Source organism: Acanthochromis polyacanthus, chromosome 8, assembly GCF_021347895.1.
Source record: "Acanthochromis polyacanthus isolate Apoly-LR-REF ecotype Palm Island chromosome 8, KAUST_Apoly_ChrSc, whole genome shotgun sequence".
NCBI classification, from domain to species: domain Eukaryota; kingdom Metazoa; phylum Chordata; class Actinopteri; family Pomacentridae; genus Acanthochromis; species Acanthochromis polyacanthus.
Genome location: NC_067120.1, coordinates 19,756,270 through 19,867,858, shown reverse-complemented (window position 1 = coordinate 19,867,858; position 111,589 = coordinate 19,756,270). Strand labels below are relative to the sequence as shown.

Here is a 111,589-nt window from a genome sequence, read left to right as displayed (position 1 = left end):
CCGTCAGGAAGCTGTAGGGCCGATGACCCTTCTTCGCCCGAGGACAACTTTGATGGAGGGACCGAAGCTGCTCTCGCAGAAGAAACCCATCCTTATAGGAACATGGAATGTGAGGACACTTCGGGAGACAGGGAGGTGTGCACAAGCGGTGAGGGAAATGAACCAGTACCACCTCACATTACTTGGCTTGTGCAAAGTAAGATGGCACTCTTTTGGAGAACAGAAACTGTATTCAGGACTTTGCTCTACTCGGGCAAGGACAATGTGGACGACCGCCATGAAACTGGAGTGGCACTGCTATTGTCCAAGGGGGCAGCCAGGAGCCTAATGGAGTTAGAGCCTGTGTCTGACCGCATCATGATGACCAGGTTTGAGTCCAGGTTCCAGAAAGTGTCCGTGGTGATGTGCTATGCAGAAGAAGATGATAAAGACGCCTTCTACACTCAGCTTCAGGCGGTCGTGGACAAGATTCCCAAGAGGGACATTCTCATACTCATGGGAGACCTGAACGCCAGGGTGGGGAGTGACAACGCCGGCAGGGAAAAGGAGATGGGAAGGAATGGCCTAGGAGTGATGAACGAAAACGGAGAGCTCTTCGCCGACTTCTGTGCCTTCAACGAGCTTACAATCGGAGGCACCCTCTTTCCCCATCGTCGTTGCCACAAGGCCACCTGGGTGTCACCAGACCATCAGACCGAGAACCAGATCGACCACATCGCTGTTTGCCAGCACTGGAGAAGCTCCCTACAGGACGTGAGAGTCAAGAGAGGAGCAGACATAGGTTCAGACCACCACCTGGTGATTGCAAAGTTGAGGGTCAGGCTTGCTGTAAGGAAAAGACAGAAGAACCCAAGAGTGAAGTTTGACATCCGAAAACTGAAAAGACCAGAAACCAAGCAGGACTTCCAGATAGCTCTTCACAACCGTTTCGAGGCTCTTCAGTCAGAAGACGCAGAGACAACAGTGCAACGGTCATGGACTAGCCTGAGGGATGCTACTGTTGGCACTTGTGAGGAGGTGCTGGGAAACAGGAAGCCTTGGATCAGCGACGAGACCTGGCAGAAGGTGGAGGAGAGGAAGAAACTGAAGCAGGACTTGAACCAAGCCAGAACTCGCCTCCAGAAGCAGACCGCTGCCAGCAAGTATAGTGAAGTGGCCAATGATGTCAAGAGGCATTGAGAAAGGACAAGAGAACCCACTACAACGAGCTGGCAGACGAGGCAGAAGAACCGGCCGAAAAAGGGGACTTCAAGGCCCTGTACACAACTATGAGACTCCTTAGTGGAAGAAGGAGCAACCCCAACAGACCAGTGAGAGACAAAACGGGATAGCTGCTTACTTCCGTCGATGACCAGCTGGCAAGATGGAAGGAGCATTTTGAGGAGATATTGAACCGCCCCTCACCTCAACATCCACCTGAGCTGGAACCAGGCCCCCCACTAAACATCCACACCAGAGAGATCACCAAGCTGGAAATCCGCAATGCCCTGAGAAGCCTGAAGAATGGAAAGGCGGCCGGAGTGGACAACATACCAGCAGAGTCTCTGAAGGACGGTGGAAACGAGATGGTGGACAGCCTGCAGCAGTTGCTGAACTTGGTATGGATGAGAGAGGAGATCCCAACCGACTGGAAGAAAGGCCTCCTGGTGAAGCTGACGAAGAGTGGAGACCTATCACAATGTGGCAAGTGGAGAGGAATCACCCTTCTTTCCATCCCAAGCAAGGTGTTTACTAGAATCCTCCTGGAGAGAATGAAGGATGCCATTGACCGGGAACTCCGAGACAAACAGGCGGGCTTCAGGAAAGAGAGATCCTGCACAGACCAGATAGCGACCCTCAGAGTCATCATGGAGCAGACGATAGAGAGGCAGACATCCCTGTATGTGTGCTTTGTGGACTTCGAGAAAGCTTTTGACAGCGTGGACAGGCAGACCATCTGGAAGATCCTGAGACCCTATGGTGCACCAGAGAAAGCCGTAAACATTATCCGCCTACTTTACGAAGACTACTCTTTCCAGGTCATACATGATGGTAGACTTTCAGAAGAGTTCGCGGTAACCACCGGCGTCAGACAGGGCTGCTTGTTGTTGCCTCTTCTCTTCCTTGTTGTGTTGGACTGGGTCACACGAACAGCCTATGCCAGCTTCGGAAAAGGCATCCAGTGGACACTGATGAGGATGTTAGAAGATCTGGAATTCGCAGACGACCTGGCTCTACTTTCACACCGCCTGCAAGACATGCAAGAGAAGGTAGACGCCCTGAGAGAAACCTCGCAGCGTGTCGGACTGAGGATCAGCCAAGAAAAGACAAAGGTACTCAGGACAAACAACAGGCAGGAGGCCCCTATGGCCATCGAAGGAGTGGCAATGGAAGATGTGCAGGAGTTTGTTTACCTGGGCAGCAAAATCAGCCAGACAGGAGGTACAGACGAGGACATCTCAACCAGAATCAAGAAGGTGCGCCAGGCCTTTGCCATCCTTCGACCAGTGTGGAAGGCCACCGCTATCTCAACCTGCACCAAACTCCGCATCTTCAGTTCAAACGTCAAATCTGTCCTCATGTATGGCTCTGAAACGTGGAGGGTCATCAACAGAAGCTCCAAAAAGATCCAGACCTTCTTCAACAAGTGTCTCCGGCAGATCCTTAACGTTAAGATGTTCGACAGAGTGTCAAACACCGACCTGTGGACTAGGGCCAACCAAGAGCCTATGGCTGTCCAGATCAGGAGGAGAAAGTAGTGATGGGTCAACCAGACGCTGAGGAAGGAACCTGCAAATGTCACCAGGCAGGCACTTGAATGGAACCCTCAAGGCAAGAGGAAGCGTGGGCGCCCAAAGCAGACATGGAGATGATCCGTCATCAATGAGCTGAAGACCATCGGCTTGTCTTGGGAGGAAGCCAAGAGGAAAGCCAAAGACCGGGGGAACTCTAAAATGTCCATAGGTGTGAGTGTGATTGTTTGTCTATATGTCGTGACCCGTCCATGGTGTCCCGTCTTCACCCTAAGTCAGCTGGGATAGACTCCAACCCCCCACGACCCCAATGAGGATCAAGCTTTGTATAGATACCGGATGGATGGATGGATAGTTACATTTTTAGTAATGAAGAGTCATTAGAATTGCAGAGCTGATGACAGCAAGTGTTAAAACCTTCAAAACCAGTTTTAAATGTCAGCACAATACTGAAATCTCAATGTCAGCTAGTGCTGAAATTATTACCAGTCAATGAAATCATTTAAGAAAAAATGAAAATCAGTAGTTTCTGCTTTGTAAATGTGTGGATTTCTGCTTTTTGTCTTTTAAGCTATCTGAAGATCACTTTGGACTGTGTCATTAGTAATGAATATTTTCATGCATGAAACACCTAAAGAAGTACACTACTATCAATGTTTTGTGAAAAATCAACTCTAATGCAAGTGGATACTGTTTTCAGGAGGTTAGAGGCTTCAGATTGTTTCTCTTGGTGAATTCAACACATATAAACAGAAGAAACCGGACTTTCTTTAGGAGTGATGATGCTGAAAAGACCACAATTAACCTGCAAATTAAGACCACAAAGCTGTGATAAACTCAAGCACTTTTGTGTCTTGCTTCAACTGCAAAGGAGCATAATAATTTTCCATGCAAACACAATGCCGCATGTTCAGGATGTGAGGATTCTCAGTGTTGGGGGATGGCGTGATGCCTCCCTCTGCAGGATGTGAGAGGAATACATCCTTTCTTGGAGATGATCATAAAGGACCACCACTGGAACGTGAACTTGCTGACGCATGTTCCAAAATGTTGTTTATCATTTTAACAGGTTTTATCAGTTTAAAACGTCATGTCAACACCACACACAAAGTAATTTAAACCTGTTTCACAGCAAAGTATGAAATAAAACCAGTAGAGACCATACAGCCAGTGATATATTCTAATTAAACCTCATTTTCTTCAGCACTTCCCAGAAGTACAAAGCAATAATTCCTAAAAGTATCATTAATTCAATCAGTGGGGCTTGGACTAGCTATGTGACAGAAGATTGATGAGTGAATTATTCAATTAAAATGCTTCAATTATTTTAAGCTAATTTAGGTTTTTGCTGACGATTATGAGACAGTGAGCTTCCAGGATTCTGTAGCTTTGTTCAACTTTGTTGAAGTTAGAGGGAAGTAACTGCATATGATAATACTGTCATACGTGCTGAACAAAAGCGGCTAGGTGAGTAAGTTCTCCTTTATTTTCGTGTCAGTTTAATGAAGATGAATGACCAAATGTGAAAGACGAAAGTGTGAAAAAACATCACTCAAAAACTCTCAGTAGGCTACAAATGTCGTTTTTATTATTACTTTAAATAATGTCTAAATAAAGGGACTAAAGACATGCTCGTGTGACTTCTTCCATTATCAAAAATATGGTGTGGGGGTGATGTTCACAGCAGAAATCTATCCAGGGAGGGAAGCGTGCATCACAAAGGTGAGACCGTTGTGGAGTCCATCCATCTGAAGACTGAACTTTGAAATAAGTCCCACCATCACCACGGACGGTGTCGGTTGTCAAAAGGGGGCAGTGATTTTTAACCAACAAAATGTCACTTTCAGAAGAAGAAGAAGAAAAAAAGTTTGTTTTCTCTTATATAAAAACTGAGAGACCTGGATACATTTCTACTTTCCCCCCATGTTTTACTACAGAAATTAAAAAGCAAAGACATAAAGGAACACACAAAGGGGGCAAAAACAGCTATTTCATAATCAACTCCCTTTGGTAAAAACGGTAATAAATGGTCTTGCATTTGTCTTTTTCATATACATACTAACTTTAGCCATTTATCACTAAAGTCCACAGTAAGCTTGGAAAGTATTACTAGCACAACAACACAGATCTGTCATAAAAAGTCTGAGACTATATACAATGTATTTACAACATGAGCGGCATGTGGACGAGTGTGTGTGTGTGTGTCTGTCTGTCTGTGTGTGTGTGTGTGTGTGTGTGTGTGTGTGTGTGTGTGTGTGTGTGTGTGTGTGTGTACAAGCTGGTGTATTGGCGGAGGGCATCTTAAAAAGGTTGACTTCCAGGGCGGCGAGGATCATGTGTGTTAATAGAACTATATATAATATATATACACAACACATACACTGGAATACATGTCAGTATCTGACATTCACAAGCTATACAATTTTACAGTCTGAGACCAAACAGTGTTGTGAGGCTAATTTTTTTTTCTTTTTTCCTTTTTTTAATACATTAGATGCAACAGTGCTTTTCTATGTTAACCCGACAATACAGTTTGGGGCTCAGGCACAGTTTCTAATAATGCTGCCATGTGTTTTTGGAAAAGGAAATGTAACCCTCTTTCCGTCTAGTGATGATACATGATTGTGATTTGGCCGTAACGCAGGAATGTCTGAACCAGCTCCCTCAGACTTTACTGAGCTCCCTCCAAACCTTCAATCTGGGAAACTTCTGAAACACTTTCCTCTTCCTAAATAAGTGCACTTGTCCATCATATTGTTTTCCACGGATACTATAGAATAACACTTTCATAAAGAAATCCCTGTATGATTGATTTCGATGGTGCTCTTACTCTGATGGCTTCGGACAACGCGGTCGATCGAAGGCTAAACCGAAGCTCAGTTGTGATAAAGTACAAAAAGCACCACTCTGTCTCTCACAGGCTCACTGTTTTACGTCAATAAGCCCTGTCGAAAAGGCTCAAGGAGGTTGTGACGTGGCTCCGAGTGCTGGTAAGCTCAGGTCTGCGACTAGAACATGACATTTCCTAAGTTTTGGCACCAAAGGCCCTGCGAAAAAATGGGCCCAGCTAAAAACGCTGGTAAAAATCAGTAATCCTGCCGCCCCGGGTGCAACGTACACGGTAGCTAGCTTAAATTGTGCTCCCATGTCGGCCTTAAAAACACATGAATAAGCCCTCGTCCCTACCTCTAGTCCTGACCTGTTTGACTTCAGACCAAACACCCTCATAAGTCAGTCTGTCTCCCGTTTCTCCCCGCAGCTCTGGCTGGCTACTGCGCCTTGCTGGGTGTGCTGTATTTGACGCGGTACTTGTTGATGTTCATGAAGTGAAGGACCTCTGGGTGGCGGGTGGTGGTGCAGGGCAGCAGGCCGTCGCGTCCTTCGCCCATCAGCCACTTGTTGGTCTCGGCATTCATGTCGCGGGTGACGTGTTCTTTGACCCACGCCTCCACCCAGGCCTGGAAGCGTTTGTGCAGTCGCGTGCTCACCCTCTCATGTGACTGAGGAAAAACAGGACGGATGTTACTGACATTGAACTGAAGCACTGTTCAGTTAGGAGACAATTATTTCGATGCAGCCATTACGAGAGAAGAGCCTTGACATTTATACAAGCAGAAGTTCGGTACATGAAAGAACAAACCTTGAACACTGAACTGTCAAACTAAACTCGGTGTTCCGTGAAGCCATTCAGAGTATTTCAGGACAAACGATCCCTGTTGAGTTGTCTTCTGCTTTTCCACACTTACATGTACGCTATCGTTCAAAAGTACGGGTCACTTAGAAATGTCCTTACTTTAGAAAGAAAAGCATTTTTTCCACCAGTGAAGATAACATTAAATTATTCAGAAAGACAGTCTAGACATTGTTAAAGTGGTAAATGATTATTCTAGCTGGAAACAGCTGATTTTTAAGGGTTACAGAGGAACATTTCCAGCAACCAACACTCCTGTGTTCTAATGCTACATTGCCTTAGCTAATAGTGTTGAAAGACTAATTGATGATTAGAAAACCCTTGAGCAATTATGTTAGCATATGAAAGAAGTGTGAATTTTCATGCAAAACATGAAATTGTCTGAGTGGCCCCAAACTTTTAAACGGTAGTGTAAATATAGTGTGATTTACAACACGTTACTGCCTTAAAAAACAGTTATCCATGACTGAGCCGATGGTCGAAACTTTAGAGCAAAGTATTTTGAATGTTGATGCAGTCACTTAAAGGGAAACTTTAACATTTTAGGATTATTGTTTATTCGCCAATAACTACAGAACACAACAGATGTCAGTCCACCCCTGGGTGATCTCACTTAAATGGCAAATGATTTTAAACTGTATTATCTATAATAATTGCATTATTTCTAAGTTCATAAGTAGAGCGAGTCCTCTTCTTCAAACACAAATACTTTACAAAGACTGTATTGAAAATACAAGCCACAAAGTGGAAAGTGAAAGTTGAACACACAAGTTCGAAAACCTGTAAGCACGAAAACAACAGTGAGTCCACCTATGATTTCCAATCAGCCCGATGACATGAACATGATTATGAAATTAACTGTGAACACTCTAACTTCATCTGTTTTGGATCTGTGGGCTGCGTCTATCCACATGTCTGCATGTATCATGGGAAAAAACTGCTACAGAAACTAAAAAATCTGATTGTGAGACTTCACAAAGATGGAAATGAATGAAGAGGAATATCTGTGATCAGCTAAACATCAGCAGAAACACAGTCGCTGCAGCGAGCAGGAGAATTAAACTCAGCCATGGTACCACTAATCAGAGTGACAGTGGATGTCTTTCTACAGCGACGCCATGGACAGTGCTCTACTTTCACAATCGAGCTTTGAAGAACAGACGGGAAACTGCTTCAATAGCTGGCACACTAGTTATCAGTGGAAATCAGATTTTCAGTGACAGCTCAGACAGCATGAAGGACATTGCATAATGTTGTTGTCCATGGAAAGCATCCAAAAAAAGCACCCTTGCTTGCTGTTTGGATTGAAAGTGTAAGATGAAACTTTGCTAAAGTGCATGCAAAGTCTGTTGAATATTAGCAGAACATTCTTTAGTCAGATGAGATAAACGTATTTGGCTCAGATGGGGCTCGGCAAGTTTGCCGAGAACCTGGTCAAGACCACCACAGTGAATACATAGTCCTGACTATGAAGCACTGGGGAGGTGATATTCAAACTTGTATAAAAAAATGTCTGTGGATTTACTAAAATACTTTTTGGCAAGATGATTCCCAGTCTGCAGAAGCTCAGCAGAAGAGGAATATTCCAGCATGAAAACCATCTAAAAGCACACTGTCAAAGTCACACAGGAGTCAGAAAAAATAGTGAAAACTAAGCATATTGTCTGCCTTGAATCCAACAGAACACCTGTAGGGTATTTGAAAGAGAAAGCAACACAACCCCTCCGGCAAAAAACAGCTGAAAAAGACTGAACCACAGAATGGCAGCGTTCCAGAAATTTGATATCCTCCATGCCGGGAAGGATACGATCTGTCGTTCAAAATAAAAGCAGTCACATTAAGCGGTCCAAAAAAAGAAGTTTTTAATCTCAGTGCACTGACTTTTGTTGCACTGCGTTCCAACTATGGGGCCTGTATTTTGAAATCAATGCGTCTAAACTGTTTTACATTTTAAATAGAATCACATACCTTACTGGTTAACATATACGTTATGCAATTAATGCAAGGTGACGCAATTTTGACATTTAAGTGGTACTGGACAGGAGTTTTCTTACTTCTGTTGTGTTCTGTACAATTGGAAACATTAACCTGATAGCACCTCTAAAGCTAACTAATTGTAAGTGGTCTTGCACATAAGCCCCCTTTGTTCTTTAATCCGGATTTATACTTGATGCAAAGGGGAATACAGCTTAAAGACCATTTTAACTGTGTTTCTTGAAAAAAAAACACCTAGTAAATGACTATGAATAACTGAACAGGAGCAAATTATTTAAATCAGTAACATACTCGTTTACTTACAAGCTTAATGCAAATGCTTTGAATGTGAAAAAGCTTTGACACTTTAGAGTTCGGAACAACCTGAAAAACTTCTATTATGCTCACACACTAGATTTACATTTACAGAGCAGAGATTTGCGTCCAAGTTTGATTGGATTTGAGGTCAAATTTAAAATGACTTCATCTTTGCGGCGTTCGTGAACACGTGTAACACTGTAATGCAATTATTACACACATTTTCAACGTTAAACACATACATATATTGAGCATTTTTGGAAATTTAAAAAGAAATCATTTGATTTTGAATAAGTCTCCATATTCTCAAATAACAAACTGTACAGAAACACCCTTGCTCTTCCCCCTAAAGACACATGTTGTCCATATCACCGTCCACTAAGATGCGAGGTAACAGTAGCCGATAAATACCTGGTGAGCTCGCAGCAGGGCAGTGCGTCGGTACATGTAATCCTCAGACTTAAAGACGTACACCATCTTGTAAGAGTTGAGTTTGAACATGCACTCCATCTTCTCCTTTTCCAAAGACTTCTTGCCCCCCTCGCAGGCCTCCTTGTCCAGCTGCTCTCGGCCCTTCTGGTACTTCCTGATCCGTCTCAGATTCCTGGTTAAGAGCGCAGATGCAACTATCATGACAGCTGCTAATGATTTGCAGCAAAAGCGGGCACAAATTAATGCTTATAAGACGGGACGCGTCAAACAGCAATGAATTGTGACCAATGAACAGAAGTGAAGAGTTCACCTGGGAAGAAAAACAGGCTTCTGAGCGAGGTGCTCCCTCAGCTCCGGAGTGGTGGAATCTGGGTTCAAGTAGCGTCCCACATAATCCGACCAACGCTGCGAACATAAAACAAGAACAAATCCGAATTTAAGACTCACACTGGCTGCATAAACACTACTACTGCACCAGTATTACCAAAAGGTTGGCAACAGGTCCTTACTAGTATTTCCACTTCAGCTGGAAAAGTAGACCCTCTTACTAGACAAAATGTAAAAACAACGACACTTATTTTCTGTATATTTAACACCCCCATATACAGAAAGCATGACGATAATACTCACAGCGTTACCAGTTGTTATGATACAGGCATGTAAATGACCAGTTTAGCCCACTTCTGAACTGAGCTTTATAAAGTCACATATCAGTGTGAAAATTAAAACCAGGCTAAACAGAAGGCCAAATATCATTAGGTATGATGGTTTTTGATGGGTGAAATGTAATATAAATGACATAAGGTTACTATCCAATGCAGAGACTCTGTTTGACAGAAACTCACATATACTTTGGAATTATACATTGGATTATTGATTCTAAGAAGTTATTTTCCTGATGCTCATGGACCAAAGCTCAAAACTAACTGGTTTCAGGCGTCTTAACAGTTTCTTACCTCAGCCTCCATGGGCTCGTCTGAGTTCTCTTCCTCCGTATCGAGCAGCTCCACTGTGAGTTGCACTTGCCCTCTGTTTCTCAAAAACATCACCTGAGAAAGCAACAGAAGATTAAGTGTGAGAGTGAAATGAATTCAGTGTGCGGGAGTTTTAACCCTTTAAGCTTCAGTCAATTCCAGCCGTGTTCAGTACAAAAAAATCGCTAATATTCTATTTTTAAATAAAAAAAATTACGAAAAATACAGGGAATATTGGACGCACATCGCGAGGTGCATTTCCTTGAAAACGACCGATTCGTGGATTTTATACCGACTTCAGGACATGTTTTGGACAAAATAGTTTACTGGCTTGTGTCATCTGGATGTAAAAGGTTGGATTATGGCCGTTTTTTGTGGAATCTTTTTTTTTGTGTGTAATAATGAACCCGGAAATGTGAGTCGCGCTGTGTGCGTTGAAGCCGTGTATAGAGAACGGATGGATGAATATTTGTTTTTGTCGGACAAATGTGTTTTTCTCACCCGCTGCGGTAATCACATCGGAAAGTGGTTTATACCGGCGGATTCATGAGAATCTAAGCTTTCCATTGGCGTATAGTGTTTGTATAATCGGGTTTGCAGTCGTCGGACATTCTTGAAATTCCTATGCAAATTAGTAAGTGTACCGCCGGCGGTACACCTACGACGCACTGAAGCGTAAAGGGTTAAGGAAGCACTCAACCTGATGTCCAGAGGGCTCAGGGGACTGGACAACCAGGGTCCTTGCTGGAAGTCATAGTCTCTCTAAAGCATTGCTCTTCTATTGTGGGTCTTGTTGTACTGCAGAGTTTCTAACAGCGGAAAGTAGTGTTTCGTGAAACATCCTTCACGTTTTCCATGAGGTCATTTTTCAATCAAAAAAGTCACGGCAGGTTGATTTCTCTTTAAGCCATCGTTTTCAAAATTGGATTTCTTTTTCGCCAAAATGGGATACAAGTTAAATGCAAATTGAAGCTTATAAAGTAGGTCAAAAAGGACATTTGCTTGTGGGTAGCAGGTGGCTTTCAGCAGCTTTACACACTGCCAGTGCTAAATAAGACCAAGTGGTAATGGCTTTTTTTGTTACTGTAACTTTTCTCTGTACCAGGGACATGTTCAGCAAAGGAAATAAAAAGCTGGTGACTCACGCTCGGATAATGACTAAGATGACACACACAACACTTCTTAAACACTGTTTACCAACATAGCTGCTTTGTGAACTTTTCAGACTTCTTCTTTGCAAAAGAAAAAGATCACACACACAGCACAGCACTGCTTGTGTGGTTTTAATTGGTTGCGACAGAGAAGATTTAACGGCGGCGAACACACCCCAGAACAGAATTTAAATAAAACATCATGACAAATCACCAGCTAATAAAGGTAGGACGTTCTCCTCTGCAGTTAACAGACTCTGACATCTGGATTAAGTGCAGCAACCACTCCTGCTGCCTTGTGGAAAAATTGCTTTTAAGTACCTCTCCTGAACTTTAAATTAGCTAATTTCCAAAACTTAAGCGAAAACAGATCCTGTCCTGCAGTCAAATGGCACGATCTCAATGGGCTTTCCCTCCAACTTTACCTTAAAGCAGTTCTCGTCAGACATGAGCTGCTCGGCTTTCCGCTGATACACCGCCTCTGCAGAGCTCCTTGAAGTCTGCGTGGACATGGTTCCTCCGCTTGCCCCGTTAGTGCTCTCTGCCAGGTAGAGGTCTGTTACTTGGACGCAGATCTCATCACTCACGATGTGCTGAAGCTGGAACAACAAGGAATCATTAGACACTGAGCATCTACTGCGACAATAACTCTCACTAAATTGTAGATGAGAGAAAAGAGTCATACCTGCCGGACGATGCTTTGGATAAGCTTGTCCATTGTGAAGGCGATATAAGCGTGAATGGTGAACATTTCCCTCAGCGAGTCCTCATATTGAGAAGCTTCCATGTTTCCATCCAGCAAATTCCGAACCATTTCCAAGAAGGCCGAGTAATAATCTTCCACCTCAATGTCCACTGGAGAGAAGAAATATTTAAAAATCAAATGGCTAAGTGGATGAACATATGAGAGAAGGGCTGGTGGAGCATCCACGCTGCGCTTAGTTTTTCCAGTCATTTTCATTTATTGACATTGTTGTTTAATCATCAGTTCCACTTAAATTAAAGATAAAAACTTTTTAAATCTTTCTTTTACAACGTATAAATGTGAAATATGTATTAAACAGCAGAAATTTAGCGTAAAAGTCAAAGCAAAGTTTCACAATTCATCTTCTTTTCCCAATAGGAAAAGCAAACAGGAATGTTACTCACTGGGCTCCTTCAGTCTCAGCTGGATGGCGGGATTGTCGTTCTTCTCCTTTTTGAGTCCCAGAACTTCCCTCTCCCAGTCTCGTTCTCTGACCTCCTCTTCGATCTGTCGCTCCGCCTGTCCGTACAGCCGCAGCAGACGCGAACACAACGTCTGGTGCAGTCGCAGGAAGATGTACCAGTTGTTGTTGACGTAGAAAAGGTTGTAGGCATCGTCACAGCCGCGCAGCTTCTGGGCTGCCGTGTTGCTGAACAGCAGCTTGGACTTGGAGGGGCTCCCGCTGCCGGGCACGCCGTTGTGCTTTTTGGAAGCTCCTTCCTCCAGCTCCATCTCTTCCTCCTCCTCCTCCTCCTCCTCTACATCTGAGAGCTCGCCCCGCTGGGAGAACAGCATGTCGGGGATGAAGTGGTAGATGATCTGTTTGATCTTGTATTTGTCTTCCTTCTGGATGCTGGTCTGCCGCTTGACGTGGTGGATGATGAGTGCTGCTGCGTCCTCCAGGATCTGGCTGTCCTCGTAGGCCAGAGTGAGGTGGGGGCCTGTGAGTGGGGAGGCATTCTCCTCAGACGCCTGCTCCTGGCGCTGCAACACAACACAATTCACCGTCACTGTTCTGGTGGCACAAAATACTCAATTCTGTGTGAAGACAACCTTACAAACAAAGATCCAGTTAAACACTGAGTTTTCTAAATCAGTTAACAAATATACTTTCATTTTTGCTAAAAGCTAACACTTTGTCGTCACATTACAGAGAGACAAAGAAGAAAAAAAATGTACCTCATCATAGATGCTTTCAATTTCATTCAGCAAGGACTTGGATCGAAGCACTTTGGTGTCATTCTGCTTAAAGTTGATGCCTTGATGGTCGAGAGACTTGAGGTAATACTTCTCGTTCTGCTCCCTCCAGATCTTGTTGAAGCCTCTCTGGGCTTCCCGCCACTCTTCCTCCTTTGTCTTTAACCTGGTTAAAAAGAGAACGCAAAGTCAAGTAATATATACACACACCACTGCTTTCATTTCCATGCTGTGTTATATTCCTGCTAATGTACAATTCCCTGCATCAAAAAATAGGTTCTTCTTCACCTGAAATCAAAGTATCTCCTAGAGGCAAAACAGAAATAAAATCCCACCCAAAATGTTTTACTTCCTCATAATCTGCTGTTTTATAGACACTACAATTTACCAATGTTCCTGAAAATGCAGGCAATGGCAGACCCCAGCTAGTGACTGTGCACAGAGAAGCTTCTAGTCTCCATTCAGTTGTTGCAGCTTTAGTGCACCCAAAATATATTTTGAAAAGAGTGAAGTGCGGTATTCTTATGTCAGATTTACTCAAGTTGAAACCAAGTAATTTTATCTGCATGGACATCAATACTGCAGCCGATCATGTTCATTTAATTGTGAGAGTCAAAATCGTGTTTATGACCAGTGTTTAAATAATAGCGTCGGTCTAATTCTGACACACTGAAATGCTCAGGCCTTGCTTCAACACTAACCTTTTCAGCACAATGGGGACAGAAACAGCAGGGTTTTTCTTCAGGCCATCAATGATGTCGGGTGCTTTGTCTCCGTATATCCTCTGAATGGCTTTGCGGTGTACCACCTCTGAGGATCCACCCAGCGTGTTGTCTAAGCGGAACTTGGCCTGCTCCTCTGCAGACATGCGGGACAACTTCCGCTGCACCGTCTCCAGGACTCTGATGGTAGCCAGGTTGGTCTCCAGCACGACATCCAGCTGTGTGGAGGAAAAGGCAGCTGTCTGATTATCGTGACCTTTATTAATATGCAAGAAAAAGCTCGTTATAGTTCAGATTTTTCGATCATTTTTAGTATCTCAAAAAAATTGTTCAAGGTATTTTTACAATTAAATATGAGAAAGAATATTTTTTGTTTGAAAGAGCAAAACATATTGTGTGTTGGAATAAATGTATTTGTCTACTGAGGATATCACCCTAATGGTGAGGAGAAGTCATGCATGGTTTCTGTTCCTGCTCACCTCAAAGCGCTCATCCTCACACCTGTAGATATGCTCCTCATACTGAGTCTTCTTGGAGCTGACAAACGTGGAGTCTTCAGACCAGGAGGGGAACGAGACCCAGGTGTCATTTAAGACCTGCACACAGCAGAAAATACACAATAATCACTTTTCAAATCTATACTGTCGTTAGAATGGAGATGAACTCAAACACTGTCAAAGAGAATGAGATGATGAATAGCAGGCTTAAGCACCAGCTCTCACCTCTTTACAAAGTGGAGTTCTGCCTGTGCACTTGGGCTGCTGGTAACTTTTGGGCAGGGCTCTGTAACTGGAGCCTAGTCTCTTACAGGAAGCATAGTCAATCTCCATGGCGATGCCCTCCGTGGCCCGTTCCTTCGGGTATGTTTCGATGTGGGACATCTCACGATATCCCAGAAAGTTTTTGAACCAGTTGAACAGCTCAGGGAATTTTCTATTTGACAAAATTATGCACAAAAAAAACCATTTTTGAGATAAACAGTTTACTGTGGAGCTTTTATTCTGTGTGCTGGTAGAGACGACTGAGTTACTCACCCTAAAAAGGGAAGCACCAGCTGCACCAGTTCAGCCCTGGAGATCACCTCCTGATTAAAGATGACCAGACACCGCAAGAAGTTGTCGTAGGCCTCTGCACTCCGCAAGGCTTTGCGCACCTACAATGAATTGACCAACAGTTTAATATCAGGAGAACACAAAAAGTTATAAAGTCTTGTGGTATAATTCAGCTTTTGAAAAACAATAAAAATCCATCAGCATATTATGTGGAGATTAAGCTTGACCTATTGTCACACTGGACAGACCACAGTTAAATAAACTGAGCTTTACTTTGAGAGTTCTTCATAAATTAAAAAAGGAAAGGTTTTAGCACTTGAATATTTTGTATTGCTCTGTACAACTAAAACAAATTAGCTTGAGGAGCATTTTATCATTCACTCTCTAAGGGAACACGCGATGAAGCAATTTATAATACTGTCTGAGATTGAGTGGAATTATTAATGGTATACTTTACAACTAAGCTCTGCCTTGCGATATATTTCACATTGATTTTAAACATTCTCTCGATTTGTTCCCTTCCTGTCTTATTTAGGCTAAAAACCATCATAATGCAAACATACCTTCTCAAAGAACAGAGATTCTGTGCCGACTCCATGCTTGCTGGCTTCTGCCACTGAGGAATCTTTTAAATTCAGTAACTTCGGCTTCTTCTGCAGCATTACCAAAACAGCAGAAAGGAGACACAGGTAGAAATAATTAGAAAACTATCTACCAATAGCTGACATGAAACACGGAAACGGTAAATAAAATCAGGGCTTGACTACAGCTTCAGCAGTGCAATATGTGTGTGTGCACCTTGACAGGAGGTGTGGCCCCTGGAGTGGGATGGCGACGGATTTGGCAGCCGTTCTGATTGGGCCTCTGTTTGTTGTTGAGCTGCAGTTTTTTGGCGGTCCCACCATGGTCGTTCCGTACAGACTCTGCCTTCTCAGCTGTGGTTTTACTTAACAGCTGCGGGAAAAACACAACAGTGATTGAGACACAATGAGGTACCTGAATATGATCTCTGAACACACATAACAGTACTGATGGAGAGCACTGACACTACATCTTAACGCCATATGTAAATTAACACTAACTTCACGTTTGAAGTGTTCTTTTAGTATTTCTGCATTAAAGCACTTCAAGTGATCTACTCAGCATAAGGACTCTGCTCACCACTGAACTGTTGGCATCAGGGAGAAACTGCCCAAACTCTGAGAGCAGGTCCTCTTGGTTCTTGAAGAGTCGGGCCACCTGAGCATACACCTCCTGTTCCGTCAGAGCAGGTGTGTAGTTCCCTCCAGCCTCCTTAGCGTTACGCTGCTCCTTCTGTAGCGGACGAACACAAGATGTATAATAACTAACAAATACCGTCCTAATTTAAACTGTCCTTCCTGACAGATTTTCAATTGAAGTCGTTTTTAAGCCAGTAACTACTTCAAAAGCATCACTGGGGGTGCTCTGGTTTCGGTCCGAGCCACTGACCTGGTACGTGTGGAGAATCTCCAGGAAGGCTTTGTAGATGTCGGGCTGACCCTGGAAGCGGTTCTTGATCTTGTTGACGTAGTTGATGGCGTGGTTGAACTCCACAGGCTGGTTGTTCTGCATGGGTGGGCCGGTGGGCGTCCCGCTGAGCGGCGGGTGCAGCTGCATGGGCGGGGAGCGGGGAGAGGTGTAGGCAGGGATGGACGGATTGCTCTGGCTGCTTGGCGTCAATGCCTGAGGCTGAAGAGGCTGGAAGAAGAAAGATTTCAGAGTACTTGAACACACGCTGCGCCACAAAACACTTTAACTTGAATGAGACTACACGGAGATGGGGATAACAACTCGGTTTGTGTCCATCTGCCTGCTCCCACTTTGCATTTGATCCTCACCTTGCTCATCTTGGCAGGGGTGGGCTGTGTCAGAAGAGGTGGAGCAGTGGTGGTTGCAGCAGATGGGAGCTGGGGCTGATGCTGGGTAGGCGCTCCGGTTATGGGGATGTTTTGGACTGAAATGCCGTGCGGGGTGATGTGGTGGATCTGACCGGGCGTTGTCACGTTGACTAGGTCGTTGGTCTGGACCTCGATCTTGTAGCCGGGAGGCAGGAAAGTGTTGAAGCCCATGATGAGGTCGGGATGACCTTTGAAGAGCTGTGACACTCTACTGATGACCCCAGGAGTGTCAATACTGGGAACACAAACACAGAACAAGAATTTAAACAATACTACACCTGAGATGCTGAGCCACTTTGAACTGTTAAAATATGCTAATTATTTTTATGGGGGCAAAAAAATCCTAACTGTTGCAGCAGAAAAAAACTGTTTATCAAATATTACTTTATCCTTTTGTAGGCAGTAACTCACAAGGTAATTATACTAGAAGTGTACCACACAAATTAGGGGTGTCATGACATCAAATAGGAATGCAAGAATGCATAAATTTCACATTTCTGAAGTAGCAGGTTGGTCGATTTTGCATGTACAACTCACTGTATTTTTCTGTAAGATCACACCGTGGACTCACCTTTGGGACTTGAACTCCTTCATTATATCTAAAAAGTCATTGTAGACCTGAGGCTGGTTGCCAAACTGCAGTTTCACTTGATCCAAGTAGGACAAAGCATCTTCCACCTTGAGGAGACAGAAGAGGAGAAAGTCAATTTCATGTACTGATCAGATTCTCTTTAATATTCCCTTTCAGCAGCAGTGCTCTCATATTAAACAGCATTCTTACAGCAGAAGAAACGTTGTGAAAATATGAAAACTTAACAGACTCAGGGAATTAAACAGTGCATAAATCTTTCTTTCTCTGCAACACTTCTGCATCTGCATAAATATATGCGACACGCAGGCTGTGCATGGGATGTAAGAACATGTCAAAGCAAGCTGACTAACCTTGAGCCTCTGGAACTGCTGCTGGCCCTGTGCAGAAGCTTGAGGAGCAGCTGTATGGCCGTGCCCTGACATCACTGAGGGCCCATGGGACTGAACTGCCGGGCTGTGATGGTGGGACCCTCCATGGACGGCTGGGCTCGGAGTGTGCCCATGTCCGCCGCTGTTCTGGGCCACGGTGGGAACCTGTGAAAGCAGGGACATCACATTAAAATGATGGCAAAGATTAAAATCTAGTTGAGAAACGATCTGGTGGCTGGTGCTGTGACCTTGTCATGAAAGGAAGAAATGCTGCAAAGAATGAGTGCACTGCAATTCATCTTAATAAAAAAAGTAGGTGTGCTGACAGACAGAAAAAACAGAGCTTCAGTCTCTGCATGTGACAGACACCACAGACTAACAAGGGTGAAAACGAAAGAATGAGCTGTGAGCACTGGGACAATAAAAACGGATGTGTCCAAAGCAGCAGAAGCTTAAAAGAAATCTGGACTGGACAAACATGGCGTACCTGGTATCCCTGGGGGACGGAGTACTGGACGCCTGCTGTGGGCTGCATGTTGTCGGACACGGCCTCATACACAGCCGGAGCTGGGGCAGGGGCCAGGACACGATGCTGGAAAGCCTCGGCGTTGCCAGCGAGGCGCCGCTGCTGGGACGCAAAAACCGTTTCCTGATCCTCCAGACGGCGCTTCATTATGAACTCATACTCATGAGAGCTGCGAGACCTGGGAATAAAAAGAAGCATATGGACCCATGTTCACACCGGCAGAGCCCTGTCAAGTTATCAGAATCTATTCAATCAGTCCTTTTGATTTTATTCAGTAATTTGCTGGGGACCATATGGCAATCATTTTTTGTATTCTACTGCGAATTTATGGATACACACAGTGCCAGCTAACCACTTTTGTTGTTTGGCTCTGTCAAAAAAATAACTACACAGTCTCTGACCATTGATCTAATGAAGCATCCAATGCTTTTAGCAGCACAAAGAAGCTTACAGAGGTCAACTACTCCGGACGATATTGATTTATTAGCATGTGATGGCGCATGTCAGTTTTATTTTCTGTAGAAGTTTGAGGGCACTTATTTCATCAGGAAATGCACCAAAGTTCCACTGACAGAAGTCTGTGTTTGTCATTGCAAACCGTGTCTGATTACACTTTTGTTTGGACATGCTGGTGTCTCGGGCCTCTCCCACAACCCAAGCCCAGAACAGTACACACGGTGGATGTGCGGATCAGCCTCAAACCAACGGTTCCATCTCGGTGCACAAGCAACAAGAAAGTAGCTACATCACCATGAGAATGACAGGGTGGTGGAGCAACAGTAAGAAGAGGAGGAAACTTGGTATGTGAGCTAAAATGAACCATTTAAGCCTGTTGTCAGAAGACAGAAAATCCATAAGTTTATGTCATTTGTCCAGCATAAACACCAAACACCCATCGTTTACAGCTTTTAAATGAAGGGGAAAAGCGGCCTCTTTTGTGGTTAATTAATTATACATTTAAATTTTGGACTGCTGATTGAACAATAAAGGCAATTTGAAACCATCTTCTTCTGTTTTAAGAAACTGTGGAGGGCATATTGCCACTGTATAAAACGATCCACAGATTCACTGACAGAACACATATTTGAAACGGCACCCTGAAAGAGAAACTGACCGGTTATCAGCCTGGCTGACTGGAGCCAATATTTACAACTTTTACAATAATCAGTATTATTGTTGTTTTTAACTGATTCTCAATACAGTAAATATGTTTTAAAATCCACTACTTTGGGTCTGAAGCAGCTGTCGTCACCACTCACTGCTGTGAGTAATGTCTTCTCACAGCACCGACTGGTTACACATCGAGACAGACAGCTGAAGGACAAAAAAGTTAGATTTTAATTAAATGTGTAAAATACACATTAAAAATTAATAACTAATAATTTAAAACTCAAACAATAAAACTAATAATTCCATTAGCCTGAAAAATAACATATCGGTCAAGCTTTTGTACCTGCCTGTGATGCTTTGTTTGCACCTGAACTAACTGTTGTCATTTATTGAGCAAGAAGATAAAAATTCACAATGATGAGCAAGAATATTATAATTTAATTCATTCAACTTGTTATAAAGAATGTTGCAGCTTTGATCAGTAAACATAGTTTTAATACAGTACAGGATTTGCTCTGCTACATTCCTTGGGACAAACGTAACAACAGATTTCTGTTTAAAAATGATAGAAGTCTGGGGGTATACAGTGCACCACAGCACACTGAGTGAAAGCTACCGTTTCCCCTGCTTTCTTTGTAATGCTACCGCTTCAGTGAGGAGCTCTGCTGGGCTGCACGTCCGAAAAAGATCACTGTTAACATGCACTGGATGTATAACTTGCAGTCTCTGCAGCCAATGAAACACTGACAGCCTACGTCACCGATGCAACAAACAGGTGCTGTGGGAACGTGGGAGTCCGTCTGCCATTCACAACTTCCTCAAGACACCAACAACTTATCCTCATTGCAATGGATGGCGCTGCCAAGACTAAGCTCCAGACCCGACTACTAAGAATAAATTTACCCGAATGTCGAAACAAAGTGACACAATGACAGCCTGTAGTGCCCGTGTATACTACTACACCGCTGGCTCCTGCGACAGCGGAGCTCCACGGAGCCGTTTACCGACGAATTGTCACTACGATCAAGTCACAGAAAGCGAGGTTGCGGTATTTATAGATATACCAACCTTACACGGTGCAGTAACGTTATAGTCTGCTTACGGGCAAACGCAGCTACGTCTGCTACATGCTAACAGCCGACGACCGTCCCCTTTATGGCCTAGCAACACAAGCACCGACCTCGAGTTACAGCACGACGCATTCCCCACGCCCGCCATTTAGAGCGTGGCACAGGAGTTCAGCGAATTACCCTCCATTTCAAGCAGGTAAGCACAAAAAGTGGCTGGCTTGCTAGTCGTCTTCCTGACAACCATGCCTAACGCGTTTTCAGGTTTTTTATAGTAGTAACTTCACCGAGAACTTGTTTTGTCGACACGGGCAGTGAGCTGCCAGTTAGCTGCTAGCTAATGTAAACAACATGAGCAGCCCAACACCGATCATCGTCCGGGGCTAGGAGGGAAGCACATGCAGCTAATCAATAGCGGTCTGGTTTGCTGTAGCTGAAACAGACTGTCTTTGGCAAGAATCAACTATCGATTAGTTAGTCTGCTCGTATTCGGTCTATCTGTGAGTGAGTGACATGTGAAGAAACGCCGATCCCTCGTATGCTTTTACTTAAAACGTCTGCTAACGGCAGGTAGCTAGCTAGCTGTGTTAGCTTGCTGAATGAATTCAGCTGAACTCACCCCTCTCCCAAATAGCAAGCAGAAGTTCGCAGATGATGATCTGGTAATCCGTTACTCGTGGGTTAGCCGCTACACCTCTGATTGGAGAAGATATCGAAGCGACGTATATGTATGTGAAAAGCAACTTAACATTGACGTGTGACTTAAAATAAACAATTCAAGCAGTGGGCTGCAAAGTGAAAATCTCTCCGAGAGAGGAAAACAATCTCCGTTCGGTTAGCTGTAGGGGGCGGAGTTTTCATGCAGGACCCTGATCCTATTGGCCAGTTTGTTCAGAGGATCCGCAGAAGGGCGGGTCGACGTACAGGGTTGTGAATTTGAGCTGTCAATCAATGGTTTATCAGGCAGTTACCATGCACGCCCATTTTGACTTGACTAGAAGCGCGACAATACCAGCACTGAGTGCAGCGATAGAGATGGAGAAATGTACCACTTTTCCTTCGGAAAAGTATGTCTATTTGTAAACATGGTCGAGGAGTATTCATATCAGCGACTATCAAGGGTTTTATAGACTACAAGTATTTTCGTATGTGGACTAAACAAGGGAATCTCTAACCTACAGTCTTCTTCTCTTGTATCAGTCCAGGATATTTGGAACTGAGAAAAGTTTTTGATAGAAACCTTTCAGGGAGCTGCTGTAAAACTGAATCCCAATTTTATGTATTGTTTTAATTTACAAAACCACACAGTAGGTTGATTTCCACATGTTGGAAAATGTTCCAGCTCTACTGTAGGCCAAATTAACCACAACAAAAAACGGTTATTACATGTACCACTAAGACTATAGTTTCAGTATGTGTGTGTCCCCTGGTAATCATTGTGTACCACAACCACAGCTTTGTATTGTGTTGTGTTTGTATACATTTATGATTTGCTTTGCCTCTATGGAGACCAGTAGACAAAATTTTGCTCTTCTGAGTTTCCACATAACTAAAGTGCACACTAAACTATTGACAGCAGCTTCATAATATTTTCCTCACTGTTCCTGGAAACTTCTAGTATTCCTGTTTTGGATTACTTCTTGGTGCTGGAGTTGTTGTATGTTCAGATGCACAATTCTATTTGGAGAAAATGACAATGTGAGCGTCATATACAAAAATAATTCATACTGCACAATGTTATAGCCATGTATGTGACACAGGGTTTGCCTGCAGCATGATTGTGTAAGAATGCATTTCACTTCACTGTTGTAAATTCCCATGCAGCTATTTAGGGAGTTTAATAAAAAACAACTGCTACTTTTTAGACGCAGCTGATTTTGCACAGCTGGTAAAGTGGTAGTGTGTATATTATCTATCTGTACATACATGCATGTATATGTATAGACTCACTGTATAGTCATTTGCATCACTTACATATTGATACCAGCATCATGCACAGTTTTGGTTTCAGTTGCACTTGCATGCATGTGCAGCATACTACCAGGCCACTATCACTGGATAAATTAGAGTTAGAATCTGTTCAGACTTTATAGTTTCTTGTAAGGCTTTTGCCATCTTTTCTCCCTCTGCGATTCTTTGATTGCCCTTACATTGTTTGTTTTGTCTCAGCTGCTCTAATCCTGCAATTCCCCGTTGAGGTTTCTAAATCTAACCTACCTATCCTTTCATCCATCCACCCAATGCATGTGTTGAAACCATCTACATAATTAGCTACTTCCTGGAGTCTGCTAACACGTGACTTTGTAGGAGGGAGTCTGCCTTTGCACTTGTGTCCCTCCCCTGGAAGCATTAAGGAGCCGCCGCAGCCAATCATTGCGCAGAACCGACATTACAAATCCCCAAAAGGTGGAACTTCCAAAATAAACCATCGCCCACGACAGGCGGAGCCGCAACACCAGCCCGGGATTCCTCCTTCCAGCCCAGGCAGAGGATCCAGCAGCGACCGTAGGGTGCAGCACACACACGAACACGCACAGTGCTCCACGATCCCGACCGCTTTTCCCCTCAACTGCATGCACGTTCACCAGAGACACCAGACCTCCGAGCTGGTCCAAACGCACAATAAAAGTGTATTTCTAAAGTGTTTTTTTCCTCCGAGTTTCGTGCAAAAGCAAGCAACACAACGCACTGCGGGCTGTGGAGACACCCCCAGCACCGAGCGGCCAGGAGGATCGGTGCGTCGCTCGACGCTGGCTGCGCTCTCCAAACAAAAGGCACTAAAACGCATCATCTGCTCGCTGACGCTTCACTTGAGCACCGGCGGACGCGCAGAAGCGGGGCCTAGGCGGCGAACACGGCATCTTTTCTGGGCGGCAAGAGCCGATCCGGTTGCCCTTACTAAACAATGCCAAAGTCAAACGAAACGAGAACTACGGCGTCGCTGTATGGAAACATCGGCACGGCGGAGCCACGCCATTCTCCGCCTTCTACCCGCCGAAAAACACGCAGCCCCATTTTTTTCTCTCCTGCAGAGAGGACGTCCGCGCTTTTAACAAATCCTATTCTTTGTTTACTTCACCAGTCGGGAGTAAAATGTCTAACCTGCCTCACCACAACAACTCCCTCCCCCTCCGCCGATCGCTCCATTTGCAAAGCGGCGTTACATGCTCGCACAGGGCTGCAGAGAGCGAATGTTTGGGCTGGCAGACAGCGGGATGCCTCGACTGATCCCCCACACAGCCCGAGGAGACTGTTTACCAGCCGACATAATGACGTGCCGCAGATCCTGCCATCCACCACGTTATGTTTGTGGCTATTTAGCTGCCGTTTACGCGCATGTAAAAGCCCCCCTTCGATTCATTTAAGGTCACAAAAGGCGCCACGGACAACAAAGCGCGTCCCCGATCTTCACAATCACCCCTCTTCTGATCTGACGGCGATACTAGGAATATAATTTAGTTTAAACAGCTGTTACATACCCAGGAAAAAGACTCCTTACTCCGGATTCGTGTTTGTAACAAAATAGTTGGAGACGCCCCCCTCCGCTGGCATTGGCGCAACCGGAGCGCCGCGTCACTTTGTTTTGAATATGACCCGCTAAAACTGAGCAGCGCCACACAGGCAGCCTCTGCTCTAGCTCACAACCTCAGGGCCAGACTGGCTCCAAACCTCACAACTTCACAGCTACTGGTGCCAGAGGAGGAAAGTAATCAGCCCTGAGTACTTTAACTCAACCATTAATTTATATTAAATTACACGTAACAGGGCAAATACTGCACTTTTTGCTTCACTCATACTATTAGACAATATTTACTTCATAGACTATGACTAAAACTGCAATTTATATGATCAGCAAACACTGTTTTTTAAGCTACCTGACAATGTAGTAGTGCAAATTAGCCACACCTCAGTAATAGTAAAGCATCAGTAATATAATAATACTCTATTATGTGAATGAAACATCATCCTGAAAGAGGCAGTTGTGCATTTTAAGTGCTTTTGCCTTCATTTTGCATATCAGACTACAACTATTGATTGACTAAATACTTGACCTAATCAATTAACTGACTGGTCTATAATATGCTAATAGTGACAATAAGATCAGACGTTTTGATTCACATTAATAATTTACCTTGTGATTTTTATGGTGTGCTTATGTTTTAACTTTGATCATTTTTTTTCCAACTGATATACTATGTATATGGTCATACATGTTGATCTTCTGTAGAACACATCCAGCAGCTGTTCTCCACTAGAACCAGGAAGAGGTCAGGGGACATCACCAGGGACCCCACTCACCCTGTGGACGTAAACTGTTCTCCTCGCTCCCCTCCAGCAGGCGCTACAGAGCCCTGAACACTAAAACTACCAGACACAAGAACAGCTGCTTCTCCACTGCCATCCCCCGAATAAACAGCTGAGCCATTCCTCCACACCTGTACTACACACGTGGACAAAATTGTTGGTACCCCTCAGTTAAAGAAGGAAAAACCCACAATTCTCACTGAAATCACTTGAAATTCACAAAAGTAACAATAAATAAAAAATTATTGAAAATTAAATAATCAAAATCAGCCATTACTTTTGAATTGTTGATTAACATAATTATTTAAAAAAACAAACTAATGAAACAGGCCTGGACAAAAATGATGGTACCTCTATAAAAGATTGAAAACTATTTGACCAGAGTGACATGATTAACTCAGGTGTGTCATTTAATTGACATCACAGGTGTTTCCAAACTCATAATCAGTCAGTCTGCCTATTTAAAGGGAGACAAGTAGTCACCCTGCTGTTTGGTGAAAAGGTGTGTACCACACTGAACATGGACAACAGAAAGCGAAGGAGAGAATTGTCCCAGGACATCCGAAAAAAAATGATAGACAAACATCTTAAAGGTAAAGGCTATAAGACCATCTCTAAACAGCTTGAAGTTCCTGTGACAACAGTGGCTCATATTATTCAGAAGTTCAAGACCCACGGGACAGTAGCCAACCTCCCTGGACGTGGCCGCAAGAGGAAAATTGATGACAAATTGAAGAGACGGATCGTTGGAATTGTATCCAAAGAGCCCAGAGCAACCTCCAAAGAAATTAAAGGTGAACTCCAAGGCCAAGGTACATCAGTGTCAGATCGCACCATTCGTCGTTGTTTGAGCCAAAGTGGACTTCATGGGAGACGACCAAGGAGGACACCACTGCTGAAAAAAACTCATAAAAAAGCGAGAGTGGAATTTGCAAAAATGCATGTTGACAAGCCACAAAGCTTCTGGGAGAATGTCCTTTGGACAGATGAGACCAAACTGGAGCTTTTTGGTAAGGCACATCAACTCTATGTTCATAGACTCAAAAACCAAGCATACGAAGAAAAGAACACTGTCCCTACGGTGAAACATGGAGGAGGCTCAGTAATGTTTTGGGGCTGCTTTGCTGCATCTGGCACAGGGTGTCTTGAAAGTGTGCAAGGTACGATGAAATCTGAAGACTATCAAGGCATTCTGGAGAGAAATGTGCTGCCTAGTGTCAGAAAGCTTGGTCTCAGTCGCAGGTCATGGGTCTTCCAACAGGACAACGATCCAAAACACACAGCCAAAAACACCCAAGAATGGCTGAGAGAAAAGCGTTGGACTATTCTAAAGTGGCCTTCTATGAGCCCAGATCTGAATCCCATTGAACATATGTGGAAGGAGCTGAAACATGCCATGTGGAGAAGACACCCATCAAACCTGAGACAACTGGAGCTGTTTGCTCATGAGGAGTGGGCCAAAATACCTGTTGACAGCTGCAGAACGCTCATTGACAAATACAGAAATCGTTTAATTGCAGTGATTGCCTCAAAAGGTTGTGCAACAAAATATTAAGTTATGGGTACCATCGTTTTTGTCCAGCCCTATTTCATTAGTTTGTTTTTTTTAATAATTATGTTAATCAACAATTCAAAAGTGATGGCTGATTTTGATGATTTAATTTTCAATCAATTTTTATTTATTGTTACTTTTGTGAGTTTCAAGTGATTTCAGTGAGAATTGTGGGTTTTTCCTTCTTTAACTGAGGGGTACCAACAATTTTGTCCACGTGTGTATATACCAGTGGATATGTACATTGCTTTTTGCACTGAGAACAGTGTTCTCTGCCTTTCGCACTGTATTATCACTCTAGCAATTATCATTTTGCACTACTGTGTTTATATATTTTTTCTAGCTTTGTAAATATCTGTATATATTGTGTTATATCTGTTTTTATCCCTGCTATTTTTGTCCTCTTCTTCTTTCTATAGTTTTTTTTTTATTTTTCTCTTTCCCGATCCCCAGGGTGACACCAACAGCCAAAACCAGATTCTTTGTATGATGTGTATGTAATTGGTCATTAAAGCTGATTCTGATACTGATTACTCTCACTGCTGCTGTTTGATCCGGCTTTCTGCGTGTTATCATGCTGCTGTAACAAAGTGATTTTCTATAAAGGATCAACAAAGTATTGTTCTATTCTATAACTGCTTTAGTTTTTCTACATTATGTACATTTGGAGGATCAGCAAAGTAAGAATTTCATTGTACACTGTAATTGTAATTCCGTGCATACGACAATGAACCTCCTTAATTTTAATATCTCAAAGATATAGAGATAGACTTTATAACTGATAAATCAGTAAGTACATCCCTAATAATTCCCACTGGAGGACTAACTTTAACTGTACTCCTATGTCACAAGAATCTGGAAAAATTTGCACCAAACTTTTAGTTCACTTTTAAACTTGCTCTTATACATATTTATAGCTGTATACCAGTGAAACACTCATTCTATTTTTATTATAACCAGTTGACATTGTTTAAATGGATGTTTTTTGTGTATGAACTATCAGACCAAAGAAGAACCTGACTCAGATCCTGCTCATGTACTTGTCCAGTAAATCTGATTCTGACTGATTCTTCCCACATAGCAGACAGTGATGAGTAACTGTAGAACAAACTGGGAGATCCTGTATTAATGAGTCATTAGGTAATTATTAGTTCATGAATATCTGTGAATCGCACTGACTTCTTTTATTAATGTGATTAACTTTTAAACCAGCTCTAACTTTTGCTGAGCTACTTTTATTCTAACTTGTAAACGAGTACACATTAAGAACAAAACACTATTACTCTTACTTCAGTACAGAACCCGAGTATCTCTTCTGTTTACTAAATGTATGAATTGACACATGCCTCTCAGCTGACAAAATTCTGACTAATGTCTGCATATTGATAATATTTGTCACACTGGGTAACTTTTACCGCAGCTCTTTCTTTGCGAATGCAGGAATTAATTATGTAGGAATTGATGTGAAGTCTTCTTACACTTTCCTTACCTTTTCTTTTACTGGTGCAGAACATTGCAGGAGGTTTTATTATGATTAATTAAATATTGTAGTGTTGCATTATTAATTCTAATGCAACTACATCCTCTATCTTATTTATCATTATACATATTAAATGGCCTATTATCAGCTTTTGATTTAACGCAAACATTTGTGCATCTTGTAGCTTTGCTCTAACCAAAATCATTTCTTTTCCGTGTATGAGTGACTAATGGTTTATTTAAATCATGCTTGTTCTGTCTACCTAAACTGACTCTATAGGGGTAAACTGCTACTTTATTTGTAGATAAATGAGTGACGATGATAGAAGACATCTGAGGAAAACTAATAAAACTTTCCTCTTAAAATCTTTCTTTGTCAAGGCCATCTCTATGGAAACATGATGATGAATTAGTTCTTCTCTGTCACTTTGACCAATTACAATGATGAAAAATGCAAACACAGTTCGACTATTTACAGATTAAATCCGGCCTCGGAGCTGTTTGACAGGTTGACTTGGTATATTCAGAAACTTATCTTGAGCTGTGACATATTGTGTGTAATTCAATCAGAAAACCTTGAAAACCTTTGAAAAATGAACACATGTGCAGTACAAGGTTCTGCTAGTCACCTTTATCCTGCAGCTTTTTATCCAAGATTGTAAATATTAAAGTGACTTACCAGTTTAGGTCTCTCCAAGTAGAAAATTCTCACTAAAGAACCATTCCTTACGGCTTGTTTATTACATTGGGCGTCACAGTCAACCATAAAATATGGATATAGATTAGAATAAATCTCATAAAGAGTGGTTAAAGATTTCAGATTCGTGCACTTGGTCCCAGACTTGAGCGGTAGCACCAAAATAGCATAGAATTCTTGTTTCAATGTTTATTTTACTGGTTGCAGCATCTTTGTTTTTTGTGGTAAAGTGGATAATTAAAGGTCTTGAGTCTAACGGAGTCTTGCATATTATTGTTTCGTCTGTCTCCATGCCATCAGGTGTAGAATTCAGAGGTTGTGATGCAGTGACACGTGTAATGGTGTTAAGCTGGCTTATAAGTAGGTCAAGAAACATGAAAACTGTCATGGGGATCCCTAAACTGGGCTGCATTGAGAAACATTGAACACAACAGTTATTATCAGATAAAATGACAAATGGGTTTCAAAGTCATTGTGAATGTACACTCAACAAAAATCTAAACGCAACACTTTTGTTTTTGCTCCCATTTTTTATGAGATGAACTCAAAGATCTAAAGCTTTTTCCACATACACAATATCACCATTTCTCTCAAATATTGTTCACAAATCTGTCTTAATCTGTGATAGTGAGCACTTCTCCTTTGCTGAGATAATCCATCCCACCTCACAGGTGTGTCTTATCAAGATGCTGATTAGACACCATGATTAGTGCACAGGTGTGCCTAAGACTGCCCACAATAAAAGGCCACTCTGAAAGGTGCAGTTTTGTTTTATGGGTTGGGGGGGGTCCACTCCTCTTCAATGGCTGTGCAAAGTTGCTGGATATTGGCGGGAACTGGTACACGCTGTCATATACGCCGATCCAGAGCATCCCAAACATAGTCAATGGGTGACATGTCCGGTGAGTATGCTGGCCATGCAAGAACTGGGATGTTTTCAGCTTCCAAGAATTGTGTACAGATCCTTGCAACATGGGGCCGTGCATTATCCTGCTGCAACATGAGGTGATGTTCTTGGATGTATGGCACAATAATGGGCCTCAGGATCTCATCATGGTATCTCTGTGCATTCAAAATGCCATCAATAAAATTGACATCAGAAAACCGCTCACCCACATGATGCCACACACGCTGTCTGCCATCCGCCCTGAACAGTGTAAACCGGCATTCATCTGTGAAGAGAACACCTCTCCAACGTGCCAGATGCCATCCAATGTGAGCATTTGCCCACTCAAGTCGGTTACAACGACGAACTGGAGTCAGGTCGAGACCCCGATGAGGACGACGAGCATGCAGATGAGCTTCTCTGAGACGGGTTCTGACAGTTTGTGCAGAAATTCTTTGGTTATGCAAACCCATTGTTTCAGCAGCTGTCCGAGTGGCTGGTCTCAGATGATCTTGGAGGTGAACATGCTGGATGTGGAGGTCCTGGGCTGGTGTGGTTACACGTGGTCTGTGGTTGTGAGGCTGGTTGGATGTACTGCCAAATTCCCTGAAACGCCTTTGGAGACGGCTGATGGTAGAGAAATGAACATTCAATACACCAGCAACAGCTCTGGTTGACATTCCTGCTGTCAGCATGCCAATTGCATGCTCCCTCAAATCTGGCCACATCTGTGGCATTGTGCTGTGTGATAAAACTGCACCTTTCAGAGTGGCCTTTTATTGTGGGCAGTCTAAGGCACACCTGTGCACTAATCATGGTGTCTAATCAGCATCTTGATCTGGCACACCTGTGAGGTGGGATGGATTATCTCAGCAAAGAAGTGCTCACTATCACAGATTTAGACAGATTTGTGAACAATGGGCCTCATTCATGAAGCGTTCTTAAGAACAAATCTGTTCTTAGAGCCTTTTTAAGAAGATTTTTGGCATTCACGAACGTGTTCTTAACTGACCTGCTCTTAAAAGTAAGAACAAATTCTAAGAACACTCAGGAGTACTCTTGTGCACAAAAAATCTGCTCTTTTAGAATTTTGTTACAGTCAAAACTGATCCAAAAATTTTTATTTCTTTCTTAAAATGATTCAAATATTACCACAAATTATTTAATTTAAAACTAGATTTATTCAAGTGAATTTTAGTGATCAATGGTTTTATAGTTCAGTGCCAGTTAAACTCAAAATCAGATTTTAGATCTGAAGCTGCACTTGGTCCAGGCGTAAACTTACCGTGACGTCACTCGTTGGTTTCAACGCCGAGAAAATGAAGCCCGGATTTTGCTACTTCCTGGTCGCCGTTTTGGATTTTTTGGAGCCAGTGACGTAAAAAGCGTCATCAAACAGACTGGACCGGAGAGCAACTAGGGGCAGGATTGGCTGAGGACTCTCTTATCCCGCCCACGTTTTACCGCAGAGGCTTCTGTTGCTGTCTATCAAGTATAGCCACGCCCCCTGGCTCTGCCAACTTTAACGATTTATTTAAAATTCAGTATTGATTTATTTTAAAATCGGCCACCTGATCTCTCATTTTGACCATGAAAACTAACGGGAAAAAATCCAGAGCTGTAGAAAATCAGTCTATCAAATTGTATTTTTTCCAAAAATGCCTTGGGGTCTATGGAGCAAAAGCTTTTTGGAGCCAACCCTAGCAGACGGCGGGATATTGCAAGTTTTTGACACTTCCGGGTTTGCTTCAATTCTGGAGCCAGATGCTACGTCCACTATATATACAGTCTATGACTTGGTCACATTAACATGTTTGGAGGTCTGTGGGAGGTACAAGCGCAATGACCACTACGACGTGCACGCGCGATGACCGCCGCCACGTGCACGCGCCCCGGTGTGCACGCGCGCGCTGACCGGGGAGACAAGGCGGACATGGCCTGGGCAGTTTTACCTGTCACTGCAGCAGAGGCAGAGGGTGTTTTATTACGACACACACCCTTTCTGAGTATAAAAGTTTAGCTGTCTCAGGTCAGACTTTATTGGCTGTTTGAAGCTCTGTCATCTGCAGAAATGACCATCACTCTGGTGGGCGGAGTTTCACCTGCACTCCAGTGCTCACGTGTCTCAAACACGCTCTTGCTGCTGCCTTATAAGGAAGTTTAGAGGGTGTACCTTTTACATTTACAAGTCAATACAATGTAAATGTCATGTTAATGAGAGGGGAGGGTGTTCGTAGAGACTGTTCTTGAATCCGACGCATCTCCCTCCTAAGAACAGATTTGGCTTGTCAAGAACGCTTCGTGAATCCGACGTACTTTTTTCTTGGGAGTTCTTAAAGCCGTTCTTACGAACACTTTTCTACGAACGCGTTCATGAATGAGGCCCAATATTTGAGAGAAGTGGTGATATTGTGTATGTGGAAAAAGTTTTAGATCTTTGAGTTCATCTCATAAAAAATGGGAGCAAAAACAAAAGTGTTGCATTTATATTTTTGTTGAGTGTAGCTGAAGAGGCAAATCAGCACTTACTAACCAGAAAACACTTCCTCAGTCGAATGGTAAAGTGAGATGAATATTAAAAGGAAAAAACATGCATACACTGAGTCTTGCTCCTTACTGGAGCTTTACAGCTTCAGTACAGCAAGAGCAATAATGTGCTCTGAGGCCATCATACCACACCCCAAAATAAGCATTGTTGAGAAAGAAGTACCCACATGCACTCAGCTCCCAGAACGCTGCACGGCTGCAGTGTTTCCACATACAGGGAGTACACATCATTTTGTGGGTATTCTCTTTCCAGCGCTGTTGCAGCTCCCTTTGACGTGGCGGTAAACTCCACAGTCGAACCAAATTTACTATTTGTCAGCAGCAGTTTAGAAGTTCAACCACCACCAGTGTATTTTAAGAGAAAAGTGGTGGTAGACCTTGAGCTGTCTGCAGAAATGACAGGTAATCATTACCTCGCCTTGTAATGAGAGGCAAATTCAGTTTAGGCTGGATTCACTCTTGGATGATTAGATAGCTTGAAATCATTTGTTTCATGCGTGCATTACAGCCTGATCAATACTTGATCTTTGGCCAAAATCAATAAGTACTTCACAGTAAGAGGACTGAAAACATGTCGGCCGTTTTTAGGATATAAACCTTTTAAGTATCTCTTAAATTTGTCTGTCAAATTAATTGTGGCCAAGATTTTGATTTCAAAGATACTCCATCCTGTAATTACTCGCCAAGATATGCAGTGGAGTTATCTGTTAGCAACATTACTCAAAGACGGACTAATGGATATAGATGAAATTTTCAGAGAAGATCAGAAATTACACAAGAACCACTTCATTAGATTTTGGCAGTGATGCAGCTTATAGTTTGGACCCACAGATTTGTTGAAGATTTCTGTATCATTGCGAGATAGCGACACAGCGTCACTGTAACCATGACAAGAAGTGAACACTACTACTTCTGGTGTCTGCTGGCGATCACATGGTTGCGATCCTACTACAAATCCACTGTTCCCATCGGAAATCATACAACTGAACAGTCTTGGCTAAGTACTGAGTGATTTTCTTGTTTCCATATATGCTTAGTTGGGTTAAGATTTGTTAAATGTGTTTCACTCATCACCTTTGTGACTCATTTATTCAGTTATATATTAGGTTTATGCTCACTGATGAGAAATTAAATCTGACCTGCAAAACTGTTTTCTGTTCTTTGTTCTTGAATGTCTGTATAAAACTTGCATTAACTGATGTACTTTTTATTACTGCTATCACATGCTTAGGAGCAGCAAAAACAAGTTTTAGCTGCACACTTTATAAAGCTGAACATGTTGGCAAACACTTGCCTATTAACACAATCAGCAGAAACATTAATTATCATTTGGAGTCACTTTTCAAACACATATTGAATTTTAATCATAATCCACAAAATTGTTCTGTTTTGGTCTCCACCACCTCTTGAGAGCTGTAGTGGGCTTGGTTAAACCCCTAAAAACTCACCTCTGTGTGTCAAAACTACATATTTAGAAGCTTTTTCTAATAAAAATGATGTCTGTATAGGTTCTCATTCATCCAGGTCATGGTTATCCAAAGTTTAAGAAAGTTCCTTGAAGACGTTTCACCTCTCATTCAAGAAGCGTCTTGGATGAGAGGTGAAACGTCTTCAAGGAACTTTCTTAAAGTCCTTTCTCCAACCATCTGTCCACTATCTACTGCAGGTCAAGCACACCAGCTCACCTAGGACTCTCCTCCAATACTGTAATACAGCTTAACACAACACGAAGGTGAGTCATAATATTGAAACAGAAAACTGGTTCCAAAAAAAGAGTAATTTAACAGAAAGGCCCACTCTACAAGTTGACAGGATTGATGTCTCAGGAATGGTTTTATGAACCCCTGCAAGTCTGAATCTGTGTTCTTCAGGTGATCATACAAACGCTGTAGTTTCATTCAGTGTAATTTCTTTTCTTTACGTAGATTTATTGTGGAAATCCTCCCCTTTGAGTCTGATGTAATGTTCAATTTACTTGTGTCTTTTGGCATATAAAGAACACCATATGAATGCTAACAAGGTATAAAAAAAACCAACTTGCTTTTCACCAGAGGAGGCCTTTAACTGCATTTGCTGTTTAATGCAGGGCATATAGTGTACAGTGGGTTTATTAGAGCAGCTGCCTTCTGTGATTTGAAATGAGATCAGCGAGACACCCAAAATAGTAAAGCAGCAGACCGTAAAACCAAAACAACCAAGTGAAAGTTGCTATGTTAGCCTGAGGAGGACTGCAGTCACATGAGTCTTTTGTCAGCTGACCCACTGCTAATCTACAAATATTGATTGCAGCTGTGAAGTCATTTATTAAACCTGATGATTGCAATTCATGGGCATTAGATTTAAGTTTCATCTTCAAAGTATACAATTAATTTTGTTATCAATTACTCCATGGATTATTTTATCCACTGATCAATTAATTTTTGGTCAGAAAATGATGAAAAATTTTGATCTACAAACCCAACATGAGTTTTCTCCACACTTTACTGTCATAGAAGAGGAAAGAAGCCATAAGATGTTAATATATGAAGCTAAAATCTGAGAATGTGCTTTGTGCTTTAATAATTACTCAAGATGATTAATAGGTCATCAAAAAAACCTAGTTAGATAAATGTAATAGTGGGCAACTACTCAATTAATCACTGCCTTTCTATTTCATATGATTTATATCATCTGTTCTTTGGTTAATCTTTTTGCAGTTTCACTTTTAGAAGTTTAAATGTACAATAGTGTACAAGACTATGAATGTGTTTGACACCCACAAAACATCATAACCAACAACCTCTTCACTGTGAATGAGGAACTTCAGGACCGTTCTCAGTCACCCTGTTATCCCAAGAAAGACAACTTTACAAACGTGCACGTTGACGCAGTTTGTATTTAATACAGTATAGCTTGAATCAATAGTTATATGAATGATAAAGTAATAGGTTATAACAGAACAAATATAAAATTAATGTAGATAACTGTATAATCCTGGGTAATCGTATGAAAACAGTTGTTGAATATAATAGAAAAATAAAATAGAGCACATTCTGCGTCCGTCATTGAAAGGAAAAATAATTCTAAAATCAGAGTATATGACGATGGCAGACTTAAAAAAAATGCTTCACTACAAGCAAATTCAATATGAATTCTGTAGCAAAGGACACATTTCTTTTTGCTTTGTTTTGTTTTTTTTCACCCGGCAACAACATATGACACACAGACAGTTTTTGTACATGTACTCTATAATAATGGCAAGATACTGGGAGCAGATGAAAGCACTGATTACAACCACAGTCTGTAGAACTAAAACACAATAATAATGAAAATATACTTCGATTTTTCTGACTCTCAAGTGCCCAGGAGGGACTTTATAGGGTGGAGGCACACATTTGTGCTTGTTCATTCGACTATTCTATCATCAATTACCGGTTTCCCTGTAAAGTCCTCTTGATTTGTCCCAATAAAGCTCTATGCAGATGTTTACAGTAAATGTCACAAGATGTTTTATATTTAAGCATCACTAAATTTACAATAACAATCAAGTTCTCCCAGCGTCACATGTAGACCTACAGAGTTACTATTACGTTTTATTTGTCCCCCCCATCCTATCGCCACAATCTCAGAGCACATTGGGAACGGTTATTTCAAAGTGCTACGACGTGATCTGTGTAAAAACGAAAAGAAAAAAAAAGTATTGCACTACTCATGAGGTCTTAACTGATGACTTTAACACATGCCTGCTTCAGGGGCATAGTCACTGCAGCATGGACTACTCTAAACAAGTGTGTGTGCGCACGTGGGGAGTTTAGCAGTACATTCCCACAGTCACTAAAGCATGGCGGCACAGTGAGCAAAGGCGGCTGGAGAAGCTCAAAATTCTGTCGAGATGGAAAATCTTGGGTGTTAGTGGACTCATTTGGGAAAACAAAATGATAAAGAAGAACTCACATAGACAGGAATTTAATGGGTGAACACAGTTGACAGGCTGAGAATTGTGATGTGCTTTAACCTCCTGACTGCTGCTCAGGCAAACAAGAAGGCAACCTCAACAACTTCTTGGCAAAAATACTTTCAAACTACGTTGGTTTGGGGGAACAGATTGTAGTTTTCCCTCCTTGTGTTCAGTATGACACTCGTGAGACTATACAAAACTAGCTCGTACCATCTATGGGACATTTAGACAGGAGCTAAAAATGCACTGTGGTGAATGCAGAATTTACTGAAGTTACCCCATTATTGTTGCACGACAGTGGAGATCAGGCTCCGTATTTGGAACAGAAATGGTTTCGAGGAATGTTTCACCACAAAAGGAAACCCTCTCCATATCTTGTTGTGAGAAGAAATGAATAGAATTTCCTGCACAGGATGCAATTAAGCCTTGGTGACATTTATTTGGCCGTGAAACACTTGATTACAGCAGCAGTTACAGGAAATGTAACAGCTTTTTAGGACTATGACAGCCATATTCATTCTAGCAGTTAAGGGATATACTACCGGCTGACAAACGCATTATGGGGTGAATTACTCCTTTCAGGTCCCTGAACCACCGGTGACAAATAAATAAATGAGAAGTTAACCAACATTACTTCACCCAACGTGCCCGACCACGCACAACAAAACCGCACGACACCAGAGCAGTTTGTTCACTCTTACCACACATTTTCGGAGATATGTTCGTCAAAAACAAAACGTCACATTGTTGGCAGCCAGAATGTTATCACATTAATACATCATGTTGGCAATCGAGCCTTTTAACCTCACCGTCTTGTCTTGGTCTGCTAGTAAAGAATGGCCCTAGCTTCAAAAGACAGCTTCTGAGAGGAAGTTACTTTCCTGGACTAATTGGTCACACAACACGGGCTTGGGTTTAACAAACTGACTGCCGGAATAATACGGCTCATGGAGATTGGTTTGGGAAGTCGAGGCTGAAGCTCACTGATTGGCTGGGAGCAGGCCCTGCCTTTGAGCGTGCTCCAAAATGGCATTGTAGCAGAAGTAGTACTGGTCCGGGGTTTGAATGCTGAAGGCCCTCTGTGTTCTCATGCGACGCACCGTCTGGCACACATTAAGTGAGCCAACGTCCTGTAGCTGGGACAGACAGATGTCCAGGGCACAGAAGGTACCTGACAACAACAGAGCGGGTTAGGAGAGACATCTGCACCCTCTCTGTCAACCACACTGAAGAAATGTTAACAGCGGGTGGGTGTGTTTCGCAAAATAATTCTTTGAAGACGACTGGGGGAATGCTAAATAGTCAGTCGTCACGGTTTTGGAGAAAAATAATTTCTGTAGCTCACCTGTTCTCCCAATCCCTGCGCTGCAGTGGACCACCATCGGAGGTCCCAGTGGGTGGCCCGTCCACTGCAGCCCCAAAGCCTTCACCGTCTTTCTCTGTTGTCGCTTCACAGCTCCCAGGAAGTCGATGAGAGTCACTGCTGAGGTGGGAACGCCGTAGTCAGGCCAGCTGAGGTACTGGAAATGACTCACTTGTCTCTGTTCACATGTCTGGGTGTGTAGAAAAAAAAAAACAGTTTGACATTTAAATACATTCTGATTTAAATTCTGGTTCAGATGCATCGATAATGGAATAGAGCAACATTTGCTTTCTTGCTGATCGTGAGATGAGGGGATCAGTAATACTTTTTACCTCTATAATGTAGATATGAAGCTGGAGTGGTTCAATCATAATAACTTCCTAATAATACAAATATAAATAATCCAGCACCCGTAACTGTGTAGTTTAGCTCAAACATTAAAACAGCATACAGAATAGCTGTTTCTCTTAACCTCCCTACACGTATTTTGACTGCAATTCCTTTGACATAAACATAATAAAGTAAAAGATCGATTTGTTGTTCTTTTTTCTTTGTCTTCTTTCTGCTTCTGCTTTTTCTTCTTTGATATCATGATAATATTGTGAATCCCTCTGTCCACAGGCTTTGTGTACTGAAAACCCTATATCACAGCTGCTCTACTCAGTCATCCAATGCAAGACATTGCTCAGCATCAAAAGATTGGAGGCCCGGAGACATGACCAACTTTACCAAAGCTCACTCTGAACATTACCTTTGTTTAATCTACACACAGAAATGTAAACGTTTCACATGAAGTTATGTACTGGAAATATTTTTTGGCCAGAAGCAACTACGAACCGGACTCTCCCTCAGCTTTTATCATAATCTCATGGTGACAAGAAAGCCAGAGATGAATGAAGGGAAACTGGTCTCAATGTGTGTACCTCAGTGTTGTGCAGCTCCAGGGTGGTGTGGTTGTAGTGGGTGTGGTGGTCCACCCTTTGGTTCACCACTGCCATATGACCGTAGACCTCCTGCCCGCCTTCCTCCAGAGGCCAGTACTGACCACACTTCCTCCGACTGCCCTCATCTGTCCTGTAGCACAGGGACGGGATGAAGTTGATACAATTAATGTTGTCTGACAAAAAGGAGACACTGGAGCTTTTTTTATTTACTGGAGCTTTTTACTTTTTTTTTTTACTTTTTTGCTCAAATTACCTTGTCGTCATGACGATAACAAGGACGTTTTGTTCCCAGACCATTCTCCAGAAATCACCATAGGTCCTTTCCAGTGGTCCTAAACCGTACAAAGACATTCAAAGTAAATTAAAATTACTTTAATAAATTCAGTCACTGGGCTGTGTATTGAGGTACATCTACTGGTCTGCATGGAGCAGTGACCTTATGAACTACACTAACAAATACTTACTTTACTTTTCATTTACAGTCTGTCAATTTCAGAAAGTTTCTGTACAAATCTTCAACAAATGACAAATTCATCGAGTCTCAGTTAAACCTCTGCCTAACAGCTAACCTAAATGCTGACGTTCTCAACAGTTTTAACAGGACAGTTCGACCCTGTACCTTGTAAGAACTGGACACAATAGCAGCTACTCACAGCAGAAACCATTTGTATAGCTTGGATCTGTTTGAATGGGGGTTTCAAACGTAAATATTCAAAAGGGTGCTCTGTAATCACACAATATGTATTTGAAAAGTAGTCAAGTGCCAATGAACTGACATGACTGAGGGTGACCCTGCATCACCAACAGCTGATTAAATATCTATACACTGCTTAGTCCTCACTAGGGTCACGAGGGGCTGGAGTCTATCCCAGCTGACTTAGGATGAAGGCAGGGGACACCCTGGACAGGTCGCTAGCCTGCCGCAGGGCTACATATACAAACATTCACACTCACATTCACATCTATGGGCAATTTAGAGTTATCAGTTAACCTCAGAGTATTTTTTGGACTGTGGGAGGAAGCCGGAGTACTGATTAAATATGAATAACAAAATAGCAGTCTATGTCAGTGTGCAGTTGGGCCAATTATTATCTTTAATATTCTTGAGAAATTGAGGAAAATTAACCAAACGAACAACAGCTGTCATACCTTGAGTACCAATATAAGCATTCTTCTGTTTGTAGCCGTCCATGAAACTTGCATTGATGTAGTCTGATCTCTGTAAGAGACAACAAGGCTCTGTCACAAAGGTGAAAGGAACTCTTACATATTTGAGGTACATCAAGTCAGACGAAGAAATAAAAAAAAAAAAAAAAAAAAAAAAAAGTATGCTATGACCTGAGTGAGACTGTAAACCTCCTTTGTCCATAAGGGTTAATGGAGCATTAATTGACTGTCAGAATAAATGCAACAGAACTGAAGTGCTTTGGTTACTCTGATGCTGGACTGCCACCAGGCAGTGTGGCAGCCTTTCAGAATTTTGAAGCTTGGCATATTTCTTGGCAGCTGAGATGTATCATGAATGAATCTGGCAGTGTTTTTCTTCTGATATGAGTGACACCTGTTATATGCACATTTTAAAAAGCAGTTACCTCGTTCCTTCTGGGTTTCAAACGAACTCTGGTTTGATCAAGGCACAGCACGTCTCCATAGCGATTTCTCTCCTGATTGTAGACTGCTCTGTTGACAAATTAAAAGCAAAGGTTACTACTGATGTCTATTACTACGGCAGTCTGCAAAGAATTCATTGAAAAAAAAATAAAATCACAAAATATTGAATATGCACAAACCAGCAATGGGGGGAATGAGTACGCCATCTCAGCTCCAGTCTGAATGAAAATGGGATGCTGCGAATTCGCGACAATAGGCGTCAAGGGGTTAAAATACCAACTACAGAGAAAGTCCTTATAAAGAGGTCTCTTCTTGAATGGCAAGAGAGCCAAAAGTGGGAGCTTCAATGATATGTAATAAATTTCTTACTTAAATGATGTAACATGTAAAATAAAAATACAGAACTCTAAAAGAACAAAATCATAAATTTTTACTAAGTTTACAGTTTTCGCCTTTTGTAGACACTGTTGAAACGTGTAGATTCTGTTACATGTTTCCTGTTGAGGTTACAGTTGAAGGAAGTGTTGGTGTGGACTAAAATACATGAGAGGTTTCTAATTTACCCACTCACATACATGACAGGAGCAGAATAAATATTGCACATACTGCATAAAAAGATTACAGGCATCATAAAAGCAGACTTTATGGCCGAGCGGTTCTGTTGGACTGCACTAGACCATATAAGTGAACGCTGAGTGTGTGTTGGCTGCTGTGAACTCACTGTGCACAGTGGAAGGTTCCAGGCGGTGTTTCTCTGCGCAGCTCCTCGTACTCCTGATGGATGCCTGAGCGCTGTACCCTGCCCAGGTGCGTCAGCAGCTCCTGCGGGCGCATGGACTCAGGTCCAGGGACGTGAATGGAGGCATCCTCTATGGGGATTCCCACTAACTCATCCACAGGGTCTACTCTGCCATTCTGGCCCACCAGCAGCTGCTGGTTCCAGCTGTAAGCGTCCAGAGGCAGCAGGCCACCAAGGTGCTGTGGGAGGCAGTCTCTGGGGAGGTGTTGGCGCAGCTCTGCCATTTTCACCATCTGAACCTGGAGGTAGAAGAGAGAGAACGACTGGGCTCAGTAAAGGCAGAAACCTTGTGAAACTCATTCTAGTTCAGGGACCACACTCAACCCAATTTGATCTCAAGTGGGCTGGACCAGTAAAATTACAGCATAATAACCGATAAATAACAACAACTCCACATTTTTTCCTTTGTTTTAGTGCAAAAATGTTCACACTGAAAGATTTATCTTTTTACAAAACATTATGAACAACCTGGAATTTCATAAGAAAAGTAAATTCAGTTTCAAAAACATTATGCCTCAGTTTGTCTTTTACACATTACAACTTACAAATATTACACAATGAGACACAAAACAACAAAAACAAGATGATTACAAAAACGAGACAAAGCGACAAAAAACAAACAAGTGAGACAAAAAAAATGCACAAAAAGACAAAAAACTACAAATAAAGCAAAACACAAACTGACAAAAAAGGAGAAACAAAATGACAAACATGACAAATGAAAAAGTCAGACAAAAAAGAACTACAGAAACAAGACAAAATATTACTAAAATGAGACACAAACTGACAAAAGAACAATCTAGTATTTTACCTTCTGATCAAAACAACATCATGGTCTAGAAATGATTTGAAATTTATGGTTTTACAAATTTACAATTTGCAGTTAATATCTTCTGTCATTTTTACTCTTTACAAAGGCTGGATAGGACCCTCTGGTGGGCTGATTTTGGCCCGTGGGCCGCATGTTTGACGCCCGTGCTCTGGATTATGCTTAACATAGAGCTATTTAAACAAGAAGATTTTTTTAAACATGAACGTTTTCATGACAAAAATAATATGCATGTAGTGTGCTACTCTTAGTTTGGACTGAACCAATAATCTTGAGAACCATCAGGTGGTGCAGTCTCTAAAGAAATCCATACTAATAAAATTATTCAAAGGCAGTAATGTGGCAGACTGATCGACTCGTGTGATTCATGCATTAACATCCCAGACATGCATGAGGCAGCAGGATGGATAAGCCCCTAATCAAATGATCACTTGTGACAGTCAGAGACACTGAATCACTTGCTCACTTACCATTCCAAGAAATCTAAAAAGCACTTTTGTTAATCGTACCGATATAAACCTGGAGCTGAAGAGCTGGTGTGTGAGAAGCGTTAGAAAATGAACATTTACCCTCTCCCTAAGTTTCTCCTTGAGCAGCAGGCTGAGCAGATTGTAGGGCACTCGAAACCAAACTGGGGCCCCGACGATCAACACTTTCTTCAGCCTGGCAGGGAACGCCCCCTGGTGGAGAGAGACAGCACACCTTGTAATAAACTGTTCATTCTTTGTTTCAAATACATGATCTCGGTATGTAGGTGCACATTTTTTTTTTTTAAATATTTAAAATGAACAATAAGATGTTTCAGGCAAAACACAATACAGACTGTCTCAAAAGCTTACTTCCCCCCTTTCCACACTTTATCCTGCGCTACCTCTGGATTTATATATTAACTGAATGTGACTGAAGACAACTTGGCTGCTCCAGCCAATTTTTAGATCAATATGTGGGCACACAGTACATGCCATTGCTGCAGTTAGTGTCTGTGCTATCCACCTCAGCGGACATACTACTGTATTCCTAAAGCATAACTCACTAATATGGGGCGGCATGGCTCAGTGGGTAGAGTGGCTGTCTTGTAACTGGAAGGTTGCCGGTTTGATCCTCGGCATGTTGAGGTGTCCCTGAGCAAGACACCGAACCCCTAATTGCTCCTGGTGGGCCGCGGTTAGCACCTTGCATGGCAGCTTCCACCATCAGTGTGTGAATGGGTGAATGTGAAGTATCATGTAAAGCGCTTTGGATAAAAGCGCTATAATAAATACAACCATTTACCATTTAAAGTGCAGGTCGCTGCCAAATAAAAGCACCGGTTTTGATGCATGTATAAAATAACTCTTCAGCTTGTCAACCCATTTTATAAGCCATTCATTTTGCCCCTTGGACAGGCATTGAAATCCTGTAAAGACATCAACCTCACTTAAATCAAACAACTTCTTCGCAAGATGAAGGACACAACTCAGCTGCTGAGCATTAGCCTGACCCTGGAAAGGAGCGAATCATTTTCAACAGAGACAGAAAATACATCCGACTTCCCTTCAAGATATATCAGTCTTTCCATAAAGTTTACATTGAATGGTGTGAATCATGGGTCTTATTGTCTGAGATGCTCGTCCTCGTTTGGCTTTTTCTGTACATGAACATTTACTGTGCAAATTTAAAATACAAACACTGGAATTTCAACCTTTAGCAAGTTGAGGATCTTTTTGCTCAGGTCCAGCTCAAAGTTTGTGTAGTTGGAGCCTGCCATGTCGTAGATGAATACCAAGCCATTCCTCTGGGTCTCAAAGCTGAGGAACAAACAGAAACTTGTGTCAAAAAAACAACTTTTCAACACATCAGAGACAGCAATATTTCAAACTGTAGACTTTAAATACAGCACAGCTGCCACTGAAAACAGAGCAAACCCTCTCTGAATGGACAAATTTGGTATTACATTTATAGGATTCCCAGAAGGAAAAGTACATGGGAAAAATTGGGTGATTTATTTGGTAAGCTTTCTAGTTGAAACAACATGCTGTGCCAGACTCCAATGCTAGAGGACACAATAATATTCCAGGGCAACTAAAGTGCCAAAATGTAACTGCTTTACTGCTTCACCTTTCCACGGCCCGATCCAGGAGGTAGAAGAGAGCCTGAAGCACCACGTGGTTGCCTGTCTTGTTGGGGTGATGAAGTTTGGCTGTGTACAAGGCAATGGAGGCACCTGAAGGGTCTCGTACGCTCTGAAAACCCACAGTATCAACAGATTACCTTGGCATTCAACACAGGCACGGGAATTTATTTCAGTTTCACTGCCATCCTACACTGAACTGAGAAATGCATATCATCCATCCATTCTCTATACACCGCTTTATCCTCACTAGGGTCGTGGGGGGTGCTGGAGCCTCAGTACTGTGTTAAATCCCCATTACTCACACCTGGATTCATGAGCAAGATAGCACAAAATGAGCTCCTTACTATACAGTGAGAACAGTAAACTATGTATGGTCCCTTTTTCATATTTTCTGCAGTTTAAACAGCAATAATCGTAAATCCTCAGATGCACGAATAACTCGTACTTGAAGGAATTTACTGGCTTTCAGTACGACACCCAAATGGAAGCTTTACAAAAATGAAGTACAAACTGTGACCACAGGGGGGCACTTGAGTTCACATGCTGGTGGCTGGCAGGCTGCCAACTCAAAGAGGGCTGTCAGCATTGTAGCAGGAGGAACAATTGTTGTCAATAATGATGCTGCAGCCCTTGGAGTGCTTTCTTTCTTTCTTTCTTTTTTTCATAAAAGAGACTCAGAGCACTTTTTCCATGCCAACGCTGAGCAGCGTAGAGACTGCGGGTGCCATGAGAAGTCTCTTTACTTGAACGAAGCCGCTGACCAGAGATACTCCGGATCTGTCCTTTTGTAAGTAAATAAGCCTGTATTCTCTGACATGAGGGCTAAAAATACATCAGACAGGATATGAAGCCCGCTGCTGAGGCTGGAGAGCTCCGACGTCAGACAAGAGGATGTGCAGCATCAATGCCACTGTGGCACGTCAGTGAGGAAGGAAGAAGGGAAACGCAGGAAAGTGGGAGTGTGTGTGTGTGTGCTGGAAGGTGGCATCTTTTATGGCTGCGATTTGGCTTACAAAAGGCTAAATTTATCTGGCACAGGAAATCCACTTGGAGCATCAATCAATCGATAGCTTGTGCCCTGAAAGGAATTTAAATGCATCATTAGGAAGGCTTGCTTTCAGTTTGTTTGCCTTAATCCGTCCTTTCAATAAAACATGATCTCATTATCAGCTGAAGTCATTAAGTAAGTGATTGATCTGATAGCCCAAAAAGCAATCTCACAGAGTGTTTAGTGTCACAGCCCAAGTAATTCTATTCTGAACTGAAAAACGTTTAGCTTTATACGTCGTCAGAAAAGACTGAACTGCACTGCATACAAGAACTACGCACAAACTTAGATAAAAAAAAAAAGAAGACATTATTTGAGGTCATTGATAAGGCGGCTGTCGTTCTAGTTTCTTGTCCACAATTCTCTGGGGAAAAAAAAAAAAAAAAACACAAACAATATCTGTTGCAATACTATTTGGTGACTTCCTCACTACGTTTGCGACACTGTGACCCAACACCTTTGAATAATTTCCTAAAGAAGCAGGGCATCATAGTTTTTAGTAAATGCACAAAATTCAGTGTGGACTATTTTCAGCAGCAGATTAATACACATTTTGCTCTCTAGTGATTATATATGATAAGACAATGTGCCATATTCATCATAATAAAGAAACACACAGTTTCTAAGCAACAACTGGGCTCACTGACACAGTGGAGCAATATATATCAGGCTTTGGATATCGAGACAATACTTAAGGTGGGATTAATTTAGCGTTGGCTCTGGGTTTGTTTATAACAAGGAAATTGTAGAATATCATCTGTCTTATCCTTTAATTGTTGTGCAAGATTAGGCTGGACTTTTCCATTTAAGGAAGCCTAAATGTAGAGGAGTTTTAAAGGGCAGTCTTACCAACACGGTGAACTTTCCACTGAGCAGCTCTGAACGCAGAGGCTCCTCCTGAGGCTGGAGTCTGACAATTCCTTCTTTAAGACGTGTTTCCTGCAGAAAACAGATCACAGCAGGTGAAGGCAGGCAGTGGAGGAACTACAACAGACCGTCACTTTGAGGTAAATTCCTCTCTGTGAACAATAGAGGATCACCTGGCCGACTTTCCTGCCAGGAGGACCCCTCTCTGTATGTTTCCATTCCTTATTTTTAACCCTCAGAGGCTGTGTGGGAGTTATTCAAGTAAGCGTGTAAGGACAAGCTTGGGAGGAGTAATTTCGAATTCCGAATACCCCCCCCGGGTCGGATGGGGCGGAAAGAATATGCGGCGTTACCGTCTTCCCTCTGCCTTCGGCACACATCGGGGCGGAACGAATATTCGGGTATTCGTCTTTAATAGGGCCCGAATATTCGGAGGCCAGAAACCACTATTCGAGCCAGCCCTAGACAGTTGTTTGATTTTGTATGTCAAAATTCACTAGCATTACAAATCAGGACTGTATTTGTGTGTGCTGAAAACAAATCTGGGTGAACGGGAGCTAAGTACATGTCTGTGGACCAGGCAGCAGCAAAGAGAGGGTAAAGGAAGATGGAGGGGAAAAGGGGCAGTGAGAGCGAGTACCTACAATCTTCCAGAACTGCACACTCTACCTTTAATGGATTTATCAAAGTGCAATGCATTAAGACTACAGTCTCAGCTTGAACTACTCACACAGCAGTAGATGGTGCAATACCTAACACCACCTCAGTCTGAGTACCAGCCTTTCCCGTTTCTCAGCCCCTCCAACCAAACTCACTGGAAACTTTCCCCCCTTAGTTTGTTCTGACAAATTGCTTGTCCCCAGCCTCTGTCCTGGTGCTGACACAGCATCAGACAGAGTTAAACGAACTGTGACACAGCAGGGGAGACTAATCCCTCTCAAAGTCACATTCAAGGCATTCATGAATGAGTCGTGTTTACGCAGGCCAACTATCCATTGCTGAAATAAGAACCTACCTTGATGATTGAAGTGACTTTACTAAAAGGTAAGTGGTAAAAATCCTGCCACGTCTCAGAGCTATTCAGGTCATTACAGTCTGTGCGAGACGTCTGGGAACTTTCCGTTTGCTGGTTGGATAAACTAGAGCAGATCCGAGCAGATAAATCCCATTTTGCGTGTTCAAATTTGGACAGAATGAAATTTACAGCAGGATAGACCATTTAGGGCCAAAATGAGATTTTTATCTTCAACTCCCTGGTAGTCATTACTGACTGAGAGAAGGAGGTCTTGATTATGTTATCAAGATGTTATTTTCAGATCATTAGGAAGACCTGCAGTCTGATCCACTTCTCCTGCCCAGGAGGTTTCATCTTCATCATCATCATTTTCCGGTTTGATGGTAATAATGGGTAGTGAACAGACATCTTTTCTCCGTTGCACTAGATTATGTGCTGCCCTTCAGTCCTTAAACTCCACTCTACTTGTTTTCAGCTGTGGCCTCGCAGCCAGGTGGCCTTCCAGCGTCCCCTATAGCTGTATCTATAAAGCCACTTATACATCCAGCCACTATAGATGTACGGCGTTTCAAACTTGGGCCCCATTTCTCACTGAGTTTCTCCCCAGGGAGGTGGCTAAGAGCACAGCAAACAAACAGGAAGTATAAAAAGCAGAAGATCAGCAATGTTCATTTGAGATGCATAGCTATTGTTGATCTGTTATGCTGTAAAGTGGTGATATTGTTTGAGCATGTAAACCCAGCATGTGAAACTTCATGTTCCTCCTTTGGACCGACTTCGCAACCTCAGCCGTACCAGCCAGTAAATTTTTTTTCTGAACACAACATAACGCTTATTTCGTGATAAGCTACAAGCTCTCTAAAAGGCTGAAAAAGCCTGCGTACTGCTTCTTGAAATATCCCCCTGTGTATAATTCAGTGTGTGAGTCGGTGTGTGTAAGCGTGTGCGTGTCTGGCCCGAGGTTTTTGATGCATCTGCTCAGGCGATCTCTCGCTTGGCTACAGCCTCTGAAGAAATATGTTTTATGAAAAAGGCCTTGTGTTACAATTCTGTTTGTATGCTGGAAACTCTCCACTCTCATTAACCTGTTTATTTCGTCTTCTATTTTTGAAAAGGAAATTTAACTGATTTGCATTCAACGCGGAGATGTGATAAAACTACCCTGAAGTGGAACATTGTGTATGTGCTGCTGTCCCAAGTAATCTTATTTCCTATAGAACACATAATCAGCCATCGTGTCACAAAGGTTGCAGTCATGTCATAATTGTCCAAACACTAAGCTAAAAACAAGTTCTGTGGACATACGGGCTGACATACTGAACAACAAGAAAGACTGCTCCAATGTGGGTGTAGATTAAAGACGAAATGGAGTGTTTACACTGATGATGTGCATACATTTCTAAATTTAGGTTACTAAAAACTGGAAACTATGTTTTCGCCAGAGATGAGTCAGCTCATTGCAAACTATTTCTTCTCTAAATCTCATTTGCCTTTTCTGGCTCCGTTATAGCTTTCGAAGTGGCCAACAACAATAAAGCAAGCAGCTTTGTGATCCGGTTAGCAGTGGCAGACAGAAGCTGAAGCACGTGTTATTACTGTCATCACTGTCTCCCGTCAGCCGCTGATGACCTGAAGCAGAGCTGACAAACGTACAGGAGCAGCAGAGAAACACCTGTCTGCAGTGACGGTGCTAACATAGCTAACATACAGTACATAACCGATAGAGAAATGATTTCATCTATAGGATAATTAGCATGTATGATTTATACACTTACTTATATCCTGCAATATTGCTGGGCATTAATCCTACAGCACCACTGAAATGTGTTGAGTTTATGTCCAGTTCTTTAGGTTGCTATTAAATAAAGGCCGTGTAGTCTTATACTGACAAACAACAAATGATATTGGTTACATTCAAAAAACACTGAATGGAGACTGGAAAATAAACACCAATAAAGTCATTTGGTTATACTTCTAGTTTTTATTAAAAGGTAAAACACTTCGCGTTTGCTTATGTTTGTTAGCTGGTCTATAGCCTGACTCAGTGAATGTAGACTGTGGGTCTAAGCCTGCAGTTGGCCGCACATTTCACTTGGCTTTCTTTTCCCCTTCAGCAATCTGCACATCGCTGTTTTTAAAATCCCCTTTACTACAGAAAACCACAACAACAACCTCCAGGCAGCAACCTACCATGAGGGTTCTTTAAAATTAAGTTCTTGCCTCTCTGAATGCAGATGTTCCACCAAAAAGATTCCAGGCACTATTTTGAGAGAACACCAAAGCAGCAATCTTTGCTTAGCCCTGCCTATGATGACTGTGATTGGTTTAAAGAAATAAAACAAGTGTTTTTTTTCCTCCTACAACACAATAATAATGAGGTGGCTAAGTGAGATCAGCTAATTAAAGCTCGCACAAAACACCTAATATCAAATAGTATCAAAACTGTAACGTTGGAAAGTTGTTCAGCCGTTTCCAGGTACATCATTCAACAGTGGCGCTGTCTTACCCTGTAACTGTGGAACAGCTCGATGGCTCGGAGGACGTCAAACTTGCGAGCCATGAGGAACTTGACAGCCAATTCCCTGGACAATGGTGACACCCCATGCTGACTGGTCCACTTGTTGATTTCCTCCAGAAACTGCCTGGTAGCCTGAAACAGACACAGATGTTGTCACAAACTTTGTAATCGAAGGGGTCACATAGGAAGGAAGTGAAACTGGGCTTTAAACTTGATACATCCTCAGAGGAAGTGCTATCTACGGCCTCACAGAATATTTGACGCAATTTCGTGGCCTGGTAGGACGTCCGTGTTGGTGCCGCGTACACTTCAGTACAGCCTGGACAACGAGTCATGATGAGTGGTGCAGAAAAAAATGTAATGACAAAGCAAGGTGCCAAATAAACTGACTGTAGCCAAAACAATTAGTTTTGCACAAGTTATTCCTCAGTTTTTGCTGGTTCATCTTGTATGTTAACTGCAGCTATCTTGGGAAATGTTTGGGCATTTTGTGGAGGCCAAACAAGAACAAAAAAAATTCCAGAGCATGGTTGAGCAAAAAAAGAACAAGTAAAACTGAGTAGTGATGAAGATAAACGACAGTAGGTAGGTGAAAGGGACTTTTGTTCAGTGAAATAAAACCTGCAGTTTAAAGCACGAGAGGGGAAGAAGATGGAATCCTGCTAAACTAGTGTTTATGACATGAAGCTGCTATAATGACAGGGCTGCACACACAGACTTTTAATAGTACTTGGCAGTAAAGCCACTCAAGTGCTGAGATATAAACCAATAAAGCAGTTCTTCATCAGCTCGGTGAAATGATGCCACTGATGGCAATGAAATTAAAAGGCAGGTTTGCTTTGTTAGAAAACCAGACCTAGGTTTTGGGATGAGTGTTCACCAAGAGGAGGGTGAATTATCAGCCATCAAGTAAATCTCATACATGTGAATGGGACATGTTTCAGGTGAAGATGCTTTTTAGTTTCTTGTGAAATCTGACTACGACCACAGGAAAGAACCACAGAAGAGGGAAGCAAAAATGGAAAATAGCTAAAAACGATGACTGACGTTATGATTACTGGTGATTATGTGGCAGAAGTGCCCAATATTTTCTCCCCTTTTGTATTCTCTAGGAACCCTGCAGGGAAACATCTGGTTATTCGGCTGCCAAATGCTCCACTATTTTCACTATCTAGCTGTTAACATTGTGGGTTGTTTTGTACTGAGCAGGTACAGCACTGACATTTAGAACTCATTGAAAAACACTGGCCTGCTGTGGCCAAAAAAATGACGCTATGAGTAGTGAAAGAGAGCCAGAACAGTAAAGTTGTGGGCCCAAAAGCCAAAACAATAAAGTGAACTCCATAAAGACTCCATAGAGCTGAAGGGAACTGCAGACTCATGATAGTTCATTGTGGGTTTATCACATGTGATACCTTTCACATCGAAGTAGTCATGAGATCCAGTGTTTATTTGAAAATATTCTCATAACTTTATGGAATGACAATTAGAGCAAAAGTTGACCTTCTTTTAGAAAATGAGTTAGTTTTAGGTCTTTTTTTAAACATTAAAAGTGGCTCGAATACACGTTGCACTTCAAAATTAGAAAATATGTTTACCACGAAGGCCTTCCACCCATCTTACAAATAACTTGTGCGTTTAGCCAGAAGTCATTCAGGGGCTTCCTGCCACTCTACGCTGATTATACACTCCCTCAGGCCCCCACACTCTCCCACCCTCAGCACCCGCAGAGTTAGCGAGTCAGCACCAAGTGAATCCTCAAAAGGCGACAGAGGAGGCAATGAAAGCTCGCACTTTAAACACAGGGTTCCGCTTCTCTGGTCAGGCACAGCAGCGGTGGGGCATGCATGGGAGACAGGAAGTCAAGTTCTGGGAATCCACGTCTCTTTAGGAATACAAAACGATCACTGACGAGCTCTGAGCCTAAAGACAGGATGCCACTGTCTCTCTTCAGGAAAGCCAGTGCTTTCAGGGACAGCAGGGCCCGCAGCTTCTGCTCTGTTCAGATGCCTTAGCATGCAAGGGATGAGGGATGATTGCACCTGACAGGGCCGAGGTCGGTTAATATCCGACTCTCATGGGGAAAACGTGCAAGGGGGGTGACTGAATTCTCAGCTTTTCCCTGCGTTAAAGAGTAAGTACAAGAGCTTACACAGTTTTGGTGGGAAACAGCGACTTATTTAATCATAAATCTGACCTCAAAACTGAACAATGAACAGTACAAGATCCTAGAATGACCTACAGTATTTGGCTGTGAAAACCTGTTGCCTTACTGTAACAAAATAGGTCCCGAGGAAGTGTGCCACTATGGTATTGTGTCTGCAGGTGTCTCTTAAGTCCAGTGGGCCTGCTTTTCAGGAATACGGTCACATGAAGGCATCTCAGACAGCTCCATTCACTAAAGAAAACTGTGGTATGCAGATAAACCCCCCAGAAGCTACGAAAAGGACCTCTGAGTTTAGATTATTTGGTTACATATACAAACTCAATACAGAAACTTTAGTAAAACTACCCTCCCCTACAAAAAAAAACCAAAAACAAACATTTGATGAAACGGTAAAAGACTAGGGAAGTCGGGTTTTCTTTTGAGTGTTACAAAACTTTGTGAATCTGTCAAGTAGGTATAATTTCTAGGGTATTTACTAAAGGGAATTAGATTACACTTCGCCACAAGAAAAATACCTCCCTCTTAACAAGCAAGCCACACGTTCCTTTTAATGCGGGCCGTCTGCTCTTTGTTGTTGAACTGTGACGTGTTAATCCTTTGGTGTTGGCCAAAGACAACTTCCTGTCAGACTGCTGTCAGGTACACTCAGGTTTCCAAAATTTCAATGGTCTGACAGCTGCTCTTTCTCTCTTAGCCTTTTAAGGACTGCCTGCCAACTCCAGGCAGTGACCCTCTGTTCCTGTAGAAGCCCGTCTTGTTTGGTTTTTCTGCACTAGGGGCCATATCCGCCAGGGTGGAATTTGAGGATGAACCAGTTTGTTTTCATGATAGCACACCGGACCGCGGTGGAAGACTCACTGCGGAGGAGTGACTTATTCCATTCCTGGAGGATGCATAAATATTTGCCTGACTTGCTCCAGTTCTGAAATGGCTGGAGACTTTCTTCTTGAACTTAGTGATTATGCATTTAAAAAAGCACTCAATTCTAGTTTATGCTGCCTGATGTGAATCTAAATAGGCTAAGAGGTTTGCGCAAGTATCTGGTCACAAGTCATCCTGAATGCCGAGTTAGACATTTGAAGCAGGCCGTTTCTGGCCTTCTAAAACACAGCTGACATTACATAATCCTGTTTGCTGTCAGGGTTGGTCAGTAGCGGTGTTGACAATGACTGCCAATAACTAATTGATTGGATTCACTGTGGTAGGGACCTGCTGTGCTGGGAGTTAATGGATGAAGTTGAGGTCGGTTCTTACCTCCCCGTTATCCACAGGTACACAAATGTTTAATGCTGCATCAGAGGACTCCCAGCTACAGGAAACCATCTCAGAAAAGTGCTGCTATGGGCAGACAGGGGCTCTGCCAGAAATCACTCTCTTATTCACTCATTTACTAGCAATATAAAAATCCTATGCAATAACAGGCAGGGGTAATTGGTGCTTCACTCTGCAGCGTGCAGTTAACAGAGATTACAGACAGTAATGAATCATCATTATTTCTGCATCATTCCAGGCAGGTGTAGTGTCCCCCGAACACCGTTTCCATCCCTTTATGATGTGCCACATTGCTTTGAGGATATAATTAGCTGGAAGTATTGCCAAAGAAATGGTCCATCCATCATAATTTCCCTCTGTGTTGTCTTCAATAAGCCTTTTTGCCCACAAAAAGGCGGAAATCCAAAGATATTCAATTCACTGTAATGCAAGACAATGAAAATCTACAAACCTCGCTGAAAAGCGAGAAGCTGGAACCCTTTACTGTTTGCTTGGCAATGAACTTAATGGAGAGCTAGAAAGGACTGTGATTCTAACAGACAGTATTTTAGGTTTATGTGGCGAGACAACCTGTAAATGTACAACAGAGCTGAGTGTTCATTATCACGCTTTAAATCGACAGTATTCCTGATAGCTACTTTATGAGACTCACAATTTGATTAAAAACATAACCCTAGCATTTCAATAGATCGTTCAGATGTGTAATACTATATTCTGTGGTCTCTAAATATAATCCTGTACATCTCCGTTTCCTGCCGCTCAATATGTATTATCCGTGCAAATTTTTGCCACCTACACCCTTGATGCTGAGCTCCAACCCACCATCTTCTGCTCAGCCTCCTTCTGCCACAACTGCCCACAGCGCTGATACATTGGAAGCTTGCAACAGACCACATTTATCATGTTGCTAACCATGACTGCACAAAGTGTTATCTGATTCTGAAACACTTATAGCAATGCATATTTTAAACTGGGTCATATCACGATATATACCATGACTTGTCGACTATTAGAGACTTTGCTACAGTGTTCACATGGACAGCTCCCATTTTAACATCTCTAGAGTTATGATTCTGCAAATCAATGAGGACTACTTTATGGCAACACACTATTATTATCTAAACCAGTCGTTTTGTTGATAAAATATCTGTCTGTGACATTTTCTAGTGTGCAAGGCGAAATCTGCAAATGGTTCGTTTTATCTGATCCAAAGGATGATAAAGATATTCACTTGAACTAGCAAAAAATAGACATTATTTTTTGCATGCTGTCTTAAAGTTTCAAAAACTCTCGCAGACCATATATGTTGGTGATGGGACCAAAATCTCTTAACAGGAAAGAAAGCTGGAAATGCTGTGTTATATTATTAAATTAGTTAAAGTGGTACACGGTGGAAGATCTTCTCTACTGAAAATCAAGTTTGCAGATATGCCTATATGGTGTTTTTTTTGTTTGTTTGTTTTTTTTACAAGCTGGAAGATATATCATGATTGAAATAAAGAGTTAAAGCCATGCACAAGTGTTTTCACCTTGAAACTGCAATGACAGACCATAGACAGTCTCAGAAATCCAGGGTTTCATATGTAGGCTCGATGGGGACTTCATAGACCTATGCATTTTCAAGGGAACAACTGTTAAAGAGTTATGGCTAACAAATTACTTTCATTTAAAAACAACAACTTTTAAATATGTAACTTTGATAAACAGTGGTGAGTTTTTATGAGGTAGGATAGGCATCTTTATGAATAAAATAGAGAAAAACAGCTCACACCAAACAAGTAATCAATATTTTTCCATTCATTTACGCATCCTTTAACTAATCATGGCAGCTCTGCGTGATACCTTCCGTCAAACCTGTTAGCATTTAGTGGCAGCTGTGGCCCTGGTAGTAGAGTTAGTTGTCCACTAATCATGAGGTTTGGGCTTTCCTCCTTGTCCCGCCACTCAAACTATTCCAGAAGCATGAGGACATGTTATTTTGACTTGTCAAATGTGGTAAATTTTTTATTAGCTGCTGAGTTTCATTTAGGTGTGTCAGTGCTATAGTTCTGGTAACAAAAAAAAATTCTTTTGTTTTACTTACTACCATCATAGTTCTTTGTTGTAAGGATTTGCCATTAATGTCTCCGACATTAATACTGATCCTGTACTAATACTATTGTCCACTGTATTCACAGTCTAGTCAGACAGAGTCATACAGTAAATGGTGACTGTATTAATGTCTCAGCTGAAGGAAATTCTGTAGAAGGATTAGGTAAGTAGTGTCATGATTACACTTTGATCCTTCAAACAATGCATGGTTTTCATTGTTATGTTGCGAAAGGATCCAAGACTGCCTTTGACGTTTTCTTTCCTGGAATCTATTTGATTTCAGATGCCATGCTAATCTATTTACAAATGTAAGGCTGCTGTTGCCAAGCAGCTTCGCTTCACTTCACTGAGTCCCATTTGGCACGAGTCAATACCAAAACAGGAAGTCAATAACGTCACTATCTCCCTATTCCCCACTTTCTCTCTCTCTGCTGCTTCCTGGGAGTCAACACACACACACACACACACTTTCTCTAAAGCACATGATAGACACACGCACTCTGCAACTCATAAACTCCCCCTTCCCCCTCAGAGTCTAGTGGAAATACTTTTAACAGCTGCCCTTAGAGTGAAGTTCCACTACACCATTGTATACTCCCGAGAGAGCTACCCTGACACACACACACACGGCTGTAGATGTAATGAGGGCGTCCGGTACCCTAGCAGGGGCCCTGGCTCACACAGGAAATGGAGTAGGCAGATAAGGAGCTTTCTGCTGGCCAGATGATGAGAGGAGTCAGCAGGAAGAGAAGGCACGGGCACGACCAGCACCGACAAGACCAAGATATGAAAAGCTAAAGACGTTATTCCACCTCTGTAACCGTTTCACTTTGCGAGTGCTGGATTTCATATGGTTAATCCCACTATAGCACTGATTGATTATATTTAAACTAGACGCTCCAAACGCTGTAGCTGACATTCAGTTACCAGTTTGATATGTGCACGTGGCTAATGCAGTCAAATAGAAAGTCTCTTAACTCCTAAATGAATGTTTTAGACTAATATTTATTTAAATTTAGAGGCTGCAGTTTGTGGTGCTGTTTCATTGCATTGCATTATATTGTTCTCAGTTCTTAAAATATCCTAAATGAGGTGGAAAAAAAATAGAAACTATTCATACTAATGTTCGAGATCAGCTAACCATTTCTAATGTAGCCTAGAACATTAATATAGCCAATGTTCCCCTAAATTTGTCAAACTAAAAAATGGCGGCACTGTTTCAAAACCTGTCCAGAGCTTACTAGTTAATATATTATTCAGGCAAATTTATCTGTCAGGTTCAACTACAAGCACCTCTGAGTCTAACAATACAATTTGACATTAATACAAACAGCTGCCACATAAACACTTTGAAGACAATCCCAACAGTATAGCCTTCAGGAAGGCAGGATATATTGCACAGCTGTTGTAGTAGACTGAATTAGTTTTGACTGCAATTAAATATATATTAAGCAGGGTTGCAACTTTTATTTTCCAATACTAAATATTCTGCTATTACTCTCACCAGAAAAAAAAAAATCAGGATATTGTGAAAAGCATCCTGATTTATTCAAGCATGAGGTAAACTATTAAAAGTGCTTGTTTTGTGTGAACAGCAGTCCAAATGTCAGCAAACCTTTCCAGCTGAGAAGCCAGAGACTAGAGGATGTTGAGAACAAGAGCAACCAAACAACATCTGATTAATCAACTAATTCTTTCTGCTCTAATTATCTAGGGCTCATTCAATCCCAGAATAAACGCTCAGTTATTTAGGCTTTGAGTTCACCAGGCTTAAAATTACCTAATACTAGGGTGCTGCTGTTGGAATTTTATCTAAAACAGAGAGCCAAGTGGTGTGACTACTTATTTAGTCTGCTTTTTTTTTTTTTTTAAACAAAATCTAATTTCTACAGGGATCTGATCAAGGGACAACTTGTCAAAACTAAGTTCTGGCTTACAGAAATATTTCACATAAAGCTTTAAAAATATAAAGACTGAGATAAGATGTATCTCTAAACCTTGATCATAAATATGTGAATGTATCTGCATTATGAGATTCACAGTCTCCAATTGGCACATACCTACCAGGGCTCTGCAGCCCAGCCCGAGCCAAGTTTATACTGTAAAGCCCACATTTGTGAATGACCCAAATGTGGAAGCGTTTCCAACTCTGCCTCCTCAAGCTTTCCCGGTAATATCATGGTGTGTAACTCGAGACTGGAAATGAGCCTTTTACATCTGTGGCGGCTGACAGAGGCGAGCTCGGCCTGTGTCGCAACACATCAGCTTCAGCCGCTGGGGAGGAACTGACACTGATGCAACCAGAGCAATAATACGCCAGAAATCGATACAATATTTCCGCTCTGAAATCGGGACCATTTCGCAACAGATTCTCCATTGCGCACTGCCGTCGCCAGGCGCTGCGGTGCGCACAGGCAGCAGCGGCAAAAAAATACCTGCAGGTACAGACCCGAAACATTTGGGCCAAAAATCAGACACGAAGAAGTGTTAGCGTTGACTCTTAAGGCCTACCTGCTCTTCCTCCGCCGATAAAGTAGCTGCCATGATTCCCGTCAGCTCTCTGATCACCTTTTCGCCAAACGCGTCCTTTTCATGAAGTGGGAGATGACGGAGATGTCTGTGTGTCTGTCCCTCGTGTAAAAACGGGGTTTAGGGGTTGTCCCTCTGGCTCAAAGTTGAAAGCATCTGAAACGCTGCAGTTTGAGCTCAGTGTTTCTTTTCTCTTGACACTGTTTGACTGCGAAGCACGCAGGTCAATTATCACGAATCTGCCATCCGAACTGGGAGCGAAACGCCGCTGATGTGTCAGATTTCACCGAGGAGAAGAAAAATAAGGCAGGGAAGAGGAAAAAAGAGGACTACACTCGAGCAGCGAGACGAGGTTTTGCTTCAGCTCGATGGTCACTGGGCTCAGACCCTGATCTGCAGCTCTTCCAGATGACCTGACACACATCAGAGTCTGCAGCTGCCCGCCGGCTCCTCCATGCCATGAATCGCAAGTTTTTAGCGCTGAACGTCGCCTTTATGCTGTGAGAGAGTGACACACAGCCCTGAACAATGAGGCAGACTGTGAGCTTTCTTTTTGCATGTTGCTGTACCCCCTGGTGGCTAGGAGCAGAACACGACAAAGGCTCACTGACCTCCGCCTTCATTCATAAAAATAGGAAACCAAACAGGAAAATCACCATTTTGAGTCTCAGTTAGCATCTGGAGCCACGAGGGCTCTGAAACACATGAGGGTGGCTGAATTATTAACATAAAATCACTTACATTTACTGGTACTGTTGCATTGAAGTTCCCTTGAATGTGTGTTTGGCTAATTGGTAATTTACTGGACCAACTGTGCTAATTATGTCGGCAAATTAGCTAACATTACTTGCAGAGTTAAGACTGTTTTCAAGTTTATCTGCTGAGGAGGAAAGCTTTATTGCACTTATCTTGAAGCAAAAGTTGGAACCTCTAAGAAATATTAATAATCAGTTTCTGAGACTTGTCAAGCTTGATACTGCCAACATTTTTCAGCACAACTAGCTTAAATATGAAGCTAGCAGCTGGTTAGCTTAGCTAACATTAGCATAACGACACCAGACAGCCAGGGCATCTCTGGCCAAAGATGACAACCTACAAGAACCCCTAAAGTTAACCAGATAGTTTAATACATTGCTTATTAGTTTGTTTTTCTTCCACAAAATCCAAAGCACAGAAATAATTTGGTGGAAATGTCCAGGTTAGCATTAGGTTTATAGTTGTGTAGAGCAGCAGAGACTTTAGCATTTTGATACTCTCAGCTGAAAAATAGTCCTAAAAAGAGTTTTTCCCCCTCACTTTTCAGCAGAAGCGAGACCTACTAACATTAAAAATTTTGGAGGTGCTATTGATGTTACATTTTAAAAGAAAAATCACCTTTTTTATTTTAACAATTATCACCTTTTTGTCTTTATGCTAAGCTAAGTTAAGCCAACTGGCCCCTGCTGCACTAGCTTAACATTAAACCATAGACTTATATACAGTCTATGCATTAAACAGACAACACTTGGAATTTGTACAGTATACATATATATATATATATATATATATGTGTGTGTGTGTGTGTGTGTGTGTGTGTGTATTTGGGAAATACATTCTTGATGAGGGTTAGGTAACAGTGTCACTTTCATGTCTTCATGGTAGATACCACAGCCTCATATTGGTTAGCTTAGCTTGGCACAAAGACTATAAATGGGGGAACATAGCAGGTTAGCATGAGGCTGTTTTCCACTGCAGGAGCTAGCACACTGTTTTAGGGCAGCCTGAACCTTTGAATGCATTTTGACAGAATTAACTGGCCTCATAGAACCTCTATCAGAGGAGAAAAAGTACCTACTCCAGGGTAGGCACTTCTCAGCAGTCCGAAAAAATGTCCTCATCCAGTGATATGTGAGTCTTCTCCACTCACATATCGCCATCAGCCATACAAATTCACCATGTGGAGCCGCATAACCATGCAGAGCCACATAACAGAGCCGCCATTGTTCTATTTGTTGTGCTTTCGGAGAACTACAGTTACAGTTAACTACTATTTGTCCTTGTTTTGATGCACTCTGAGTTAACATTGCAGTCAAAGCTTCCAGATCATACACCGCAATGGAAACAGAAAAGCTGAAAGGACCAATTATGGAGGCGCTCCTATAAATGCAAATGCCACCTTGCGCCGGCCCCAAGTTCCTGCAGAGGAAAGCTGCCCATAAGGTCTGTAATTAATTCTCATAATGTTGTTGCTTGTGTTTTTTCTCATAAAACTGTAAAATGGATAAATTGTGGTTTTATAGGCCAAACAGAGAAATAGTTACATAACTTTTTAAGGTGTAGTTCCTGAGCTGCAGAGGTTCTTGTAGGCAGATTTGGTACCTTTGGTTTCCATTCTTTGTGCTAAGCTTCGCTAACCAGGTGCTACTGCTGTAGTTTCAAATTTAGATATGAGAGTATCGTCAGTATATTCATTTAACCTTTTGCCTGAAAGAAAATATGTCTCAAAATGTTGCATCATTGCTCCAAGTCTCATTTTAAGACAGATGAGTACAAAAAAAATTGTGACAAAGCAGCTAGTTTGGAAGCCAACCATAGTCAGATAGGCTGGAGATGTTTTCATGTAGATGTTAAGCTTGAAAGAAAATACATTTGCAACAAAATTGGATATTCATAAATTCTGTCTTAAAAAGAGGAAGACTGTGCTTGTTTTTATGGGTGTGTACATTATTTCCATTTGGCTATTTTTTTATGGAAAACCACATAGGAAAGATTTTTGAAAGTGTGGGATTTCTGCCTGTATAATTTGTTTAAGATACAACTTTTTTTTTTTTTTTAATCTTTGCATCAGCTATCTCTCCACATCAGAACAGCACTCTCTGAACTATTACTGCACACCACTAATACATGAAATAGAGTGAGAGGAAATAACTAATAATAGCAGTAGGCCTTTTCGTAATGGCTGGTTGCAATAATAGTAGTTTAATTAGTGACACTCTCAACTCATGCATCCCTCAGGCTATGTTATAATTCAGTACACATTACAGGAATTGCATGACATCACAGGAAAGAGAAAATACCCAACAGCACAATAAAATCACTGTAATATGAGCCACAAACACACTGGAGGTCTCCCTAAGAATATGCTGTTATATTTCAGCAGGGAGGTTAGTTTAAGTGCAGTCAGGAGATTACACTTCCCGAAAGGCTACTGATGGCCCTCATTTTGTATTTCTATGTGTATTAATGAGACTTACATAATGTAAAAGTTTGAAAAGATTTCCTGAAGTTCTGTTAGTGAAGATAATGTTCTACCTCTGGATAAAAAGGCAAAACAAGATCAGCAAACTGTTTGTTTATGTGGGTTTTTTTAGAGAAAGGTGGGTAATTATAGGTACACTGAAATGTTTGTTTCTTTTCCATTAAAAAATAGATCCCACAATAGGCAAACTGTAAATAATGAGGCGTGAGAAAGTCTGGCTTGAAATCCAAAGGGAAAAGGGAGTGGACAACAATAGACTTCCTGTCCAACCAGCTGACATCATGTCCTTTGGGAAAATGCGATTGGTAAACCCATAGTCCAGCCCACATAATGTGCACCCTGACAAAACAAAGTCTTAGAGAGCATCTAACATTTACGAGATGAAGGCCTGATTTAACTCTCTGTGCCAGTCAGTAATAGCCGGGAAGGAAGAGTTAGATGTTTATAGTTTCCAATAAATGTGTTTCTTCCAGGGTGCTGTCTTTTGTGTTTGACATGAATCACTCTAGACCTGAAACATTAAATCTTGAGTTTAATGTGATTTTTGTAAGAATCTCTAATGAACTGAGCAAACACTGTGAATCTTTACTACCAAGCATGCTGCATGTGGTGGGTTTTGAGAGATGATTTTAATGTTTTTTTTAATTAGTCCAAACATATTTCAGACATTAACATTGCGTTTGAAACACAAATCTGCTTCCGTCTTTGGATGCCTTGCGAAAAGGGTTTCATAAAGATTATTGAGAGCCGTGTGAGTGCATGTGTGGGAAGAGTCAAAGCGCTCTCAGAAATGTAACTGTGAATCGACAGGTGCACAGTTCCTGGAAAGTGATCGGTGCTGCTGAGTCATAGCTGAATTGCTGCAGTAACCACACGCCTGACTTTGCCCTCTTTGACAAACCTCTCAGCTCAGAGGTGACTAAATGTGAAAGGAGAAAGATCCGACTGTCTTCGATGAACAGCTTTTGTCAATTTGCACTGAATTACTACACACACAAAATTCAAAGCTTTTTTTTTTCTAAAATCTTGCATATACTACTTTTTGTATTACCCACACATGCAAGGAAACAGTGGGGAATTAATTCTGAACACAATGTGGAAACTCATGTTGTTTTCTGGAGCATTGTCCACAAGAAATTCAACTACTTTAGACGTGATTCATCACAAGCCACATCTATACAGTGTGTGGTTATAACATGCATAATATTATATCATTAGGTACAATGAAGTACAAGTAAATTCTCACCAAAAAGCACATTACAAAAGCTGTTGCCGTTGTGTTCTATGCTGCTTTCCAGGACTTATCGCGTGATGAGATATTGTAATTGAGGTGCAGTGAATTTCCTGCAGTTGCGTTGTGCACCTTCCTCCAGTTCAGTCAGTCATCTCCTACGTTTCCCAGAATTGGTTATCTCCACAGAAGGGTTTCAACATGTTATTTTCACCTGTTAATGTTCTGTGTAGGTGGTGAGAGTAATAGTGATACCATCTTAAGAGCAAGATGAGGAGAAAATATGCAGCTTTTTTTTTTCCAGTGCAGAAAAAGTGAATATTGGCTCCAGCACCAGGCACGGCATGTTTTTTAACTGCAAGTGGGTCGGCTCAGGTTGCGAGAGGTGAAGGCAGTTTTCTACTGTAAGGTGCTGTTGATGTCTTAAAAAACAAGTGCTAGCATTGACTCCTTTTAGCTGGTTTAAAATTTAAAACTCCATTGATACCCTAAAATGTGGTCATGACTTGTCATCTATAAGTAGGAGATAAAATACACCTCCAAGTCTTCAACCGATGAAATAAATCTAAAATTCATATTTTTTGAAGTTGTGCTTTCAAATAGCACTAATGCTAACGTTCGTATGCTAACAATCTTCAGTTTTAACGTTGAGTTGTTTAACAGGTTATTCTCACCATTTTAGCTAAGCATATTAGCTTGCTTTGTTAATTAGCACTAAATACAAAGCAGAGAATAGAGGCCTAAGTATTTCACTGTAAATAAAAACTGGTCAATTTTCTGTTCAATGACGGCACAAAATAAAAAGTTAAATGATTGTAGTTCATCATGAGGGCACTATGGGTGTCTTTCACAAATCGTATTTGAGGCATTTTAACCAAAATATGAAGAGTAGAGGTAAAGCTAAGTTAAGCATTGAGCCAAAGTGCAAAATATTAAAAGTTTAAACATTAAGGTGAAGACCATAGTATTATTTATTGTGTTTATTCACCTGAGCAAATTAAATGTTATGGTTAAAACCCTACAATATTCTAAAAAATACAAATTTATATGAACAAAATATATACCTAAGTTAAGACCCTGCAATGTTGTTATAATAAAAAATTAGCCTGACTAACTTAAATGTTAAGATTAGGAGCAAATTATCTGAGCAGTTTAGAAACTAAAGTTAAGACCCTACAAAATTTTACATGAAAATCCAAAGATTTCCTGTGAGCAGCATATTTGCACCAGTAGAAAGGACGAGACCTCCAGTAGAACCAGGCTCAGGAACGGCAGCTATCTGCTTCAACAGTTTGGGGTTAAGGTAATGTGGAGAGAGAAAAGGAAAGCAGAGCCAAACAGACAACAAACTGGAAATCACAAACAATGGACAGACTGGTGGGACTAATAGCTGCAGATCAGACCTGTGTAGCTGCAGAGCCAGAAATACCCGCAGTAAGGTACAGAGAGAAGACACAGACTGGTCAGGTGACCATCTAAGTCATAAGGGACCATTATTTAGGATCATGCATGTCTTAAGGTCAGTCATTCCGGCAGTTCTGGTAACATTCCATTCTGAACCAATGCCATGTTGCTAGCTTAGCTCAAAATAACTAATATTTTTGTCTGTCTCCGTTAAACGACAAAACTTAAATAGTATTAAGCTATTCTAAAGTTATATTACTAAATTATCTGGCAAATATAAATAATGATAATCAGAAAGTGTTACTACAGTGTAGTTTTTTGAACAAAAGGCAAAAAGGGATCCTCCCTAAGACACTTCTTCAGCCAGCCAAGTTCTGGTAACCTGAGGCTATGATCTCCGGTGTTGTTTCTCAGAGGATGTGCTGGAACAGGTTGCTGAAACTAAATTCACAAGCCCGCCAGACACTTTCACGTCTTTTCCTGTCGACACTTTCCGCCCAGCTCGTCAGTTACGCAAATGGCACAGTGAGCTCAACGCAGAGAGGAGGACATGCTCATGAATTCTGCTGATGAGTGGTATCATTACTGTGAGTCATATCTTACCATACACTGGAACATCAGCTGCTTGCAGTTACATTGATAGAACATTTACAATCAAATCTGGGGTGTCTGCAGAGGGCTTTTAAATTCAAAGCATTTTTAATTGGTTTAATTCTTTAATTGGTTATATAATTTCTGTAACTTTGAGAGTTTAATTTTTATAAACATTAATCATCACTTTATGACAGAACCCTGGCTAAAATTAGATTTTCATTCCCTAAAATGAATATATACATATATACACTACTGTTTCAAAGTTTGGGGTCACTTACAAATGTCCTTGTTTTTGAAAGAAAAGCTGTTTTTTTCCAATGAAGAGAACATTAAATTAATCAGAAATACAGTGTAGACGTTGTTAGTGTAGTAAATGACTATTCTAGCTGGAAACGGATGATTTTTAATGGAACACCTACATGGGGTACAGAGGAACATTTCCAGTAACCATCACTTCTATGTTCTAATGCTGCATTGTGTTAGCTAATGGTGTTGAAAGACTAACTGATATTAGAAAACCCTTGTGCAATTATGTTAACAGTGTATATATGTAAATATTTTTGTTTGGGGTAAAAACTAGATCCAGAAACAAGCAATCTTGCTTTTCTTGAAGTCTTAAATAAAAAAAAAATTCCTATATTCAATGTCTCTTTAAAAAGATCAAATTTATGCTAAAATTCTGCAGCTTTTTTTAGTGTAACTCCAGGAATTCAGCAATTTCAGGAAACATAATGGACAGACAGTAGACCAATAAAAAAACATTTATTTAGAAACATACACTTTAAAACATTATCTAAGCAATTTATAACTGAACATTAAATTGTAAAACTCCACGTTGTGACTCTCAGACTGACCAGTAAGCCTTAAACCTTCCTTAACACTCTCCATTATTGCTGCTCAAACTCACGATCTTTTCAAAACGTCAGTACTTTTCAGTTAGAAGGCAACAATAACTGTAGAAAACCTGCAAACGCCTGCCAGCAGCAAGAATGAGATGTTTCTTATGCAAGATCTTCCCAAAGTGCAAATCTTGCAGCGCAGCAAAATGACACTAAACCACAAACTTTACTGTCCTGCATTTTGCACAGCATGTCTCACATAAGACACCTTTCATTTATTTTTTTGAGATTCCTTTGTGTTCGATATATGCACTACAGACTGAAATAGTAATTAGAATGGCAAAACACTGTGCAGTTATTCCCAAAAAATCTAGGTGTTCAAGGTTTTGCAGCAGGTACAGCATGTAAATAACGTGTGATGCTCCAGCTTTGCTCTACTAATCTGCACTCTGACGGCGTCCAGAGCAGTGCTGGATTAGAATTAGCCATGCTTTGCAATTGGTCAGATCTGCAGAACCATTCAGCAGACATTCTAAAGAACCATATGTGGGCCGCCACCACACAGAAACACTGACTTAACAATTTGCATCTCGTTTAGCCTCCCACTCAAACCTCCATGTGCGCTTCTTTTATTGGTTTCTGATTTAAAAAGTTCAGAGTGTCCTCACTGTCCCGGCTCGGGGTGGACAGGTACTCTAGCTCGTAGCCGCCGCTGCGGTTGGCCGGGCGGATTTCACTGGATGGTTTTTTGTGTTCTAGGATCTGCTGCAGCTGGTGGCTGGCGTACTCCGGCTTGGTGGTGAGGGGTCCCACAGGAACCTCTATGCCCAGGATGTCTGTGACCATGTAGGGGCGAAGCCAGCCAACCAGAGGGGTGCTACCGGGGGTGTAGTGGGTCTGCCGGTGGTAAAAGAGGAGGCCGTCCACCTGCAGCCAGAAAATCACATGTAAAGGACTCAGTTTGATGAGAAACCCAAAATATATTCTTTCTTCTGTATCTGATAAAAATAATGAATATGTATAGATTAAGGGTTGAACTTTTTAACTCACGCTGAAGCTGTACTCTGCTGCCAAGGACTTCTGAATCAATTCCGCTGTGCATTCTGTGCTTTGGAGACTCACAAACCGGAACTGTTTGACCAAAACAAAACCAGAGCACCATGTTGTGACTTCCATACACAATTTGTCTTGTCAAATGTGAGAAATTGCTTTCCAGTGATGAGTTTGCCCAACAGGGGCTGAGCATGATTTAGCTCCTACTGGACTGTAACACACAAATCTCGAAGATTAATAGGTGGAACTTGAACTCAAAGTTCACCCAAGCTTCTGCAAAGCTCCATAATCTTTAAGATTTGTGTGTAATAATCACTTTAGAGCACAATTACTACAGAAGACTGCAACTGGAGACTAATTTTCCTTTGTCTCTTTTCAGCCCATGGAGATCTGGGCATAAGGCCTGGATTTTGTTTATCCTACATGTAAAAATAGGGGTCAGAAAGACAGGAAGCACAGTAAACAAAAGTCAGAAAACCTAAGGCTAAGTAAACATGTTGCAGTGTTGCAAGTAACAACACTGAGATCTGAACATTTGGGATGAAAACTGGGCTATGAAGGGAAAACAGTTTGTGGTGCTGGTACACACAGGGTTACGTTTAGCGATCTCTGATAGGCCGTCTGTCTCCTGGACTTTGGATTGGAGCCAGTAGAAACGGAACTCGGTCTGTTGATGAGAAAACAAGCACTGTAAACAAAAAACTCCTTTTTGAATTTTGAGCCACTGAGATGGGCAACGTGGCAAAGAAACACATCTGTGTCCCAGACTCTTCTACTTAAGCAATTAGACAAGCATTCCTGGAGGATTGGAAGCCAATCTTACTGGGCAGTCGTAGACCGGGTGGCCTCTCCAGCACATGACGTCCAGGATGTAGTACGTTCTGTCCACCTCACTGTAAATGCAGTCCAGGATCGTGTAGTCTGCTTGAAGCACATTGAAAAGAAAAAGAACAGTTTCAGTTAGTGTATTTAAGCTAGTATACTATTCATTTAGAATTACTTACACACGTGGACAAAATTGTTGGTACCCCTCAGTTAAAGAAGGAAAAACCCACAATTCTCACTGAAATCACTTGAAACTCACAAAAGTAACAATAAATAAAAATTTATTGAAAATTAAATAATCAAAATCAGCCATCACTTTTGAATTGTTGATTAACATAATTATTAAAAAAAACAAACTAATGAAATAGGGCTGGACAAAAATGATGGTACCCATAACTTAATATTTTGTTGCACAACCTTTTGAGGCAATCACTGCAATTAAACGATTTCTGTATTTGTCAATGAGCGTTCTGCAGCTGTCAACAGGTATTTTGGCCCACTCCTCATGAGCAAACAGCTCCAGTTGTCTCAGGTTTGATGGGTGTCTTCTCCAAATGGCATGTTTCAGCTCCTTCCACATATGTTCAATGGGATTCAGATCTGGGCTCATAGAAGGCCACTTTAGAATAGTCCTACGCTTTTCTCTGAGCCATTCTTGGGTGTTTTTGGCTGTGTGTTTTGGATGGTTGTCCTGTTGGAAGACCCATGACCTGCGACTGAGACCAAGCTTTCTGACACTAGGCAGCACATTTCTCTCCAGAATGCCTTGATAGTCTTCAGATTTCATCTTACCTTGCACACTTTCAAGACACCCTGTGCCAGATGCAGCAAAGCAGCCCCAAAACATTACTGAGCCTCCTCCATGTTTCACCGTAGGGACAGTGTTCTTTTCTTCGTATGCTTGGTTTTTGAGTCTATGAACATAGAGTTGATGTGCCTTACCAAAAAGCTCCAGTTTGGTCTCATCTGTCCAAAGGACATTCTCCCAGAAGCTTTGTGGCTTGTCAACATGCATTTTTGCAAATTCCACTCTCGCTTTTTTATGAGTTTTTTTCAGCAGTGGTGTCCTCCTTGGTCGTCTCCCATGAAGTCCACTTTGGCTCAAACAACGACGAATGGTGCGATCTGACACTGATGTACCTTGGCCTTGGAGTTCACCTTTAATTTCTTTGGAGGTTGCTCTGGGCTCTTTGGATACAATTCCAACGATCCGTCTCTTCAATTTGTCATCAATTTTCCTCTTGCGGCCACGTCCAGGGAGGTTGGCTACTGTCCCGTGGGTCTTGAACTTCTGAATAATATGAGCCACTGTTGTCACAGGAACTTCAAGCTGTTTAGAGATGGTCTTATAGCCTTTACCTTTAAGATGTTTGTCTATCATTTTTTTTCGGATGTCCTGGGACAATTCTCTCCTTCGCTTTCTGTTGTCCATGTTCAGTGTGGTACACACCTTTTCACCAAACAGCAGGGTGACTACTTGTCTCCCTTTAAATAGGCAGACTGACTGATTATGAGTTTGGAAACACCTGTGATGTCAATTAAATGACACACCTGAGTTAATCATGTCACTCTGGTCAAATAGTTTTCAATCTTTTATAGAGGTACCATCATTTTTGTCCAGGCCTGTTTCATTAGTTTGTTTTTTAAAATAATTACGTTAATCAACAATTCAAAAGTAATGGCTGTTTTTGATTATTTAATTTTCAATCAATTTTTATTTATTGTTACTTTTGTGAGTTTCAAGTGATTTCAGTGAGAATTGTGGGTTTTTCCTTCTTTAACTGAGGGGTACCAACAATTTTGTCCACGTGTGTAAATCTCAATAATTACTGACTTAAAAACAAAGCAATAACAGGACTTTAGAACAAAGTAGTGCAAACTGACCTCAAAAGTCGAGTCGGCAAATCTAATTCAATAACTTTCTGTCAAATTTAGCAAATATCCTCACACACAGTCCACTAGCTGACGATTCTGTGCACACTGAAAAAAGTCAAGTATTTGTACACAGCCCTGACTCGGTAAATGGAAAAAAAACAAAATCAAACCAGCTTGGGCTGATCAACTCAACATGATTCCAGCCAACCAGCAACACGGGGCGTTAACATTATGCACCGGCATAGAGTTCATGCCCAGGACAGCCCTACTGGTACCAACAATTTTCACAGTGTAGTTTGAATTCAGAGGATTTTTAAAATACATGAGAGAAAACAGCAAACTCTCCTCTCCTGCCTGTTTCAGCACTACTATACTCTTTGCTGACCTGTGTGCTTGGATATAAGAGCCCTGCTAGGTTTCTATTCTCTGAACATATCACAGATGTATTCTGGGTATAAACCGTTCAAAATGTTCACTGAAATCACTGTAATGGATAATAGTTTTAAAGGCTACATCTTCCAGCCAATGGGAATAGCTTCATTTTTTGTCATAACTTTTTTTTTTTACATGCTTACCCAGCAGAATTCTTACTTAGTACCTTTAAAAACTCTGGTATCTTCACGAGAATTGAAAATGAAGTTCTGCATCTAAACAAACTTTTGCTCTGCTGTGAAAGTTTGTAATGACAGTCCTAGAAACAGGTAGTTGGAGATTAGGAGGTAAAAAAATCTTTGTATAAGAATATCACTTAAGAAACCTGAGCTGGAAGTTCTTTACATGTTGCTGAAATGAAATAAACTCACAGGTGAAAAGGGCGGACCGTGGAGCACTTCCTCGTGTTGTTGAAATGCCTGAGCGGCCTACTATAGTGAACCACAGAGCTCCACGTACAACAGGCCCACCTACCTTTTCCCATGGCAGAGTTGTGTCTGTTCCCACCGGGCAGCAGGGAAGGGAAACGGTTTACACAATAGCCGCTTTTGGTGTATGCTGCAGTGGAACCCTTTCGAAGAAATCCAAACCAGAAACAATGCAAAAGAGAAGAGAATACAATTATTTTGTTCGATGCTTCCCATAACACTGTCAATTCAAATATTATAAAACAGAGTTTAGCATTTATTGTCACATATTCATGTCTGATTGCAAAACAAAAAAGTTAGAAAAGAACAGAATTATAGAATCTTTGTATTTCCTTTCTTTCTTGGTTGGTGATCTACTGGCTGTGTATTTGTGGCATTGTGACAGTAATAGACACCTACTTTTAAATGCTGTCTTGAGTTAACAGTTTAGCAAATCAGAAAAAAAAATTATATGTTAAGATATTGTTCAAATGATAGGATGCAATACATGAATCAAAAACTTATGAAATAAAGACTGGAATGACTAACGCTGTCAGGAAGAAATGTATTGTTCCCTGTAATCAGTCATTAAAACCACAAAATTCAGAAAATGACAACAAAGGGAATGCTGTCATCACTACAGCTGAAATGATTCTATTACTCCATTAGTCAGTTTCCATAGCGCAGTTCTTCTGAAAGTACAAGAACAATACTCATGGATCACTAACCAGCTCTATTTGAAATGTGTCATGCTTATATCGGTGACAAATTATAGGAAAACCAGGGGATCTGGTGACTGTTTTGCTGTGGGGGGTATTTTGCTAGCTGGTGGTTTGTGGTTTGGATCTGCTTATCCCCTTAGAGGAAAAGGTCATTGCAAATCAATAGAAAAGCTGTTCTGAGTGATCACCTTTATCACATGATGAAACATTTCTATCCTAATGGGAGTGGTCTCTTCCAGAATAACAACGACTCCATGTATAGGGCATGAGGGATCACTGAATAAAAATTTTAAAAAGAAATATGAATGAAGTGCTGCGACCTTCATAGCCATTTGATCTCAACCCAGGTGAGATTTTGAATTGACATGTTTGAGTGCTCTCCACCACCATGAAAGCATGAAATGAGGAAGTATTTTTTTGGAAGAATGATGTTCATCCCTCCAGTCAAGTTTCTGGTAAGTTTCATGATGCAATGAAGCTGTTCTAGTGTCATGACGTGGCCAAGCACTTTATTAACACACTATATGTTGGTGTTCTTCTAATCTGTCACCTGCCTGTTTGTGTATGTTCTACTTGAAGCTCTCTATGTGCAAAACAGAAGATAATGTGGTTATTGCTGTGTTTGTGAGGAAAAATTGAGCCTCAAACTGAGGTGAGATCAGAGAAAGTTTTGGTGAACATGGTCCCAACAGTTCCTAAACTCCTCCAACATCTGGCAGCATCAGCGCGACAGAGAGCTGCACAGGAACTGTGGAGAGAGAAAAACCTAAAAGTGTCCTATTGTCTAACTCTGACAAATACATATGAACGCTTGCCAACAGATGAAACTCTCCTCGCTCAGTTTACCCCAGGGAATGTTTAGGATCTGTTGCTTCTGTCAGATCTGGTCATCTTCACTTCTCATTTTGTGCTCTGTGGTTTTAGAGATTTGCCGTCAATGAGCTCAAGCCCTGAAGTAATGAATGAGGAACCAGATGACTGTAGGTGTCTGGTCATTGTGATGTTATACATGGTTGCATCACAGGGTGTGGGGTTCCAGTGACACTAATACAACAAAGGCTTTGGTGTGCTGTCGTCTGGGGCCAGTGAGACAACACAGGAATGTTGTACCAGAGTTACCAGTATTCATTATCTAATGCTGATAATCACTTTCAAGCCTTTTCATCACCAATAAACCACAATATGAGGTAAAATGAGGCATCTGTTTCACATTTACGGCAACAACACAAAAACAAATGCAGGAAGCAAGCAAAATGGAAAAACTCTAAACTTCTACTGTAAGTGCATTTTTACATAAGAACTTACTGATGGATAATTTCACTTCTTCAAATCGGGGGACTGGTGATGACACTAAAACTTTTCATAGAGGGCATTAAAGCTGAAAAACAAATTTGTCTGGGATGTGTTTGATTGACTGATGGGTCACCTGCGTCTTCTCAGTGACACCTTCACGGCCAAATTTGTGTTTTTGGTTTCCAACAACTCAAAGATGGTCCGTGTTCAGAACATTTTCGATGTGTAAAGGACTCACGTGATGCCCTTTTTTACAGTATGGACTGACAGCTTGGCTGTTGTGGCTATCAGGCCTGCGCAGCAGATGCAGAGAGGCAGAGAGGACATGACTGAAATAATGTAAAGGTTTCGATACCAAATGTATTTGAAAACACCTCAGGCTTTTATCTCCCTGAAAAAACCCTCAAACTCTTGCTTCCTCTCCAACTGTTAACACAGCACAGGCAGACTGAGTAGTTGAGTGAGTGACAACAAACTGATTACCTCTGATGCTTGAGCTCAAAATCAGTCCACTGTTGTTGTGACAAACAAAGCTCAGGAAAATTACAGAACAAATATTTGATTACATTTTATACAATACACAACATGGCCACAATATTACAAAAACCAACACATTGGTGTACTTCTTCTTTACAAGCATGGAAGCAATCTCATCTAATGACTCACTGCTTTCTCCATCACTGGTCCAAAGAAATCCTCCCTAAGCATTCGCCCACATTATTAATGTTGCGCACAGTTGTTCAGACAAGGTGGCTCGTCTTAATCACAGGCACAACTCACATCATCCTCACGAATACCGGGAAAGTCGAGTTTAATTTACAAGCACTAAGCTAAGAATGAATTCTCTTAAAATATTAATTCAATACTGCTGCAATAAAATGACAGGAAGTCCTGCTTGCAGCTGTTAATTGACTTTTGACTAGGGTTGGAAGACGTCACCTCACAAAGCCAAAAGATGGAACCAATTCAGAATTCAGTGAGAAAGTGCTCGTGGTGCGTTAGTCATCATTGTGAATTCTGACTGTAAATGTGAATTCTGAATGTGCTGCTTCTAAACTAATGGATTCTGAAATTCACCACAAGGAACGATTTGGTAAAGAAAAGAACAGTAGTGACAGTTTAATACCTTGGAGGCAACGATGAGTGACCTTTTCCCCACAGGACAGACCACCATCAGCCAATCAGTGTCCAGTTCTGATGGTACATCCACCAGCCACTCTGACAGCATGAGCTACAGTGAAACAGGAATATTGTTTAACTAAACATTTCGTATCCATCAACACTGCATGCAAGAGTGAATGCATGATAATAGAAATACAGAAAACAGTGTTATTTATCACAAGGTCTTATGTCAGAGAACAGAGCTGTAACTGTAGAACTCATGTGCCCTCTGCTGGCAGAGTTGAGAATTAAACTGAAAGCACAATGTGCTGTCCATCACACAGGAATGAGAGTAATCTCTCTGGGTAAGAAAACATCAAACGCTGACCTGGTTTGCGTAATGTTTAGGCAGCTTCCTCCTCTCAATCTCCATCCCCTCCTCTTCTGCGTTGCCATCTTGCTCCCGTTCCCCCTCCTCCTGCTTCTCCATGTCTTCCTCCCCGTCGCTGTCTGCCCCCGCCCAGTCCCCATCAGCCAGACGCCGAGCATGGTTGACATAATTCAACCTTTTACTGAGATGAGCAACAACAACAACAAAAAAAGACGTATTCAGGAACTTTTGCTGTGGGATTATTTCCAATAACAACATCTGTGTAATTGAATCACCTGAAATAAAATCAGTCAATCCAAGCATGACCCAGTTTAAAAAGCAGCACAAAAATATGGTTTTCACAAGGTACAGGAAGGAGGAGAGGCTTTGACATGGGTATATCACAGAGTATTGAATATTTGTTGTTATTTATATGCATAAATAACTATGGGAATGGGATACAGAGTGACTGATGGTCGAGATGGAGAAGGGGTAGGAGGAAATTAGCTTATGCTTCATCCGACTGCTTTTCAGATATGTTGGGCTATTATTTTTACTTTGTTTTGTGATGTTTGCTTGTTTTGTTATATTTTATTTTGTTGTTGTTTTGAATTTTTTAAATTGTTTTTGTGGCATGTCCGAAATAAAAACATTCATTTATTCATTCATTCAGCTGCAATTTTAAATGAACTAATCGAGTCCAGGCTGGTGACAGCCATGTTTGACAGTTGTGCAGAACTGAGCATTATTATTTAATATACAAGTGTGTAACTTGTAAGTGTGCAGATGTAAATAGGGCAATGCAGATGAACGACCTGAACCATGAGGGAAAAATAGAGAATTTAGCATTATGTCTTTACTGGTGAAAACTTGTTAATGTTGTCTGATGGACATACGGGATAGAAATTCATGATCTTATCTTAGATTCCAAATGAACAAATTATGATTATGGTTATAAATGCACATTTGTCCATGTCATTTGAACTGACAGAATGCTAAATGGTGAAAGCATTTACCTTTTCTGCAGGTCAAGAAATCGCCGTCGTCGCTCACTCTGCTCCAGCACACTGTACTTGCTCTTGTACTGAGCCAGCCGTGGGTGTGGGCTGGCGGTACTGTTGGGCTCCTTGGACACAGCAAAGCTGGCCGAGAGTGCTTGGGTAAGGTCATCCATGGGGGAAACTAGAAATCAATACACCAGTGATGATAAGGAAAGGTGTTCCTAAATTTGAGAATAACTACTACAAGCAAGCCAGACATGAAAACAACTTGTGCCACAGATCGTTAATTTTTGGGGAGCAGCTTGAAGGACTGATCTAATTCTGTCTGTAAAACACTTGTAAAAAATGGCATGCAAGATATACAACACAAGTAGGCTATTACACTAAAATAGTGACAGTTGTGTTTTAGTGACGTTGCAGTTAAGTCTTTTGTGCTTCTGAGGCAAAGTTGCATCGTCATTTACAGCAGACATCTTCTGCATTATGGCAGGTCAGTCTTTTTCCTGCTTACAGCTTCTTGACATTTGCATTTTCATGTTTCTGTGTGTGTGTTCACACAAGAAATATAAAAGTGTGCAGACAAGTATGTGTAATTAACAGGAGTATTAAATATTTTCTGGCTTCTCTTCTCCTTTTTGACAGTAAACTGAATATCTTTGGATTGTTGACAACACAAGACATTTGTTATGTTGGGCTTCGTGAAACCCTGATCCACATTTTTCTTAACTTTCTGTCATTAAAATACCCAACAACAATTTGGTTAATCAAGAATTTACAATGGAAATAATCTTTAATTGCAGCCATCCTCACTACATCTTCATAATATTGCCAGATACAAGTTTCTACTCATAGCTAGCATCCGATTTGGTTCACAGTTTGTTCCTGTCTGCACACTAGAAATTGCGTTTATGTGTTTCGTGACAGGAAAACTGTAATCTCATGTAAGGAAAACACAACAGGGATATTAGAGTTAACAGCATTTTTTATCTAATGAGCACTTTCAGAAACCAAAAGACTATCACAATATGAAGTAAACAAGACATCGTTTCAACATTAAAGACAACTCTACAAAAACAAATGCTGAAATTAAGTAGAATGGAACTCAAACATATAAACAATAAAAAGTAGTGGGAGCTACAGTTAGTAAAGTTTCACTTTTACGTAAGTTACACCCTGAATTAGCATGAGGACAAGATGTAAGGTTTTGACACAGCATTTTTGTCAATGTAAGCTACACTTCGAACGTGTAACAATAATACAAACGAAAGACAACACCTTCTCAAACAGGTGATTAAGCCCTCATTTAAATTGGAACTAACTGCGTGCTACTCCATGGTAAAAACTGGGGGACTCTGACGTTACAACCTACACGTAGCAGCTCACATGTCTTAGCAGCTAGCATAGCATCGTGCTAAACCTGCTAGCATAGAGCGGGCAGGCGAGCAGCTAGCAACCCTCACTGTGGACCCTTATGCTATTGTTTTCATGCCCAAGAAGCTATACAGATCAAACACTAGACAGTAAACTAGGAGAGACATTAGCTATTAGCACCAGTTAGCATAAACAGATACCTCGAAGACTCGGGGAGGCTGCTGCTGCTCCAACGTCACGCTGTCATCTTTTCGTCTGCCTGCGGAGGCTTTAGGTTGGCCAACCAGCGGCAAAAAACTAACCCGGAGTTTATCACAGCAACTTCTGCACATAGAAATACTGTAGTCTGTGTCGCACCAGTTTTGTTAAACCAATACCTCAAAAGTACCCCAGAAAAAAACAATTAAATATATATGCAGTGAAGCAAGTGCATTTCTCACCCATACAATATAGTAGGGACACTGTTAAATAAAAATCTAGTAAAATACAGCACTTTAAAGGAGGACATCAAGGCTCCTCCAGTATGTACTTTTCGACCACTTTTTAAGCACTTTCTATCACTTCCATTCTTATTTTTGTTGGTTTTCTGTATTACCTTGGAAATAATGAACTCTTAACTGCACTTGTAAGAAATTTATTTTATTTTATTTATTTGGCTCCCCATTAGCGACAGCATAAGCTGCAGCTATAGTTCCTGGGGTCCTAAAAGATTACAATGAAATACAATTCTAAAAATACAATCACTCAATCAATAAAATATTTCACATTTAAATCAATCAATCAATCAAACAATAAAATATTTCACATTTAAATCATACTGTAATTTAAATAGACATAAAGTGTCATCATAAAATGACATAAATTACCGGTTCTGAATATAACAATAGCAGATAACAACAGTTCTCATTCAGGCATGTATTCAACATTCAACACAGAGATGGGGATTTACATTACAGAAAGAAACTTTTTCAATGCACTTTTGAATTTTAAATCATTTCCAATTGATGTAATTTCTTTAGGAAGTAAATTCCATTCTTTCATACCTCTCCAAGCAAAGGTTCTTTTTATATAGTTGTTTGTAATTTTAGGTAAAGTAAATTTGTTTCCAAAGGCATGTCTGGTTGGATAGGAGTGTATGTCAGAGCTTAACATTAGTTTTTGATAGAGTGTCAGAGGAGTTTTTGTTAGAAAAACCTTCCTACACAAACACAGTAGAGAATATTTAAGTCTGTCCTGAACCATTAGCCAGTTTAATTTTTGATGCATACTTTGAATGCTAGTATAATAATTACAGTGCAGCACAAAACGTGTTGCTCTATTTTGTATAATTTGCAAATTTTTAATATCATCTTTGGTGCCATTAGACCATACAGTTAGACAATAATCGAGGTTTGACCAGATTAGAGCTTGCACAATCACTTTTTTTATTTTGGTTGTCAAGAAATATCCATATCTTCTGATCATAGAAATCACTCTTCCCATTTTGGCACACATTGTCTGTATGTGTTTTGACCAAGATAATTTGTTGTCAACTGTTATCCCTAAAAGCTTTGTTTCATTAACTTGCTTAATTGCAGTATCTTTTAAAATCATCCCATAAGAATCAAATCTTTTTAACTGATCTTGAATTTAAATATCTTATGGTGAAGAATGTGTGTAACCTATACATTAGAACAGCTACTACATGTACTGATCAGCCACAACAGTATGACCACTGACAGGTGAAGTGAATAACATTGATCATCTTGTTATAATGCAATGTTCTGCTGGGAAACCTTGAGGCCTGATATTCATGTGGATGTTTGACATGTACCACCCACCTAAGCATTGCAGATCAAGCAACCCCAACTCCAACATGGCAACAGTAGTCCTTGATGCCAGTTGCCACCCTCAGCAGGACAATGCACCTCGACACATCACAAAACTGCTCAGGAGTGACCCGGGGAACACAACAGAGCTAAGGTGTTCACCAGGGTTCTACACTCCCCGGATCCAAATCTTATTGAGCGTCTGTGGAATGTGCCAGGAACAGCCTGATCTAGGTAGGTCCCCCTCTGCAACCCACAGGACCCACAGAATTCACTGCCACCATCCCGGTGCCACAGGACATCCCTACGAGTCTGTGTCCATGCCCCACTGGGTATTTTAGCAGCATAAAGGAGACCAACACAATAATATTAGGGCAGGTGGTAATAATGCTATGCCTGATCGGTGTATGTCCCACTCCGGAGAGCTTCAGTCAAAAAAATCTTTATGGCTCTTTAAAACATGTCTCCACTCATCCAAGAGGTCTCTTCAGTTCTAACTAACTGATCGGTAGTCAAACCACATGGTTTAAGGTCCATTAAAGACCCAAAATGCACATGGTAACAATGTGTGAATGGTTGTGAACCTGCCAGGTCAAGGGTGACTTAAGAAGTTAAGGGTGATGAAATTTTCTGGTCATAGATCTTGTGGCTGCATTATAAGTACCTGATAAGTGGATGTAAACCCTCTTTTCTAACTAAAGACGGCTGTTCCAGTTTAACATGGATGGCCTCCTTCACTCCTCTTTCAAACCATCTGTCTTCTCTGTCCAGAATGTGAACATTGTTGTCCTCAAAGGAGTGTCCTTTGTCTTTAAGGTGCACCAGTTTTTGTCTCTGAATGTTGGGTCTTGGATTGTCATTAAATTATCAAGGCTATACAAATGTAAGAAGGAATCCATATGTGATACCACTATCACAATTTAAATTCTTCTTGCTCTAGAGAGAATACAGATCATTTTATGTCTAGTTTGGGTCCATCATCAACCTCTTTTAAACAAAAGGTTCAAAATATTACTGCAGTTTTCAATTCTGGCCCTTTCTTTAATGTTCAGGGGACGAAAGTTGTATAGTCTTGTTTCATTCAGTTAAGGGCTGAATCTCTGCCTTGTGCAATTTTTGTCACTATTATAATTCTATTTGTTAGTATAAATATTATAACAATTAGAATTGTTATTTTTTTAAATCAACTACACTATTATTGTTGTTATTATTACTAGTATCATATTATTATTGTGATTAATTTCATCATTGTTACCATTACAGATATTCTCATTATTATCATGACTATTATTATAGGTACAATAATGAAATTATACCACGTACTAATTATCGTTATAGTCACCATGTGAAGCGATTACGTAAAGCTATCTGTTCTGCTTTGTTCCTCCTGCTGGGGGCGACGTTGAGCCTGTTTCTCCTCTTTCAAAGAACATAAAGGATCTGATGAAAAAAAAGGCGAACTTGCCTTCAATTGTCCGAGCCTCACGTCATGGAAAGAGTTACTTTGTTGCAGCGCGCACAGGAATAAAGTCCAGGAGCCAACAGACACCGCGGAGCGTGTTGATACCCGGAGCTCAGGATTGTTTTGGTTGTTTGTTTTGCTGTTTGTGAAACGAGAAGGATCGACCGAAGATGCGCAGGAACCTGTTTACAAGGAAAACGTAGCAAGTTTCAGTCTGAGGGAATGCGGTGCAGGCTCAGAGTGCACAGGGATACCATTACTCATCCCTCTGTTTTTCTTCTCGCCGGACCACTTGGTCTTGGGAATAGTTTCATCACGGATCATTTTTAGGCTCCGTAATGAGAAAGAAGTGTTCAGTAAGTGGAAGACGCGAGATTTCAGTCCAGTTTCAGAGGATTAAAACTACCGTCGGTGCGTTTTGAGGAGATCTTTGGTGAAAACAGTTTTTGGTTTTGAACCTGTTGTGTTTGTGATGCGAAATGAGGTAGAGAGTCCTCCTGCTGTGAGGGATTTATCTTTTCATAGAGCTTTTGTAGGCTGACGTTACTGCTAGAGCTGAAGTAAAACACAATAATAGATCAGCAGCCTCAATGGGCTGAGAACAGACACTTTCTTTGCGGATAGAAGGCACTGTTTTATGTAACTGTTAGAGTCAGATCATTTAGTTTACACAGGCCATCCAGCGCTGCTGCACACCTGATCCAACAGCTGCCATGTCATTTGAGAGGAGTTTAAATATTACAGTGAGCTAGTGTCAAATGTTTCCAATACAGCATGCACCGTGACAGTAGCATCAGTTTAATCTAGGCACTATGTGCATATAGAGTTTTCTGCTTTAGGACCCACTGGAGTTTCAAGATGTCAGTGAAAGCCAAAGCCATCTACACTTTTCTAAGTGAAAACAAAGAGGAGATCAGCATCCAGGAGAACGAAGTTCTGGTGATCTTTGATGAGAACTCTGTGGACGGCTGGTACCAGGGAGAGAACAGTCGAGGGGAGAGGGGTCTCTTTCCTGCATCTTATGTGCAAATTATCCGCACTCGCTCAAACTCTAACGTGACCGACTGCTCCATCAGCCCGGCAGGCTCTTTAGGAAACGACTCCTCATTCTTCCCGTCCACCCCAAATACTCCTCTTCATTTGCAGCCGAGTTACTATGACGATGACGACGACGACTGGGATGACTGGGATGACAGATCCACAGTGGTGGATGATTCTGATCCTGCTAGGAGTCCTGGAGCCAATGGACATGCCAATCAGAGCCCGCTGTCCAACAACCCCAATGTGCACTATCGGGCTAAGACTCCATCTGGACAGGACAGCATCTCCAGCTCCAGGAAGGGCAGCATGGTGGGCAGGAACTTGAACCGATTTTCCAGCTTCGTCCGCTCAGGGGTCGAGGCATTTGTGCTCGGTGACGTCCCCATGATGGCAAAGATAGCTGAGTCGTACACCATTGAGATGGGTCCCCAGGGGCCCTGGTGGAAGGACAACCCACAGCCATTCTCCTGCTCCATTGAAGACCCCACCAAACAGACAAAGTTCAAGGGCATCAAGACCTACATTTCATACCGGGTCACGCCAAGCCACACGGGGCGTCCAGTATACAGACGCTACAAACACTTTGACTGGCTGTATAACCGTTTACTGCACAAGTTCACTGTGATCTCTGTTCCCCACCTGCCTGAGAAGCAGGCCACGGGGCGCTTTGAGGAAGACTTCATCGAGAAGCGAAAGAGGCGACTGATACTGTGGATGAACCACATGACCAGTCACCCAGTCCTCTCCCAGTACGAAGGCTTTGAGCACTTTCTGATGTGTGCTGACGACAAGCAGTGGAAACTGGGCAAGAGACGGGCAGAGAAGGACGAGATGGTGGGCGCACATTTCATGCTGACACTCCAAATCCCCAACGAGCACCAGGACCTTCAGGATGTTGAGGAGCGGGTCGACAACTTCAAGGCCTTCACGAAGAAAATGGACGACAGCGTGATGCAGCTGACACACGTTGCCTCAGAGCTGGTGCGTAAACACCTGGGTGGATTCAGGAAGGAGTTCCAGCGCCTGGGAAACGCCTTCCAGTCCATCAGCCAGGCTTTCATGCTGGACCCTCCCCATAGGTCAGACACCCTCAACAACGCCATCTCCCATACAGGCCGCACCTATGAGAACATTGGAGAGATGTTTGCAGACCAACCTAAGTATGACCTCTTCCATATGCTGGATAAGTTGTCGCTCTACCAAGGCCTGCTCGCCAACTTCCCCGACATCATTCATCTACAGAAAGGTGAGCTTTTCCATGAGTAGTTTCAGTGTGTAAGAGATTTTTCTGACATCTTAGTGAATGTTGTCTGTGGAAAAATCTCATAATTGCATCTGTAGTCATCAGATAGTTGGATGTATCCACACAACCCCAACTGATTTTCATTCCTTTAACTTATTTGAGTTAAATGTCTAAAGACAGCTCTTCATTCAAACTGACAAAATAATAACTTAACTTCTCCAGCCACTTGACCACATAATTAGCTTTTTATACCACACCAATTAGAATTTACGGCAGGCAATGGCTGCGTTGAAGGGAGAAGGACCTTCTAGGTTCCAGCAGATTATTATTTAACCTAAATAACTTTATAGCAAGCAAGTGAAACTCAGTATGAGGAAGTCCTGTATCAGCTACAGTGAGAAAGTGTTTCAAAAGCTTTGTTAACAATAATATAGAGTGTCTGCTAGTAGGAACACGGCAAGCAGAAGGACTGCAGTCATGCTTTGTTACTCAATCTGTGCAGTTTATTTTGTCATGGGTGACAGATTAGGTCAGGTTTTGCCTCCAACGCCTCCCCCTCCGCTCATCACACGCATCGATGCTTGATTCAACATCTGAACCCAAGATCATCCTGTTAGTATGTTTTATGTGTCGCTCAGGGATGTATTTCAGGTCACTCACACATGCTGTTACATTGATTTGCTTTGACAGGCTGTGCAAATGGGTTTGTCATCACTTAACACGATTTGTCAATTTGCAAATTAGTCAGCCGATTTAAACTTTTCTCTGCAACTGTTGTGATGGTCATTATCCAAGCTGAAGTCCCAGATACTCTGTTTTGAAATACTTAAATAATTAAAATACTTAAATAATAAATAATGAAAAATAATTGAAGAAATAGATTCGCACAGTTGAATATTCTAATAGAAAACCGTGCCACAAATGAAATATTCCATATTTCTTAAGCACATTATGCTCAAAAGCACTAATATATTTGACATGATGCAAAATATACACCGGCTGTCAATAGAGACTGAAAATGTGTCAACTTTGTATCTGACCTGCGGTATAAGTAACTAGTGATCACTTCTGTTTCAAACAGGTTTGTCTGTTGTTGTGAAAGTTCTGCTTAAATTCTCCTTTGTTCCGCTCAAAATTTGATGATACAAACAGGCCAGAGTTTTGTTGGAGTATAATGTTACAGCCAGCAGCCGTGATGTGACCAGGACACTTGAGCGTCATTGGCAGGTTGTGTTGTTTGGACTGAGCCGTCTCAGTAGGCGATATGTTATCAGGTTGCCTCAACCACTGAGACAATGGCCTTTCTGGTAATTTGCCTAGTCCTGCGATTTTAAATTGAATCAGTGGGAATTCACATGTAAAGTGGATATATTATGTTGGAATCCTTGTCTTTTAAGTCTAGTGGTTGTGTTGTCAAGACACATACATGCATGTGGTGCTCGACAGACTATTGGTCTGAAGGGATCCCAAACTTTTCGGTCCTTGACGCCCAAAATACCTGTGACAGACTCAAGGTGTGCACACACACTAATAGGCCTACCCCAAATACAAATATAATAACAGCATTAAAGAACAATAGTCATATTATGTTCATGTAATTATGGAAGGGTAGCATAATGCATTTACTGAAAGTATTCTCTATGTATAACCTACTGAGTAAATATATAGCATATAGGAGCAGGGTTTTTTTTAATCTTTTGTATTAGTAATGGCAAATATATGCTATTTTTTATCATTTGAACATTGGGGAACACATGGATTTTTTTGATCTTATATTTACCATTTTGCCAGTCAACATTTTTATTCGATCACCAATAGAATTTATATAAAAAGCTGCCACTTTGACTCTGATGTCCCCTCCTCTTTCTGTCCGTAGTCCCTCTGTAGTCTGGAGCAATGTCCCGCCAACAGCACCATCTGATTGGTTACATGTCAATAATAATGGCTATAAACACTGAAGGATAAATGACGAAATGTTCTCTTCTAATTAACATCAATATCAATGAATGAAGATATTTTAGCAAAGTTTTGTGTGGAAGTTTGTATTAAATTTTGGCATCAAGATTTTAATTTTTCCAGCAAGTAGATGTTTTCAAATATTGGTTATTACTCGTAATTTTTATTGGCATTGGCAACAACTCTTTCCACTCATTTTATTAATTTATGTTATCTCTAAACATATTGTCATTGCTTCTGCTGAAAGTGTAAAATACTTAAGTTTTGATAACTGATGCAGCCTGATGGTGTTTAATGAGTAACTTACTGACCTGAAATCATAAAACACACCACTGTCCTCTAAATACCACTCCTTAATTGACTGTATTTGGGATGACTGGTTTTTGTTGGAGTTCTTTCTTTCATATCCAGTAGTGGAATATTAAGCACTGGACTCTCAGGTTAGCCCTGTTGTTTTTAGGCCAGAGAGAACTGGTACATCCGCATTCTGTGTCAGCTCTCTACCAACGAATCAGCTGATCGGGGTTAGTTCAGGAGGAAGGAAAGGACTGCTACCAGTGAGGAAAGAGTAATGCTGCTTGTAAATGTTATTATCTTCTACAAACAGCTGGTGCTCATTATCACAGAGGTCACTGGTGATACAATTCAGCCAGTTACATTAAGTCACTCCACCCCAGGAATAAATGAGAAAACCACTGCCATCTGAATTAGATTAAAGGGTCAGTCCTCCCAGCTAACACCAAAATAAAATGAATATGTTTTTTCAACCCTGGTGGTGTCACATCCAGAGGTTTTAAAATGATTTCAACACTACAGAGGAAAATGTTTATTCAGCCCCATTATAATGAATAGATTGAGGTGAGTAGCTCAAAGTGGATTGAGATTAAATTAAAAAAAAAAAAACTTGTCTGATGAGAACATATAGACATGTTTATAATGCCTTGTTTTTCAGTCATATTTAACAGAAGTTGGTCAGGTCTCTTGTGTAAAAAACCCAACTTGTGCTTTAGAGACAAACACATGCCATAAACCAGATTAAACAGTGACTGTTTGCAACATCTTATGTTTTAGAATCATGGAGAGAGTGAACATCTAACCTCAATCTTAATAAAGTTTGTTATCATGTGGTAAATGTTCTCAACATCGTTTATAGGGCTGTAGTCAGCTAAAGACAGTCTTGGTCTTCTGAAATTGTACCAACTCTTTAACCAGTCGCTTGGTCTCTAAGTTAAGACTCTGGCCTGCTAGATTTATTAGCCTTAATGAATTTTGAGTCAACAATTAAAACTAGTATTTCTTATATTAAATCATTTGAACTTGATTGTTTTATGCTGAAATGATAACAGTAATCAGCAACAACCATGTTGGTTGCTGAGTTGTGACATATAGACTACTGTTTGCTACGTTTACACTTGACTGACCACCTGTTTCAATAAAATGCAGCCGCACCCATGACTTATGTGACATAGTGTCAACAAGTTTGGAGCCGACTCCAAGTAAAACAGTAGGTTGGGCAGGTATAAAGTTGTGACAGTGTGAGTGTTCACAGGCATCTTGTTTCTTCCACCACCAAAAATAATGAATCCTGGAAGGCTACTGGTGATTTTCTGACCAGTGAGAGCATACGGATCAATGAACTGACCAGATGACCTGAACCTAATACCTTTGGACATGTATTTCTCCACATGCTTTTCCTTTGAAGCTGAATTTTATTCTCATCTCCACACTTGCCAAGACTATGCTTTGAATCAAAAGCTGCAGTTCTTGGCATTCACTTTTCATTTGCAGCTGACTGTTGGCACAGAATGCCTGGTGACCTGATTGACTATTTTAGGTAGGCGAAGCTGCTTTTAGCTCTCATTTAACATTTGAGAAGTTTGCCTTTTTCGTTAAATGAAAATGAACTCTTCAAACTGAGAAATTAAAAGCATGATGTTCTTCCAAAACTCACTGGAAGGAATATTGACAGATTGCTCGAGCCAAGAGACAACAATTGCTGTATATGAGGACATTGTGCAGTGCCTTGTGTTTTTGTTCGGGCGGAGATCTTTTCTCTCTGCTGAGCCTTCCCTGTCGGTCCACATAACTCCCCTTGATGTGACTTGTGTTCTGCTGAACCAGATACAGCTGTAGCAACACTCAGAACACATAGACCTGAGGTTAGCCATTTCCGGTGCGCTCCTCCTCCTCCTCTTCCTCTTCACCCCCTTATTGCTTCTTTCCTGCCTGACTTCACTGAGGTCTATGGGAGCTGATTTCTAACCGTGATCCCGGTGAGCAACAGGAATGTTAACTGGCTTTAAGATGTGGTTGGTAGGCAGTAACCCCATGCTGCCGTTATACAATGGACCTAGGGAGGAGAAGGTTTAGGGTAGTATCAGAAAAACATTAGGGTGTGCTCTGTTTGTCTCTTTGCTTGATTTCTTCAGTCAAAGTTTTGGCTTCTACTCAAGAGATTTTCTCTTTTAATACATGCTATTGCTCAATCTGCAAGTCTTTCCGCAATGAATGATGAATCCCTCTATTGTTATCCTCTTCTCTGGTCTTACTCACCTGTTTTTACCGCAGACGTCCAGATCAGGAACTCTCTGATTGGACAGTTTTGTTGTTTCAGAATCAAAGGCCTTCTGAGGCGGATCTAAGCACTGCCAGATACAACTGTTTCTTGGTAATCCCGATCTCTGAAATTGCGTGCGCTATCTCCTGCTGAGTGTTTGCACTTTCTCTGACTTATTGCACATAATCACGAACTGAGCTCTGCCGGTCTGGTGTTCATCAGGTTTTACATATTAGATGTGAGTTCCCTAGAAGTAAGGATGGACCGACTCCATCTGTATCTGGTATTGGTGAGAGTGAAGTAGATTGTGTTCTGTAGATTTTGTACCTGGCAACAGTCATGGCACTAATCTGAGACAAAAACCACCTTTTGAAGCTTACAAAACCAAACACAATAGAGTGAAACCAACCCGCCCCGCAGTGTGGGTATCAGTCCAATCCGATGTGATCACATGTTGCGTAAGATGAGATCCGAGGTTTCGCTCTGCATGAGGTCTGGATCTGGATCACCTGTTTCCAGAGGATGGCATGTTGAGGAAAGTAAAGCAACATTTACTATGAAACTGTAAAACCAAAACAGACTTTAGCTATTCTCCTTTTGACTACATTGTTTGGACATTTGGATTGTTTTAAAGCATAGAAAATAGTGCTTGTCTTTTCTGTCTTTCAGCCGTTGCACATTTAGATAAAACCTACTGTGATCCGCACCAGAGCAGAGCGTTGTTCAGTCTGAGAATGAACTAACTCCCATGGGATGCCTCCAGCACACCAGCCAGACTTTTAATATGGACAAGAGATTAGTTGTCCTCCATATGGCAACACATTACAAAACCACATGCTGGCTGTATCATTTTGAAGGAAAAGATATTTTGATTTCCAGTTCCTAGTAAATGTGTGTGTGAACATGTTGCAAATTAAAATTCCATGCGCTAGTTACAATACGCAGAAAAATATAGCATTGCCAACAGGTACACAGACTATAATCTGTGAAGTCAGACTTGGGTTTGAGGAGCGTGCAGTGGCCCAGTCATGGCACCTTTTGAACACTGATTGTATGTAATTTGGTTGGCTACTGTACCCTTCGCTGACTGTGGTGACTATGGAGAGCAAACATTCTCTCTCTCCTGTTAGCTTACTCATAAATCTTGACAAAGGCAGGGCCCTTGTCTTTACACACACTGCCTATCCACGTGCTTCTGCATTCCTATCTGTGTTGGCCTAGTGCAGCGTTGTTTCACACTGAAGGAGATTACAGATGTCTTAGAGAACTTCTTTTTTTTTTTATTTATTTTTTTAACCAGCACAGCTCTCTCCTCCTCTCAAAGAATCACAAATTTAATTGCATTAGACTGAAAAAAGGCACGAGGTAAGAGAGGAGTTTGCTAGCACTAGCACTACAGCTATTCAATGCAATTATTTTATATTCTGCCCCACCCATATATGTTACTGAAAATGGAGAAAAACATTAGTGCACAGTGCACCATGATCACGAACTGTGATCATGATGCTATGGTAGAGTCAAAAACCTCTCTGACACAGAACTAACAAAAAAATCATGTGTCACAAAGGTTCGATATTGAGGCATGTTCATAGCTGCTAAAGCTGTGTCTGCTGCATGGGCACACTGATTTACAACAGCCAAGTTGAACCTGGTTGTAGCTATTGACTATATTTAAAGATGGATGAACCCTCTGTGATGTCATCAGTAGTTTTCCTGCAGAGCTGCTTTTTAAGCTCATCGTGGTGGCTCTGGCCATCGCCATCTAGGCAGTCCTGACTACCAGCCAATCCAAAAAATAAGCAAAGAAGTGGAGCGTGAGCTGAGCTGGACCATGAGAACATCTCTAGGACATGAACTGAAATGTGTAACTCATACTGGCAACACCCTAACCTATACACACTTTGAACTCTAACACAAATCAAAAGAGTAAGTTAGCTAGAAACAATGCCCTGTAAATTTGTCATGAATGGGCAAAATTAGCTTTAGCGACCAAAACTGTCTTTAGTACTAGGATATAAACATGTTTAATCCTGCTGTGAAGTTAGACATTTTAGTATGGGGACTATAAGGGGTGACTCACTTTTAAAGCCAGCATCAAGTGGCCGTTTGAGGCACTGCAACTTTTGTGTTAGCTTCATTTTTTAGCCCCACAGGTTGGCTGCAATGGAATGTGACATCTTAGTGCCATGTTCGCTAACAGTACTGCCAGACTTTAATTTTCAAGAAAAGTGTTTATACTTCATGTGTGCATGCTCATATTTAATTGAGTTAAGAGTCTAGTTTTTTATGTTAATTGTATCAGTCAGACACAAACGTTAACTTGATATTTGGGTCCAGCCCTATAGCTCACCATTATAAAAACGGCAGTTGTTATGCTGTGACAAACAGAAAATGGCCCAATGCAGTTAATATTTGCTAATCAAGCAAGATTAACTGAAGCATGAATGGTGTAAAACTACTGTTGACCTGTAATTGTCAATACAGGATATAAAAAGTTTGATACCGTGATTGTTTTGTTTTATATCATGTGACATGAGATGTGCCACGTCTAATACGCCACAGATCATGGATGCTACCCCTGAGGCCTGTACTATGAGGTAGGATTTGAGGTTAGTGAGGTAACTTCAGGTGTAATTGTTGGTTTTCAGCGCTACAAGCTTGGCAATTCATATGGCATACTTAACCTCCTGTGGAGCTGGTGTGAATGATAGTTTTTTGTTTCTTTTTTTTAAAAAATTGCTCTATACTTGATCCCAAAACGGGCTCACCCTGCCAGTGGTGCAGCTGAAAAAACGAGGCTCAACCTGTCATAAACGTCACAAAAATAGGCTGCATCTAAGCCACATATTAATCTAATGTGATACACAATAGTAATTATTGTTGGATCAGCTTGTGCTTTAATGATATGGTAGTGATATTGATAAGCCTATAAACTTCTGAAGCTTTTTGCCAGCTTTCCTTTCTGACTTTGCCTGCAGCAGCTGTGTTGCTTTTAGCCTGTATTATATTTTTAAAGTCCACATATTGGTTTGGAATTATAGTTCTAGTTGTTCTTATGAAAAATATGCGGCTCCGCACTTGTCCATGTTTGGTCATCTGGTGCTATCACTGCTGTTTTATGTGAATGTGCTCGAGCTCAATTCAGAAACTCAGGGCTCACTTACTGAGTTGCTCGTCAGCTTCATGTGACAGCTTAGCCAGACTGTGGTTGTTTGGTTTAGTGAAGCCAGATAATGAAAAGATATTCTGGGTTTGTTGAACTTGCTTTGTAGCGGAAGACACTGGTTGGTATTTTACTTTCTCTCACTGCCATTAGTTGTTTTTCAGTTTGAGTTTCAATGTGGATACTTAACCACAGCAAATTTTTAATATAATGTCATGGACGATGTGTTCTCAGCTTGTTCTACTGCTACCTAGTGCCTCCGAAAATCATGCAACTTAAATATACAATAGTGCCATATTTAGCCTTAAAAGTTCCATATGGTGAAAATCTGTTTCTGTTGTTTTTTTGGTTATTGTAAACTGTGAGGTGCAAAATTAAAGCTGCTTAGATATGCCTTTCTCAGGCCCTTCACAACTAATTACCCTCTCAGCTTTACAAGCTCGCAGAAATTCACCCCAGGTGCAATGCAGCGCCTAACTAGCCAGTAGCCATTCGGCTCAAACTGTGATTGACAGCTCCAGCCATCAGTCATAGACACATAGTGCATGCTTTTCCTGAAGGGGGCGGGAACAGCAGCAGCCAGCCCATTGGTTTTCAGAGCAAAAACAGTCCATTTAAAACAGCCCTAAAGCCAGGGGTTATATAGTCGTAGTGAGATGAATAGTCTTTGCAGTATTTTGAGCTGAAAAACTGAAGAGACATGTGGAGACATGTAAAACTTGGATTAATTTCCTGAAAACGGACCCGCCGAACAGGCAAATCGCTTTTTGTATGAAGTTTGTATGACCTCTCTCTGTCTTGCGTTTGTTTCTTCCTCTGTGTGTGTGATATGCAGAGGATGGGTTGATGGGTTTGTGTGTCTGTATGTGTGGGCTCTACAATAGACCCTCATTCAGTGTACGCCGAGGTAGGCTTCACCACCTAGTGACCCCTAACGGCACAAACGAATGGATGGACCACTTGTTAGCTTAATTCTCTGTTTGCTTGCATTGCCATGAATACATGGAAAATAAAAGTCATTGCCATCTGTATCTGCTCATTGTTGATCAGCTCATTCTTTGGCATTATCTAAACCAGTTAGCTCACTGATTGTTGTCTTGGCTCTCTCTGTAAAGCTAATAATACTTCTACCTCCAGTGCAGCAAAAGTACAGCTGAAGAACCCTCAAATCAATGCAGTTTTTTCCTTGTCTCTGTCACATACAAGTGTTTAGCTGAAATGTATCATTCTTCACATCCATCTGTTAATCTGTTCCACCCCATAACAGATATGAAGCTTTAACTCTCAGAAAGCCTCTGGGGTTTGCCAGTCGTAGCTGCTGTCACGGTAACGCCGGCAGGATGCTTGTGGTTGGCATGGAGACAGCATCCCTCAGAGGAGAGCGCTGTTAGTGGAGCATTGTGGTCTTTTCTTGTGTCAGGATGATGTGTGAGCATTACTGAGCAATCTTCACGGATAGGAAAATAGAAAGGTTTACGTCGGATGTCCACATCACAGGAAGGAATTTATTGTGCTGGCAAGGATGACTAAGATTCTGATCGGCCAAACATCTTTCACCACAGGAACATCTTTTACATTTTTACTCGTGTTGCCTCGCGGAAGCCGCTTACAGTTTTCTCAATGTTTGAGGCTACAGGGTAAACATAGAGAGGAAATTGTACATCCGTTCCATAACAAAAAAGCTGACACTATTAAAAATGAATTTATTGACACAATCAGAAACTCAACAGAAACCCTTCAGGCCCAGAGGGATTACACGAGATCACAGCGCTTTGTCTTACAAATCTGAAAGTAGTTGTAAAAAACTATACAAAGGAAGCTGTGATGTCACACTTCATGTTAACACTGGTCATTTGTTTTGCTTGATATGTGATGATTAAAGTGTTATTTAATGTCTGAACTTTGTGAGGCTGGCTGAGTTTGCAAAGTAAGCTCATAAGAAAGCCATGCATTTGTTCCAAGTGGCAGCTGGAAACCCCAAATAGTTTAATGCAGTCCAGCATTTGATTTTACTGACAACACCCCGTTTTCATACAAATGTAGGAAACCTGAGCTGAAAAGAGACTGAATAAATCCCTTTGCAGAGGAGCATTGAGATAAACACAAGGGTTATTAGCAATAATGAATTATACATGCCTTCAAGAAGCATAGCTGAGCATATCCGTCTCAATAAACAAATGCATCATGATAGCAAAGATGTCAGACACAAGTGTGGATTTACGACGCCATCTGTGTAAATGTGAAGTATATAATAGTTTAAGATCAGACTCGCTCTGCACATTAAAAGGAAGAACATCTGTTGAACATGTCTGTGCATGGCTTCAGTTAGGAGTTTCAGTTGGAGCTTTGGAGCTCTTGGACGCTTCATGTCATATTTCTGTAAGTGTAAATGTTGCAGTCATGGTTACAAAAGTGGTGGATGTGCGCAAAGTAGTATCGAGTGCAGATGAAAGATTTCTGCTGAAATAATTCCCCATGCAGGCCAGATCCTTCAGTGGTTCTGTTTTTTTTTTTTTATCCTATCAGAGGATTTAGGTACTTGTTTCAGTATCATGTTTGCAGAGTGAAAATTGGCTTTGAAGATATATTTTTGTAGCGGATAAAATCAGTTAACACATTCCAACTTGGGACACAAGCTCCAGTTCAGTGTTATCTGGGTCTGTGATTGGCTGCTGTAAACACTATTACTGTTAGCTTAGTCAGCAGTGGGGTTTTTTCATGTTTGTCTATCCTCGAGGCTTTTAAGGCCTACTTTAAATACTGGCAGATACTGCAGAGTTTTTTTTTTGACACTGTCATGCATTCTTGAAGCTCTGCTTCTCTTCTCTTCTCTTCTCTTCTCTTCTCTTCTCTTCTCTTCTCTTCTCTTCTCTTCTCTTCTCTAACTTCCTTCTCCCGTATATTTTCAGCCCATCTGCACATGATGTTCCTTTCCTGTCTTTTTCTTTCCTTTTCTCTATTCCTCTTCCCTCCTCTGTCAAGTTTACATGCAACTCTCAACCTTCGTCTGACTTGGCATCATCAACCACTGGCTTAGTCACACTAGCATTTAAAAACTGCCAAAAACTGTAATGAAATCAGGGAATTTAAACTGAAACACCGCAATTAGTGAATTCAATTTTGTCAAGTTCAAGTCACTGACTGAATCTGTAGCATTTAGCTGCTGCCATCCAAGAGTGCTGTTGTCAACCCAACTGTGATTCGCAGTGTTGTTGGAAAAACTGGTATGCTTCTTGTGACCTTTCAAAACACAAGAAACACTTTGCCGGTTGTTGGTAAAGAAAGGCAGGATTTATTCGGATCCATCTCAAAGGCAAGCACCACAGTGACGGCTTATTTGTAGTGCAGCAATGAACACAAAGCTCTCAACAAGTTTCTAAACAAATGTGTCGACCAAAAAGTCTGAATTCCATATGCAGATAAAAGGATCTGCTTCAGACTGGAACCCCATTCCTCTAAAGGGCATAAGGTCTCTATTTTTGAGCCTGCTTATGTAACACACACGTGTGTGCTAAGCTGGAAGCAATGGTTAACTTCAACCTGAAAATACATTAGCATTTTGTTCCTCTGAAAATGAGCAACCTATAAACTCAAAACTGAGTCAGTTTTTACAACCATATGGTACTGCCGTGCTAGAAAAAAAGAAAATTGTAAATACAATAACTCAGCCATAAACTGCTGAGCTGTTAACCATATGTACAGCACTTGCACAGACTGGTTTTGTGTCAGCTGGGACTAGTAACAGACTGAACTATAATATTGACTTGAAAACAATCCGAGCCATCGCTGGCTGTTGGGGAGTGACAGCAGTGGTGTGTTAAGTTACTGCTGGGACTAATCAGGTGGACTTGAAGTAATGTTCATGCTTAGCTTTGGAAAAAGAGTAAAAGAACTGCATTGTTACCAGTTTTTTACACCTAACTTCACTTAACATAACAAGAAAAGCACTCAGAAAGCGCAGTGATTCTGCCGAAGTTGCTCAGTCACTGTATCAATTCCAACGGCTGAAATCCTGTACAAACTTGTGGCAGAATCACAACACCATAGAATGTGGCCATTTAATTTAGATGTACCACCACAAACAAAATTACGTTGCACCAATTAGAGGAGTGTGTTATGCATGTGTACGTTATGTACGGATACCGAATCTAAATATGTAGCGCACAGTGGAAATTGATGGGACTCAGAAACACCCCCACAATTTAATCAATTGTTCCTTGTATCATTTCTGATGGATAAGTCCCGATAAGTCCAGGACGGCTGATTTTTAGTAGGATCGCAATCGTGATCATCAGCAGGCAGCTGATGTAGTGTTCACTTGTTGTCATAGTTACAGTGACGCCGTGCTGCCATCTCTCACTGGCACAGAAATCATTCACAAATCCATGGATCCAGACTGTAAGCAACATCACTGTCAAAACCTAGTCAATTGGTCCTTGTGTCATTCCTGACCTTCCCTTCCAAGTCCGTTGGTCCGTTTTTGAGTAATGTTGCTAACAGACAGACAAACATATGCCGATCGTCACATAACGGACTGTGAGTTCCTCCTCCAGTTGTGTGAAGTTATTGTCTTATCATCAGTTGAGCTAAATATGTGGCCTTCTAATGCACAGTTAAAGGTGAAATCTGTTCTCCTTTAGAAAGGTCTCTGATATTTTGCTACATGGGTCTAATTTTCTTTGAGCATTTCAAGAAACACATTGAAGGGGAATTCTGGGGTTCCAGAGTCAAACCTTTCATTTCCTGCCTACTGGGGAATTTCTATTCATAAGTTTGTGTGTTTTTTGTTGCCCATGAGTCTATAAGTAAAGTTATGGTGATGTTTGAAAATAAAGTTCCTCTGCTTCTTTTCCGCTTTAATTCGAGAGGACACTTGCACATGTTGCTTGACCTTTCAGAGATTCATGGGTTGTGCTTATCTTTTACAACTGGTCTATGGAATGAACATTAGATTGTTTTTCAGCACACATACAGAGCCGACCAAGGAAATATTCACCAAATGTAACAAAAAGTGTGTTGGATTAGGATCTCATGATCTGCCTTTCTTTGCTAGTTCACTAACTGTTAGCAAGCTTGTTGCCTCTGAGAGTATCACTTCCACTACTAGTAGTGGGACACAATTTAAAAAAAATAGCTAATTGATTGGAGGCTTTGTAATTAATTAATCGTATTTTATCTCATAGCAATATATGACACAATAAGCAAAGTTTTTCGATTCAAACTAATTTTGGTTGATGACTGAATCGATGAATAGAGATATACAGGAACTTTAACAACAAAATGTTTGTTTCATTTATAGTTGTCTGTGCATTTTTCATCTGTCTGCTACATTCACAGAGTACTGCAAATTCAAAGTGCAAATATCGCGATTATATTCAACATTTTAAAAAAATTTTGAAAACACAAGCACTTTCAATATCTTTAAAAGTGGTTTATTGTGGGCTGGCTACACCGTTTGCCAGTACCATCTGTCAATTTCCCACATACCATTCATTATATATGTGAAACGCACCGCATTGAGTGCTGGTTGCGTTGTGCCACAATTGGCAAACAGACTTTAAGTTCATTACTGACACCTACTGGGTTGGAGTGTTCATCAGTGTTACCAGTGTGTCAGAAATTACGAAAATGAGGAAGATGCGATTAAATGTGTAACTCTTTGGTGCGCTATGTTTTTTGTAGCTAATTAATCGAAATTAACGTGTTAAATTTCCAGCCCTAGTTACCAGGCTTTTTGCGCTGTTGCCACTCAGCTGCTGATTGTTTCCAGTGGTCACTTGTGAAAAATCTTCTGCAGCCCACTAAGCATTGTCCTTGTATATCACCTTTATATAGCAGATTGCTGTAAATCTGTTGATAGGATGCCATCCAGTGCAAATAAGATCAGTTTCGTGTTCGTAAATTCTCCCCAGTATCTAGAAAATATAGTTTTATTTTGCGACGCAGTATGAACTCTTCACTAATCTGTCTGGGCTAGAAAACTTTTTGGCTCATGAGTTATGCAGGTAAGGAATTTTTATTCAAGTCTCAGCCAGTTAGGCAGTTCTTCTTATCACATCCATGATGTACAGTCCTGAAAACAGAATGTCAGGGGTAAGTAGCTCAGTAAGCTACACAGATAGTATGGTGCAGACTTGCCTGTGTGTTTGCTTTTGGTTGCTAACTAGTTCACCAGTCATCTCTGCGACATGATGTCGTATTTAAAACCCATTTACCAATGTTTTCATACTTACGTTTGAGAGATAAACAAGGAACAAATCCCTCATCAGTTCACTGTGGTGCTTGTCACAGACGTCAGCCCCTACGAACACAAACACACATTCTCAGCCCTTTACTAATGGTCAGTGTTTTGTGGCGACAAGCCTCATTTGTCTCCAGCTGAAAAATGTTTCTGTTTACTAGTCTGTCCGGTGTGAAAAACATCCACTAATCTTACTCAGTCACGTTGGTCCTTCCTGTGTTTGAAATCTCTGATCCAAATTCCCAGAGTAGTTTATTTTACAGAACACTGATGAGTCACTCTGATTAGGCAGATTCAAAATGGAATATTCCTCTCTGTTTTCTTGCCAGTATTTGAACATTTTGAGCTTTCACACTTCCGCTTTTTGAGCTCAATCTGTGTACTACCAATGTATGAAGTGTTTCAGTCACCAACCGCAGCACTTTGGATTGGACTTGAAAACGTTATGTCGTCAGCTGCGAGATATTTTTTCCTTTTACTTTCGGCAGGGAGAAATTTCCCAGTCTTAAAGGAAAAATAAGGGTGTTGTGTGTTTTGTGGTTTGCTTTGCGGCGGTGAAATAATTCCATACTAGTAGCTGTGCTGTCTCTCACACACACGCACACACACATCTCGAGAGAATTGAGAAGCTGTTTTCTTCAGAAGTTGAGATTGCATTCAACTTGTCTTCTGAAGGGAGAGTTTAGTTTCTGAGGAAGTGTATCTAGATTAGGGGTCATTTTAGTTCATCACAAATATTTACATTTAACCAGGAGGTCTCTTGAGATTAAAATCTCTTTTATGAGGGAGATCTGACCAAGAGGGTACGCCAGAATAAAGTTTCCTACAATTCTAAACTCAAGCCTGACAACTACAGGCGTGACACCAAAGTAAAGCACAAGAATGAATAATATATATATATAATATAAAACAAAACCCAATTTAGGAATAGTAATTGCACTCCTCTGTTACACATTTTTAGACCAAAGTGTGAAACTCTCTCTGGGAGACAGAATCATTTAGCTGTAGTGTTTTCTCAGGATTATTCCATGACCAGGGTACAAAATGGGAGACGGCCATTCTACTAAGCAAATAAACGTTTCCCAGTTTTGGAGCATAATTATTTCTGCCAGAAGAAAAAAAGACTAATTACTTTGTGAGAAAAAAATGACCACAGCGTGGGCTTTAATGCTTCAAGCACCAACTTAGATTTTTACAATGAAAAAGTGAGCCTTTTGTAGATTACTATCCTCCCAGGCAACTAATTAATGCTACATATCACCCCATAAATATGCTTCTAATGCTATAATCTCTTTTCAAACAATTGAGACCAGTAGTCCTCATATCAGCCCATGTTACGTTCTGTTGATCAGCTGCATTTACATTGCAGTTGTCAGCAGATTTATACAAACCAACCTCAGCTGAAGAGGCTCTGCTTTAATGATGTCTCATCTTAAGGGTTTAACAAGAAGTATGACTTAATGAACTGTGACTGGAAACCGCTCTCCCAGCTGAGAAGGAGTTAAAATTAGACTCACTTGAGCTTCAACTGCTGCGTGTTAATGTCTAGATCTTAAAAGAATCTGCAGCCTCTGGAGAAAAAATAACGCTGACGTTGCTTAACAAGAAGTCAGACATAAGGAACTGGGCAAATGTCATCAACACCAAGGCATCAGTAGCACACAACCACCACATGCTGTAAGCAAATACAAGTATCTTAAAGAGAGATTTCCATCATCAGATTTTGGGACACACAGACAGAAGATAGATGTCAAGTTGGAGAAGGAGTGCACTTCCTGAATTTGCCCTGCAGTGACCTCAGGCCCAGGGAGGCAGTGGGAAAGAAGAATTTAGCAGATGTCTGAGTTCAGTCGCCCGTAGGGGTTTGATGCTAGTTAATCTCAACTGTCCTCATTCTTTCTCTCCTCACACATACTAAACTAGATGGTGTAGCTGCAGATCTCAAAAAGGCTTTTAAAGCCCTATTTGTTGTAAATGTGTTTGTACACCGACACACACAGACACTAAAAGTGAGCATTGCAACAGTGGATAGTATGAGCAGGAGGCTCTTTAATCCTTTTTGTATAATTTTTTGTCAGTGTCATCAGACCTGTGGTAAATACTTTTGCTGCAAGCTGCAAGAATTAGCAAAAACTGAATTGGACTTAAATTAATTGTTTTAAATTGGTTAATCTATCTATCCACTTTCTGTTGATTCTCTGGGTTCAGATCCCAGTGATTTAATTAATTACATCATTAGGAATAATTGCTCTGCAAAGGCAGAGACAGAGGTGTGATCAGTGCTGCTTGTTTATATGTCTGTTAGAACCCAACAAATGCTGGATTTTTGCAAATTTGGAATCGATATATCATAATTAAATATATGGGGTCATTGTTTATTAACTCTAGCAATGTATTTCACACTACATAGTTTGCAACTTACTGTGAAGACACTGCTTGACTCCACACCACTGTCTACTCAGCTGTGCTATGTACTCTGCTGCATGTGCTGCAGTCAGTAGAATTGGAAACAATGGAATCACAGCTGCTCTGCTAAAGACTTTGTGATGGCCCAATTTCTGAATCTCCCCAACCATATTTTTCTGTATTTTGTTCTGCTTTTTAAAAGAAAAAATTGTATGTCTCATAATGGACAGCATAAGCAATATAGATAATGGTATATCTGTGTTTGGCCAGTATCGGGCGTTGATATCAGCTGACTGATTGATTAAGCTCCTATTGTTTGTCTGTTTGTCAGCAAGATCACGCAAAATCTATGAGGTTGAATTTAATAAAAGTTGGTGCAGAGGTGTAGCATAGGCACAAGAAGAACACATCTAATTTTGGGGGTGGATCTAGACCACTTCCATTAAAAGTGCCAGATAGGGCATTGACTTTGGCTGAGGGTGCCCTGTCCAAATGCCCTTCTAGTTATTTTAGACCACTGGGAAGTACTGGAAAATGTGATATAGTAATAAAGAATTCTTGGCTGTATCGTCCCTAGTGGTTTTCTATTGTACTTTCATACTTTTGCTGGTGTGCTTGTGAAACACATATTAAATTGCATTCAGTCATATTAAAAAGGTCTTAAAACGTCTCGTGAAATGTGCACAACCCTGTTTGAAAGCCTTACTTTTGTTGTGTTTTCAGCTTTCCTGCATTCTTCTTTCCTTTCCTTTCCTTTCCTTTCCTTTCCTTTCCTTTCCTTTCCTTTCCTTTCCTTTCATTCATTTGCCCTGCCCTGTCTTGCTGTTACTCCCCGTCTTTAACCCCTGTGGAGAACTAATATATATCCAGCACACACCCATGAATCTGTCACATGTGAACTGTGCGGTAGCTGGTCTGGTCGGGCAAGATAAACAAATCTAGTGACTCTCCAGACTACTGGCTTTGTATCATCTAGCATTTGGTAACAGGAGGGAAAAGAGGCCGAAAGCCTGTAGTGCAAAGGAGGTTTTATTTTGTGTTCTGAGGTTTTGTCCTTTTTCTTCTTTCTGTGTGAAGTTAGAGCATATTTAGCTGCAAGCATGAGCTGCTTTGTGATGAGATTTTGCATCAGCTGAGCCAAAAATGTTGAGAGGAATTGTTTTTTAGAATGGAAGGAAATCAAAGCAGCCTCACATTTTGGTATCCAACATGTAGCGTTTAGTTTTGCATCAAGTTAGAGAACAAATTTAGCTGCAAGGGGGAGTGCATCAAGCTGTATTTGTTACGAGATTTTTGCATTATTCCTACATATACACATTCAAGAGGGCCTTTCCTTTATGTCCTACAGACATGCTATCTTTTGATGCACATTCTCCTCTCATGTGGAAAACAGAATACATGAATGTAGGTCAGCACCACAGACTGAAGTCCACACGCCTCCTCTGCTGGAATAGTCTGAAAAAGCTGTTCATGCTTTCCCACACTTCTGCCAGGAATTCCATACCAAGTGCAGTGTAGCATGACCTCACAGATACCGCTAATGGATAAGACTTCGGCGGGAGGATTAAAGACAGAATACTTGCTTGTCCAAACTAGTCCACATAGCTAGATTGTCTGCTCAGAAAATCTGTCTTCTTCCCGGTGTGAAGATCAGGTTATATGAGATTGAGACAGACTCGCTAATCTGATGTGAAATGCAGCACGGCCACATGCCACTGGGCTGCCATGTTCTGCACTCAGGAAGTGAAATCATAGCAGTCTGGCTGGATGCGGTTCCAACTAGTCCTCGTCATCCTGAAACTAGACATTTGGTATGCAGTGAAACAAGAAGTGATTGTGTGGTGCGTTCGCTACTCTGCCTATAAAGTGTAGAGTTTACGGTAGTTAATTTCTTGGGGGCAAGTTGCAGTGTTGGTCACCATTAATATTAGCATAATCTTACACTAGCAGGTTTTTATGTGGCATGTCATACTGCAATGCAGACCCACCCAAGTTTCCTTTTATGATTTTTTTTTTATTGCAAACATTTTACAGCTATTTAGTGACAAAGAAAAGTGAGGAGAACTGACTTTAAAGAGTATGTTTACCAAAATTATGCAATAAAAAATATTTAAAATGCAGCAAGTATTGTTTTATCTCCCCAGTTTATCTTTTAGGGTTAAGCCTTCATACAAATACAGTGGAGACACCTGGAAATATGTTCTGCAGAACAATCAAATCATGTATGAAGGTCCAATTTCATGCCCCTTATAAGAAGTCGATGTAAGTCTCAGACATCCCCAAAATATATATTTTAATAGCAGCTCAAAATACCTCATGGATGGTTAATTGTGAGAGCCCAACAGGCTGTAAACCTAAACAATTCACTCCTAGACCTGCTTTCTGTGAAGGAAGGAACAAGCGAATGGTTGTGTTTCATAGTTTGTGGGTCCATAAACACACAGGGCCATATGTATATACTGTATGAAAGTAACTGTTACTGGATTTTGCACAGTGTGGCGTCTTAAAATAGTCCATCAGAAAAAGCAACCCAGACTCAACGTTCCTCTGGATAATCCCCAGAACTGTGTTCTGTTAGAAAGCAGCTCCAGTGAAAATGATGGACGGTGTACTCTGTAGAGTGTCTAATGGAAGCAGTGCAAAATGTTTCACTCCCATGTTGCAATTGGACTTTTAATGTAGTGTTTTTTTAACACAACAGAACACATGCAAAACCTGCTGCCTTCTGTTTGCTTCTACTGTCTATGAGTGATAAACAGTGTTTTCCTTTGCATATGGGTGGAGGCAGAAACCTCAGATTGATATCTCAGTTACAGAGCAAGTGAAGCCAAAACAAATCCCTATTACCACATACCGCAGAGGTAAATGAGAAGCTGTTGTCATTTGGATGCACTGGCTCTGCAACTTCTGGTGCTGTGTTTGGCTTCTATCCATCCTTCTGTGCAATAACACAGTTTACTAAAATGTTTGTGTACTTTTTTTCTCTCAACTCAGGCGCCTTTGCCAAGGTGAAGGAGAGCCAGCGGATGAGTGATGAAGGGAAGATGGACCAGGACGAGGCCGACGGCATTAGGAAACGCTGCCGGACTGTGGGGTTCGCCCTCCAAGCAGAAATGAGCCACTTCCATCAGCGGCGGGAGGTGGACTTCAAAGACATGATGCAGGCCTACCTCAGGGAGCAGATAGCCTTTTACCAGCGTGTTGTCCAGCAACTGGAGCGCACCCTGCGCATGTACGACTGTTTGTAAAGACACCAAACTGCTTTCTGGGTCAAGATGCCAAAAAAAAAAAAAAACACAGAAGAAGAAATGGAACATTCAAGTCTTGACTCCTTCATTAAGGCGCTTTGTTCAGTTTGAAAGACTTCAGACGAATTAAGCAGTAGTTACTGGAAAGACATTTAAAGCCAGTCAGTCTTTCACTTTGATGGATTCAAAGTCTTTTTTCTTGTTTTCTTTTTTTTTTTTTTTTTTTAAAGAACCTACTGTATCTTTTATTTCTAAAATACACACCACATCAGCAATGTCACAGCATATTGTTTATTTTACATAATTTAAGGTGTTTGTAACTTTAAAGTAAGATTATAGGTTTCAAATTCATAGTGGATCTTTAGTTGATCGTTCTATAGTGTGACACATTAAGCCATGAAACGGGTTCTGTTTTGAAAATGTCCCCTTGTCTCCCACGTCATGCACTTTGGCTTCTCCAGGAATCAATTCCAGTTACACCCAAATTCCTTGAGAACAACACATATTCTGGTTTATTTAACAACCTGTAATAAACATTCCAGGTGTTTTTAAACCTTTTAGGGGTTTATTATAGTCAGTTAATTTCCTAATCAGTCCATTCTGGCCAAACAGGTGCACTGTACACTAAAGTGGAATTGTACCATCGTCTTGTCGAGTGCTCATCTAACTCAGGTGTTCACTTCTTTGAACTTCATGTTAGTTGTTACAAGTCACAAATGCCTGTCTTAACTTTGCACCACATCAAAGTCTTACTAGTAATGTGTAATTCAGTTTATTGAGTTAATTTTCTTATTTTTTGTAAAAAAAAAATGCAGTACGTGTGTTTAAGGCACTGCAGCATTCTGATGGAATAGTTTTACGTGGACCATTTGTCTGTAGCGTGGCTTGTGTTTTTATAAGGTGAATTGTTGGAATGAGCTGACTTGAGACAAGTTTGCACACATTTTTATATACTATTTGGTCATAGTGAGTGGGAGTGTTTATGCTGTGTGGGTGAACGAGTGTAATGAGTCAAGAGCCGTGCAGATCAGTTCCCTTGTCCGAGGTGGAAAAACATAAACATGTGTCTTTATATGTAGCAGCAGGTTTGTCTGTATGTTTTATGTGAAAAATGTTCAGAGAGTTGAAGCAGATCATGTAGTTGTGAGGCAGAACATTAACTTTAATCATGTGGATGACACAAGACGAAATTCTTATTTCTGTATCACCCCACTTTGTGTCTAATTCATTCTGGATCAACCATTTTGAAACATCTAATGCACAAAAATACACAGAATTCAGATTGTCTCCATACTTCAGCCACCACAGCATAAAGAAAGACATGTTTGCTTTCTTGCCATGAGTTTGTTGAGCAGCATACTCATGTCCGACTATGTGTGCATATGAAGGGACAGTTATCAGATTCTTAGCTTAGCTTAGCTTAGCTTAGCTAATTGGAAACTTGACAGAACTTGCCTGGCTGGCTACTGCTGTCAAATTTCAACTATCTGCTTGTGAAATACTTATCAGTTTAAAAAAAAAAATCTTAAGTCTGTAGAAAATGTATCAACTACTATGAGGTGTTTTGTCACTGCATCTGGTCAAGAAATAGTTCAACACATTACCCATTGTAAATCTGTAAAACTCCACAGTTCACTTTCACACTTTTTACAACTTTGTCTTAAAACCTAGTTCAGAGATCTCAATCCATAAAGCGGACTAAGAAAGACAGCATGCTAAAGGAAGAGGCAGCTGCTAGAAATGTTAGCATGACTGCGTTATCCATCCTGCTAGAGGACTACAAAGTGGCTCTTTCTGCAAAATTCAAAATGGCCACCTCTGCCATTAAATCTAAAGTTAACCTGGAGCAAGCGACACTAATTCAACCATGTGCACTGTATCATTTGGGGTGAAGTCTAAAACCTTGATTATGCTTCATTGCGGATGCTCACACAGACAGCTGTAGACACCTGTGGGCACAGACTTCTTGTTACTATGACTCCTAGTTGTTGCTATTATGCTACTTTTCTTGTCCATGGTAGTCCACATAGAGGACGTCATTCCGTACATGAACAGTGGATCATGTGTAGTTATTCACTGCATGTACAGTACTGCTGAACTTCCAACTACTGGCCTTTTAGCATAGTCACTGTACAGACTGTGTGAAAGCAAATTTTAGACAATATTAGAAGGGGTTCGCATGAACGTAATTTCACATGACCCGTAGTGGACGGTCTCGCATTTTCTTCCCCAAGGCAGACTCGATCAGAAAATGCCTACAACAAGAACTTAAAACCTCAAGACCTGAAACTGCTGTAACAACATCTGCATCCTCATATTTTGTTTTCTTTAGATAGAGCCAGGCTAGATCTTTCCCTGTGTTTCCAGTTTTATGCTGAGCTAAACCAAAGTCCTTCTCGAGTGAGTCTCTCCACCTGACAGCCGTGGCCTGCTATTTTATGCTAGCAAGACCAGGTCCCTGTCTAAGTTAATGCAGAGAGAGATCACTGCGACAAAAAAACTGTATGTATAGTATCACCACTCAAATCTGACTTAATAAACTTTGGTGACTTTATGCCGCTATACTTCTACTAAGCAGGCATCAGTGTAGCAACATGATTGGCTGGATGGATCAACTGTTATGCAGTAGATGATTGGCTGCTTTAGGGTAAGGGTGGGACATGTGTCATACAACTGCCATCTCTGGCTTTATGGAATTCTGTCATAGATTTCTATTCAGAATTCTTGATGTGTTGAGGTTCTTCTAGGTTATAACATATCAGGCTAAACTAACCATCTGGCTGTACCCGACTGGTTTTCATCTAACATTCTCAAAATATAAAACTATTCCTTTAAAATATTCCCTTTACCGTATAGTTTTTCCAGCTGTGATTACAAAGTGCTACTTTCTGCCCACTGTTAAGAAACTTCCACATTCAGAGTGCAAAATTTTCCACACTTAATAAGATTTGAGTGACTGTGAGAATTCAGGTTCCACTTCTCTCCGCCTGAGCAAGAGGAGCTGCTCAAGTAACATTACTCATCCTGTTTAACAAGAGAAAAATTTCATGGCAACTTGCGGTTTAGACGAGACTATCTTTAGCGTTGTGTCGCCCGTAGTCGTTTATGTGGAGCCTTCGCTGCAGTTACAAGCATTACCTCAGCAAGTGTAGGGAATGTTTTTGTAAGCTTCTCCTCAGTTGTGATACACAGATTCTTCACTAGGATGGTGGAGGGTTTGATCTCTTGGCGGTGTGTTTGGGTGAAAAGTGGAATGAATAACTTTTCGTGAAATGTGCGTGGTGATCTTTGGTCTATTGGAACTTTATTATGAGTCTCCCGTGACAACAGAAAAAGTGCTGGCTCAGCGTGCAGGTTTCTCAGTAAACAAATGGTCTGTGTGTGTGTGTGTGTGTGTTTGTGTGACTCAGATCTGAGTGCCGTCTCAGTTACTGGTACTGTTTCAGTCCACATCTGCAGCCTTTAACTCTTTGCTGTCTAAATGCAATGCTGTTTGTGTGTTTTGTTTTGTTTTTTTAATTTGAACCAACCTTTGCTTTTCATGCCTACATTTTTTTTCGGTCAGCACCTGTGCTCATTTGCAGTTTTTTTTCTAAAGACCAAAGACGTCTGCGATTTTCTGCTGCTCTACTTGATTTGGTTGTGAAAATAGATGTGCTCTCTGGTTTTGTAATTGAATCTGTTCTGCTCTGAGGGAAATGTGAAGAGAGCATTTTTTTGGGGGGGGGAAACTACAAAAAGAGAGAAAAAAAGACATTCCACAAAGAAACTATCATAGACACCAAAGGCTAAGACAGGTTTTTGGTTAAAGAAAGACATGCAAGGTGCAAAAAGGAAGAGAGAAAAACCATTAGCAGATTGGATTGTTTTCATCATGACTTTCCTCTCATGTTCCAAAGCTGCATGATAAGTTAAATGCCAGGCATTTCACGCAGGTGACTGTTTCTTAACATGGATGTGTGACTTAGTGAGTTGCAGGAGCTCTGTGCCTAGCTTCTGTCTCTGAAATAACAGATGGTGATTTTCAGTAAGTAATTTGTCACTTGATTTAAGGGACGGGGACGTATAAATCTTAATAAAAAGTACTGATGGTGATTGCTCTCTGTGTTTGTCATCCTTGTGGTTCAGAAAGCCTTTGAAGACATTTGATACTGCAGTAGCATTATGAGTTTCCTAACATGAGCATATTACATCTGGACTATTCAAGTGTTCTGTTTTATTGTATGAAAATACTTTTTTTTTAGTGACCCTGATTTCAAACAAACTGGCCCATCCAAACATGCACTTACTTCATCCAGGGAGTCTTTGTTGTTGTCATCGTCATCATTTTTGTACTGTTTCTTTCTGTCTGTTCTCAGTACGTCAGGGTATTTATGATAACAGGATGTGGTGACGCGTACAAACAGTTTGCGCTAAACATAATCCAAACAAGGACAAACAGGAGCTGTTATGTAGCTCTCTTTGAATGTGTAAACATACTGATATGGACGTTACAACAAAATAAAAGAAACCCCAAGAAATGTGCATGCTTCCTGCTTAAAAGTCTGAAGAGAGCAGTATTTTCCACAGCAAGGTCAAGGTTTGGGTTGGAGCAGAAACCTGAGACACCTATCATCTGTATGTTCTGATGTTAGTGCTGGTTGCCAGTCTACCATTTTCTAGATTAAAATATACAGATGTTGAAGGTAAATTGTACTGATGGTCCCCTGAATGTTCCTTTAGTGCGTCAAGAAGGGGAAGTCTTTTAGTCTATCTTGACATCTATTGAATGGTCAAAATTTGTTCAGCTCTTGATGATATTTGTAGTTAATGGCACCCACATCACTTTCAGCCAACCTTTGTGTAATATGACAGCTGATAAACCAAAATGAATCGTACTGCTGTAACTAGACCTAAATATGGGTAAAAAAATAAATTTGTACCAACCAGGTTTTGGAAAGTTATTAAGCCTATCAAGTTAAGGTAATTACATATTAAGACTGTAGGGAAACATTATAAATATATAGGTTCTTAGTACCTACATCTGTTAGGTAACTTTTGCCATGCCAGTCATAGCATATTTCACTGAAAAGTGCTTCATGCTATGCCTGTTGTCCTAAATGTGCTGTACAAAAACAAAACATTTAAAATCGTATTTATTTGTTTGAATTAGTTTTAATTATTTGTATAATCTGACATTTGTTTTATTATAGAGCACTTTGTAACGTTCTAACTAATATTGGTGTAAATACAATAATGATCTTCCACGTCCTGGCTGGCTACACATTTTTGGTTGGCTAATATCCACAGTATTTGTAGGGTGATGGTAAATTGTTTTTAATGAAGGTACACATTGAAGGTCCGTACGTGAGGTACAGCACCTGTGACCACCCGGTCAGCAGACACAGGTGTCATCATATGTCAGGGTAAAGACACCAAAAGAACTTCTGCCTAGAGAATGTCTTACATGGCACCATCAACGACACATAATAATGGAATGCTTGTCATTAATTGATAGTGATGTTGATTTGTGGTGTGAATTATTTCCTTTTGAGCTTTATCATCATACTGAAATCTCAGTTGATCAGACAGTGATTCGTATTTTCTGAAATGTTGTAGCCGGCTGTGGTAGCGAGGGAATTAAGTCTCTCTTTTGTTTTTGTTAAACTGATCTGTTCAAACAAGAAGGGACACAATCAACTGTGGCATGTTGACTAGAACCTCAGCAGGCACAGTAGAGACTTGGACCTGGAGACGGTATTATCAAAGGTTCATATATCATGTCTTCACAAGCAGACACTCAGAAGTTAGCACTGCCACTGTTAGCAGCTAGCTTAACATAACATCATGACCACCTGTCTCATATTGTGTAGGTATCCTCTGGGGGCTCAAAAGGGTCTGACTTGTTGGGGAATGGATACTCTTGGGGTATCCTGTGGTGTCTGGTGCCAGGACGTGGGCAGCTAGTCCTTTGGGCTATAGGTTTGGGCTCTGTAGATTGGGCTTGTTCCAACGCATCTGGTAGATTTTTGATTGGATTGGGATGTGTGGAGTTTGGAGTCTGGTTCAACACTTTGGGCTCTTTGCCATGTTCCTGAAACTGTTCCTGAGCAATTTGTTAGGTGTGGCGAGGCACATTGTCCAGGCCTTTGTGGTTGGGGAGTGTCATTATGAATGTGCATTGCCTGGAACACTGTTTTGATCGGGTGTACAAACAGTCCAAAAAGCCTCCTCCTGAATGCCAGGACCCAACATTTCACAGCAATACATTGCACTGTTAGAGGATAATCACCTCTTGGTGGTTTTAATGTTGTGACTGATTTGTGTATTTATTCCTTTTTAAGGAAAAAACACATGTTGTAGCTGTGTTAATCTAAAGGAAACCCCTAGCAGTTATGAAATTGCATAGCTACATCAAGAACATCAAGTGTTTGGATGAAATTTATACATCCTGACATTCAGTTTTAACCCATGAACATTTTATGAAAAGTTTCCTTAAATGAGTGAGAGTCTCTCCTGCTGTGATTATTCTTGTAGACAGCTTATAAATGCTAAACTATAGCCTACAGAGATAGTACAATATGTTCAAGTGGAACCTTTCCTCTATAATGCGCTCCAGATGTTTCGGAAGCAAACATTTCATTTGGACAGCTCGAATCAACAGCTCTGTTGTTAAAGTGAATGAGGTGTTGGCATAGATCTTAATGACGCTGCACTCCCTCTTCTGTTTGGTCGATGACAACAGGTGTCCTTATCGTATTGTTTTGTAACCCTAAACAGCTCCTTTTTGTGATGACACACGGTAACTAAGGCAAGGCTTAAAGGGGTGCAGTTGCTCCACTAAATGTCAAGATCAAAGTATCAGTTACAGATGCACCCAAAAATCCAGATGTTTCTGTATGAACCGAATGCTTTAGCATTTCAGACTCTCAGGTTTTGGTATGCAATTGGAGAATCGGAGTGATGTCACCTTCATGATATGTGCCGGGAGGAGACGTCACCAAGTTCACTCTGAAACCCAGGACTGACAGAAGAACAAAAGTCTACATTTGAAGAATAAATCACTGCTCTAATGTGAGTGGTGAAAGCAAATTTAGAGCATATTTTCAGAGCAATTTAAATTCATCTTCCACACACTTCTGTGATGCTCACCGCAGAGTATTAGTGAAGCAAAAAAGGCCTCAATGGCAGTAAAATGACACCTTGGAAAAAGTTCCAAAACCTTGAGGTATTGCCAAAGTAATGCTAACAGTGCACTTCTCTGCTGCAACCCAATTTGTGCGAGCGAGGAAGTGGGGGCGAGATGAAAACCATTCAACTTTGCCTTCTTTGAGGCTTTTTCCATCAGACACAGCTGAAGCTTGGATGAGCTAACTACCTCTTTTCCAGGAGAAGGGAACAGTTGTTGAAACACATCCAGCGTGGTGCAAAAATGGAAGCTGTATCATAAAAAAAAGCTCAAATTGTCAGGAAGCAGAGCAGTCCTTTAGCTATCGCAGCCAAACATACCTGTTCCTACTGGTCTCGTCATGCTTGGGTGTCATGTTGCAAGTGGCATTTACATTACATAGCTCATTCCTAGCTTCTTTTCAGGCTCTTAAGGTCCCAAAGCAACTCGCTTGGCTCTTTTAAAGGGAAAAGCTTCTTTAAGGTCTGCACTGCTGCTGCTGGGGCACATGGTAAAAGCGTTACGGCCCAAAGTGCCAGCAGATGTCTATAAAAGAAAAGAAAGAAAAAAAAAAGGAAGATGCTGAGTGAAGGAAAGGTTTTAGCCTGCAGAGTCTGGGCAAGAAAACTGCTCCTCCAGCCCCTCGACAGCATACCTCAGAGGACACGACATACCCAGAGTCCTCATTTGTTTCCCTTAATGAAAAATCAGTGTGAGCTGCAGAGCACAAATGTGTTCAAGTCGACGCTGCAGCACAACTGTCGACATCAACTGTACTGCAAACATGTACCACACATGAGTTTTAATTCTCAAATTTCCCAGTTGTTTCTGAGCAACTTTCCCTTGAGTACACAGTCTGTATGTACAGCAGGAAATGGATATGTTAATGTTGCTATCGCTTTTGGAAAACAAAGATTGCACAGCCTCTGAAACCGACTGCAGCAAACGTGGACTTGACCTCTACGGCGCAGAGGGTTACTGCATCCTCCTCCTCGAGGATCTGAAGGAAACAAAGGCAACAGATGGTTGAATCAACACACATGGTGGGGCTGGTAATCCCTCCTCCTGCTTGCTGCTGGGACCGACTTCACAGCAGGGCCAAAAGCCAACTTTCAAACTAGATTTGTGCCTTCATTTATTTAGTTTGCGAGGGAAATCCTGGCTTATAGGTTACACATACGTTCAGACTCTGTTCCACGCAGAAACACACAAGATAATCCAAATCAGAACAGTTTTATTTCCTGCTCAGACTGATTCACTTGAAGTCTGGACAAGGTAGAGAGATTTCACCCGAATAAAACCACACAAAAAAACACACAAAAGGTCAGTAAAAATAATAATTTTCTGCAACAGAAAAACTCAATTTTACTTTAAATCACGTTGACGCTCCTTAAATTTATCCGACCCCTCTGAGTTGCCCTGACCCCCAGCTTTGGCACCACAATCTGACTGCTACTGTGTGTTTAACATAACAACCTAATAAATGCTTATCTACATATATATCAAGCTGATTCCAAACTGCTGTCAAAACTTTATTCATTAACAGTTACAAAGTGACACGTGTGCGGGAACCATGTTTCGCAGCAAACATGAGTCATGTTTCGTCTTAACTTGAACATTTTCATTCTTCATCTTGACTCAAAGACATTAGAGAGTAACAGCGTACAGATGTAGTCGGCAGAGCTGATGTTTTCTAAATTCATTCAGCGTTTGACATGTCAGCTTGTAATTTAATTTATGGATGGCAGCGAGAACAGAGACAGACGGGATGTAAAGCTGATAAAAACACGGCCACTGTGGGCCTGAGATGTGTTTTTAAAACATATGGAAAATGTCAAATAATGTAAACACAGTACCTTAATCCTAGAGAGGCACCGCACTGATTTCACACATCAGGCTTGTTTATTATTTATGCCATTCTGCTGCATTATTGGCCGTGAAGGATGGAATATTACTGCTGTTTATTTGGGTTAAAAGACAGTTTGACTCACTGAACAAGATCTGTGAAATGATCTTCAAAGTGACAATAAAAAAAATGCAAATTCCATGTTTTTCTTTTAGGGTTTCACAGTGGATTGGTGGTTAGCACTTTTGCCTTACAGCTAGAAGATCCCTGATTCACGTCCCGGCCTTCCTGGGATCTTTCTGCATGGAGTATATATGTTCTCCCTGCACATGCGTAAGGTTTCTCTAGGTATTATTGTCACTTTCATTATAATTTAGAATGTATTGTACTCTGAAACCATGGATTTATGGGGCTGTATTTGCTTTTGTTTGTGTCTTCCTTGTTTTTAATAGTGCTCACACATTATATACCTTTATTGTTGGGGACTGAAATATATCTTAGTGGCGTATTCTCACACTTGGGTGGCTACTGGGGAGGACACCTTAACTGTCAGGTCTGGAGGTCTTCCTCCAAAAGTATTTTAGCATTTCAATTCTTGCCTTCTGGTGAATGTTTAGGTACCAATTTGTGCCTTCTCCACATGCGTCTGGATTGTTTAGTCTATGATTGATGCTATCGTGGTTTTTCAAAATAAGAGTTAACTTTTTTAAAACTTTATTCTTTTGTATGAAATCCGTGTTTGCGTCCTATCCTCTGTCTATCTTTTTACGACTCTCTGGCTGCCCTCCTTCCCATCTTTGTCTTGCCCACCACTCACACGCTGATAAGGGGGAGGGGTGACCCAGACCCAGACTGACTGATTCCAGATGCGTCAGACCCATCACAAAAATCCTTTTCAGATGGTGGAGGGACTTTCTTCTACCCAGTAGGCGTTGAAGAAGACCTTTAGTCATGCCACTTGTAACATATGTGTTGCCCTGTAGTCCAAGTGAGAAATGCTTGGTCATGGTGAAGGCAGCAGAAAAGTCTTCATCTTGGCAGTGCCACTTAGCTGCACAGAAAAAAAAGTGATTTTCTGGCTTTTAAACTCCAGTTCACACACACTAACTCCGAGCAGATTAGAGATGTCAACACTCTGAGGTCAGAGGTCATACTGTATCTCCTTGACCCCCTCTGTTGCAGTGGATTGTTGCTAGGGTGGTTCCATCCACCACTGGTTCAACACTTCTTGCTAAAGCAGCCTTTACACCGATCTAAAACCAGGCTGGTCTCTTAATTCACTTCTCCTGGCTACGAGAAAGGACATTCCAGTGGGCTGGATTCAGAATGCTTCCACATTCTTCCGGAAAGTCCCAATAAAAATGTTTTGCTGGCGTTTGTTTTTTTTAAGAGTTTTCTGTCAAGTCAATACGGCAGTCCCTTCTGTGTGACATCACTGACGTCCTGTGGGACCGGTTGTATCAATCTAAATGTCTGCTTTCTCTGCTGCACAACAAAAACAAGCGTTTTAAGATCTGACTCATCAGTTTGCTCTTTCGTCCACTCAGCAGTAACTGATGAGCAGTTCTTTGGCAAACATGAAGGACCAGAGATCCAAGAAGTAAGACTGATGTACAGCCTGGAGCAGCTCCACAGACAAGGAACCGCTTTTATAGACTATCAAGCGAATGCATGAGCCAGCACCATATTTTATCTGCTCTGGAAATGTATGTTAATGTGACTTCAGAATACAAGGTGTGAAGAACTCCTCTGACTTTGCTTTGGCTTTCGAAAGACACAAGTAGTAAATATGGATTACCTTGTGTGCCTTGCTGCTGTCACATTACTCAGCATCTCAAGAGCTGAGAACGTACTTTACACACACTGTGATACTTACTTGCTCTCACACACTTTGTAGCTGGGAGAAAAACATGCCATACACGAATCCTGCTAATCTACAGATGCCTAATGGTGCTGTGGATGTATATGTGTACATGTGCTGGGTGTGTTTTGCTTTAAAATAATTGGAACCTTGTCTTATCCACAGGCCCAGGCAGGTAATGCTTGTGCTCCAAGTGGATAGTTTCTCCGCTGTGTTTAAAGAACATCACATGGCAAAGACTTGTTTCTCAGGAAGTGCAGAGATTGTGAAATCCAAGATCTTTAGATAGCAAGTGAGTCAGGCATGAGGTAGGTAGCTGTGGAAATTAAAGAAAAGGGAATTGCAGGGAAAATAAAGAGAACAGCACTGGCTTATACCAGTCAGATACAAGGCCTGTAAACAATTCTGCCAGGACACAAAGAGCCGCTGTTACATCCAGACCACAGTCTCTAATTCAAACAAAACCTAGAGGGGGGACTGCTGTGTCATCACATGGAAACTGCAGCAGTGGTAGTTTTAATCTGAGTAATTCTGTATCTTTACAAACCTTTCACCAGAGTTTATTCTACATGGTCATTTAAAATCCTATTCCAGACACTTTTATCATCTGTATTTTAGATGTTGGGCCGATATATAAAATGTTAACAGCTGCTACGCTATAGCTGTCCAAGCTATGCCAGAGAGTGAAATTGTGCGAGATTAACTTTGAATTACT

General features: G+C 41.2%; 5 protein-coding genes across 7 annotated transcripts; 2 read left to right on the top strand and 3 right to left on the bottom strand.

Annotated features, from left to right (window-relative positions):
- The first annotated feature begins 208 nt into the window (after positions 1–208).
- Positions 209–1,432, top strand: LOC127535033 (craniofacial development protein 2-like). Its single transcript, XM_051951790.1, has one exon. The coding sequence runs from the start codon at positions 328–330 to the stop codon at positions 1,177–1,179; it is 852 nt and encodes a 283-aa protein (XP_051807750.1). The 5' UTR covers positions 209–327; the 3' UTR covers positions 1,180–1,432.
- Positions 1,433–4,298: 2,866 nt separating this feature from the next.
- Positions 4,299–24,223, bottom strand: sin3aa (SIN3 transcription regulator family member Aa). Of its 2 annotated transcripts, none has more exons than XM_051951764.1 (21): positions 24,050–24,223; positions 18,355–18,571; positions 17,850–18,032; positions 17,479–17,585; positions 16,848–17,142; positions 16,459–16,707; positions 16,150–16,302; positions 15,787–15,942; positions 15,552–15,641; positions 14,971–15,089; positions 14,659–14,869; positions 14,416–14,532; positions 13,916–14,154; positions 13,197–13,380; positions 12,422–13,001; positions 11,958–12,127; positions 11,698–11,871; positions 10,104–10,196; positions 9,458–9,552; positions 9,127–9,319; positions 4,299–6,232 (listed from the first exon to the last, which is right to left on the bottom strand). In XM_051951764.1, the coding sequence occupies exons 2-21, from the start codon at positions 18,538–18,540 to the stop codon at positions 6,002–6,004; spliced, it is 3,825 nt and encodes a 1,274-aa protein (XP_051807724.1). In that variant the 5' UTR covers positions 18,541–18,571; positions 24,050–24,223; the 3' UTR covers positions 4,299–6,001. The 2 variants fall into 2 exon arrangements, with proteins under 2 accessions (XP_051807724.1, XP_051807725.1); XM_051951765.1 differs by having other exon boundaries at positions 15,552–15,638.
- A 10,670-nt stretch (positions 24,224–34,893) lies between these two features.
- ptpn9a (protein tyrosine phosphatase non-receptor type 9a) lies at positions 34,894–57,718 on the bottom strand. The gene is made up of 13 exons (XM_022204874.2): positions 57,122–57,718; positions 49,069–49,212; positions 45,530–45,619; positions 43,617–43,741; positions 43,201–43,306; positions 42,089–42,199; positions 40,613–40,929; positions 39,873–39,960; positions 39,430–39,499; positions 38,534–38,612; positions 38,260–38,410; positions 37,319–37,526; positions 34,894–37,144 (listed from the first exon to the last, which is right to left on the bottom strand). Exons 1-13 carry the CDS (start codon positions 57,152–57,154, stop codon positions 36,954–36,956), a joined length of 1,713 nt encoding a protein of 570 aa, XP_022060566.1. The 5' UTR covers positions 57,155–57,718; the 3' UTR covers positions 34,894–36,953.
- Positions 57,719–64,351: 6,633 nt separating this feature from the next.
- Positions 64,352–75,673, bottom strand: snupn (snurportin 1). 2 transcript variants are annotated; one of them, XM_022204872.2, is made up of 9 exons: positions 75,096–75,673; positions 73,540–73,705; positions 72,542–72,725; positions 72,179–72,283; positions 69,105–69,201; positions 66,322–66,422; positions 66,088–66,165; positions 65,496–65,576; positions 64,352–65,372 (listed from the first exon to the last, which is right to left on the bottom strand). In XM_022204872.2, exons 2-9 carry the CDS (start codon positions 73,695–73,697, stop codon positions 65,052–65,054), a joined length of 1,125 nt encoding a protein of 374 aa, XP_022060564.1. In that variant the 5' UTR covers positions 73,698–73,705; positions 75,096–75,673; the 3' UTR covers positions 64,352–65,051. The 2 variants fall into 2 exon arrangements, with proteins under 2 accessions (XP_022060564.1, XP_022060565.1); XM_022204873.2 differs by having other exon boundaries at positions 66,322–66,419; positions 75,096–75,671.
- A 2,430-nt stretch (positions 75,674–78,103) lies between these two features.
- On the top strand, positions 78,104–104,115 carry snx33 (sorting nexin 33). The gene is made up of 2 exons (XM_022204871.2): positions 78,104–80,452; positions 99,767–104,115. The coding sequence occupies exons 1-2, from the start codon at positions 79,024–79,026 to the stop codon at positions 100,018–100,020; spliced, it is 1,683 nt and encodes a 560-aa protein (XP_022060563.2). The 5' UTR covers positions 78,104–79,023; the 3' UTR covers positions 100,021–104,115.
- The last annotated feature ends 7,474 nt before the right edge of the window (positions 104,116–111,589 follow it).

Coding starts and splice junctions, on each gene's coding strand:
- LOC127535033 (XM_051951790.1), top strand. CDS start 328: ATGGAGTTAGAGCCTGTGTCTGACCGCATCATGATGACCAGGTTTGAG.
- sin3aa (XM_051951764.1), bottom strand. CDS start 18,540: ATGAAGCGCCGTCTGGAGGATCAGGAAACGGTTTTTGCGTCCCAGCAG. Junction 17,586..17,849: donor AGCAGTTCCAGAGGCTCAAG/GTTAGTCAGCTT, acceptor TGTCTCCTCAAG/GTGGAAGATGCTTTGTCCTA. Junction 14,533..14,658: donor GAACTCCACTTTGTAAAGAG/GTGAGAGCTGGT, acceptor TGCTGTGTGCAG/GTCTTAAATGACACCTGGGT.
- ptpn9a (XM_022204874.2), bottom strand. CDS start 57,154: ATGGCAGCTACTTTATCGGCGGAGGAAGAGCAG. Junction 43,307..43,616: donor CTGGATCGGGCCGTGGAAAG/GTGAAGCAGTAA, acceptor TTTGTTCCTCAG/CTTTGAGACCCAGAGGAATG. Junction 39,961..40,612: donor GGAACCTTCCACTGTGCACA/GTGAGTTCACAG, acceptor ATTTGTCAACAG/AGCAGTCTACAATCAGGAGA.
- snupn (XM_022204872.2), bottom strand. CDS start 73,697: ATGGATGACCTTACCCAAGCACTCTCGGCCAGCTTTGCTGTGTCCAAG. Junction 72,284..72,541: donor CTAAACATTACGCAAACCAG/GTCAGCGTTTGA, acceptor GTTTCACTGTAG/CTCATGCTGTCAGAGTGGCT. Junction 66,166..66,321: donor ACCCGGTCTACGACTGCCCA/GTAAGATTGGCT, acceptor TCTCATCAACAG/ACCGAGTTCCGTTTCTACTG.
- snx33 (XM_022204871.2), top strand. CDS start 79,024: ATGTCAGTGAAAGCCAAAGCCATCTACACTTTTCTAAGTGAAAACAAA. Junction 80,453..99,766: donor CATCATTCATCTACAGAAAG/GTGAGCTTTTCC, acceptor CTCTCAACTCAG/GCGCCTTTGCCAAGGTGAAG.